The 143799-nt window shown below is 39.5% G+C and overlaps 7 protein-coding genes and 2 long non-coding RNA genes across 19 annotated transcripts; 5 read left to right on the top strand and 4 right to left on the bottom strand.

Moving 5' to 3' along the window:
- The first annotated feature begins 11024 nt into the window (after positions 1–11024).
- LOC120723602 lies at positions 11025–12971 on the top strand. The gene is made up of 2 exons (XR_005693792.1): positions 11025–11387; positions 11502–12971. It is a non-coding gene; the product is annotated as an uncharacterized LOC120723602 (long non-coding RNA).
- A 47566-nt stretch (positions 12972–60537) lies between these two features.
- Positions 60538–80102, bottom strand: LOC120724113. The gene is made up of 3 exons (XR_005693856.1): positions 79827–80102; positions 67188–67191; positions 60538–60548 (listed from the first exon to the last, which is right to left on the bottom strand). It is a non-coding gene; the product is annotated as an uncharacterized LOC120724113 (long non-coding RNA).
- Positions 71628–82488, top strand: sncb (synuclein, beta). 2 transcript variants are annotated; one of them, XM_040016084.1, is made up of 6 exons: positions 71628–71761; positions 72757–72887; positions 77110–77139; positions 77380–77465; positions 80805–80891; positions 82348–82488. In XM_040016084.1, exons 2-6 carry the CDS (start codon positions 72767–72769, stop codon positions 82375–82377), a joined length of 354 nt encoding a protein of 117 aa, XP_039872018.1. In that variant the 5' UTR covers positions 71628–71761; positions 72757–72766; the 3' UTR covers positions 82378–82488. The 2 variants fall into 2 exon arrangements, with proteins under 2 accessions (XP_039872018.1, XP_039872017.1); XM_040016083.1 differs by having other exon boundaries at positions 72754–72887.
- A 961-nt stretch (positions 82489–83449) lies between these two features.
- LOC120724111 lies at positions 83450–88357 on the top strand. Of its 2 annotated transcripts, XM_040016082.1 has the most exons (4): positions 83450–83664; positions 83829–83891; positions 84333–86173; positions 86576–88357. In XM_040016082.1, exons 1-3 carry the CDS (start codon positions 83586–83588, stop codon positions 84434–84436), a joined length of 246 nt encoding a protein of 81 aa, XP_039872016.1. In that variant the 5' UTR covers positions 83450–83585; the 3' UTR covers positions 84437–86173; positions 86576–88357. The 2 variants fall into 2 exon arrangements, with proteins under 2 accessions (XP_039872016.1, XP_039872014.1); XM_040016080.1 differs by lacking the exons at positions 83450–83664; positions 83829–83891 and having other exon boundaries at positions 84667–86173.
- Positions 88358–89975: 1618 nt separating this feature from the next.
- cdhr2 (cadherin related family member 2) lies at positions 89976–103569 on the bottom strand. The gene is made up of 31 exons (XM_040015606.1): positions 103027–103569; positions 102266–102390; positions 101916–101972; positions 101774–101833; positions 101530–101670; positions 101382–101435; positions 101209–101298; positions 100635–100724; positions 100420–100542; positions 99209–99355; positions 98902–98977; positions 98719–98828; positions 97593–97808; positions 97323–97472; positions 97037–97198; positions 96877–96938; positions 96548–96791; positions 95159–95398; positions 94985–95054; positions 94319–94903; positions 94155–94229; positions 93978–94027; positions 93735–93886; positions 93428–93524; positions 93240–93328; positions 93055–93126; positions 92738–92873; positions 91628–91749; positions 91429–91542; positions 91252–91329; positions 89976–90921 (listed from the first exon to the last, which is right to left on the bottom strand). Exons 5-31 carry the CDS (start codon positions 101596–101598, stop codon positions 90738–90740), a joined length of 3657 nt encoding a protein of 1218 aa, XP_039871540.1. The 5' UTR covers positions 101599–101670; positions 101774–101833; positions 101916–101972; positions 102266–102390; positions 103027–103569; the 3' UTR covers positions 89976–90737.
- Positions 103570–107644: 4075 nt separating this feature from the next.
- Positions 107645–120463, top strand: rnf44 (ring finger protein 44). 9 transcript variants are annotated; one of them, XM_040015608.1, is made up of 11 exons: positions 107645–107753; positions 107865–112166; positions 112352–112574; positions 112772–112939; positions 113351–113524; positions 113645–113806; positions 115743–115858; positions 116591–116678; positions 116915–117036; positions 117121–117220; positions 117315–120463. In XM_040015608.1, exons 2-11 carry the CDS (start codon positions 112060–112062, stop codon positions 117375–117377), a joined length of 1323 nt encoding a protein of 440 aa, XP_039871542.1. In that variant the 5' UTR covers positions 107645–107753; positions 107865–112059; the 3' UTR covers positions 117378–120463. The 9 variants fall into 9 exon arrangements, with proteins under 9 accessions (XP_039871542.1, XP_039871549.1, XP_039871548.1 ...); XM_040015615.1 differs by having other exon boundaries at positions 107679–107994; positions 111974–112166; XM_040015614.1 differs by having other exon boundaries at positions 107679–107994; positions 109493–112166.
- A 1023-nt stretch (positions 120464–121486) lies between these two features.
- Positions 121487–128168, bottom strand: faf2 (Fas associated factor family member 2). Its single transcript, XM_040015607.1, has 11 exons — positions 128038–128168; positions 127131–127199; positions 126897–127031; positions 126544–126620; positions 126313–126451; positions 126124–126209; positions 125808–125899; positions 125148–125325; positions 123239–123410; positions 123009–123152; positions 121487–122746 (listed from the first exon to the last, which is right to left on the bottom strand). The coding sequence occupies exons 1-11, from the start codon at positions 128098–128100 to the stop codon at positions 122564–122566; spliced, it is 1338 nt and encodes a 445-aa protein (XP_039871541.1). The 5' UTR covers positions 128101–128168; the 3' UTR covers positions 121487–122563.
- A 131-nt stretch (positions 128169–128299) lies between these two features.
- Positions 128300–132187, bottom strand: pin4 (protein (peptidylprolyl cis/trans isomerase) NIMA-interacting, 4 (parvulin)). The gene is made up of 4 exons (XM_040015619.1): positions 132025–132187; positions 131784–131851; positions 130609–130728; positions 128300–129834 (listed from the first exon to the last, which is right to left on the bottom strand). Exons 1-4 carry the CDS (start codon positions 132059–132061, stop codon positions 129676–129678), a joined length of 384 nt encoding a protein of 127 aa, XP_039871553.1. The 5' UTR covers positions 132062–132187; the 3' UTR covers positions 128300–129675.
- A 275-nt stretch (positions 132188–132462) lies between these two features.
- nek12 (NIMA-related kinase 12) lies at positions 132463–138589 on the top strand. The gene is made up of 2 exons (XM_040015618.1): positions 132463–133829; positions 135860–138589. Exons 1-2 carry the CDS (start codon positions 132731–132733, stop codon positions 136054–136056), a joined length of 1296 nt encoding a protein of 431 aa, XP_039871552.1. The 5' UTR covers positions 132463–132730; the 3' UTR covers positions 136057–138589.
- The last annotated feature ends 5210 nt before the right edge of the window (positions 138590–143799 follow it).

Raw genomic sequence — 143799 nt, 5'->3', positions numbered from 1 at the left:
CAAAGTTTTCCCATCACTGCTTTGAACATATACCAACTAATTAGCAACAGATATTTCTTTGTGTTATATGTTCTACATGTTAATTAATGAGGGCTGTTTTATGATATAGGAGTGAGGACAATTGTAGATGGTTATGTAATAAAAAACCTTAACAGTTCTTACAGTTTTCACGCTTCAAAAAAGTATATCTAAATATTTATGACTGTTATGTTTTCATGTATTAAAAGTTAAACATTCAGACATATTCGACTCATTTGAATTGTGAAGCTGGCATTTATTATCTAAAGGCTTCTGAGCTTCACAATTTAATAGCAACAGAAATATTTAGCTCCTTTAGATCAATTAAATATTCACATGTCAGTGTCTTTATTCCTACATATGCTATGCATGAGCTTCTGACTGTGAATTGCAAATGGACCCCACATTAGAGTATTTTGCTACAATTAGACTGAAAAGGAGGTCTAAATAAAAAAACTTATGAATCTTCCCTTGATGTTCTAAGATTGTTCTAACAGTTCAGGGAGCAAGCATGGATTTATACACATATGTGATAATGTCTGCTTAAACAGAGAGATATAGACCACCACTGCAAAAGTCTATAGTAATTTAGCATCCACCATAGAATTTCTCATATGTATCAGCATTGAGCTGTCTTTTTTAATGCAAATCGTGTAAGCCTTAGTGTATGCCTATTAAGTAGCTATACGCTGGATGAATAATGTGATCACAGAGACCAGTAATATAGTAAACCATGTGACTTATGCTGAAAAGGGCAAGATTATAAAGCTATTACTCACAGAAAAAATGTATGATTTTGATTTTGTGATTTCTGCAGCATGCTAATAATGTGAGCCTGCAGCTAATGAGCAATGCTTTTGGTTGGTTAATGCAGACCCTGAATTATATTGGAAGGACTAATGAAATACATTTGTACACAGACACTGATATATTTATAAGTTGCCAAATGATGGCATGACAGGCATTTTTGAGGATATTTTTTAATGTAATAGGCTTCAGATTATTAGTAAGTGTTAAAAATCTGAAATAAATGTTTTTATTACACCATCAAACTATTATACCATTCTACATTTGATTTGCTGTAAGATGACATAGCTGCCATTTTTACTTTTACACACCAGCAGATTAATGATTGCAGGCATTTTTTGAGCATTTTCATGATAAAGACAAGGCTAAACAGACGTTTAGCTTGATGTGAGAGTTCATCTTATTAACTGAGAATTGCTTCATGCAGTATTTATAAGCTTTGTAACTGATGGAGGAATACAGACGGGGTTGTGTGCAGCTGAAATAAGAATATGTTGCAGAAAAAGAAATATTGACAATGTGAGTTCAAGTCTTAAGTTTACACATGAAAGGAGAAGTTAAATGTAAAACTTTTCTTTTAAACTGGAGTGTTAATATTTAAAGCATTTGGTGTACTGTGTTAAAAGTGTGCAGGAGTGAGAGACATTGCAGCTCTCATTTAGGACAGGCAGGTGCGTTGGCCATTGGAGTGGAGTCAAGTTTGCGGCAAGCTGTGAATGTAACAGTAAATGTTGGTTATGGGCTACCATTTTACAGAGAATAACTGCTACAGCTTCTCAAGAAACAGGCAGAGCTCCCGTCTTGTTTACCAGCAGAGCTTAGTGACAGATAATAACCCTGAAGCTATAACTACACCCGGAAGGTCTAGAGGAGTCTCCTCTGTGCTTTCCAGCACCACTTCTGACACTGAGGCAGGTTTCTCAGACTGAAGTTTAGTGGTTGTTACTGTGGTGCTATTGTAAACCCTGGAATTTCATACTGGTATTATAGATATACGAAACATTACTGGCCATGTAAGTTGGCATGCAGAACCTGTTTATGTGTTAAAGTGCTTAAATTCTGTGTTAAAGAAATATTACCCAGTTGCAAATATCAATTACATAAGTAAAGAGGGCCACTACTCTGTTAGGGCAGGCAATCTTCTGCGCTTTTGAGTTTAATGAACTGCATGTTTCAATCATTACCTAGGTATATGTAACAACTGTGGTATTGATTTTAGGTGATATTACTCAGCTGAAAGGATCCAGTATGGATTGACAGGCGACTGCTGATGCTTACATGTTGTTTTTTTACAGTCAGTGCACACCAAGCGCTGAGGTGTACTCAGACCGAATATAATTTTCAGTTTGTATGTGGTACAACTGCTTATGAAGTTAATGCAAAATTAATATTGGATGGCAGCAGACTGCTTGGTCAGCTTGACCCCAAGTAGAAACGTTGGGTAAACACATTTCAAGTTGGAGGACAGGTTTGCTGGTAAAGTAAATTGTTCTTTATGTTGCCAGCAGTTTAGTTTTTTTTTTTTTTTTTCATTTTTATCAAAGACGCAAATTCAAACCATTTTCACTCTTTGCAGAAGTCGAGCTGCAACACATCATAAAGGACGTATCTGAACAAAATTTCATAACAGATAAATCCAGAATTTGTGAAAATTAAAAAATGCCAAACTCATTAGTTGGCATTACTCGTCAGTTATATTCCATTAGAGGCAAAACAAAATGTTTTGTCATCTGAGGAACATGTAGTTCTGTGCAAGCTTTCACTGCAATAAAAACAAACCCACCCAAAAAAGGTATAATTGCAGTAACCTTTTAAGGGAACTCTTATGGTGGTGGCGTTTTTCATTTTAATAAACAAAGCAATCAGCCAGCTAGATTCAAAATAAAACTTTTAGAAGGTCTGGGACAGATGTGGGGTGGGTGTTAGATTTGGGAGAGCAGCCATGAAGCACAGTCCTGGTCTATAACCCCTGAACCCCAGTGTGATTGATGGCTTCTATCAACAAGCTGCCAGCAAGGTTAAGTCCAAGATGCACAGTGTTCCTGCACAGCACAAGCAACAAGGGAAATGGAAGATTTTTTTTCCACAACAGTTGTTAGAGAGGCCATGACGGGCATTAAGAATAGAGGGTAAATAAATAGAAATTACAGCATTTTTTCCCAGTAATAAATTTATAAGCAATTTTTTTTCTTCTTTCCTTTTTTTTTCACTTGACTGTGGTAGTAAGCAGAGCATTAAAGATTCCTTTGAAATCCTCTGTGGTCTAGTTCAAAGATGTGCATACCCTTAGCTAAATTCCATACTTATTTAGGACTATACAAAAACTTCAGTAGAGTTTACTCAATCATCCATTCATTCACTCTCTGACTCTGTTAGCCTCTTATGGGCATATGTGGAGCGTTCCCACCCAGCGGCTAATCTCTGGTTCCCTGTGCTAGATTTCCTGCTTGAATGCACTGTAATGACATTTATATCATTTTGTGAGTAACCTACTCACATTCCTTATAATTCCACCCACTCACAAATGTGCATTGCATTATGCTGTATATGGAAGAAACATTGTGATGATTACAGAATAAATTGTAAATTAGAGTGAATCTCTCATAAATTGCCCATCATGGCTTTTCTGTACAGTGTTCTGCTGCTTGGCTGGTTATCATTAATTTTCATGTGGCGTATGCTTTAAATATGAATTCTCCCACAAAGCATTTAATCAACAGTGCATGTGCTTCGAGTGCTTCTGGAGGCCCAGAAGTTGTAAATGAATCATGGATTGCAGCTGGTCCTCTGGTACGGGACTTGCAAGGTCATATCTGGCTGAAAGGGCAGAGGGCTAATAAACTACTCTCCCAAATTACTTTCTCTAAATGTAAGAGTAATGCCCACACATTATCTATGGATGTCATTTTTTTATAGCCAAAGGACCCGGTGTTTCATTCCTCTTTTAATTAAGATTCAGAGTGATTCAGCTCAAACTACAGACACAGACAGTTTACCGCTCTTTTGATTTTGAAACCAGGAAAAACAGCATTTAATGGAGTGACAAAGGGTCCTGTTCTCTGTCAGACTATACATATAACTCTATGAATAGGCTCATTTTATGGATAAATGATTAATTAGGCCTGACTAGAACTGTTAACTGTGGGGAGGAATGTCCTCATTCTACTAATATAATAAACGTGCAAGATTAAATTAGCCACATTTCACAGATATATCTCTCTGTGCATATGACTGATAAATGAAACAAAATGTCACTGCAGACATGCCAGTAAATTACATTTGAAAGTCTCCCCAGTTCTTAGTTTGTCCATTAAATTGCTCTGAAATTATTATTCTTCAACTATAAATTTTCCTGCTTAAAACATCGCGTCTGTGTCATATATCCAAATACAGCATGTCTGTATTGGTCTTAATAATCCATTAATAATTGGTCTTCAGTAAATATTATTAAAGTGTAGAATTTGCTTACTTGCCAAATTGCTGGTCATGTAGACCACATGACCGGTCAGTGTCTCCAGGTTGCTAAGGAACTCTAAAAAGTACATATATCCATAACTGGCTGGCAGATAGTTGCTGGCAGTTGCAAAGTGAAATTGATTGCAAAGAAGAATCTGGTGTTGCATTCAAATCCTCTTTGTGATTGCTTTGGCTGTTAGATGTCTGATGGCTCACCATCAAAGTAGCTTGCAGGGGTAAGGCCCAACTTTACTTTGAAGGCAAACATGCTCTATTTTCAGTTTGCACTTAATTTTGTAACAATAGGATAAGAGTAAGAATAAGATACTGTACACAACTGTACACAATAGAATAGAATAAAATAAAATACTATATACAATAGAATAAAATAGAATACAAATGCTATATACAACTGAGTATAATACAACGATTTCAGAAAAGAGTATTTCCTGCACTTAGTGTTATTGCTACTGCACATGTGTGGATATGTGTGTTTGGTCAGTTGCAAAGTCTTTGTTGTGGAGTTTGACAGCAGTGGTGGTGCCTTTCTGTATATTTTCTAATCAATAAAATGTTGTATGGTGTCTGTATCTGTGGCATTTGTTACTTATCACTAATTAATATAAATGCGTGTTGGCTGCAGCCCGCTAACTAAGCACTCTACCCTTAGCTGATAACTTAGCACTGCAGCCTGTCATTCATATATGGTAACTAACATGGTGGTGACCAAAACACTAACATCGATGCTTCCAAAAGTAATGGATGACATCACAGAGGCTATGTCAGTGTTTATTATGGTCTAAAGAAAAAACACAGCTCAGAAAAATGTTAGCATTTTGACTACTCATGCGCAACACTTATCTATATCTCCTTATTCATAAATATACATCCAGAACACATTAACATCCCATTTGAGTTATATTTATGTTTCTGCAATTTACTGACCTACAATCTCTGGGGATAGGTTCATAAATAATGTCACATACAAAAAAACCCACCTATAGCCTATAATCAGACATTTGTTATGAAAGAATGTGTGGTAAATTATTTTTAAAGCACACCAATCATAATAAGATGAAGAGGTCATGAAAACAATGACACAAAACAGAAAGTTTTTTACATAAATGTAGTAATATGGCTTCTTATTAGCGTTTCTGTATTATTGTTAGCACTTGTGTGTGTGGTATAAATAGGTATTGCCATGCCTGATTTCCAGCTTTTTTGCCTCTTGTTTGTAGATTTTTATTTAACCCTGTCAAGGTCTTTTCCTCTGACTTTCACAGTTGATTGCTTTTGTTCTTCCCCCTCCCCAAAACTGAGACCACCAAACCCATATTTCCTTTTCTCCAATTCTCCAGAGAGTATCTTGGTTTGTGGAAATATAGCTTCTGCTGTTGTCTAAACTGTCAAATAATAGCGGAATTTAATATGCAAATGACTTAATAAGGAAGACTCTGTCCATTCATGGATAGGAGTGGAAACACGGCTCTGCATAAAACTTCACTCTGAGTAAGACTTATAAACACATACCCTGCATATGCATGGCTTTATAAATCTGCCAAAAATAATGTGTGAGTATGTATGCATGCAAACAGTTTTATGTGCAAACTTTCATGCATTGCTCAATAACTTGTGAAAAAAAATGTATTATTATTCATGACTTCAGCTGGCCACACGCTTGACGTTTAGTACCGGCCGCTTTTTGTTTTATCTCTTTGCCCTTTTGTGCCGAACACGTAACAGCTTTAGTGAGAAAACAGCTGATTGATTATTTTATATGACGAGGCTAATGTGACTCAATCGTCCTGTTCATGTGGAGGTCAGAGAACCAACACAAGGAGCTTAAAACTGAGAGAACTTCACGGTCACAATAAATGGATTTATGGCAGAATAATTTAGACATGACGTGCTGTAATTCTGAGCTGCTACTATTTGGGTTTAACTAAATATTTGAATAAGAATTTAAAAACTCTCCTAGCGCACCCTGTACAGCTGGCCTGTTTTGAATTCATGGCCATCAATAGGATGCTCCTTAATTTACATATCAGACTGTACCATATTAATTAACATCACCAAGTGTGCACACTTCATGGTGACAGAGACACATCGCCTGCTGGCTCCGTTATTGGGATCCAAGCCCTCTTCTTTTTTTTTCTCGCACCCAGCAATCAATATTAAAGCAACTTAAAGATTTGCTTAGACTCTGCCAATGTGCCATCGTGCCACAGTCACACTGGGGAAAACAGTGGTTGGAGATTGGTGCACAAACTAAATTATTCCTTTAGAAATTGCCGTTTCAAAAGTTGGACCAAGCACACTCAGTTGGCATCTTCAAAGCAACTTCAGCAATAAAAAGACAATACGATGAAGTCAGTCTGCTATCAGTATGTAATTGAATAGGGTCAGGTTGGCAATTACAGGTAATCGGTTTGTGATGACATAGTAATTACAGTAAATGTGATAAATTGGTGAGAGAATCTGTTGCTGTCTGCAAAGACGGAAATTCTCATAAACAGAAATTCAGATTAACTACTTTTACATTTAGACTCCAGCCAGAATTACAGACCTGAAATCAAAATTCCTTCACAAATAGTGACATTGCTGCAGAATGGCAATTTAACCACAATGTAGGCACTTGGTAACCTTGCTTTTATATAGGAATGTAACCAGGTGCCTACCAGCTGAGTTAAGTCCCCTTTTACAAAGACAGATGTCGCAAATGAGTTACACACATCATCACAGACCGACTCAGATTGATTGAACACATTGGTAGTCACTTATGAATTAGACAGCAGTTATTTGCAAATCTTTGCCACTCTGCCTGAGAACGATTACACCGTGATTGTTTGAAGACACGTTGCCTCCGACCAAGCAGCCTGTGCAATCGCCTGTGATCAAAAGTAGTTGGATGCCAGTTGGCTGCAATCAGTTACCAAATGCAAAAATAAATCAAAATAAAAAATCAATACAATAACAGACAACAACTGAAATTTCCCAGTTGCAAGGATGTTGCTCTGGAATGGCTGCAGTGTAACTGAGAGAGCAGGTCATCTACTAAGTAGAAGGTTGGTGGTTTGAGCCTTGGCTGCTCTAGTGAGCATGCCAAAGTATCCTTGGGCAAGATAGTGAAACCCAGGTTGCTCTCTGATGCATACATCAGAGTATGAATGTTAGATAGAGAGCACTTAGGCATAGAAAAAAGTGCTTGTATGAATGGGTGAATGAGGCATATTGTAAAAAGCACATAGAGTGCTAAAGTGCAGTAGAAAAGCGTTATATAAAAACTAGTCCATTTACTAGTCACACAAATATTTTTCAGCAGTTTTCACACAAAGCGGCTGAACGAGGGGCAGGCAAGCATTTATATGGTTACAAAGGGGGAATGCGCCCACTCCTGAATTTCCCCAATAAGTAATAATGCTGTTATACACACAGCCTTATGCATAATGTACACAAAAACTAGTGTTTTTAAGTATGCCATGTACTTAATGTTGTTTTTGAAAGTGACCCCAGTCAAAAGAGACATTTCCGGATTATATATTAATACCTTGAATCCTCTGTGAAAATGGCTAATATCCACCAGCGTGCCAAAAGCCATCTTACAGTTTTACAAGATTCTCACTTTCAAAACCGTGACTTTATTTATAAAGCGTTAAATGAAATGTAACTCACAGAACAAAGGAGATGTTTGTTTATCAAGCATCCTTTGTTGGAGATAAATTTCCCTAACTTGTTACAGTCTGTAGCACTAAAGGGACCGCTGGCTGCTCATCTACTCATCTATACACCATCTGTTGATTCTGGGGACACAGCTACCAGGTTATCGCTCTCTTTTGGGCCGGGGGAATTTGTGGAGCTTTACTGACTGCAGGTTTTGACAGTTTGTATAGCTTTATGGTTTGTGTATTCATTTTTGGTGAGTGAAGAGATACATGTTAGCTCACACTCGTGGCAAGCTGTAGCTTGTTTGCAGAGATCAGTGTCAACACACATCCACATTCATACTGTACATATATACACACAGCCTCAAGTCTAGTAGCAGATTATGTGATCCTACTCAGTGCATAAGCACCCAAGTGGCACCTTGTATTAAAAGCATTCCTGGCACTGGAGGTGAGTGTTGTCAGATGTTCCATAAACTGGAAAAGTTAATGTTCCCCAAAGACACATCAGAACAGCTTCACGAGGTAACAGAAAACCGCTTTCCTGGGATCTTAACAGTGTGAATAGAAGCAGGATATGAAGTATGGAGATGGTACCTTTTATCTCCATCTGCAGGAGCAGAGTTATTAGGTAAAATGATGAGCATGGTGAAACAAAATTGCTGGTCACAGTGCATACGCTGTGCACTCTCTGTTCACTTCAAAAGGGCCATTGAACCTTAACAAACATGGACAGTGGATGTTGGCTCAAAACCTCTCCCCACCACAAAATCCCTTAAGCATATACTGTTTGTAGAGTGTGTGTGTGTCTCTACAGTGGGCTCAGATGTTGAACTATAAGTGCGCACAGATTTGCCAGTGAACCCAAACAAATCCCAGTACTAAACAAAAATCATACCAGGCCTGCTGTCCCTATCTTCTATTCATGGTCTTTAAACATCAGATTGAAATGTTGTCACTAGTCAGACTAAAAGAAGCCCGTGTTCTTGTATAATCACCTCATCAGCAAGAATTTCACAAACATTGCGATAGAAAGTAGCAAAAGCTGGAGGCAGTGTACTGTTTCCAGATCCATGTCTCTACTCCTTTTAGCTCGCCTCCACAGGGAGTGGAAGTGTGACAACATTGTGTTTGTTGTTCCTCCCCACCTTACAGCCTACACAAGCTTCCTATGTTACTTTTGGGAGGTTCGCTAGGCTCTTTTAACTTTACCAGACTTTATTTTACTTTAATTGTCCTGTCCCTGAGCACAGAAAATGTTCCCTTTCTTCTCCCAGATGCAATCTCAGTTGGTTTTATAGTTTTCATTGTGCAGGCTACAGTGGCTTCCACTCCAGAGGATGATTAAAGAAAACACTGTCTTTAATAGCGTTTGAAACTACTTCTGACACAGCATCTTTTTGAGGAGAGCAGCCAAATATCAGTAATTTAAGCTGCCTCGCTTTATTAATGTAATATATAGAAGGTTGGAAATATACACAGAGGAAACAAAACGTCTAAAACGAAAAGTCTTATTAACTTTTTGTGTGTTTTAATTTAACACTTACAAAATGTACTAGTCTTAAACCGGAGTCCCTCTAATGGGATAGAGTTTCTACAGTCCAATCATGAAATCTTTGCATGATTACACACTTTAGTACGCCCAGGAAATAAAACTGATAGTTGTTTAGCCGTTTACGGTCTGCCTCCTATACATCCTGAGAGCTTGAATTGCACAGGTAAAATGCCAATTGTCTCTTTCCGCCTCCTGCCTCAGAACACAGTTAAAGTTTAGCCATCTGTTTCCACACATGACCTTTCTTTTTAATTGGCTAAATTAGAGGAGAATGAGGAAGACTGGCTGGATGCTCGCTCCTGTCCAATTCTAATATTGAAGAAACAAATGTTATTTACAGTGACAAATAGCACTGGGGAGCTATGTCTGTGTCAGCTGCTTTCCACCTGGCCATGTTGAACACCTGCCCAGAACCAGTTTGGTTCACTGCAGATGGCTAAGGTGAGCGTCCCACCTTCAACAACCTTTCCTGCAGGCAGGATTAATTCCTGCTCTCTGATAATAACTTCCTGGAATAATCAGATATGAGTATCTTCAGAGTTTAATGAGAAACAGAGTTGATGACGATAAACAGAGAACATTAGATTCATCAGCAACACTGTTATGTGCTTGCATGGCTAAAAGGCAGGATTTGTTGTTTCAAATAATAGCTTATTTCTTGCAGTAATAATAAAAACAAACACATGGTCTTGATGGAACCTATATAATCCTACTTCATTCAGGCTTCTGTGCTGTTTCCACAGAGGTGCTGTGCTTGCTGTGGCAGCTAATCATGCGGCTTTGTATTCACTGCTAAATCACTCTGGAGTTGTCAATGCGACTTTTGTGATTTAAAAAGAATCAAGGATAATGCTCTCACACTGATAATCATTTGGTGTCTTTCAGTCGTCTAATTAAGGCACTGTTAGGGTAGCATTAATGCACAAACAGATAGGCAGCTATTTATTATAAACTATTCATCTGATAAGCTTGTTACTGTACACAGGAGATTACATCACAGCGATCGTGCTTTTTAACCAGAAATTTGTGTTTAAATGGTTCTCAGCAAAACACAGACACATTTACAAAATGCAGTAATTACATATCATGGGAATTGGTTCTATTATTGACCCCCCCCCCCCCAAAAAAAGGAGAAAAATTAAAGGTTGCTGTCTGTGGTTGACCTACTGATTAATCCATTTGTATGTAATATATGTAATCGTCTATTACAGTAAATGATCTATTTTTATATTAAATTAGTTAATCGCAGGTCAAAAATTCTCAAAGCAAACCTGGTTAGAAAAGTTTGTAAGCATTTATAACCTCAGACTTCACTCCACATGGCTTGCCATTTATAGTTTAAATTCTGATGTATTTTCATCATGTTTGAAGGAAGAGGAATCCGGGGAAATGCCAGGAGCCACTGTTCTTTTGATAACCAGACAGCAACAAAGCTAAGACAAACTCGGTAACAAAGCAGAGCATCTCCTGTGTGCCTTCTTGTTGCTCTCCTGAACAAGCTGAACCTTATGAAAAAACATGGGGCTTGCAAAATAACTGTGACACCTTCGAGTAAGCTTCATGAAATACTCAAAGACAAAAAGCTGGTGCCAAAATTCCGATCTCATTATTTTATTGCCAACAACTGTACTTGGCTCAGAAGAGGTTGTACCGTTGTTATGACTGTGGCTCGGGACTTAGCTACTATGTGTTGCTAGTGGGCAGAGGTTTCAGGGTCATGCATGGACATGCCTCAAGGAAGGTGCGCACTGAAGCATTAGACACAGCTGGTGCTTGCCAGGGCACGCCTCAAGTTACAAGCAGGAATGAGAGGTCATTTTTGGACTAAAACTGTTGGAGATTAAATGTGTTTTCCGGTGCTTTGGAGGAGGTGCGTGCGCTAGCGACTGGTAAGTATACTGTAGATTAACCTTGGTTCGCAGGCTAAAGACTAAGAAAGGATGACAAATGACTTTGAAAGACTGCTCTTGACCACCAAACCCTCTGTCAATGTATCCCCTCAGAGCACCAACAAGAAATACAGTGGAAAGCACGGCAAAGCAGATCTCATCAAGTAATGTATAGCAGCAATACAATGAACGATGAAGGGTAGCCCAGGGGTAATCGATAATTTGAGCCACCAATCTGTTCCAGGTGCTTTATGATGTGACTGAGGTAATTATCACCAGATCAATGGAAGAGTTTGTTGTACACACGAGCTGGAGAGGAAGGCATAATTGCTTTCTGCTACTGAACTGATTTTATTTATGTATTTTTCCAACCTGGGAAAAGGGGTTAAAAATGATTCTCTCTAGAAGCAGGAAGATAGTGTTTGCCCCTTGCTATTTGTTCCCTCAGGGTTCAGGAGCAATATTCTGCGATATCTGTGGTTTTATTTGCATTTGCATGCATCATTAAGCACTCACAAAGTGGCCTTTGGTGATTCTTGGAGCAAAGAAAAATGCCCAGAGTAAAAAAGCGAAGGAAAAAGAGAAAAGGGAGTGAAAGGAGAGGATGTCCGAAGAATAGGCAGTTCATTTGAGAGAGGGAGAGTGAAGCTCGTTCTTTCAACTTGTATGTCTTTAAAAGAAAGAAACATTTCCAGCCAAACTATACAGGGTTTAAGAAAATGAACAATTTGTGAATCGTGAAAAAAAACACAATGTAGAGAGACTGGATCAGCTAAGGGATTGTTTTATTGTGACTGACTGTTTCTCTGTAAGGCAACTGATGACTCTGGGCATTTGAAAAGGTCATGCAGCAGCTTAATGGGTCAGTTGTGAACTTGCTGTTTGTTGTTTAGCAGGCTGGGGATCAGTAAATCCCAATCAAGGGGTCCAAGAACCAACACAGGAGCTCCTTTTGCATATGCCAGAGGGAACGTGAAAAGATTAGCTCAACTGGAAAAAAAAGAAGAAGAACAGAAAAACGGAAATTTTCAGTGAACTTTCAGCAGAAAGGTTAATTAGGGGTAATTAATAACTAGCAGAAACAGACAGCCTGAAGATATGCATAAATGATTAAAATAGATAAGCTGAATGTGGTCCAGAAATGGTTAAATAGCAGTTTAGAAGGTGGCTAGAAGTAATTTAATGGACATTTTTAAACCTACGTTAACAAATAAATAGCTCAGCTCAATGCAGCCTAAACAATTCAAGGAGATAGGTGTTTTAACGATGTCTGCTTTTATAGAGGAAAGTGTTAAATAGGGACTATTTTAGTTTAAAAGAACATTAGAGTTGGTGTTAATGGAGGGCCCATCTGACAGGCCTGTGGGAGCACATAAAAATGAAAAAGGTTTGGTGCCACTGTGTTAGACGGTTGGGTGAGCATTTTCAGATGCTCCTAATAACTTAATAACGAATCATAGTAAACAGTCTTTCAGCCCAGCCAATCTTGTGCTCATCACGCAACAAGCTGTAAACATAATACTGACATAAAATCACCTCAGTGACACTGCTGATTAAGTGAAAGTGTTAGCAAAAAAAAAAAAATACAGAGTTTGTCTATGACGCCCACATCCTGGAGAAATATCTGGCTCATGAGTAGTTAAATGTTCCATTATGTTCATCATCTAGTGACAAACTGTCCGTGCAGATTGTGATTTTTTTCTACTTTTTTCTCTCTCTTTCTCTATTTTTTTTTTAACCTTTTTTAAACAGCTCCCTGTTGCGAAAGGAAATTAGGTTAATGAGAGCAGTGAGAGTGAACCAAATCATCCCATTCAAAACAATGAGGTGAAAAAAGTAAAATGGTTCATATAGCTGAGAGGAACTCTAGTCTTTCATGTGGTCCAAACACCACAAAAGACCTGTTTCATGTCGTATTGACACTGAATCAGTTTTTTATGTAAAATACAGATTACTGCAGCATTGAAGCACTGAAACTCTCGACTTCACTGGAGAAATTAAAGTTGGCTACTGTGTGGACTTAATTTGAGGTTATGTGCAGGCTAGATATTTTTAAAAAAAAACATTTCTGAAAGGAAGGATGAAAGATGACAGGAGCCATGATGAGCTCAGAAGGCGTTGAGTTAGAGGTGAGAGATTGGTAATAGAGGTATTTGGGTGGTGGATGACCCTGAATGGGTGAAAACATCTGAGTTTTTTTTCTGTCAGACTTCCTCTAGATCAGGGTTTTCATCAGGTAAAAACTTTCACTTTGATATGCATTTCTAATGCTGACTGGCCTTTTATACCTTTACCTAATAATGTTCTGTGACACCACAGCTCCCCAGCATCATACTGCTTTGTTGCAGATGATTCCCTCTGCAACTTGCCCTCCTGTCTGTCCTCAACACTAATTCTTCTGTTGTTAATATTGATAAGAGCTTTAATGTCTTGCCCGAGCCAGAGTTCTCTAATATATATCATTCATTATTGGGTCCTGCCAGTGCTCACATTAATATTTAAATGAGCTTATTATACACCAGGTGGCATCTAAAGTATGCTTATGATGTAACCTATGGAACACATCTGCTTACCTGAGCAGAGCCATACGAAGGTGAGTGACCATATATATATACATATATATAGAGCAGGGTGATATGACCAAAAATATTTATCACGATATACATTTGAAAATTTGCGATAACGATATAACTGACGATATAATTGACACTAGACAAAATGCTTTACAACTCCACAACTTTATTAGTGCAAAACACCCCATCAATGTATTTTTACTTAAACAAGCAGCTGTTTTTTATGTGCATTAAAGTTATATAAAAATGTAACAGTGCAAATTCCTTGCTGACAGTTTAACCAAAAGGCATTTCCAGTGGAAATTGGCCGACATATCCTCAGCATAACCATGTATAATATTCACAAAACTTAAAAAGAGGTTCTACACACACAATACGGTAATATTATGTTGAAGCACAGTACATACCACTCCGCGAGGCTCCTGCCTACGACAGCCGTAATGCTCCGACAATCCATCAAGCGGTGCGGTTCAGTAGCTTAGCAAAGTCATTCTAAAACATTTGACAGATTGTCGAGCGCCGTGTACCACATAAAATCGTTTCGAGGTCAGTAAACACAACCAGAATTCATACATAAGGCAAAGACTCTGTAATTATAGGATCGTTAACCCCAAAGGTCAGCAGTTGCCTGGTAGATGTTAACAGGTTAAAGCACTTAACCTAACTCAAATCCATAAAACTTAAAAAGACGTTAAACAATATCCTGGCAGGCCAATATTACTGGGCCCTATTACCTTTTCGCCCATATATCCGTATCTGCATTTATAACAGCCAGTAGGGGGGCACTCTGCAACCTCTCTTTTTCTTTTTGCAGCAAACCTGTATGCCACAAACACAACAATCAGCTCATCCAAGCAGTGGTGCAGAGTGTAACAAAGTAATTAATTACCTATTGCTATCAAAAAAGGTGTCTATTTAAAGTGCATTGTTATATTAGTGAGGACTCAAAAATAACTACACCTAACAAATGTATCTAACAGAAAAAATAGATACTGACCAACATATCTGATTTTCAAATCACCAAACAATTCACACACGTGTCCCAAATGCAAAAAACCTGAGAAATCTTCATATAAAGGCTTGTTAATTTCGAAGGGTGCAGAAGTCCAAGCATTAACTAGTGTGCATATGTCCCCACAAACCATCAACATCCACATCCACCAGTGATGGTGACATTGTGTAATTGTGTTGGTGTACATGGAAAAACAGTTTAATAATTTCACTCCAGAATATTTGAGTTTTATGAAGCAAATATGCCAGAATAGAATAACTAATGTTAGCTTAGAGTTTAAGTCATCAACAACAAGGTGGAACCACAACACAAACTCCAACAAACCCGGTGTAACCACGGGAAATACAGAAAAGTGTATTTAGTTTAACAGCCACAGGTTGCAGAACAAATCCACTGGGACTATGCGAATTAAATGTGTTTTCATTTCTCACAGTATGGTGTAAGACTTGTAATGTTTATGTAACAGTGCTATTTTATTTACTTTTTTTGTAGCACATAAGAACACTAACACTGACTGACACTTTTGCAACATATCTGCCCAATCTGATGATTTTCATTTTATTCCTCACATTTTTTTAAAATCTGAAATTGATGAACAGTCCTTATGTTGTTTACCTTAACAGTCCCAAACACAACAACATAGTTTCAGTTGTTGTGATGAGTCCATCTCTGTCTGCTCTGCGTGGTAGAAATTTGCAGCAGTCCCTGTAATACATTGTAAATGTGATTGATGCTCACAAAAGCCTTCTAAGACAGTAGTGCAATCAATTATGCTTGATTTATTGTCTTTGAAGTTTCAGTATGCATTGTGTAGCATTTGTAACAACAAAAACTTTCTGTGCAGACTTATACACAGAAACATAATCATTCTTCAGCCATACACCCCCCAACACACACACACAGTAGAATCAACGCTCCCAAGCTGCACTCATCATATTTCATTACTATAATTCACAATGAAGTCATTCTTTTGAATTGAGTGAGGAAAGGCCAGTTTTTGTCCTAACTTAATTAAAACTCCGGCATATCTTTCTGGGCAAGGCCTTTTTTTTTCTTCCTCCATGACTCAATAATCAACAGAAGTAAATCATCTACAGTCTATTGCATCAGTCGCCAGCAGGCTGGAACAAATGCAAAAAATAAATAGACCTACTCTGGCATGCCCTGAGTTACTGGCAGGAGCTGCAAGGTTACTCTGTGACACACTCAGAGGCACCTTTAGACTACATGGCTAAAATTATCAGAGAGAAAGTCTGTTTAAAGCGCTATGATCTATGGCGGGCTGGTCAGATGTTAATGCTAGCTGGTATATATTATTGTGATGGCAACAGCTGTGGCCAGAGAAATTATGTTTTTGATTTTTCCTTCTGTCAGCTGGTCCCATTCTCCTGATCGTCGTATCACTTTAATGTCTTGTGGGACTTTCTTCTAATCTGGCACTAAAATTCACTTGGACTCAAGGATGAAGTGATTGCATTTTGCTAGTCAAAGGCCAATATTACCACACATAGCCCCCAAAAATTTGACCATGACTCAAAACCTCGCTCTATAATTATGGCAAATTTTCATATAAATTACTAAAAAATTATTTGAAAACATCTGAGCTGATGAAAGTGTAATGGAAGTGTGCACATTACAGGTGAGGTAATATGAGAATTATATGCCAAAAATGGCAATTTCATAAAATGAATATGTAATATGTAAGATATACATGAGATCTTAAACTTTGTATCCAGCCGTTATAGCCATTACTCAGTGCTATAACTCAGGAAAACAAGGAGAGACTGACGACATTTCACATTTTTGGGGTGAATTGCCGACACTAATCTGAGTTACCCATCAATTAAATTGATTTAAAGTCTTCCCCAAACATATTATAGGAGTCTGGACAGACATGAATGTAAATTGCAACTTAATATGTTGGCAAAGGCAAGCAAACATGAAGCAATATTTGTAGTTTCTTCCTATGTCCTCCTATGATTATATATACAATGTCCTCCGTGCTGCCAGCTACAGTAATTGCTGAAGGTGATTTAATGGAACAATGTGACCATTTCCTCTCCTGTGCAGGTCCCATTCCTACAATGTTGTCCTTGTAAATTAGGTGTGCACCCGAGATTAATGGTTAACAGCAACTATTCCAAGAGAAGCATCATCAGTAAAGCATGTAATTAAATGGTTGTCTCATTTACTTAGCAAACTAATGTAGCTGAAACACAAGCTAACTTCATTAAACCATACGAAATGTCAGCCCCTCTGATTTTACAGAGGTTTTTCACCAATATTCAGATACTAATGTGTGCAGGTGTAAAGTCACATTAATTCCAGATGTGAAAGGTGTTGTTAGGCAATCTAGACTTATTTTACATATAGATATATATTTCCTCTAAAGTAGCACGTACTGTACAGTTTGATGGCAAAACAATCTTGGATATTTTTAGAACCTGTTTTTTCTGAAATAAAAAATAAAAAAAAAACAATCCTCAAATTAATTGCTTCTATCAGCTGGTTCAATTCCTGAGCTGCACTGCAAAAGACAAAGTGCCGAGCCAAACACGGTGCCCTGTTCCATCAATCATCGCTCTGTATTAACTATCCCCACCTCCCATCGCAAAGAAAACAATTAAAGTTAAACTTGTTGATTTGTTATGGAAGGCCATAAATCACGCTGGTCTGTGGAACCCACCATCTCCTGGGGCCCCTTTTCAAGTTCCTCGATCAGCGAGCCGAGGTTAGAAAGCAACGCTTTGAACTAGTCTGATGGCGTTTGGTTATTTATTTATTTCCTTGCTTGTTTTGAATAAAACTGTTGTCGCTTCAGTCACCTTAAAATATGCTGAATTAAAGCTCTTTACGTGAGCTCATAAGTACTGTACGTGCACATATAGATAAAAAGCTTACATTTTGAGGGGTGGGGGGGGCAACAAAAAGACACTTTTCAGAGAGACACTGAAGTCTTGAAGATTATGGCATCTCTGTAGCTTTCTGCTTCTCCTAACTAAAGCACAGTGACAGGGGAGAAATGTCTGTTTGTCTCAGCAGGTTGTCATTTTGAGAAGTATAGTGACACATTGTTTTGAAGAACCAAAACTACTGCGGCTAATGAGCTGTTCTCTTTTCATAATGTTTGATCTTTTCATGGCTGGCTATTGTTGTTTTTGTGCCCCTGTATTTAATCATTTTTTTATGTACAAACACACTGTTCATGTGAGATTTTCCATCAATTTTGGACATTTATCAATGAGCTATTCTGGTCGTATTGGTGTCTTTGTCTGCCAGGATAAAAGTGGTGAGCACTGTGATAACGTCTGTATATCAGATGCATGACTTGAAGTGAGTCACAATTTCCAGCGCTTTGTCTTGAAAACGTTTACTCTTTGGCTACTATGACTCGCTGCATGCATTATTAAGAAAGGAAATGAGAGGGATCCTTTACCTCTTAGAAAAAGTGGCAGGCTTGAATCACAGAGCCTGTGCCATTCAGTGATCCTGCAGGGAGCAGAGAAACTCTCTGTCTGTAATTTTAGAAAAAGAGCAAGAAAAGCCAGTTTGATAATGAGATACAGGACAGAGGTTGTCCGTGGGTACTCAGCTTCGGCTGCACAGGAGACCTTGTTATTGTCCGGGGCAGGCAAGGGGTCAGACGGTCTCTGTTGGAATTTTTTATGGATGGAAATTTGTCTGAATAATATCAAGTGCAGTGAGTCTGCACAAGTAATGAGGCTTTACACGTGTTTTGTCATCTTAAAATACATCAGAATCAAAGTCTGACCTTGTTGAATTGTCAACAAATTAAGTGGATTCAGTAAATTACAAGACCCCAGTAGGTTTATAAATAACCGTATCATTTTAAAATCAATCCATGATGCTGTATGCTTCTTCTGGTGTTAAATCTGCTGTCTTATGGAGTTCCTTTTCAACTCTTAATTGAATAAAAACATTAAGCTCATTACCGTTTTGGTCTCCAAAACTAATCTAACACTGACACGTTTAGGACTCTGTGGTTGAAAAAACAAATTAAGTCGCTGATGCTGTATATTCATTACAGCCAGCCAAAAAAAAAAAAGTCACTGGTGTGGATTATAATTGTTTTGCTTCTAACTATTAATCGTAAGGTTAACTTTTGAAATAAATTAAGTTCTGTGCAACGAATCTCTTTGCGCTGAGAAGAAACAAGATAGGGAAATCATGTCCATTAAAAAGTCATTCATTCTGCTGTTCCACCTAATTAAGGAAGCACTGCTATTTTCTGTTTACATAACTTTACAGTGGGTACAATCACTACAGAATGAGTGCTGGCAAACTGACCAAAGAGACATGTACTGTATCTAAAAAAGTTCCCAGTGTTAAGAAAACCAGAGTGAACGAAAGACAGAGAGGTCGCAGAGGTGGTCAGAAGTCCTTGCTGTCATCAGTCAAACTGCTGGTTGAGGTACTGACGTTTTGAATACATTAGAAAATAATCTGAACCTGGAAATTATGCCCACAGGAAATGAACATGATGTAATAATAATGGTGTAATAATGCTACTAAAAAGGAAATGAGCATAATGTATTTTCGGTTATCCTTTTAAAGTAAATCATTTAGCCTGAAGGAGATTCATCTAGTGGTTGAACACAAACACAGCTTCCACATCTAAGCCAACTACCATGGTGTGAACACACATACTGAATAGCCGGTTGCCAATAAAGTCACTTTAGCTGGTCCTGACTTTGATTTTTGGCATGTTTTCAGAGCTCTTGCTCTGTCTGGCAGAAGCATCTTAACTAATGAGCTAACCATGAGAAGTGTAAAAGCCTACCTGCTGGCTTCAGAGCCCAGACTTTCAACTAAAAGGCAGAAGAGCTAAGAGCCCCGCTGAAATGCATTTCTTTCAATTAGACTTTGAAGACGCCCCAACTCTCTTTCACTCAGCCTCGCTGTTCATATGGCTCAGTGCGACGTGCATTAATATCAAGAATAAGCCCAGGTTTGTTATTTGGGAGATGACAAATCAAACACGACTAGACTTTTGTTTCAGGACTTTGATTTATTTCGCACCTACTCACTGTTCAGAATGATTAGCAGCTAATCGCATTTGTGTGCCAACATTGCTGTGGTTTTATCAGTTGTACATCAACTGAAGTGTTTTGTTTGCTCCGGATTTTACACAAAGTAAAATCCAAGCGACTAACTTCTGAAAGTTTAAGAGCTCCACAAACAGTTGAGATGAGAAAATTTGTTGATGTAAAGCCATAAAAGCTTTGATTTGTGGTGAGACATTGGCACAATCTTTATGTACTTTTACCTCATTGATTCACTGTGCTGCAGGGGTCTACAGAGAATGTTGATTATTTGGAGCTGCGCAGCACTCCACAATAATAGGGACTGACTATGAGATTTTGTGTGAGTACTTCTGTTGGTTCTGAGAGTGTATTTGAGCTGGCCACATTCAAACAGTGTTACCCAGAAGGCTTTTTTGTCTCGGTACAAAAAAACAAATGACAGTATAGTATGGCTGCTCCAATTTTAGTAAAGAGATGAGGCGGAGGATGGGGGGAAGGCTGGTCAGCCTTTTATGGTGGAGCAGTGATTATAGCATCTTATGACAGACATGGGGTGAACTCAAAGAGGGCCATTACACTGCGCGGGGAGAAACATGCCACATAAGTATGATGAGCTTGAAACGTGTATGTGTTTTTTTTTTCTTTTTTCTTGCACGATTTTGGGACTGCAGCACAGAAATGTGAAGCCTTGTGCCTCCGTGCAGCACAAATATCTCTACTCTCTCTCCTCTGTGTGCTGTAGCTTTCCCTGTTCTATTGGTATTCCACCAGATTCATCACCAGCAGGATGGCATTCTGCCATCTCTTCTCAAAAATAGCTGACAGATAATTCTAAATCACCTCCTGCTTTAGGGACTGCTGGGTGCTGGATTGTTTTAATCACAGATAATTGATTTTATTTTAACAAAGCATATGAGAGAAGAAATCCTAACGCTAATAGATGAAACTGGGAGCGCTGAACAAGAAGACAATTAGTTGAATGTTGTGCTACAGTGTTCTGAAGAATCTGCAGTGCTGTGAACATGTGTCGGCTCCCTTCTTGTTTTCTTGTGTTTTCTTTTTTTGCATATTTGTCACACTCATATAATTCAGATGATCAAGCTAACCTGAGTATATACAAATGCAATGCAGTTTTTTAAATAGTGACTTAATTTATTAAGAGAAAAAAAATGAAGAAAAAAAAAAGGCCATCCAAACTTACCTGGCCCCACCTGGGAAAAAGTAACTGCCCCCTAAAATCTAAAAACTGTCTGTGCCACCATTGGCAGCACAAACTGCAATCAACCATTTGCAATAACTGGCAATGTGTCTTTCACATCGCTGTGGAGGAATTTTGGCCTGCTCTTCTTTGCAGGATTATTTTACCCACACTGGAGGCTTTTCACTGGTCTGTTTAAGGTCAGTGCCTAACATCTCAATTAAATTTAAGTCCAGACTTTTACTTGGCCATTCGAGAACCTTCATTTTGGGGATTTTTAACCATTCAGAGAAGGTCCTGCTGGTGTCCTATTGTCAAATCATGAACACTGACTTTAACTGAGACAAGTGAGGCATGCAGTTCTTTAGATGTTGTTCTCGGTTCTTTTGTGATCTCCTGGATGAGTCATAAATGCACTCATGGAATACTTTTGGTTCTCCAGCCCCTCCTGGGAAGGTTCACCACTGTTCCAGACTTCCTCCATATGTGTATAATAGCTCTCAAATAGCTCCCAAAACCTTAGAAATAGCTTTGTAACCCTTTCGAGACTAATAAATGTCAGTGACTTTGTATCTTATCTGTTCTTGAGTTTCTTTAGATCATGACATGATAATAATAATAATGGATTGGATTTATATAGCGCTTTTCAAGGCACCCAAAGCGCTTTACAATACCACTATTCATTCACTCTCACATTCATACACTGGTGGAGGCAAGCTACAGTTGTAGCCACAGCTGCCCTGGGGCAGACTGACAGAAGCGAGGCTGCCATATCGCGCCATCGGCCCCTCTGGCCAACACCAGTAGGCAGTAGGGTAAAGTGTCTTGCCCAGGGACACAACGACCAGGACAGAGAGCCCAGGGATCGAACCGGCGACCTTCCGGTTACAGATGCGATTCCCAACCCCTGAGCTACGATGCTTTGCTAGTTAAGTGATTTCTTGATTTAAGACATTTGGGGTGTGGATAACTCAGCTTTCCAAAACTGCTTAATCAGAGTTATTTCATGGTTTAACAAGGGAGGGGGGCAGTTACTTTTTCAAAGTGGGCCATGTCGATTTTTTTCTCTTTATAAAAGAAATCATCTTTTAAAAATGTTTACTTACTTGGGTTATTGTTGTCTAATTTTAAAACTTGTTTGATTATCAGAAACACCTACATCTGACTAATATGTAAAAAACTATGAGGAGGATATCAGGAAGGGGGCAAATACTTTTTATAGCACTGTGTATTCAAAGGCATGTGACTTCCTTTTTCTGTGTATGTTGCCCTTATGCTCTGTGAAGGAATGAAGGATTTTAATTAGTTAGTGAAGATTAAATCAAAATGAATAGACACATTGAACATGGGCTTAAAAAGACTTGGAAATTCCATTTAAAGTGACAGAAAAACCATTTCATTACCCTCCATGTGGTTCAATTTATAAGAAAAACGCTTTAAATATCCCCAAGAGGGTTATTTGAACAAATGGCCTCGCAGGAGCTAGGGTCCCCTGCTTTTCTCATTCATTTTGTCATTCATTTAATGGGAGGTTCTGCTGACCTTGGTCACCTCAGTAATTTGTACTCCCACTTGAATTGCATATAATTGTTGCAAATGCTACACATGACAAAAAGCTGCGTTTTGCTAAATGTAATGTTTGCTTTGTGGCATGTTGTTTGTACAATATCCTCCTACTCACAAGGCTGGTCTCTGGATAAGCTCCTCGGAGCAGAATGGCTGTGCTACAGATTTACAGAAAAGATTTTCCAGCACCTCTTACCCGTCCACTCAAAATATGTATGCATTTGATGTTTTATATTCTCTTTACAATGCATGCACATTCAATAACACAAATTCTCATGTGAGTGGATGAAATAAATGCATTTAACTAATTGCTGCATTATTGGGAAAATATTGATAAAGAGCCTGAAATAAAGCAGACTGATAACCTGTCTCTGTGCTTTTGTTAAGCTTCGCACCATGTGGGCACAGGCCTGTGTATTGGCAGGCAGTCCATGCTTTGACAAGATAATCCCTCACTGCATAGTGGACATTATCCACCTCTGATGCTTTCACCAGTTGATCCGTATTCTGGGACTGGGCCATGTTAACCACCATGGAGGATTGCCCCTCTCCCCATTTTTCTAGGTCTGCTTTATTCTGCAATTTGAGCATTGCATGTGGTTAATGATCATTTCTATATTAGCCTATAAATGATGAATATTCCTTTTCTTTTCTGTTTTTCTTTAGGGAATAGATTGACGATAGATGACTGTGTATCAAATCAGCAGATACAGATTTGTGAAATCTCATTAATTAAATGACAGGCCCATTGTGAGTTTGTCTAAATTAGCAGAGGAGTAAAGTCTCCAAATTACTTATGCTGTCTTGTTCTTAATTGCATGAACTACTGTATACATTATGAATTATCCTCATAACTAGACCCCAAAGTGCTGATATTACAGAACCGCCTCTGATGAAACTCTAAACTGTAATCCAATATTTGGATTGTTAGTTTATCCTAGCAAATCTTATCTTATAATAATACTGACTAAGGATGCAAATTCAGTGAATTAACTAGTCAGTGATTAAACAGACTGAAGTACTGTTTTTCCAATTGTGCTTGAACTAATGTCTGTTACCCCAAATCACCTCAAATTCCAAATACATTCGGTATTTCATATAATGTATAAAAATTTTGTCACTATTTGCCAGACAGGTTCAATATTTTAATGTGTCTCTGTAGGGCTATTGTTGTTTCATGAAGTCAAAGGGCTTTAGCTATACAGGGAGTGCAGAATTATTAGGCAAATGAGTATTTTGTCCACATCATCCTCTTCATGCATGTTGTCTTACTCCAAGCTGTATAGGCTCGAAAGCCTACTACCAATTAAGCATATTAGGTGATGTGCATCTCTGTAATGAGAAGGGGTGTGGTCTAATGACATCAACACCCTATATCAGGTGTGCATAATTATTAGGCAACGTCCTTTCCTTTGGCAAAATGGGTCAAAAGAAGGACTTGACAGGCTCAGAAAAGTCAAAAATAGTGAGATATCTTGCAGAGGGATGCAGCAGTCTCAAAATTGCAAAGCTTCTGAAGCGTGATCATCGAACAATCAAGCGTTTCATTCAAAATAGTCAACAGGATCGCAAGAAGCGTGTGGAAAAATGTCAGAAATGTATATTTGTGAATGTGGAGATGTTATATTGGTGTCACTGGTAAAAATAAATAATTGAAATGGGTATATATTTGTTTTTTGTTAAGTTGCCTAATAATTATGCACAGTAATAGTCACCTGCACACACAGATATCCCCCTAAAATAGCTAAAACTGAAAACAAACTAAAAACTACTTCCAAAAACATTCAGCTTTGATATTAATGAGTTTTTTGGGTTCATTGAGAACATGGTTGTTGTTCAATAATAGAATTATTCCTCAAAAATACAACTTGCCTAATAATTCTGTACTCCCTGTAAATAGCTGCAACAAATCTAAAAAGAATGTAAAAAAAAAAGAAAAAAAAGAAAAAAAAGATAAATGTATTGTATATGACAGCCACTGGGTAACATTGCTTTTAACCTGACCTGTTGCACTCAGGTACTGCTACTACAGTGTATTGCCCCAGACCACTCCATTGCCTGCTTAGAAAAGCAAGCTGTTAGAGAACTTTTTTGCTTTCCAGTATAAACGCCACTTTGCAGTTTCTTCCACATGTCAGTTATAACTTCCAGAGAGTTTGGAGGCGATTATACATCAACCTTTGAATGCATTGATTCACCCTGACTACACAGCAGTTTGGTGTTCTTAGCTTCTCTTCCACCATATAACCAACAGCAAGCTGGTTAATTTCCCACTGAGTGACAGCTATGCAAGCTAAAAATAAACCCCAAAAAACTAGCTGTTGCTGTATGTAGTATGGTAAGAACTCATGCCATAACAGCTTAACTACCCAGGATTTAGTCCTATCCCAGCTTACACTCGGCAAGTGACAGGGTACACTCTGAACAGGTTTTTGCTCCATCACAAAGCTGGTAAATGTCCACTCAGCCATTTCTATGAAGGCAATTCAAAACATCTCCATGTCTCTGTGTATATACACTGCACTGATGCTGCACACTGTGAAGGGTTTGTTCAATTCCACCTGGGATTGGATCCTGTCATGCTGACCTTATTTAATCAGCATATTTGCCAGATTGTTGATTTTGGTCATCTGGGTGCAGGGTTCTGGGACTGAACCTCAAGAGTCTTAAGAAGTTGCAGAGAGCACATTTTGTCCCACTTAAAAAGCTACGTCCAGACGAACAGAATCAAACTTTCTGGGATTTTCTTACTTGTAAGGCTGAGCATTCACCAAGACAAAGGTATATTTATTTGCTGTCCAAACAGTTTTCACTCTAAAGAAGCTGCTCAGGAATACTAATACTATTAGATCTTGATAGAAAGTGTTTCTTGGCCAAACTATTTCAGCACTATAATGCAAGTGTTCTAGTTTTCTGACTGACATGCAGCTATTAAAAGGTTTTTCCACTGAAGCATGAAGTTTATTATTATATTGCATTATGCCATTTGAAGCTGCTGTTGCTGTATATCATTCATGTAAATACATACATTATAATTACATTTGACAAGCTCATCGATGAAGTAAATGTGAATGTTTTACTTCGGCTGAATACTGTCATTCAGTGTCATTAAAAACCTGCATTCCCATGTGTGAACGCAGCCTTAGCACATTCAACACCTAAATAAACCAGACCAGCTGTAAGACAACAACTTAATGATGTTTTCATCATGCTGCTTTATGTTCAAGGTGCCAGTGGAACATACCAGCTGTTACCTAGTTAGTTTGGTTAGCTAGCTCTCAGAACAGCCACTGAAAACACCAAAGTGATTAAATTTAGCTTTAAAATAGGGCCACTCATTTATTTAATGTGCGCAGCCCCCACAAGTGGTTATAATACAATTACCTACACCTCCGTGTCACTAAACGGATAGATGCCACTTTTCAATTTACCATGAATGCCAATGAAGTCATTAACAGCAAATGAATTATCCCTCAAATCCTTAATATTACCTCATCTACAGAGAGTTGTAAGAAAAGATCCACTAGTCTATGGATTCAGCTAAAAAAAAAAATGAATAAACCTAAAAAAGTGGCTGAAAATGTTCTGTGTGGTCTTGCATCTTGAAGCCACGAACCATGAATGGACTATAACTCAATCATTAAGAAATGGCTGCTTCATGCAACCTATTTCCTTGGTCTGCCCCTTCACTGGCAATTATCCCTGACAAGGTCATGGCCATCAGCCTTCAAGCAGCTATCAGTCATTTCCAGACAGAGTTAAAGATATAATAGCTAATCATTGATTATCGTCTCTTGACACTGCTTCTTTTTATTATAATTTGTGACAAAGGAGAAATCGATACTGTTTTAATAGAATACACTGAATTCTCGATGTATGGCTGACAGTCCGTTTGCACTAAGGAGAGACTTTAAAATGGCTCTTGTTATCCACAGGCAGTGAGATTCACTATGTTTTGCCCAATCCATCCCATCGTTTTGCTGTTCTTTCACTTAATCCGCAGGTGCAGATACTGTCAACACGATTGTAACTCCTGGCACGAGCGAATACTCTTGACACTATGACATTTTTTAGATAAATATCTGTCTACTTGAGAAAACACTTTTAAGCCTGAAGCTCCGGCAAGATTAAATGATTAAATGGCAATTGTTTGTGAATCTGCAAATGATCTGAAATAAAAGAGCAAAAGATCAAATATTTATATATTTGCCTCTTCCTGGTAAAGAGAGAGGTGGATTTACTCGAGGAAAAGATCGAACATGGGCTTCTGCTTTAACAAGTCTCAGAACATCTAACACATTTCATGCCTCTGCCAGTTTGACATACCTGTTCCCTTAATTTGATGGCCAGTTATCTTTCCAATGCAGCCAGATAAATTAACACGTTGAATGAAGGAGAATCTGTGGTGTGACTGATGAGATGACTATTTCGTGCCAGAAAAAATGAACGTCCCGTGTCATCACACTACTGTCATTATCCCCCCCCCGTTTTCCCCATTATCAAGATGCTTTAACAGCATCTTGAAAATACTCTTGTATGGCAGGCCATACTAATTAGGCCCAACCTGTTCTCATTTCCAGAGTGTCAAACACTGCCATTTTGTCAAACTGCCGGTGTCTCAAACATGCATTGAGGTGTCTCTTTGGTGTTGGTGACATCATGTGCTGCCATGGCAATACCAGACGCAGAGGAGTAAATCATGACAACATCCCTCAGCAGACTGCAGCTCATGTCATATTAGAGATTGTTTTCTTCAAGTTCTTTAACTAAAAAGCTTCAATTTAAAATGATCACCCTGCATATTTGAAAAAAAAAACTGACATAAAAGGTAACCTAGTGTGTGATATGCTGTGCACTTATACCCTGCCGCATTTTGTAAGTGCAGAGAAATAGGTGCGACAGAAAGAAGGTCAGCCTGCTTTATGCCTCATTGCCAGTGTGCATACATTTTATTTCATTTGGACGAGACGGAAGAGGAGGGAGTGAAGGATTTGGTATCGATTAAAAAATCCACAACAAAAAGTGGCAGACGGGCGATAGAAATGAGCATGAGGGATTGGAGAAGAAAGAGGGAGTGAACTAGAGAAAATGGGCGCCCACCAAAAGTGAAAGAGTGGAGCGGGAGGAGGGCGAACTCGAGAGAGGGTGTGTGTGCATTAGAGGGAGCGAGCAAAGAGGAGAAGCAGTGATGAGAGAGCACATTAGTACAAGAAAGAGAGAGAGGAAGACTGAGGAGTGATAGAGTCGCAGAACAAAAGGAAGACAGAAAATGGGGATAGAGAGCTGGGAAAAAAGTGGAGATGGAGGGAAAGAGAGCGACAGATGATGGGTGAAAGTGCTGGAGTGCCCCCCACAGGCCTGCTGACACAGCAGCAGTGCAGCACCCACTGATCTATGTATCATTGTAATGCATTGCATGTGTAAATTGAAACATTACACAATGATCACCTGAATGGCTGCAGTCATTTCCTAATAAGATAAGTGCAGTGAGTGAAATGAATGCAATTTATTTTTCTGACAGACTTGTTTTCTCATTACATAAACTATTAGAATTCTTCAGAGTCATATGCAGGCAGAGAAAATGAACTAACAAAAACGGCATTTGATGGTCTGTGTTCCCAAACGGCAAGACTGTTTCCTTGCAGACGCCCAGAACCTCTCACCTTGCAGCCAGATTCACGTAGGAAAAGGAAACTCCACACCCCCAAGGTCAATCAGCACATCACATTCTGCTAGTGTTACCATGAGAACAAGAGGCCTAGCAGACTCATTTATATTCACAGTCACACAGATGTACATTTGCAGTAGCAATTAAATGCCATTTTGCCTTTGTTGGCAGAAAAAAAAAAACAGCGGTGTGATTACAAAAACCACTGCAATGCATCTGCAGCAAATTGTGATTTCATTTTAAGTAACTCTGCTTTTCATAGATTTTTCATGCAACCCTCAGAAAAGCGCATTTGAGTTGCCGTGATAATATGCAAGTTTTATTATTGCCATTCATTTACGAAAGTGTAGTCGAATTCAAATTGAAAGTGGGTGTTAAAATGCCAGGAGCACATTTTAAATAATTTTATGAGTGAGCACGAGTTGAATCAAGCTAAAAGCAAAGGAGGCTCTCTTTTGAGTGTGCAGACAGTAAGTGCCCTCCGTCTCTGTCCCCTGTCTGTGAAGTTTGCTCAGCACCGTGGGGTTGCTGGTAAACCTGAATATACTGGGGAGTGAGGTCTAAACCGAAGGTTCAGACAAAGGCAGTAATACAAACACACGCCTCAGTGGGTGTTGCAGTTTCCAGTGAACGAGCTCTGCCAGGAGTTGGTGGACCTTCAGGGAGAAAAAAGGTATTGTTGAAAGAGTGAGAATGTTATAAAAAAGACTGATAAAGAAAAGGGAAAGGTGAAGGACACTTTTGCCCTTTTAAAATGTACATTTTACTCACCTTATCTGTATGAATTTTACTGGCCTAATGCTGCTGCTGTTTCAGAGATAAAAAAAAAAAAAAAAAGATACCAGCAAATTTTCCATCCTCAACTCAGTAGGCTATGATTTGAAGGGTCAGGTTCTTCATGACTAAACATGCTGGGACTCTTTATAAATAGTGCAGAGCAAATGTTCATAATGGCCTTGGAGAGCTGGGGAAGCATGACTGACATTTAGCATGTCCATATATAACAGAAAATCCCCAGACCTGGCCGTAAGTTGGTTGTGCGGCAGGGTACTTATTGATCCGGAATTGCAAACGCTTTTCTCAGCAAATAACGAGCGCAGCATAAACGCCTGTGCATTTATTCATCCCGCTCGTGACCCGGCTCACCCAGAGCGCAGCGAAAACAGGGCTTTTGACCCAGTGATCAGACAGATCTCTGTAATGCATACTAAGCACACCTTGTGCGTTGATCTTGACTTGTGCTTAAACATTTAGCTATAATATAGCTAGCTTCATCTGCAATTGAGCCACACTCTTGCTATTCAGAGTGAATTTTCAAGGAGACTCAACAAACTGCTACCATCTACAAGGTGAGGGTTACACATCGGCGTAGGTTTGGTTTGAGCACTGGGGGAACACATTATGCGGGGTTGTTCGGGTCTTCTTTCAGGACATTTTGACACTTTATTTCCTGAATTTTATGGTTGGTTTTATGCATCAGTTTGTGGTAGAAATGGCTTTATTTATGTAAAGGAAACACAAATTCAAACACGCCTGATTATGAGGCACTGGAATATAATGCAATGAGACAGTCGGACATTCTGTACTGTTTTCCAAATGATTATTTTCAGTTTTTCTTATTCAATACTGAGTCAACACAAATATTGGAAATATAACTGGAAATTCTGTCTGATATCTATTTTTCTACTGGCTACTTTTGGGTCTTTCAATTGGGGAAGTTGGTACTCTAAAAGCTCAGATTTCTGCTCATATCCTACCACATCGTGTCTAACTGTGTTTTGGGATGATTTTTAGAAATCATATATCTCAGCTGTATTACAGAGGCTAAAAATAATAAAGGCAGGCAACATGTTCTTGAGATTTGTTAGCAAACTAGAGTTCCAAATTTCTTTGAACAAAAGCTATTTCCAGAAACTTCCTTTTCAAGCTTTTAACCAAAAAAAGTTAGATATCAGACTTCAAATCAAAACTACACAAATATTTGGATTAGAGGGTGGAATGCTGTGTTCTTATTTATTGAGGTTTTGCATGTGACATCAGGCTGATGTGGCTTCAAGAGTAGTTTGCCATATTGAACTTGATAGAAACACCAGTCATGAGGAGAAATGATTATTACCGGACTGGTTGGTGAGTATTTCTTGATGGCTGTCACTGGATAAAATGGATTGCAAAGCTTAGTTTGGGGTGGCTGTAACTCAGAAGGTAGAGCTCATCAACTAGTAATCGGAAGGTTGGTGGTTTGATTCCAGTCTGGATGCCAAATATCCTTGAGCAAGATATTAACCCCAAGTCTGAATATGTGTGAATGTTAGATAGAAAACACTTAAAAACATAGGAAAAAGTGCTTGTATGAATGAGGCATGCTTTAAAGTGCTTTGAGTGCTCTGGGAGAGTAGAAAAGTACTATATAGGAATCAGTCCATATACTATTTACCAAGAGGGCGCTGCACCAAAAGTTTCCTTATGATTGCATCAGTATAGAGGATTCTGACATGTCTGCAGACACTCACTAACAATTCTCTAAACTGGAGATGTAGCTGAAGCCAAAATGTTTTAAAAAACATATTTACTTGGACAATAACAGCCCTCAAAATAACTCAGTTAGCAGTTTCTGTTGCTCTTTTCTAGGGCTACCACGAACGATTATTTTGATAGTCGACTAGTCATCTATTATTTTTCCGATTAGTCGACTAATCAGATCATGCATCCATTGGACGTAAAACGTACAGCTTATTGCACCAGCAGCATCTGCTCTTATATAACTATCATTAGCTTACAGCTTTAAGTGTTTAAGGTATGTGCAAACTAGAAATAAAGACAAGATGATAGTTTATTACATTTTAATGAAATTTGCAAATTGTTTTGGTGGAGTTTAATAAACTCAGCCGTCTGCTCCTTGCTATCTAAAATATAACAGGACACCAGAGTATATTCTTGAGCATCTCACACTTCTGATAATCAGTTGTCTGCTTGACGTTTATTCAGCTGTGTAAAAACTATAATTTTAATTTCAGCCAAACCGATTTACTCAGGAACAAATAAAATACTGAAAATTTTCAAGTTATCTAAGTGACTTATATATCATGTTTAACCTGAGTAGCAAAAGACGGCAGTGGGTTTGAAAACGATTTGCCGGGAGTCCGGTGTTCTCACGGGCTCTAGTGAGCGTTGAACCCCGGTTAGCTAAAGAGCTGGTGGGTAACAGACGTCTCCGAAAACGTCGGAGCGCTTTTGTGGTGTCTTGATAAACTGAGCAGATATTTGAGGTTTACACAGCTACATTCTTGCCTGAAAATATGTTAAACGTTTATTTTGTGACCCAGAAAGAATAATAAGAGTAATATTAAAACTAATTAGCGGCCGCCATTGTTTGAAACTGAGCAGGGATGCGCTAGGAATTCTGGGACACAGCTTCTTCTTCTTTGGAGTTAAACGGCAGCTGGCATCCTTGTACATGCAGTGCTGCCATCTTCTGTTTCAGTCCGTTATTACATGCTTAAATCCTACTACATATTCTTACAAAGCTTCAAACGACACGTCGACTATTAAATTAGTCCTCGGCGATTTTGATAGTCGACGTAATCGTGACTAGTCGACTAATCGTGGCAGCCCTACTCATTTCACAGTTCCACTTTCGCACAGACAGTAGTTGTCGAGTGTTTGCAGATATGGAGGTTTTTGCCATCTGGTAAGGGAATACACATCTTCTTTCATTATGTCACATGGTTACAAAACATTATCAAACTGTTTTGTTGCATTGCAGAGACAGATACCTGCTAACAGTGCTAACATATACATTATAATAGAATCTCACTAAAACTAAAGCACAGTTGTCTGAATTCGTAAAGCAGTTTTATTGTATGAAGCCTGACTGGCTGTTTGAGCCAGTCTCAAGTGGCTATTCATGGAACTGCAGTTTTAATTGTAGCACTAGCATTAGCTCTAATAAACTAATAACTACTATTAGCTATGCTATCTAACAACACTACCTGTTGTTTTGAAAGGTTTGCTGTTTTTTAAATTGGAAAAATTTGTAATTGGTGACAGATTCTTAAATATGGCTTTAAAAACATGCGTGAAGCAGCATGGTGGCACTGTTGCCGCCTAACAAGAAGGTCCTGAGTTCAATTCCGCCATCAGGCTGGGGTCTTTCTGTGTGGAGTTTGCATGCTCTCCCCGTGTTTGCGTGGGTTCTCCCCGGGTACTCCGGCTTCCTCCCACAGTCCAAAGACATGCACTTAGTGGGGATAGGTTAATTGATCAATCTAAATTGCCCATAGGTGTGAACTGAATGTGAGAGTGAATGTGAGAGCGAATCGTTGTGTGTGTCTATGTGTGAGACCTGTGACAGACTGGTGACCTGTCCAGGATGTACCCTGCCTCTCGCCCTATGACAGCTGGGATAGGCTCCAGCGCCCCCCACGACCCTGAAAAGGATAAGCGAATTGATGGATGGTTTTAAAAACGTATTAACTTGTGCATTTTAACGTTGTTTATGGTCATATATTCTATTGTGTAAGTATTTTGAAGGAAGGTTAGCTTTCTAGAATATATGTATTTCCCATGAAGAACCTGCCATATACAGTTGTTCTTCTACAAACTACAAACAGACAAGGTTAATGTTTCATTATGAAACATATACACACACCAAAAATTCAATACTGTTTGTCACTTAAATGTTACTGATAAGTGTCTACAAGCATTGTTTAATGTAAAGCATTAATGCATTAAAAGGTGCTGCTAGTCATCAGTAATAATACGTAGAAAAATAAATCGTTTCAAAGTAGCTGCTGCTTCCACCCAGATGATTAAGTCTACAAAAATGGCACATCCATGACTCTACATCAGTTGCCCCAGCAAGGACTTGACAACAATAGCCCACCTGGACTCTGCCATTCCAGCTCAATGTAATCAAACGCTGTATGCTCAGAAAATGCAGACATGTTAAAATCTGAAAGGATGACATTAAGGATGAGAGATGAACAGGATGACAGAGGGCTGTGTGAGACAATAAAATCAAGGCCATCCAAGAACCAAGATGGATTGATGAGTCCATTGAGTGAAGATGGCAGTCAGCCAGCTAGCACAGAGGTCAGTGCAGAAGGATATCTCTTGGAAGAAATGATGCATTTAAGAGGGCCAAGGCTGCCAGGGTGGGCTCACTGGTGGGGAGAGAAGAAGGAGATATGAAGTGAGCGATGGATGGGGAGGCGGGCAGAGGAGGTTGGTATGTAGATGAAGTGGGGACGTGAGAAATATTTAAAATGAGAACGAAAAATGATGGAGGGCAAGATCGATTAGAGAGAATACGGAAGCAGTAACTATAGAAGCAGCAGTGAAAGAGAATAATGAGGGGTTAAGTTGAAGACAAAAGGCGAAAGGTGGAGAAAACATCATGTGGAGAGCCAAGTTAATCTGAATTAAAGCTCTGAGCATTAATGATGAATTTGTCACATTATTTGTAGCGGTGTTAGAGAGCTGGAAAAACAAAAAGAATTCATCCAGCACATGAACACATAGTGTACCACAGAGGCTCCCCCCTTACTACAGAAACACTCATGTGAGCCAAATACATTATGCCTACGGTGACTGGTTTTATTAATCAAACTGATTATTCAATGAGTCAGGCACTCACAAACAAGGAAAAATAATGGGTTTGAGCCTTAGCCACCAAAAATGAAAAATATCACCCTTCTGCCTATTGTGATTTGCTGCAATGGATCCGACTAAGTGTCTGCTAACACCCCGGCTGGCTAATTGAGTTAGGTTTATAACGGTGAGTTCCGCGATGAAATTTATGCAACCCATCTGCCACATAAATAAACAATGTCGATCGAGATGAAGTGAATCAGTCAGAAGTTAACTGTCTGACTTTTCAAAAGGTCTCAGCTCTATTCACTATTTGGCATGCCGTCTCAAGACCCTGCCTTTATTCCTTTCACTCTCTGCTCCTTTCAAAGTCTCCCCCTCCTCGACACCCCCCTCCTTCTTAGCCTGAGGGCTGCGGAAATCCATGGTGTAATGTGAGCAGCTCTACAGGTTGTCGGCCTTCATCATTTCTCTCCTCACTTTCCTGACACGGAGATAAATGCTTCTCAAGTTATTAGTCGACTATGGCATTTTAGAGTCTCCTCTGTGGAGATCCTGAAATGTTGCTCTTTGCTTCCCGTCGCAATTCATGGTTACCAGGCTAATAAACAGCGCTATTTTCATAGTGTTGTCACACATAAAGCTTTCATACGCATGCAATAATAGTGATTAAAAAAGACTTGTGTATATCAAACTTGATATTTAAAGGCGCAAGAAAGGGAGTCTCATTTGATGGGGAACAGGAGATCAACATGTGCTACAGTATGAATGGCTTCACTGAAAAGGGTTCAGCAAAACTTCAAACCATAGAGGTAAACATAAAGAGCTTAACTCTGCTTTTAGCCCTCCATGATAATGTTTGATGTGTCAGCTCATTGCATTTCTCTCTATTTAGAAATGCAGTCATAGAATAAAATGGATTCCCTTAAGATGTCCCCGAGGGAAGTTCTTCATTTTTTTTCCCTCCTCCTCCATCTGTCAAACTCATAATCTCACTCCAATACACAGCCTGCGGAATATATGAAGCAAGAAGGTTGTCGTAATTGTATATCGAGCTTTTTAGAAGAACAGTTGACAACTACCAAGGGCTAAATTGCTCAGCTGAAGCAGAACCTGTTCTCAAGCAGGACGCAACATCCTCATAATCCAGGTCATGGACAGGAACAAATTCTGATCCACGGGGGCCGCAGATACAAATGCATGCATACAATGGAAAAAAGAGAAAAATACGATTTTGCAAAAGTAATTACTTTCCCTTGCAATCAAGGTATCCTACAGTCATATTGCTAGAAAGAAAAAAGAAATTTACATGGTTAAAACACAAACTGATTACATCTGGACTAATTGCTGATTAATGCAAACATATTTACCACATACTAACATAAAAAATAGACAAAATTCTATTTTGGTCTGTTTTTGCTAATGTAAGACTTTTCTGTTGTTCAAGTTTTAGCATCATAAGCTTATAATCTCTGTTAAGTTTTTGCACATTTATAAGAAAATCTGAAGACATCACCTTTACTTGTGGGAAGCTATAGCTTTGATACTAATTTTGGAAAACTTTAATGACCAAATGAAAAATAACTAATCATGAAAGTGATTAAATTAAACAATTAGGCATCCAGTGCAAGCCTTATTTAAAGATTAAGTTTTTTATTGTGAGCTAAACTGTTGGTGTACTTTGGGAGAGTTACTAGGCCTAGACTTACTAGAGAGAGTTGGGTTTCTTTAGCTGACCTTTTGTTTCTCTGCTGTGCTTAGATGTTTGCTGCCAGCCAGCAATGTCATTTTCGATGACTTGCCGGGTAGGCATTGCTAGTAAGTTTTGGCAGGTTGTGTTTTAGTTGTTACTTCAACCTCTCTTCATTGGGCACACGCTCAATCTGCCTCATCTATCAGCTTGGCAAATGTCCAACAAACCGTGGGTAAACACTGCTTTTGCTGCCGCTGCATCCATGTGGGAAAGTCATACCTGCAGCTGTGCTTTGATATTTTCCTTAAAGCACTACATCGACTTTCTTAGGATGTGAAGTATGATAGAGATGATGCACAAAGAGCTAGCTTCCCTTGTAGTAAATGCTGGACAAGGTATACTCACCTCGTTTGACCACACTATCCTCTGTGCAGTCCTCAGCCTCCTTTCACTGTGACAGTCTCATCCCAATTCAGCTGACAGGCCTGTTTGCATCAGGTTGCGATCTATTCGAGGAGAGAGCTTTAACCTATCTCGCTCAAAGAAACGTCAAACTCCAGCTCTGCCCCCATCTTTCTCACTGAGTTGTAGAGGTGTGAATTCCCTTAAGGTAGCTTGGCCTGCTGCCCCATCCAGGGCGCAGTGCTTTCTTCCTTCCATTGTAGCTCAACTCTTTGTTGAACCCTTCTAAGATCCAACTATTACAGACAAGCAGATTTTACTATCACGCTGAATTCTTCCAATATTCCATGTCCTGATTCAGTCAGGTGTATTGGTTAATGATCATATAGTTATCAGCTGAATCTGTCAGCTTTTATAACCCAGGTAAGCTTGTCAACATCAGAGGCCAACATTATTCATACAAACACTGCAACAGCTTAACAGGATTCCTGCTCACAGCACCATGGAGACAACATCCCTTATTATCACCTGCAGTGGAAGTAGTTTAGATGCCTGTACTCTAATAAAAATATCTAAACCTCAATGCAAAATCCTTCACTTTTAATGCTCTTTCCATCAAAACCATAAAAACAGTATAACTAGATTGTTAAAAATATAAATACTGATGTATCAGTGTGTCAGCAGCATCCTCCCTATGTTTTGGATCATGGCTAATTAACTTTTTTTGTTAAATGTTGGATAATTTTACCTCTCTGGCTACACACAGTTTAAATATAAATGTTCTGATGGTGTGAGTTGGATTTATTTACAAGTCTCACAGGACAATATGTACTAAATTAGTCTTTGAACAATGAATTGTGCTTTAGAGAATCTATTTTAAAATGAAATTATGGTCTGTAAAGTGCTGTAACTAGTCACAGATTCAATTTATTAGGTTAAGGTACTACAATATTTCCCTCTGTAATGTGGATCAGAGGCAGAGAATAGTAAACATGAGCATGCTGAATCAGTAGGGGAAGGATGCGATTTGTGATATTAGAACCTTTCTGTGAAGTACCGATCAATCACATTTGCACAGGATTTACTGTAGCTGCATGCAGGGACAGTCAGAGAGTAGGAGGGAAGGAAAGGCATTAGCCAAAAAGCAATCTTGAAGTCTTCAGCTACTGCCTTACCACAATTTAGCTTTTTATGAGCTTTTTTGTTTCTATAAAAATTATTTGCATTTAGAGTCAGATTATGAGCAATGACCAGGACTCTGCGTCTTGGCCCAGATATCTGTCTACTATCTGGACATCAACTGGCTGAAAGCCTGCAAAACATTAGCCACTGCCCTCAGAGGCTAAGTCGTTTGATGATAGCCAATCTTAATTCCCATGCTGACAGTAGCTTAAAATAAAAATTTACAAGTGCAATATAGGAACCCAAGTAATTTTCTGCCACAGTATTACATGTGTACTGCACAGAAACACATAGTATGAACATCCATCCATCCATTTTCTTAACAGTCTGTCCAGTTCAGCACCACAGCCAAACTGGGGCCCATTCCAGCTCTCATAGCCCATGACTCAACCATAGCTGATTGACCCACAGGTTGGGTCAATCATGGAAAACTTGGCAACAATGGTGAAAGTCCCCCTTTAACAAGAAGAAACCACCAGCAGAACCAGGCTCAGGGAGGCAGCCATCTGCTGTGAAAAAATAGCACACTTTGACATTATGCTACAACAAATCTACAACAAATTTATTATATCTATTCTTAAATTATTCTTTGTAATTACTGATTTAAATTAAACTTGAAACTCCACAGTGATTTAACTTGAAATGTCATTAGTAACTTAATATTAGGAAATCAATGATCTAAAAACCATATTATAAAATTAGGTTTCCTAACCATCCTCACAGTTTAGTTGGCAGCTATCTATGTTTACCTCATCATGTTTTATCGGTGATCCCAGCTGAGTGTCTCCAGACTCTCTGGGGTCTGTCCTTATTGAGTCACATAATGAACCCCCTTTTCAACCACTGGATGCGGCAGGTCTACTTGAAGTATCTTAAAAACGCCCTGTTCTTGGTTCTCTGCTTTGCCAAGACAATATTTAACTTTCATGCACTGTCAGTTCATACTTTCTCTACCAGTTCCCAGCTGGGGTATATGTTATGTTATACCCTAAATTGAGTGTATGAGTGTACTCATAAGGCTCTTAACCTGTCTCTTGCTTTTGATGTAGATGCTTTTTTCTCTCTTGTGTCTCTAAAGAGCCGAGGAAACTGACTGCATGGTGCACGGATTACACGTGAGGCACATATCAAGGCCCTCAACCCATGCAATCAGCTGTTTACTTGCTTTGTAAATCCGGCTCAAGGCAGCACACGGCTGAAACAGTCTTTGTCCCTTTGGATCATGCATACTATTACCCCAGCCTTCAGTGCTAGGAGGGCTGATTGCCTGGCAACTCACACTCACATTTGCTCTTTTGGGAGGAAAACGACATCTCGGAATTATTTAAATGACTTTCATTGAGAGATGCCACTGATAAACCAATAACTGTGTTTCTGTCTAACACATTTATTAGATACTGGCATATGAATGTGAGGGGTCCCATTAACCTCTTTTTTCCCTGCTAAGCTGCTGTCAGCATTTGTCAGGGTATTACTTAATATCCTGCACGCACTCTGTGCTACACTGAACTGACCAAAATGGAGCATGAGCTTATCTGCATAACCCCACTTTGCAGAGACAAAGAAGTTAAGATACAACAAGTGTTGGCCTTCCACCATCCCAGAGGACTTGTAGCACTGAATTAAATTAAGAAATAGGCCCGAAGTAAGTATGCAGTGCGAAAAGACATTGCTTATGCCAGATGTATTCATCAATTCAGGAAAAATCCCAAAGGATTTAACTTGCAAGTGAGCAGATATTGTATACCGTGTAAATTACTTCATGGTATTTACGGGGTTACAGCAAGAGGATCTTGCACATGAAATAATCTGAGAAGATTAATGTATAGCCTAATGCTAACCCTGTAAAATGAAATTGGTTTAAGTGCGCTTGTCAGGTTGTCCTAGGTTTCAAGGATTATTAAGTGAATTTGCACTGTCGGGGCCATGCTGTACTGAGGCTGTTATAAATGGTGTGTTTCACTCACACCCCAAGTATCCTATCAATCTAACACTATAGACTATCATCAGTACAACAGACCTTGGTGTGTTCATCAGCGCAAAAGAATTGAGTGTCTTCCCTGCTGTTGGATCATAACGGTGCTTCTTTTCTTAGCCATCCATTCATTATATTTCTTTAGAAGTGCTGTGCTGTTTTGTCATATGTTTTCCCAACCCAGAATAGCTATTGTTGAATTACTCATGTAATTTTCCACCACGGCAATCCATTGACTAATGTCTTAATGTATAATACGTGATTTCTATGCTGCTGTTCAGAAAGGCAAAATACTTGTGTTTACTGCTGTAGAATCGGTTTAGTGTTGGATCTCAAAATAGATATTTCCTTTGAAATCCAACAGCAGTGCCTTCTGCAACTCTCCTCTGGTGAGGAGGAACATGTAGTGTGCACCCTGAGCTTAAACATGGCCTTGTGAAGATTTACAGTGATGTCAAGGTTGTTTTAATTCGCTGACCACTGCTGCATAAAAGGGCCATTTGCATCATTACTGCAAGAATAATGAATTAAATATGCAATAACTTAAACAAATACAAATTACAAATGTAAAACAGGAAAACTGCTCTAAATAGAGGATTCCTGCATGGAATTATCGGACTGAGACATTTGATCTTCCAGCTGAGCTTTGAGCTGGTGTCTCTTTGTACAATGACACTTAAGAGCGTATTCGTCTCTAGTGCCAGCACTTCCTGATACTGTTTTTTTTTTTGTGTGTGTGTATTAGCGATGTCCTCTGAGTGTTAATTAGATGAGCTCCTGATCAATTGTGAGTGAATTGTAATAAAATATGTGAGTGCTGAGCGTGCCCACACACTGGCTACCGCACTTTGTATCTCCCTTTAGATTGATTTCTGTTCTGTGCAGCAGCAGCAGAGGCAGCTAAATCTCACTGTAATGATCATAGTGTATGAATGTATGTCTCTTCCCTAACTCCTACTAGACATGTTAATCAATCTACATGCAACTTACCATATAAACTGCCTAGAGTACCAAGATTATCAGCATCTATATAGCTTTTGGGAATTGTTTTTATGACACTCAAACCCTTACAAATTATATATATTGTGTGTAGTGGCTGATATCAAATCAAAAAGTGATGTTACATGTATGTTACATGAACTTTGTGACATTACATGTTTTCTACATGTACTTCGTTGTTCGTAAATACGTTTTGCTCAACAGTTTTTAGTGAAATCTTGTCATGCATGCCTGTAGTGTAGTTATAAGTGCAAATAGTACTTGAAATTGATCATTTTGTCTTGTCACAATAAACATATAGCTTATAAAGTCAAATCATGAAAATCAAAAGAATAACATGTTAAATTAACAAACAAGTCAGTTGTTCAGCGAAGCGAATAAGTGCCGCAGGCCTGATAAAAACCACCAGAACTGTAGATATCTGCACAAGTACGGGAAATCATGAATGGATATGTGATGAGAAGACTGGATTTCAAGCTGTCACTGCAGGACGCGCACATCTGTGCAATCAAGAAATTTCCTAAAGAAATTTTAGCCAAAAGTGAAAGACAAAAGGTTAGTAATTACTACAAAGGAGAAGTTAGAGTAGTTTTGTACATACTCAGATACAAAGGTGGAACCTTACCGAGAGAACTCTGAGGACAATGGTTGTGTTGCTGACAACACTTTTATCTCATAATGAAACAAAAACACAATCTGTGTTGTACCTGTTAGTGTGTTTCTTTTAATTCCTCTGTGATGTGACATATTAGCACCACAAGGTTTCAGCTCCCATGAGTTCACGATCAGATCGCTGCTGTTCATTAATGATAATTAACAGTTTGAGTTGGTATTCATGACACTTCTATGTGAAGCTGCATTACTGTAGTTGTTGCATGGATGGTAGCACAGCTGTGCGGGGGGGGGGGGGGGGGGGGGGGGGGGATATGGCATCAAACTCTATGTCAGTGAAAGAAAGAAAAAAACTATGGCTTTGCTGCATGTGCACATAGTGTGATGTTCATAACTTCTCAGTGAAGTGAAGCGCAGAACTTGGAAAAACGCGGCCCTGCTTTACGACAGACCTTATTGATACAACGCTATGAATATCGATTTTTTTGACTCCCTAAAGATGCAGTTCTTTGTTACACGCTTGAGAAACATGGACTCTGTTCCTTAACTGGCAAAGGTCCGAAAGAAGGCTGCAATATCAAAGGCAGACCGAGGCGTTTTGTGAATTCCTCCTCCACACTCAAGTGCCTTCCCTTGTTGCTGAATAGAAATGCTTTTGATCTAAAACTTGAGGCTACAGTGTTCTCAGATGACAATGAATATTACATGGAAACAGCCTTGAGATGCAATCCGGCTTCCTGTCCTCTACGGTGATGTAGCATTTGTCAACAGGAGCCTAGACCACAAGCAGGTCTGCAAAAAAAAAAAAAAGAGATTGCAAGACTTTCACAAGATTAGCACTGCTAATGGTTTAACTAGCCTCAGTGACAGCTGCTGTCATCTAATTGAATTCTGTAATTCATCATTCATTCTTGTTTACTGTTGGCACAACAGGTGACAGGCTGGTGAGACATCTCCAAAGAATTAAATGATAAATGAAACCTGAAAATCTCAGTGTGTGTATAGGCCCCCTGCCTACCAAAAGACAGGATGTCTGTGGAGTCGCTTACATCAAAGTCACACTGGAAGTAACAGGTGAAATTACACAAATCTTTTGAAGCTGCTAAACACCTTATACATCCCTTTCTGCACAGTTCTCCATTAGGTCCCATGCCGACACAAAAAAAGAGTAAGGGGGAAGAAAAAAACCATTGTGAAATGCAATTGCAAGGTGCTCAGGGGTCCGAACACAAACAAATTGCGTAGCATTAGGGCAAATTTTATTTTGCCACGGTAAGTGGTTGCTTTTACATATTGCACTAAAGAGATAATATGTCGATACATTTCCTACAGGCTTTGACATCAGTTCACAGCAAGTGATAATGCTCAAAATCATTCATGCACTTGGACTCAGCCAAATCTAACACCAAAGAACTTTCTCATAGTGTCAAAATTTAACTTGGAGTTCAAGTTAAAGATTAAAAAGAAGTATTATATATGAGCAACAGCACCTCACCACCTACACACTAAACCTATGGGAGCTGCTCAGCCATTGGAAACCCATGCCATGAAGCTAACGGTGCTGATGTTAATGCCAGGAGTTATTTGCTCAGCAGACCACAGGCAGTTCTTACACACCAGTGTTAATTTCTTTAACCTATATAGACATCATTTTCGTCAGTGACCTTTTTTTCTGACGAAAAAAAATCACAAAAATGATGCACAAGGACAAATGTTCATGATCTTATTAAAGTCAGATAATAATATTCTGTAGAGACAAGCGCCAATTAGAAATAATTACGTATAGAAACAGTAGGGGGTGTAACAGCAGAAGTAGCTTCCATGCTCCCTGAAAACTCAACAAACTGTCAACGCTTGGTATAAAGAGTAGTAGAGGAGATGGGTGCATTTCACTATTGATGTCAAGGAAAATAATGTAAACTTTGTGGATCAACTCTCACAAGTAAAAAGCAACAAGCTTTAACACTTTACATTTTAGACACTGTCTTGTTGCAATGGTGACATCTTTTAATGAATGTTTGCAAAGGCAAACTGAATAGCTAGGCCAGGCAAAAGGCCTGAAAACACCTGAATTCGAAGAATTCAGTGGGAAGAAGTGGTATTTCCCAATATTTTTGTCTATATAGTATACACAGAGACATGGGTTACAAAGTTCACACAGAGATGTACAGAGCAGTGAGACTGACTGCTCTGTGTCCCAGCTAGCTATAGATGTATACTAATAAATAAAGAGATGTGATATTTGTATAATAATATATGAAGCATGCTGGCACTTATTTAAATAGCTGCTCAGATTAGCTCACTGTGCTGTAATTAGCCTTTAATGTTGAAATGAATATTTGAAGAGCTTGTAAGGAATGCATTCAGTGCCTGAGCTCCACCTTAAATTCTAAATATAGACTCATTAATAGCACGCCTCCTCTTAGGCTTTATTCTTCCCTCTAAAGCTGTGAAGATACAGTTCCAGCATCTTGAAAGCATCTGCAAATGCAGTGGCACCTGATTACTTTCATCAACTCTTCATTAGTTATGCCTTAATCAGAGATCATAGCAGCTGATGCACCTGGGAGTGGAATGGTTCTAATATGGCTGCTGGCAGAGACGAGCTCTCCAGCTGTTTGCTGCCCTCCAAAGCTGTCAGCCCTCATTTGAGCCAATTGCCCTGTGGAACTCAATAATCAAACCTGTAATAACCTCGCACAACCTGAAATGCACTCGTGTGCAGGGCCAGCCAGAGCACATCCCCTTCCCCCCCGCCCTCTTTCTCCCTCTCGCTCGCTCTGTCTCACTTTGTCCAAATGTACATGTGCATACTGAGCGTGATTAATTTCAGCCTCAGTTATTTGACTTCAAAGTGTGCACACCTGCAACTATAATTTTCAAGTTAGTTCACATGGCAGTTCAATGCAGCAAGGTATGTTGCCAAGTCATTAAAAGTAAGCTATTATGTAAAATAGAGTTCATTTGTGTCATCGGAGGCCAAAAGATACCTTTCAGCTTGCCCACTTTGGTGTACAGTAAAGAAACAATTTTACGCAAAAACATCTTTGTGAAAACCGCCACTGTACACAATCTCAGTAAGACACGGGTAACTTTTTATGAACCTGTTTGTGTACCTACCCTGAATAAACATCTGTTGTAAATCATGCACTAAAAGGATTTGTTTATCTCCAGAATGGTTTCCAGTAAAAATGTTATCATCAGCCTCAAAGCAGATGCTATAATGTGTATGAATGTGCTTTTAAGCACTAAATTTGACTGATTTTGGCTGTCTGTAATTTTTCAGTGGTTCGGATAGAGAGAATTTATTGCTGCGAAGAAATAAAATGTCATAGTGTAAAAGTAAAATCATGCGCAAGGACTGCTGTGGGGGAGATAACTTTGAAGATTTCGCATCGTGCTCCTTTTTAAGGAGCGTCTCATTATGGTGATTTTGATGCTTTATGCAGCCATTACAGTATATACGTGTAGGGATGCTGTAATTCACATAGGAATTCTTGTGAAAGTTGAATGAAAAAAAGAATAACGAATAACTTGGTGCTGTTTTCTTTCTCTGTCCATTTCCCGCGTGGCTCCATGACTCGGAGGCTCCCTGCCTTGTCCTGTAGAATTCTTAATGAAAAGAGTTTAAAGCTAAAACTTTTCTGGACAGCTTCCCTTTTCTACTTTGCTTAACAAGCTAGGTATTCCATTTCACCTGGGAGCTTTCAGATACATTTTAGTCTCCGCAGTGTGATGAGGTGCCAAAACTACCAGGGGAAGGTAACTCTGTGGAGAGTCTGTCAGTATGCTGAGGATCAAAGCCATTTGCAAAGAGCACACACACATCAAACACTGCCATGCAACGTGTTACCTAGCAACCCAAACCAGGTGTTGCAGAGAGTAGGAAATATTAAAGCCTACATTCTTCCTGTTTACTGCAAATACAATTTTAAAGGAAATCGATAATGCTGTGAATGTGTACTGCATGCGAGAGGAGTGGGGAGGCTTTCTTTTTTTCTTCTTCTTCTTTTTTTCCCCTGAACTACGGCAGACAACAGGCGCGAGGAGAAGATAAGAGTGTAATATCAAAGCCTGAGAGGGTTGGAAAGAAGATATGAAGTAGTGACGCATATCCTCTGATGGATAACACTAATAATGCCCAGTCTGTCCATTTAAGGACATATTCTTCAAGCACACTGAAGTGAATGCTGTAAAATTATGAGAGACACACACCACGCCAAGAAGAGGAAGGTGATACGTGAAGCTAGAAAGGTCTAATTCCACTGAGTGGCCATGTCAGAATAGAGTAAGGCAATTATGTGTGATGCAGCATAGCTGAAAAAGGAAAGAGTGCTTTAAGCACTAAAGTAAGACCAGTGGGTCTTCACACAGCTAAGCCAGCTCTTTATCATGATTAGAACACATCTGTCATATTAGCAGGGAATTAAGCAGTGCTATAGCCTACTGTACAAGACTGAGCAGAAGGCATCCATGGCTGCTGCTGCTGGCAACGACTTTACGAAACCGCTGGCAGTGTGTGAGGTCACACCCTCCCTCTCCACAGCACAAGTCAACTATAACAACATCATGCTATAATGTTGTTCTGGACCACATCATCGCTGCAGGTGCGGCTGAATTTATGATATAAGGACATTAAAAACAACAGTGTCCTCGTTTACTCGCTCCACTGTCACACCGAGTCAGGTTAGCTTTATTTACCCATAAGTGGCGATGGTCATTGCAGGGTGCTAATGTGAAAAACATCAGGAACAATATGTGTGGGTAGCCCACACAGGAACACTTGAGAGAGAGAGCGCAGAGAGTGATGTGGCACAACAGCCGTCCCAGCTTGCCTGTCTTAGCCAGCAGAAACAGGTGTAAGCTGCGAAAGTGCTTGATGAATGTTCTCTTTAGTGCCGGTGACTGACTGCCCTTATTCAAACAGCAGACAGCTCCTCTGGCTAAGTACTCTGGGAGCAGATACTGTACATGGCTCACACAGGCATATCATGCAACCGGGCAGATGCACTCACAGATACACAAACACGTGTGCGAATAGACACATAAATACATTTTTGGAGCGCTGCTGTGTCAGGCTGTTTAGCCTGCTTCGATAAGAGAGACGCGTGATCATTAATTGATTTTTGTTTGTTGATGATAAGTGACAAGAGCGACCCACCTGTAGCCTCGTGTGTATGCATGTGTCCTGATAATTATTGCTCTTCAAGGTTGAATACGCCATGAGAGACTACAAGCCCCTTCACATGACAACTTAATAAAGCCTCAGAAGGACAAAAATAGGTTTAAAGAAGGCAAAAGACAAGCGCACAACGTCTCTCTTTTCATGATCTATGAATAGAGTCTGAAACAAAAGGACAGCAGTAGATGGAAGGCTTGGATGATGAAGACAGACTGTTCCCCTCCGGGCTGAAGAGATGACTGACAGAAGCACGGGGTCGCGATCTGACTCCCCCTTGACAAAGGAAATCAAGAATTACATTTAAACAAACAGCACATCCAAACACGGCTTTCATCTCGTTCACTCCGACTATGAGATGCATGAAAGGAAAACGTGAACACACACTTGCATGCACTCCAAAAGCACAGGCAAACAAGTCAGTAAACACCCTCCTTTAGAGCTGTGCATCCTTTATTATTTTTGCATTATTGCTGGCTTCTGAATCCATCTGCTCCGAACTTTTATCCTGTTTCCTTTTGATCTTTTTGATGCCACACGCAATTATTTCAGATGTAAGAGCTAAAAGTGAACTGGCTGCAAAGTTGCCGCAGCAAAGGAAAGTTTCCGCATGGAGGGCATCTGAAGGCATTGGCTTCTCTCGAGTCACCTGTGGTGATATTGATGAAGTGATCAACATGATGTGAATGGGAGATGATGAGGGCTTCTTAAAAACTGTCACTCGTGTGCTGGTCTGGGGAGTTGCATGTCTGATGGCCGCTTTTAACCTTTCAGTTGACACCCTGCCACATGTCCCAAAGAAACCAATTAGTCCCTTGTCTGAAGCTTCTCCCCAGCTCGATATGCCAACTCTCATCCAAGCACGCTTTGGTCCGAGCCAGTAGTTATTCACTATTAAACTATTTATTTCTGATTTCTCCACTTTATTTCTGACACTTTTTCTGGATTGTACTGTACATAACAAAATGAAGCTTGCTTTCATTTTCCCTTATGTGCTAACAAATATAAAATCTTTCAAGACAAGACAAAAGACATTAAAAATAATAAGCAAAGCACAGAAAAACCGTCGAGTGCTTTACAATAAAAATAACTAACTATGGGACAACTGAAGCACAGATAATCTGCTAGCACTGATATATAACTGGTTCACTTGGCCCAGCAGGACTGACATCGTGCACAGCAAACCAGAGACTATGTTGTCATCTTACATATGGTGTATACGTTCAGCATTCTTACGCTATGTGCATCCATGCAGCACTTCAAATAACAGGGTGGTGAGTATGCAGCAGCACAACTACACACCATTAATCACACTTATGTCAAACTCATTCCTGACACACAAAGAAGTGTTTTCCCTGTGGGGTAGCATGAAAAGTACTATAACAGTAGTTTTTGCAGCAAATAAAGAGCTGCACATCACAAACAGAACACAATACATGCGCTAAATTTCATTGCAGTCAAACGCTTCTTGAAGCTGCAACACTAAGCCCTTTTGAGGAAAGAAATCTTCTTGATCTGTCTTCATTCAGTTAGCGTTGCACTGGGGAAAGCTCTGTATGCAAATTTAGCTTCGGTTGTCACAGATTTAAGAATTTTCAACCAACTGGCAGCATGCTGTTTGGCAGGATGGTCTCAGTGGGTGTATGTGGGTGACTTTGATTGTAAGCAATCTTTATAACTTAAAGAGGAACCGATACAGGTGGGGCTCAGGAAACTAGGTATAAAATGAACACAAGCTGAGTGAATATTTGCTGATGTTACTGCCGCAGCTTTGAAGGAAGAGTCAACCGGAGTCCTTTTTTGTTGTTTGGTGTGTGGTTTGTGAACCTATTCAGCTTCTAAAGTAGTAGTAGTTTCAGGAATTCCAGAAAGAAAAAAAATGGGAACTACTAATATATATGCATACTTGTATTTTTCATGATGTCATTACATAATTAACACATCATGGAAAAATCAGTAAAACAGTTTTTTGTTTAGTTCTAATGTGTTTTTGTTTTTTATCTAGTAAGTTTGCATATGTGTATGTCTCACTTTAAACCTGTTACAGCAGACCTGGACATCATACTGTCCGCAGGCCACATCCAGCCCATTGGTTTTTACTGATTAGCCTGTGTGTGATCAATACAAAATTAGGATTTGACAATAAATAATTATACATCATTCAGTTTGTCCCATTTCAGTCTTCAGACAAACTCTATCAGAGAATGGCTTAATGGGTTTCTTTGCCGTTTTGTGGGAATTCACAATACAAGATTTTTGCGTTTACTTTGAAGAGGACTGCTATTTTTTGTTAAATGTACAAATGCCACTGTGCAACTGAATGCAGCTTCCCATGCAGTGCAGCCAACATTTTTGAGAAATGTGAGGTTGCTAGACCTGATAGATGTCAGCTCACATTCAAAACAGAAAGACTGATACAGAATGTGGAGTTTCTAGCAGGACATGGTTTTCTATGTATTTATTTGCTGAGGTCAGAGGTAAAGCTGTGTGCTTAGTTTGTGGAGAGCCGTTTGGTGTGTTTGAGGATTACAATTTGAATCCTTCGAATCCTCACCTTTATAAGACTAAACACGCAGAGAAATACAAGAACCTGACTGTTGCAGAGCGGGAGTAGACATCTGAACCTTTGCTAGGAAAGCTTCAAAAGCAGCAGGACTTTTTACCAAGCTTTACACATCCAAGCAGTCAGGACCAGCTTTGTGATTTCCCACAAAATCACAAACAAACAGTAAGCCATTCTCTGATGGGGAGTTTTGGTGGACACTGCTGTGCTAATATTCCCGGAGAAGAAAGAAAAGTTTGAGAATATGCCCCTCTCTAGGCTAACCATGATGGATCAAGGACATTGTGGGAAATCTGCAATTTAAGTTGAAACAAAGTGGAAATTATGTATTTTTTCTTCTTGACTTTCAACAAGAGCTATGATGTCCACAGCAAAGCCCTGTTTTCTTTGTATGTGGGATAGCGAAAGAGTTTGAGATTACAGAGGAGCTGGCAGCAATGAAAGGGACTACAACAGGGAGTATTTTGTTCACAAGGGTAACAAACCACTCCCTGTTGCCCCATTTTACCCCCATTTACCCCTATAGGTTGGGCTGAAATGGGGGAAACTGGCAGGTGGTGCAACCGATGGCCATCCAAATCTGCCAGAGAAATATACTGGATTTTTCAAGCAACTGCAAAATAAAGTGACTGAAATGAACCCAGAACTGTAAGTTGTATTTTTTCAATGTATCATACACCAAGGGAGTGTGGTGTAAGTCACTTCTAAAAATGAACCCTTTTGTTGTTGCTAAAATAGTTAACTTCATCAGGGAAAGAGCACTGAATCACAAACAGTTTGTTGCACTTTTAATTCACTAAGCAGAGCACTTCAAATCAGCTTCACTGCTAGATTTTTATTCTTTTCTCAAAGAGAAGAACTTTCCACTCATATGAGACATACTCAGAAGATGTGGGTTGTACAGCCTAGATTTCTCCCTGAATAAGAAAAATGAATTTAAAAAAAACTGCAGATGAGTTACACTACAAGAAACATAGCAACAGCACTTTGTTAAAAGTTAAAAGTCTTTGAAATTTTGCAAATAGTTATAAAATATTCAAATTTTTACTTCCCGCTTTACATTTGCTTGCCTAACTGTAACATCTACTCATACCAGAAAGAGTTTTTAAACTGTATTTGGTATGAGTTTATAGGACAACATAAGTGAGCCAACATTACACTGTGAAACCAAAATGGTGATATAAAATCAAAAATATATTTCAGGTAAACAGATTTTTGTTTTTTTCTGTTTTTTTTTACTTGTTGACCTTTCAAACAGCACAATTGTTCATTACTTCAGTCTTGCTAAAATCTGTGAGGCTTCAAAATAAGAACATCACTCCTGTCTGTGCCGTCACAGGAATTGACCTGCACTCCTGGTGTCACAGATTCACTGATTTAATATGAAGCAAACTCTGAAACAAGAAGACTTTGGCTGCATCTGAAACTCATGATCATCTGCCAAACATGTCTTAAATAGCTGTTTTTTATGGAGGACCAGAAGTCTATTTTATAGTTTATATTTTATGTATGCTTAATCCGATTACTTTTTTCAAGTATCGAGTAAAGTAAGGGATTACTATTGCAAAAAAGGTCATTAGATTACTGTTATTTTCTCGTAAGCTCACTGGGTTACTGCATTGCTAAACCGTGATATTGTTTGCGAGAGTGTCTCATGACAATGACGCAAGCGTGTGCAACGTTCGGGGTAACAGACGTGTGCAGATCAACAATGGATGATTTATCGAGTGTGGGAGAGAGCATCGCCGTGCAGCATTTAAAGCATGGAAATACTGACCTTACTTTGAGTTTGATTCTGTAAAAAGTTACAAAAACATTAGCCTCTGCTGTACACTGCGTGAGAAGAAAACTTCTTTTTACAGTGAAAAAAAACCCTAAACGTCCGAGCAAGTACCTAGCACGCTGCCACGGGAATGTGAAATTCACAGAGACACCCCTGGGTCCCGGACACTGACAGATGAGATCAGATCAGATGAGAAATCTTATCTTTTCCATACCAAAGGTGAAAACACCTCAGTAGTGCATACAGGTAGTTAAATGTAAAAAAAAAGAAAAAAAAGAAAAAAATATAAAAGCATGGTCACGCTGATTTTCCAATTTTTAGTGCTATAAGTTTTATTGTACATATTCTCATGGGGGCCTGATTTAGAGATAGTAGCTTAGGATCTTATTAGCTGCATATTGTGAAATTGCTTGTCTTCTTCTTTTTTGTGTCTTACCAAAATACTTAATGATAATTTTAGAATGACAATAAATTTAATGAAGAAAAAATGCACTCCTTTAATATGAACAATATTACAAACTGACAGACAAATTCATATCTTCCAACCATAGATTTATATCTTCTACACCAAAGCCGCAGTATAATGTAAAGCATAATCTGAACAAAAAAAGCACACTTGACCTCTTAAAAGAAAAATGACACAAGTATTCATCTTGAATTTGGTACTACTCACACTAAATAGACATTTCTGTTGTATGAATAAAGATTTTTGCCAATGCAAGTATTGCGTTTCTGTATTTCTGTGTCACTTGGGCAGAAGCACCAGTGCAACAACCCCAAAACAACATTTTTGTCTGTGAGCAGATGCATGCTTCATCAAACTTTAATCACTCCCAAGTGCTGCGCTCTTTTAATCGAATACACTCAAGCCAAATGTCCTATTTGTCACAGAGGAAGTGGATAAAGTATAAGTGTGATGTTTGACCCTCGTGGAATGAATTGTTCCTATATACTGCAAGCAATTTACAATTGATTTAATCAGTAATGTCTCTCATGACTCCTTTGTCATACTCTCTGTTTTCCATGATAATCTCTCACCAGCATTTGACTAAAAAACGAACACAGCTTATGCTACAAAAGCACACTGGAAACCAGAGGGATTTTATTTCTTCTGAGTGACCATGTGATTTATTGTCCAACACAGAAGCCAACTGGCAACTTCATTACAAGCTAAGCTTTTCAGCTGGGTGAGACACAAAGCAACAAAATGCAGATGTGCACAATTTTTCATATTTTATTGTATAAAAGCTTTACTTTTTCCACATTTCTGAAATATCCAAGCCTATAATGTATATTTAGCATTAAACCTTCATCTCACACTGCAAGAAGAAATGGGTTTTTTTTTTACCTTTTTTTAAATTTATCATGATTTGTACAGGATGTACTATACCTACAGGCAACAATTTCAGAAACTCTGGGTAGCAGAATGATATAGAAGAAGGAAGGATGTTAGAAATCCATGTGCATTAATTTGATATGTATCAGTCACATCTTAAAAGCAGTCATACCTGATGGAGACTACATCATTCATTGATCAGTTTTAAGTAATGTTACATTATTCAGTTACTCTCCAGAAAAAAGTAATTTGCAGCACTATTTGTTTTGTCACTTTTGCATTACTCGTTAACATGCCCCCGAAAGACACTGTCACGTAATTACCACTTTACAATATAAGCCTTAGGTTACACACTGACAAATCCCTAATGAAGGTTCTAATGAGGACATGCATACAATCTTTCTAATGTTCAAACAACACAAAGCAAAGTTAAAAAACAAGCCTATAAAAGCCCACAAAGCAATCACCACCGCAATTCTTTGTAGAAAGACAGGTAGAAACCAGTTATAGATCAGGCTCTGACTGCTGGGATGGGGTCAGCATAGACTCAGCTTTAACATCACCCTGGGCTCTTGGCTAGCTTTGTGTTAGCATGCTAGTATATGTACATGCTTATAAAGAGCAGTATAATGCAGTTATTTCAATCCTGGAAGCACTCTGCGCTTTACTGTCGCACTGCAATAAAAATAAAGGTGAAAAATAACAAAAATAAAAATAAAAGTCATTTGTTCAATGCAAATAAAAAAGATGTAGGCCACATCACCATTTTCCTCCTTCCTGTACATAAACTGATTGTAGTGCAGGTTTTTCTTTCAATCCACCCAGCCTGCAGATAACTGAATACAAGTAATTGCATATTTGTAACTGTAACCAAATTTTTACTGAATTACCAATTTTGGCACGATAATATGTTACATAACTGTGTTACAAAAAAATCTAGCGTGACTGCTCTGTGTCTTCCTTAGTTTCAACATCATAAGAGGTAAGTCTGTTAACTTTGCTAATACTTCGAAAGAACCGATGCTGTTAGGGCCTGTTTGCGTTTTACCTTCTTGTCCTTTTGTGCGATAAAAAATAAAAAATGTGCAATGTTCCTGTCTTCATATCTGCTCAAAAGTTTTAAAACACTTTATATTTTATTAAGTGATGTGATTATAGTACAGGAAAAGGGAACATTTGATGAGATTTTTTTTGCCCATCAGTGAGATAACTGAAGAGCTCATGTAACACAAGGAATGAATCAAACAGTCGTTTGATTAGTAGATTTATGTGTGATTACTGAACTTAGTAGAGTGATGTGTTAGATTGCTGCATTGGAGAAAAACTCACTTTGGAAAGTGTTACACACAATATCAGTCCAGTGAAAACTTTGTATTAAATGTATTTATTTGTAAACAGTAAATCTAATTTTGATGAAACACAAATATATTGCTATGACAATAGTATCAGACCAAATATTCCCATATACTATCATAAATTCCTTTCTTTTCTATTTAAGCAGTTATAGAACTGAAAAAATGTCCAGAAATTGTGGCCAGAAAGTGTTCTTGTGAGGTCACAGTGACCTTTGGCCTCTGATCACGAAAATGTTATCAGCTTTTCATTAGGTCCAAGTCAACATTTAGCCCCAAAACAAAATGCCTTTCACCGTGGTCCTCAAAAGCGGCAGATACTACTGACCCCCAAAACTAATTGTTGTCAGTCTTCATTGCATCCTTCTCTGAAAATACTGAGGAGGAAATAGGAGCCACTTGCAACTGTATAGCGGTGAGTGGGCTTCATGTGGCTAGTTGATTAAGAATGGTATTGTAATCTCTTTTGATGGTGGTTAATTGTGCATCGGTGCTAACTGTAAATAGATGAGCCACTCAGGACCCAAAGACACACAATGGACATATGTGTGCCTCCCCAAGCCAAAAAAAAAAGCCCAGCTTCTTGACACTCGGGCTACACGAAGAAAAATAACCCAAATGGCCACTTGTGACCGTGCAGCGACACCGTACAATGTCAACAATCACGTCTGCATTATGCAAAAAGTGGGTAAACAACAGACTGAGGGACACAAATTGGCTCAGCACCAGCTGTCTAATTATCTTTGTGCTGCTCTTGAAAAGCAAACAAACAGTGAAAGCGGGACAGTCTGAAAGCCAGCCAGGCATCGGTTCTAAGTGCTCTGTTTCCCCCAAATCAGATGGGGCGCTCCAATTCTGCTTGCATAGAGAAAGAAGGAGGTTTCAGATAAGACACACAGATTAGATCATAAGTTAAGTCCCCAGAAGGCCTTCGCGCAGTTATTTTGGAAGCACTGTAAAGACTCACAAGAGGCCTAGATAGAATTTACATTTTAATGAATCCTTAGCTGATTGCTGTTATGCAGAGTATCTTGTAAGCGCCTTGTTTAGGCTAACATACATGCATGCACATATACACAAAAAAGCCTGCCTGATGCTCTAGCACAGGCCTGCAGATACAGGTTTGTATCCTTGTGCCCACTAATTTCCTGCTGAGAGGCTGATGCAGAAACACACTGTCCTGTACACATAGCAAGGGAGCAGAGGGGACACAGGGGTGCATTACATGACAAAAACACATTCACACTCATGCGAGAATGTGTTTTTGTGGCTGAAAAATAATATAAAAATTGCAATATTCTTACCTGCTTTAGAAAATATACAAAGCAGAGGCCTGAAGCGTCATGTTTTTCAATGTTGCCTGTTCATTCTGATGTATTTTCATGAACAGGATATCTACTGAAAGCCTCGAGGGATTTATTTAAATTCGACACAAAAATGCCCAGTTGGACTTGAGAATGAACTGCTTAGATTTTGGTGAAATGGAACAACGATAAATGATCTGCACTTATACTGCTCTTTCTAATTTCTGCTAGGTCCCACAGAGGGCTTTTAAACATTCGACCATTCGGGATTCAGGACTGCGTAATTAGAGGACACCCCACACGACCACATAAGCCCATCAAGGTCAAAGGTTAAGGTCACAGGAATTTTATGTCTTCACCTCAAATCCACATTCATGTCAACATGAAATCTCTGTAGCACCTTTAGGGAATTTCTTAAAATATGAAGACTTTATTAGATGTTAGTTGTCACAGGTCACTGTTATGTGTGACACCTATAAAATTGTTGGCTATGCATAATAGCCTATATGTATGGCATGTGCTGCCTGACTGGTTGATGCAGGTATGTCAGAATGGTACAACATTTTTGTATATTACACAGAACATTAGGTGATACAGTTAACTATATATTCGTGGAGCAGGGAATGGGGTCGTCTTTTTATGTTGCAACATCACAGTGACAGGCACATCACTGAGTAGCAGGAGCACAGTGACAAGTGGCACTGTGATGGGTGTTACTGACGAATTTGGCTCGGTGAAAGACGACATGTATCATGTCAGAATCGTCAGGACTCGTCACTTCACTGTCATTTAGCACCAGCCTGTGTGGGAGTGAAGACAAATCCACATTCCTGCGTCGTTATCAGGCACACTGCAGTCGGAGGCGTGAGTAACGATTAGTCACGTACAGTGGTGGCTGCTATTCACTAGTCAATACTAAAAAAGATGCCAGCAATGGCAGCTCCTGCCGTTAATGACATTTTTGGTGAGTGACATCAAACGCGCTACAAAAGGCTGATCCCGGCTGTGAAAAACAAATCCAGCTTGTGCCGTGGGACCCGGAGTGAAACAAGAGTCCTGGCAGTCCTTACATTGCTTTAAAAATGATCAGTTCCCTCCCTTGTAAATGGCAGGGGCTCCTGGCATATCCAGAATAGGAAGCATCTTATCTGCAGCACCCCTCTTATCGCTCAGCCCCAGTGGAAACTATTGCCAGGTAGCGGGTTGTCATATGACACACAGCTCTGTGACAAGCCACAGCTCAACATAGTTTGCCACACCACTGGCAGCACCCATGTGATAAAACACAACACAACAGTACTGCAGGGTCTTGATAGCACTGAGGGGAAATATGAACTCAGTGATGATTTATATCTGTCTTATTAAAGAGCTGACCTTGACCATGGGGAAAACTGGATTAGTTGGATTTATTTTTAACAAAGAGATGGGATGTGTTATGCAGAGCCTCTTCTTTTTCACGCTCTCTATTATTTGCCTCACTCTTTCCCTGTCTTGTTTTTACTAGCATCCAAAAGCATGTTCATTGTCCTGTTAAACAAAAGGAAAGGCTGATGCAACAGTCCGTGGCCAGGCGTCTCTCGCTGGCACAACATTAACACAGCAGACACTGACTCGGCACTTGCTGTGGGGTAACACTGCTTGAGCAAACAGCACACATAATGCCAGCACGCTGCTTCATAGACACAGCCTGATGAAAGGATCCTGGAGGTGATTGAAAGGATGAGTGCACGCTCCACCTCCAACTGCAGGTATACATCCTGCTTTTTTCTTTCTTTGACAGAAATGCAAAAGCAGGTCATTTCTTATACTGCTATGCATGGCCGTTATTAGCTGAGACTATAATCATTTAGATGCACCCGAAGAGGCATTTTACAAAAATAAAGTAAACTTTAAATGCCACTTGCGACACATTTTGGTGTTCCTGAGCTCACAGAAACAAACCCTTGCTAACATTAACCTTGGCGGTGGTGACCGACCGGGTACAGTTAAAATCCATTTGGAACACTAGTAAGTCCGAAATGAGAAATGATAGTCTCTGAGGATGAAGACCAGTTCTTGAATAAATGAACCGCAAGGTATTTACATCGCTGAATTGGCTGGGGGACATTGAACTGACCTTACATTATAAGGTCACTTCTCCCCTCTCACTTTTCCCACACTCAACATTAGTGCTCCTTAATCTCCTCCTTCTTTTTTCATTCCCATTTTCTCCTCCGCCGTCTACACAGCTCGCTCCTTTTCCCTTACCGTTAGACGTTATCTCAAAGACCAGATCACCATGGCAACAATTAGTCACATCGTCATCGCCCACACTTGCGTTTGATGGCTGTTTTTATTTTTGAGGGTTCGTCGATGCACCCCTACCTCACTGGCAGATCGCCAAGTAACCTGTTCTGGTGAAGAAGGAACAATGTTGCCATCTGTTGGATCCGTGTGTTTGCACACAGTCAGTGACACTGAAAAACACCCAGCATTTCCCGTGATGACTCATGACAGGCAATCACATGCCAATTAAGACCTTCGGCTCCAACCAGGAGCTGTGTGGCTCAACCGTATTTAACAAGTGTGAAACACATCTAGTTCCTCTTCGAAAAGGTCAGCAGACGTTGTAGTATTTTTTTTTCTGCCTTAAAAATAAGAGAAAAGAAAAACAAAGGCGCTCTCTCTCTCTCTGGAGTTCTGTTATATATTCTGCAGGCAGCCACACGCAATGGTGGTATGATACAAGTCTGACTCAGGTAAAAGTAGAGCATGAGTAGCCTGATGACAGCTTGGTTAATTAAACACAGAAGATATTCAGGCTTACGACCAGGACTCATATTTATTTGTCAGGGCCTGCCATATTGTATATCTCTAAAAGAGCGCTCTCCTGCAGCAGGGTACCAGCTAATGTGAGAGATAATGTATTGGCTGAGATTTTGGCTGAGTGTTACCCTTGAAATCTTGGATCTGTTTCTGCTCTCTGGAGGCGCTAATTAAGTGTTTTTTTTTTCGTCTTCCTCTTTTTTCCCCGAGTCTCACCGTTAAGTGATGTAATACTTCATAGTCACAAATAATTTTCCATGTGGGACAGATCATTGCTCTTGTTATTTATTCTGCTTTCTCAAATCCTTGCCAGGGAAATCTTTACCTCCATATCACGATTTCTTCAGCAGACAGTGCTAAGGAACACGCTTCTGAGAGCTAAAGAAAGAGGAAAGAGCTGATTGTTCGGGTTGTAGATCACCCAATATTGGAGGTGGCTGAACTTGTGTCTGCTGGGGGCATTTCTACACTCACACAATAGGTGGGGACCCCTGCTGAGACACAAGCCCAGAGCTACATTTTAATTATTATCCAGCAGAGCTGTTTGGCAAAAAGATATAATTTGCTGTCTTTGCAGTGGGTTAGAATAGTGCTTGTGCACCAAAGATGAATTTTTGCGTCTCTCTCTGACCAGTCACTGGCACACAAGTCTCTCTGTTTTCAAGTTTGCATCAAGAAAAGACAACAGCTTTCCTGTTCTTGGACCGTAAAGCTCTGCTATGGCATGCCAGACTCTAGACGATAAAAGAGACAATTGGTGTGCAGATGCTCAGTGATATTCTGTAAAATGACTCACTATTGTCTTAAGCAGATCTGCTCAGTGAATTTTTAGCAAAGTTGGCAAACAGCTCTACATCCATCAGCCACAACATTAAAACCACTGACAGGTGAAGTGCAGAGCGTCTGTCATCTCGTTACAGTTTTAGTGTTCTGCTGGGAAAGCCTCAGGTCCCGGCATTTATGTGGATGTTACACTGACATGAGCCACCCACAAGAACATTGCTGTAGGCCGAGAACACTCCAACATACTGTTGAACAGTGGCTCGAGGAACACAACAAAGACCCCAGTGCCTCCAAACGCCCCTAGATTCCAATGCAGTCGTGCAGCCAAAAAAGATGTGCAGGAACAAACTCCATTGACCCTGCGAGCTATAAGATTCACTTGCCAACCCTCTGCTGCTAGGCCCCCCTGACAAGTTCTGGTGACACAGGAGGCACCTACACAAAATTAGGCAAGTTGTTTTGATGTTGCAGCTTTGAAGTTCAAATTTTTTGAGAATGAATACTCAGAAAATGGATATTGGAAGGACAGATGAAAAAATAAAATGTGCACATTTCCAAAAACCTTTTTACTCGCACTTTAGATTCTGCATCCTTCAACTCAAAGCACACTCAGCTATTCATCTTAGTTTACATTTGGATTCAGCACTGCTCCTTTTAAAATAAAAAGGTTGTAGAATGCTTTCCATTTCATTTAATGTCAAAGTACGCTGCATTTTTAAAGTTTCCAAAGTGCTGCTATTTTTGGCTGCATATTGTAACACCCCGCTGCGAGGATAATGATCCCACCCAAAAACCTTGGCTTAAAAACTGTGTGAAATATTTTCGCATTTTATGCTTTGCAAATTAATGCAAGCACCTCATTTCCTTTCATTATTTATTCATTGGGAGCAAATGTTTTCCTCTGTATGCATGCGGATGCTTTTTTCCCCTTCAGAGGACAAAGATACAGTAACCTAGGTAGCATTTCACAAAATTTAAAAAGAAAAATTCTAAAGAAAGACTTTTTCATGTTTCCTGTCCACATAACCTTCCTTTAAATACCAAACTGAAAGAATTATCTTGACAGAGAGGGATAAAAAATTGTTTCTGACTTGTTTTTCAATTATTGCTGAGTTTTCCATGTGAGGCCTCTTTTTTCTCCAAAGAGATTTGCATAAAGTTTTATGGAGATTACAAGTACAAACACGCTTCAGCTGTTGATCTCTTGCCAGCCTTGCCAGATATCTTCAAACATCCTGAATATCACTGTGACATTATATAACTGATAGAAATCCACATCAAGACAGCTTTGAGTTAAACCTTATTTCGGTCCCCGAAGGTTGCAAACATTCATTACTGTGCCTGTTTTTTGGGGGAGGGGGGGTTCAAAGTATTGAACTGAAGCTGATCTGAAGAATGAGTTTCCAAAACAAACATGTAGAAAATGTTTATATGATTTTAATGAGCTTCCGGTCAAATTTGCATTCTCTGGAATTGCTATGCTTGCCAATTATCTACAGTAGCTCGTCACACCAGTCACCAGACCTCACACAACTCCATTTAATTAAGTTGTATTTAGATCCTAACATAGCCAGACTGCGCTCATTGTTAAGCCTTTGCCAAACCTTTGAATGTCTGTTGTACTAGACGTCCTCGAGACTGCATTGATCCTCTCGGGTACATTAACCTATCAATGCAGTAGGCACTGTGCATTATGATTAAGCGCATGGAAAGGATCCTCGTTCCTCACTCAGAGGTCACAGAGAGGCAGGTACCACAATGTCCTGGCAGCAATATCGATGTGATGGAGTTCATGCCATGCCATATAGAATAGAATAGAATAGAATTCAACTTTATTGTCATTGCACATGCACAGGTACAGGGCAACGAAATGCAGTTTGCATCCATCCAGAAGTGCTTTAGTGATATAGATATATTACAATAAATATTAGCAATAATATAGATATGTAAATATATTACAGAAATGGGTCTATTATGGAATGTTATAATGTACACGGTATGAAGTATGTTGTGAATATTCTATAACTATAAGTATGTACAGGCTGTAGTGAGTACAAGCTATGAACAGGCTATGAACAGGATATAAATATGAAAAACTATACAGAATATGAAATAAATAACTTTACAGAATCTGAGATATACAGCTATACAGAAATGGGAACTGTGCAAGTTGTAAACAGTTGTAGGGTTAAAAATTATCGTATGTACAGAATGATTATTTACACAGACCTATACAGTAGTGCAGTTAAGATAAGTGAGATATGTGGATAATTCTACAGAGGCTATATAAAGTGCTGGTGGTTGTGAGTGGTGGTTCAGTCCATGTTATTATTGTGTGTTTGAGGGTACAGTTGTCCATTGTGGGTGTGTGTATGTTCAGTCCATGTGTTAACGTGGGTCAGATGTCAGGAGGCAGAGTTCAGGAGTCTGACAGCTGTGGGGAAGAAGCTGTTCCGGTACCTGGTGGTCTTAGTCCGGAGGCTCCTGTAGCGCCTCCCAGAGGGCAGGAGGGTGAAGAGTCCATGTGATGGGTGACTGGGGTCTTTGATGATTTTCCCAGCCCTTTTCAGACACCGCTTCCTGTAGATGTCTTTTATGGCAGGAAGTGGTGCTCCGGCGATGCGCTGGGCAGTTTTCACGACCCTCTGCAACGCCTTCCGGTCCGAGGCAGAGCAGTTCCCGTACCAGACTGTTATACAGTTGGTCAGGATGCTCTCGATGGTGCAACGATAGAAGTTCACCAGGATGTCTGAGGACAGGTGGTTCTTCCTCAGAGTCCTCAAGAAGAAGAGGCGCTGGTGAGCCTTCTTGACCAGCTTGGAGCAGTTGGTCGTCCAGATGAGATCCTCGGAGATGTGGACTCCCAGGAACTTGAAGCTGCTCACACGCTCCACAGCCGTCCCCTTAATGTGGATGGGTGGATGTGGGTCAGCATTCCTCCTGTACTATATTTGTATATCTATCATGGAGTAAGTATACTGTGATTAACTGTGGCCAGCAGTATCGTGGGGGCTGTTAAACCTATATGGCAAATATGGTAAGTGGGTCTGAGGTATTGATAGGAACACATTGTTATATAAGGGGGGCGAGAGGACAAGGAAATGGCCATCCATTGAGATGCAGCGTAATTAAAGTGCAGGGAGGTGCTTGTGGTTATGACGGGCTCCTTGCCACGTTTCCCACTGACTTTCAACTGGATGAGGAAGGTCAGCACTAAGGTGTTTAGAGCGGTCCCCACAAATTGTTGGACTAAGGCTTGATAATCTCCAAGGCTTTAATGGATCTGAGATCTGTTTACCAAGTGAGTGCACCTTACAAAGTCGTTTGGCAATTGTTTTACCCTCTAACACAATAATAGAACTGGAATTGGCTTCTTGATCAATGACATCAGTGGTTAAGTTGATATATTCAATAAGCGCAACAACCTTGAGCTGCATAGAATCGCCACCCATGTGTGTGTGCGTGCGTGTGCTTGTCTCTGTGTGTGAATGAATCCATCGCGCGCCTGATCTGTGCAGAAGAAATCATAATATTTTACGGGACATATTTGTTATAAGTTCTCCCCAAAATGACTTTAAATGATTTTTGAGGGTGGCTCTCTTCAGTAGATTGACCCGTAGGATATTATATTTGTGAATGAGCATTTATTTGCATTCACAACAAAGTGCATAGTGCTGAGTAACTACTGTGTGTTTATCTAACGCCCCCCCAACAGCTGTTTATTTCATCAAAAAAATCTGTATTTCTGTGGGTGCAGGAGATTCCTGTAGTGAATCTACTGTATAAAGAGGATATGAAAAATGTTCTGCACTGTGTTTTTTCACTACTAAAGCTGGGAAAAGGAAGCAGTTAGCATGAGGAGGAGAAGGAACCCTGGCCTATCTGCCTGAGAGTGGATCTAAGGGCTGTAATGTTTCCTCCGGTCTACTCTTGGGCATTAATGGTTGAATGGATAGGATTGGACATGCCTGAAGACTCAACCAGCCTCTAGTTCCGCTCCCAGCAAATCTCAACAACCCCCATCTTAAGCCCAGATAAGCACTGTGGTCACTGCCCTCCGTAGACTTTGAACAACTCCCAAGCGTAAAAGCCCTTTCTAATTTGTAGCTCATTTAGAAGATACAGCAGTTATGTGGTTTGCTAAGGCACCAAGAGACCAAAACGTGAGAGGAGGGAGGGAGCGAGGGAGAGCTTTTATGACAATAATTTTGTTATTGATATACACAATATTAGAGCAAACTAATAACTAATAGTTATAGGTAATTATTGTGTATAAGACTGTATGTTTTCAGGCTCTCTGGCTAACATAAAGTGAGAACAAAGGTGAAATGTCTATATGGTTTTATTAGTCTTTAACAAGAGGTACTTGTCACTTGTTATGCCGCATTGCAGCTCAGATGCAGTTGCAAAGTGTCCACTCTTTAGAGCCGTGAAGACAGATTCTTTTTTTTGCATGCCATTTCTTTGTCATCTTAATTTCACTGCAGTAATATCCATAATTCACAGAGAATGTCTCCTTGTCTTTCCCATAAGAAATGAAAAAAAAAAGTTCAGAGATGGATTCCCCCTAAGTTTCATGAAAAAAGTGTCAGATTCTCAGGCGAACAATGAGAACACTATTACAAGACTTGGCACAGAAAAGCCTCAAAGGCCTTGGCACAAAAGCCTGTACAAATTGAGAAGATAGAAGTGCAAACTCATTAGCTTACCAGGTTTCCAATCACAGCATTTTTTTATATGCTCTATGGCTCCGTCTGCAGAGCTCTCATCTGATGAGAGCCACTTTGCATGACTTCAAAGGACACAGTTATGCCTCAGAACTTAAAGGCTGATGTTTCTGTATTGTGTCAGAACATACAGGGCAAGGTATGTTTCACCTTAATGATAACTTCCATCAACAGACCTTGACATCTTATTTCCATTTATGTGTGGGGTGGAGGGGAGCACAGAAAATGTCACATTGTCATGTACGAGCACTCCTTGCTCTGAGTCGAGTTTTTTTCCTTTCTTTCTTTTTTGTGCTTCTGCTACAGTGTGATAAACTTCCTTCACCACACTTTCTTCAAGCACCTATGAGAGGGTGAATCTATCCGGTCCTATTTGATATTTCCCAAATGGAATACAATACAGCGCAGAAACAATACTTGACTTTGTGTTTAGGGGCCTAGACAATCGGAATCTCAGATGAATCAGGCAGGTTGATCTCACTTCTGCATGCACTTACAGTGTGGCAATTTTGAAAAGGCCAACTCGGAAATAGTAATGCGCTTCAGTCTTACTTTATATTTGACTACATAATGCTTGTAATACCACAAGCAATACTCCAGCAAAGCAAAGTGTTTGATGACACAGAAGTCGCAGTTGCAACAAAAAAAAACTCTTTGTTATGCAAATGAAGCCATTATGGAGATTTTTTTTGGGGGGGGGGGGGCGGGGGGCTCATCACGTCTGAGCATATTTGATATTTGCTCTGGTCCTTGTTTGGTTTTGGGTTTACTTTCTGCTCCTGCCGAATCAAGTATTTTATCTGCTGTTTGAATATTTTTCTTGCACTCAGTCAGAGATTCATTTGCGTAAGTGAGCGGATACAAAGCTGCAGCAACACACACACACCCTGTGCTCCACTTTTAACCTTTACATACTGTTGACACTAAATTAATTTTTGCCACAAATAAATCTATTATCACCCACTATCATGTCCCATTATGTCTAAGACATGAAAATATATCAGCCACATTGATTTAACTACATGAAAATGAAAATGAAAATCACATTCTGGAACTTCTAGCATCCATTATGTAACCATGTGTAAACATTACAGCTGTTATCAACACTATGCTCTCTGATGTATGATTAAAAAAAAACCCTTCTCATATCTAACATGTAAAACACAAAACATAAGAATCTGTTTATTGCAAACAAGGCTGTGTGTTCACATGCATGCGTGTGTGGGACTTGTGCATGTATTTTTCTCACTCACTGAAAAGGCAGCTTAGGTGGTTTTATAATCTTATGACCCGCACAACCCCTCTTTTGATCTCTGCTTTAATCTCAGTTAGCGCTCAGTGAGTTTAATCTCAATTAGCTTAAAATAAATCTCAGTTACATCAGAATAAATGGATTTGGTTTGTTTGGGGGGTTTTTTTCCATGTCAGATCGACAGGGCTTCAGCTTCCTGATCCACAAAAGCACAGAACCACTACAACTCCTCCTGGGAGTGTTGGTCCATCTTGTAGCTTTTATGGTTGGGCCCAGTCAAGCTCCACTGGCTAAAGCATGGCCACCAGGTGCTGTCCCTTGAGCACCCCGGTTACCCTGACCAGGGTAACCATGCCCAGTAATCTTCTCTTCTTCATATGTTTTGTGAATACAAGTTAATACAAGCAAGATATGGACATTCAGGAGGATCTCAGAGATGGGACTCTACTCCTGCACATTATAAGGAGCTGGTTGAGGTGGTTCGGGCTTTTGACCAGGACACTGGATCCCACCTTGGTTAAGGTTTTCAAATATGTCCTACTGGCAGGAGACACCAGAGCAGACATGGAGCAAGCTGGAGACATTATATATCTTGGCTAGGTTGGGAACAACTCAGTGTCTCCCTTGATGGATGGAAGGATGGAAGGATGGATGGATGGATGGATGGATGGATGGATGGATGAAATTTGTTTATTTTTAGGTTATTTAACGACATTGTCGGTGCTTGTGCTTGCGGGTACAGATGTTGTGTCTGTGTTGAGTCACCTACTGACCTCCGTGTGACCTCTGTTCCTCATGTACACCATAAATGATCACTCCTGAGCTGTGTTACTGTCTCTTTCGGGATACCACATGACCCCACAAAGGCCATTCTCTGCAAAAACCTGGACAAACACAGAGGGAACACAAACACTTCTTATGTCAAGGTTCCCCATGACCTCTGCCACCACTGTCTCACAAAAAATACACACAAACCCATAAAACCACCATTTTCCTTTATTTGACTTCAAACTGGTGGATTTAAAATCCATATCAAAAGATGCAAATGATGAAATTCAGTCTAGAACAGCCTCGGTGTACAAAAATCTGTAGCATCTAGACAAAAGTATACAATCTTTAATTCTTTTCATTTTTGTGAAATTTGAGGGACTTTGGGAAAAAGCCAACAAAAGAAGAGATTTAAGATATTTTTGCTGCCGTCAAATATCAAAACATGTCAAATATGACCTGAACAATATGTAAGGGTTAATCTTCCCCTTGGGTACACCATATGGGAGATACTGAAAGATACGCTGCTGTCACTCGTGAGTCTGTCTATTTTTGTACAAATATGCCATCTTGCAGGGTGTGTGGGTAAGACATGATCCTATTATCCCATTAATGTCCATGCCTCAGAATCTTTAGCATTCATTTGCAGACTGCTCATCTCCCTACGCCACTTTCATGCTGTTCTGAGAGCAGCTCCTCCATGATGCTGCACTACCATCTGCTGGGGGAACCTACAGGCAGAGTCGATCGCCGCTCACTGTCCCTCTTGCACATCTCTCTCTCTCTTTCTATAACAGAGATTGATTTCTCTGTCTGTCACTGATGACATTGTACGACTGCTGTGTTTAAATTAGCGGCAGTCTGATAAGAGAATGTAAATGAATCAAATCTCCCCGGACTCAAAATCTTACAATTCATTGACATAATATATTGAAGTGCTGTAGGAGTTACAAAAGACCTATTGATATGGTTTGAGACTGACAATGACCTGTGACAGCTTCCATTTACGATCAGACTGTTGTCTGGGACTGTATTCAAGGAGAGAGCTTGACTCTATGCACAGCAGAGACAGCCGATAGCCACAGCTGTTCGACTCTTTTTAAAAGGCAGCATAACACATTATGTAATGCAATTATGCATCACAATTAATAGCAGGCAATTGTGCAAGCAACCAGCCAGCTGTGATGGGTTTATATAACTGCCCAAAATTGACAAGTCAAAAAAGGAAAGTGAGCAATGTTTTTCCAGTCAGGAGGAAAATTCACTCCTTACTGGAGGCAGTAAGGCACGCACGAGACACAAGTTCTCCTTTGCCGCTCATGTGGTCAGCCTGGAGACAGTTTAATAAATTGCTATGACATAATATTGCTTCCAGTATGTCACATTGTTAATCTGTATAGCTTGGCTTACGTTCAGATGCTGTATATGGAGTTCAATCATTGGTGAAAGTGCTCTCACACAGATTCATCGAGCCCGGACGCATAAAGAAGATGGAGAATTGCTTTGAGCACTTTGTATGTATAATTTGCATAATGCCTTTAATTTTAGCACGCCTGCTATTACACCCAAAGGATAGTTCAATCAGCCGACTATAGGCAGCGTGTGTGTAATGTACATAGTGAATGGGGGCTCGTCAATACAAATATATCATGTTACATAAATTAACACACATTATCAAAAGCATGGGTGTATTCTTAAGATATATGGACAGCTATAGGTGATTACTGGCACAGTTTTTGTATAACAAACACAAACCTGTGTGATAAAAACAAATAGAACATAAACCCTATCCAAGAGCTTTAAACACGCCGCAGTGTTACACTATGTGTGATATAAACAAAGCCATTCGAGCCGAAGGATGTGCTTTCCTCCTTCCGTCCATCTTGACTGTGAGGCAAGAGTTTATCTTGTGCCATTTTGGATGTTGACGCTAAACTTGCTGCTCTTACACATGCAGATGTGAGACACCGAGAGCCAAGGCTTTTCAAGGTGATGTCAGCAGCATCGCTGCCACATCTAACAGCTGCGCACCCTGGCTGCCGAGGACGAGTGGCAGATACAAGGAAATATTTCATTCCTTGCAACGGCGCATATACATTAGAATGAATCGATTCATGCATGTCCTGAGCTGATATGCTCCCTGGTTAGTGCCGGGAATAGTAATCACAGCCCTTGAGAAGACAAACAGTCTCTGCTGCCACCTAGAGGTGTTGCCACTCTGCTTCGTGGATTTATTCATCATTCTTAAAAACATCAAGCTTTTTTTTCTTGACTCAGAGACCCACAGCAAACACTCCTACTTTTTTTTTACTGACAGTTTGTGGCAGACTACAAAATATCCAATGCGGTAAATGTACACAGTCATTCACAGCTGCTTCAAAGAAGGAGTAAAACTCAGAATTGAAGACTTTCACATGCAGTCTTTTATTTTCACTCAGCTTGAGAAGGCGGATGCAGCATGTAGGCGCATGCCATAGGGAAATGACTTGCAGTCTAAACAGCTGTAAATTTCAACTGCATGGTGGCCTCAGTCTATGTCAACATTTTATTACTTAGATTGATTAGAATTATATAATGCTTGCCGTGACTGACTGACTCTACTCAATGGCTCTGTAAAAGGAAAAGCATCATGCAGGAGCTGGAGTCGTAAAGAAGCCGGGTTCACTGGGGGCTGAAAGGCCCGCTGCCCACTGAGGCTGAGAAATCTGACTGTGCTAGCGATTTTGGAGCTGCACACAGAGAACATTTTATGTCACAATTTATTTCGCAGGATATAACGCATGGTGAGTCACCTTTATTTTTGGCCTGCTGGGTCTGTAGAGCTTGCACAGTCTACTTCAAACACGGCCTGCTACTCATTCACATAAACTTGTGGGCACTAAAGCTGTACAAACACAATGTTTTGCGAGCAGTGAGCATGTCTTCTGCAACATTTACAGGCAAAGGAGCAGATATTATTCAATTTCCACGATTCTGAATTCAGATAAACTGCAGCGAAGGATGAGAGCTGTTTTCTTGAAAGTGTCGTGCGAGGTAATGTGGTGTAGTAAAGGGGCATTTGTTAAATGGATTGGAAAAAAACATGTTCACAAAAGCTGAACACTGGACCCTTATTAGCAGTAAACAGCAAGCTCCTCCTATTTAAATACGGTAAACCTACCGAGAGGAGACTTTACATGCTGCTGTTCATTAAAGTGCTGTTAACTGGAAGGGTTTTCAGAAGTTTTCACTGAGGGGAGCCAATCAGGGGTATATCCAACCGTGATGTGTTTACTGGGATAACTGAGCAAAGCTGGATTAACAAAAAAGCAAAACAGACACCTTCCCAGGGAACCCAGATCTTCAGGTTTCACTCCAGATCACAGATGTACAACCCCTCACACTCAGTCTTTAATTGGTTCAATTTGCAGAAATCTAATATTAATAATACATTCGTCATTTAGGAAGTTGCATCAGTTTTGCTATCAAGTAATCAAAACACGGAAAAACTCAGGTAAGGTCCTACATCGCCTACATCGGGTAATTATTTTCTTTTATGTGTTCTATTGTTTTGTCTTGTTTTGTCTTTTGCTTGGTTGATTGGGGTTTTTCATGTGTGTGTGTGGGGGGGGGGGGGGGGGGGGGTGGCTTTTCGGGATGAAAATCAGTCCAAAACAAGTAAAAATTGTGGAAGAAAAACATGCTAAAAGTTAATATTTTAATTTAAAAAAAGAAATTAACTGAAATTAACAAGTTCTTAATGTCATTGTGCCTACCTTATTGTGAGCTTAAACGACAGGGGCATCTGTGTCTTTTCCTGTATGGTTGAGTGGCAGGTCTTAAATCTCAGCATCCGTTTTAACAGAACGCCTACAGTCATTAGTCACCACGATCACAGATGTGAAATCTGTTCGCAGTCCCAGTCTGACTGTATCTGTTAGCATCACAGCTCAAGCGGCACTGATTAGCTTTTGTATTTAAAAATAATTAATTATTGCAACAACAGACCAAATCTGTCAAGTCAGCATGAAATAACAGTTGCTGGATGCTAATACCCATGAACCAAACATGTTAGATTGATGATGAGTCATTTTAGAAGGTATATGAGTGTATATGAATCACTAAATGATCAGTACTGACATACATAGTTAGTAATGATCACCTCCATTGTTATAAGAAACATGTATCAGCCATATGACCTGACTTAAATCCTCTCTGTGCATTTTATTGACTGTGTCAGTTGATTTGGTAACTTTTATAAAGCCTTCAGGGACTTTAAAAAAGGAGCCTTGCCTCAGATCTGCCAACGCCAACAAGACCGTCTTCTCTTTGAAGAGATGAATCTCAAGTTGTGCTGCTCTCTGTGTTTGGGGCTCAGCTGTGTCCAGTGGCTGTGATGCATGAAGCCAGTAGAAAGCCATAGAAACAGATGTAACTGCATAAACTGTATTATGAAAACAACATGTTCACTTGTTATAAACACTTAGTGTAAAAAAAAAAAAGCCACCTTAATTCTTTGGTTTGATTTACCTGAAAGAACTGGATTTATTTATTTATTTATTTATTTATTTATTTATTTATTTATTGTTGTGTATATTTGGACATGAACTGCAAAATCTAAGCTTTTATTTTTACACACCACAGAGTGACATCTATTTTACCAGAACAATTTTTTAAAAGCTGCCTTCCAGTGATCTGTAACAAACTGTTAATGCTGAATGTAACTTGCTTACATACTTTTATTTTAAATGTACATGCTAATTATTCCTACAGCCTAGATGTTTGCTGCTGAAAATGTCCTTAAGACCACAAGAGGGCAGCTGTGGCTTACATTTACAAACAGCCATGTGCTGAAACCAACATGTGAGTTCCTCTGCTCAGCCTCTGAGGCTGAAAGCAAAATGGAGAAAAAGACATCTGGGCTAACTGTATGTAAAAAGTGTGTTTGTGGATGATTGGAAGGGGATTTATATCCTCTTTTATGTTGCACCACGTCCTCCGGGGCTGTGTCAATACTGACTGAAGCAGCTCAGCACCATGGACAGAGATTCCCTTCAGCACCACGGACAGCACCGTCCCGTGACTCTTGAACATAAGGATAGGATTTTATTTATTTGTTTGTTTTTTAAAACTGAGGAGTAGATCGCACATTAAATGGTGTAGTTCGTAAGTTGTGGGAGGAGATAACCTTACTGTTTGATTATGCGTTGCGGGCTCTTTATGGGTCACCTTCTCACAGAAGCCACAGCCGAGAACAAACGTGAGAGAGCTGGACGATTCAAAGAGATGCGGCTATGTGGGATTTCCTCAGAATGGGGGTGGGGGGGGGGTTCTCGGGATGAAGAAGGGGGGAGGAGGATTTCGCAATCTTTCTCCCATTACAACATGAATCGCGTCAGCGCAAATACGTCAGAAAGGGGGGTAAAAGGGGAGGGGTGGTGTTTAACCCCTTCCCCCCTAAATTGTGCCTGTGAAGTGCCTAAATATAATATACTGCTCGAGGAAAATCACGAGTCCATCTGAGGTCATCGTGACTCTGATTGGCTGAGAATCTTTTGCTGTAGTCATAAAATCCGAACATCCATGATAAAATAAAAAATAATTGAATTAAATGGAAAAAAAAACTGTTATACTAAGACACGCGTGATAGTCGTCCTGTTGAGTTACTTTTCACAGTAATTAGTTCTACATAAAAAATGTTTTACTTCTGAGAATATCATTAACTTTATTCTTTATGTTTCTGGTAAATAGGGCACGATCTCATTAAGCATCACCATGAATCAGTCCACCCCTACCTCTCGCACAAAGTGGTATCACCCTGATATCACACTCGTGTTTCACATAGCATGCCAATATGCCAAAGAAATGGTTAGATTACAGACAAGAGTCTAGTCTTATCTATCTGAGATAATCTGAGATTACTGTAAGTGAGCTGAATGCAGAAAACAGTTACAGCTGAAGTTGCAGAAATCCATAAAGCACAATATGTGGTTACATTTGTCACTTAAGGCATTTTAAATGGTTATATGCCAGACTGTGGTGTGCAGTACAGCAAATAAAACACTTCGGGTACATGTTATAGTTTAAACAGTACAAATAAGAGTACAAAGGCATGCACATTGCATAAAAATATTTCGACATATTATATATAAAGCTCATATATTAAAATGGGTCAAACCTACCATTTTCCGGTAAGATTATGGCAGATTCTTAAATTTGCAGGTTAATTGCTTCCAAAATATACAAGACAATGGTGCCTCTGCTTAACATATAGAAAAAAACAACAGATAAGCAAAAGTTTTGGTGTTTTTTTTTTACATATAACTAATTTTTAATATTCAAATTGTATTTGATTAGCCATGTTATTATTTAATCCACTGAAATTTGCATCATATTGTCTTGTTCTTTATGTTAAAGATGTGTAATTTATAGGGGATTAAAAACATATTCTGGCGATTGTTAACTGGTATTAATACAAGTCAGAATGGCCCTTGGATAAGTGGAAGGTGAGATGTTCCAGCAGTTAAATCAAAAATGGAGACCAGCTATAGAAAAACTGAGTTCTAGCAGTTTTTCATTTAATAAAAGTTCACAAACAGAAAGTGATAGATAGATAGATAGATAGATAGATAGATAGATAGATAGATAGATAGATAGATAGATAGATATGCTCAGCAGAGTATGTAGTATGTCCAGAGAAGAAACGTAGATTTTCATGTATTTATTGTCCTAATGACACATGGTGTAACTATTGCAAAAAAAAAAAGTGGGCGAGGTGACGTGGAGTGGCCCTTTTTTCCTTGCTGTGACACATGAGGGGATCAATAGGCAATGGTGGAGAGAGGAGAGGGGGAGGGGGTGTGGGGGGGCGTGATCGTCTCAGCCGCACTGTGAAGGGGGCCGTCCCTGTTGGTGGAGATCTGCCCGAGGAAGGCCCACCTAGTGATCATTTGAAGATATCTCCCATTTAGACGGTAGTTTGACTCGACTGTATCAGAAGGGGACAAGTCGAAGGCTATTTGTAAATAGGTAAGAACACGTTTTTCTACTGTTTAATCCAGTATTATTATTATTATTCCTGAACATATAGAGGTCACCTCCGTTTGAGAGCCATGTATGTGAGCGTCGTCACTGGAATGTTTGCACCGTGCTTGAAATACTATTAAATGCATTAAAAAAAAATAATACTAGTAATGATCGTGATATTTTTTTTTCTGTGTACTGTTTGTTTGTACGTGGAAGATAATGCACGTACAAAAGACACAAAAGCCAGGGGCGGAATGTGAACGTGGGAATCGGTCGACGTGAACTGGTGCATATTTTAATCATTGTTGCATCCTTGACCTGCAGCATCCAGGATGGGACTCGGAGGGACGTGTGTAATGCCAGAATGAAGAATACCAGCTGTTAGTCTGCTTCATCGCGATGTGCCCCCCGCGTGTAATCGGGCAGCCTCGTATCGCTTCCACACCACACAATTCGTCGCTAAAACCGTTATTCGTGCAGAAATCCTAGCTTACACCGCGTTTCCCTTCCCCCAGCAACGCCATGTAGCTCTTGGAAATATCGTAATACGCCGTGCAGTCCTTTAAAAAAGGGGGCCTGGCGCAGTCATCCTGTCATCTTTCTGCCACTAAGAGTAGCGTTACAGACGAGCAATAATTAATGAGTTGCCTGCTGGGTTAACCATTTCATTGAAATATTTTTACCTCTGAATATTTCATGCATCGAGGAGGGTGTGAGGGGGAGAAAAATGGGGTTGAATGCATGAGTGAACAGAAGGTTTTTACTACAGCCTGATGGCTGGAGTGTGGCTGTCACGATCCACCACAGGAGGCGGTGCTGCCTTCTCTTCTCATAATGTATGCTCTAATATTAGACTGGAATATATAAAGGTTCATAAAAAATGGATGGGAATAAAATAATTACCCTCCCGTATTAATAATGAGGCTTTAAATGTATATAAATAAGACAAAGGCTGCATATTGACTGACATCAGCTAATGGTGCTTCTCTCCACAGTAGCTTGGCCAAGATGGATGTGTTTATGAAGGGTTTGTCTAAAGCGAAAGAGGGGATGGCTGTGGCTGCAGAGAAGACCAAGGAAGGAGTTGCAGTTGCTGCTGAAAAGACAAAGGAAGGAGTCATGTTTGTAGGTAAGATGATCACAAATGTATGCTTGCAGATTATTTGCATGCAAATTGTACACACGCCTGTTATCGTCCCGCTACATGCAGGAGCAGCTGTAGAAAAGCTCAAGGAATATTTTATGACTTAGATCGTGCAGTATACATCCTGAAACAAATGCTTGAATTATACAGTAGCTCTTCTTACTAGCTGTGTAAATCTCTCAAACAGGAAACAAACAAGCAGGAGGCTGAACGCATTGTTCGCCTATATATGTTTGTCTTTGTTTGTTCTCAGTTCACAGTTAGGGGACAATATTACAGCTATTCATAGCTCATTGTGTGCAGAAAGTGCATCCGAGTGCCTTCCTTTGATAAATCCAGTGTCGTTCACTTGAGTGGCGGCAGTATAATGAACCAGCCAGCCTCTGAGCTGATCAATATTTTTGTTCTAATGTTGCAAGCCGATTTGGTGTAAAATACCACAGCGTATCAAAAATGAGTAATCCAGCCCTGACTCTCAATTTCAGCAGAATAATAGTAGTGAACTCTGTTTCAAAGTATTTCGTTGTGACGTAGAAGTGTGTGATACAAGGAATCTGGGTGTCCTTGTGGCCTGTCTAGGTTATGGGAAGGAGATGGAAATAGGAGTGGGGGTGGGGCAGCTGATGGTGGGAGCAGCTCCTGCAACATGCCTGTGGATTGGATAGCAGCAGATTGTAAAACAGTGTCAGCAGTCTCCTCCTAGGGACAAACAGACCCTAGGAGGAGCAGGCCTGCTTTTTGTGCTTTTCAGTGCTGGCTAACTTGTCATTGACAGCCTGCAACTAACGAGCAAATCTGTCTGCTGATTTAAAGTGTAGTTGTCAGATATGCAGCTTGCATCATTAACCCAATCTATATCACTTGGTTTCAATCATTAATTAAATAGATGTAGCAATGGAGGATGATAATACGGTATTTCTCAACATTTAAAACATTTAAATCATTTTCTGTTATGCTGTAAAGGTAGTGCTAATAAATTACTCAAGTAATCAGTGTAATTCATTATGTACTGGTGTCAGTTAAGATTTAATATCCCAGCATTTTTGCTGATTATCTGATGGTTTAATGTCTCAAAAAAATTAATCAAAAGTCACATTTTCAGCAGTTGTTCTTATTTTACTCATTTGAGTTGTACAGTTTCCATGCTCTTTTATTCTAAAATTTACATTGGTGTCTTCAGATTGGCTGCTTTCTTTTAATCAACATACCAAAACCCAGAACGTGTTCTCTGTGTGAATACATAAGATGAGAAGAGCAGCAAATCCTCACGACTGGTAGAGGATGCCACAAGTGACTCGCGCTGTTAATCAAAAGAGTTGCTGATGAGTTTCCATTGATCGACAAATTGATTTATCAGGTGCACTTCAACAGTCTTCATTTGCAACTTTCCCCGTCTTGTTTGTGATGACAAATAGTTACTTACGTATTAGTCGGGAGATCAGTGTGACTCAGGAGACCCGGAGCAGGCCTGCTTGGAATTTATTTTGTCAGCTGCTGAGTTGTTGTGAGAGGAGCCAAATTTCCAGTGACAGGCCTCCTGCTTGTTTTACAGTCACCAGCTTGTATAATTGATTCCGCAACAATATGATGGGTTACAACATCGAGCACACATCCAGCACAGGTTGTCAAATGTGTTCGCATTTCGGTGGAATCTCATTATCTTACACATTTAGCATAGTGTCCCTGTCACTGATCAGCACCACCAAACGTATCAGACTGTAGTCAAAACATGTGCAGAACCAATTTCATCATGTCCTTGTTAACGCAATGGCAGGAAAGGCTCACTTCTGTGGTGTCTCTGTGGTTCTACATGCTGCTGTTGAATATGGTGGTGCCCTAGAAAGCTGTATGTGATATGCTTGACAGTCCCTCATGGAGGAGGGGTAAGAGTGATCTAATAGGACTGTGGCCCACCTTTTGACAGCTGCTACTGCTGCTGCAGCTGCAAACCACCCAACCACCTGAACTGAGCAGTCAGGCTGAGAGAGGCAAGCAGAGGTGGGAAAGAGAAACCCCTATAGTATAGGATGCTATTCATAAAGCATCTGTTTCCTATTTTTTTATGACAAATTAGTATTTTTTTACAGCATCACATTAAAAACTGTTTTTATTTTGCAGACCCTTGCAGTCACACAGCATCAGTCCGACCATATGGAAATTTAGTTTACACAGTTATCGCTTTTGCTAACATTTGCAGTTCAAAAAAATAGCGTTTATCTGTAATCGGTTTCAACTATATCATTTCATTAGTGCTAATTTGTTCCATCCTTCTTTTCTTTTTTTTACTTAAACACTACAAGAAATCATTATCAACCCTTTTTTTCTGATGATGGAAAATGTTGCAGATGTTTTGTTGAATCCGTAGTCTAAAAATATCCAAAGTCAGTTTGTGAAGAATAATAATTCTAATATCATTTGGCAATCACACCTGCAGCTATCTTCCATTTGTGCTCCATTGCGCAATGGCTGCAATTTACCAAAGCCAAACTTAAATGGAGGCATCACTCAGATGTACTGTATGCTTTGCTTTGAGGCTCGCCTTTTGAAGAGTGGCTTCTGTACTTCATTATTTCTGCTCTTTTTTTGTTGGTTTTTAAAGGCCCTCGGGGACCAATAAGTCCACTGACTGTTGCACAATAAAGAGGATGACAGGGCTTGAGTGATCAGGACTGGATGGGGCCTGCAGTAGATTGCCCCAATAGCATGATGGAGTACAGCGTGTAGATGGATGACAACTGCCAAAGAATATGGATCAGAGGACTGAACAGTGGCTTGGTTGTGGCTTAATAAGTCCTTACAATAAACCAAGAAACCCGACTACTGTAGCCACCACTGTTCTCCAGGACCTGAGGCAAACAGTGAAAGATAAACAAAAATGATATTACAGTATTTATGAAAAGTAATTGGTTGGCGGTGATGGTCCAAATGTAATCATGTTAATTCAATTTCAGTTTATCACAAGAGGTTTTCTGGACTCTGGAACTTACTGCAGCTTTTTGTCATGTCGACATATAGCACTGGAGCAACAGTATATTAGGAACTGTGCCATCAGGTGGATAATGCTACAGTCACAGTAGGAAAACAGTGGCTGGAGACTGCAGTGTGACCAAATTAGTGCAAGCATGTGCAGTGAACCTGTGATCTCATTGCCTTTGCAACAGTTGCGTCGACGACCAGCTGCAGTCAGTTGCTGTCTTCAAAGGGATCTTGGTGCATCAAGATGCAATAAAAAGGGAACAGGATGGAGTCAGTGTGCTGCTAGTTTGCAAATGTGGTCAAGTTAGCAACTGTTTGCAATTTATTTGTTATAATATGACAATTAAATCAAATAAACAATCAAAAATCACACCTCTGTTGCCATGTACAAACACAGAGACTCAGAATCTTCCACAAATAGTGATGTAATTGCTGTAGAACCATGATTTAATTGCAAAATGATACAAATGATTGCTTCTGTATAGGAATATATACAGAGTACGGTCAGCTGGGTTGAGTGCCCTACTGAAAAGAGATGTGTTGCAGATGAGTTGCGCTCATCAGTGCAGACTGATTGCAGCATGTTGCTTATCTGCCTGCTTTTATTAAATAGATAAAAATAATTTGCAAACAATTGCCAATCTGTCTGAGAGTGATTGCAGCCAATCTGAGTCACACCACAACTGTTTGGAGGGAGGTTGTTTACCACCAGCTGATCTGTGCAATCGCTATGTTATCAAAAGTTAAGGGTTTTCACACAACCACAGTTTAACAGTTGGTCACCAGTTTTTTTTTTTATTTTGCCAAATGCAAAAAGAAAAAAAAATCAATGCAATCACTGGGCAAACACTGAGCTTACCTAGTTGCAGAGACGTTGCCCTCTTCGTTTTTGTTTTTGTTTTGTTGTTGTTGTTGTTGTTGTTGTTGTTGTTTGTTTTTTTTAAACTTTTCAGTAGTAAAGAAAAGTACATCGCTTAAAAATGACAAATTTTAACAAATAATAAGGGCAGTCAGATTCAGACTTGACAATCATTTTGATGATTTCATTTAAAGCCATTTGTTGCATTGCTTTTGTCATTAGCATCAGAGAAGTGTAATGTTATAGCACCTACACACGCATGCGCACACACACATTCACACGAAGAAAACTAATCTCCAAATTTCAAATAGTTAATTATTTGTAAAAGAATCTGTGCCTTTTCTGACTACAGTTTGCTTTTTCTCAATTCAGGTAGCAAGGCCAAAGACAGCGTGGGCACAGGTGAGTTTCCCATCTGCTCGTTACCTCTGTAAATTTCTGTTAACTGGAGTTCGAAGCCTGGTTTCATTACAGTAGTAAAATACTACTGATAACTGGAAAACAGCTAATTTGTCATGTGTAAGTGGTTGTTATGTCCAGTAGTGACATAAGAAGCAATGGAGGACCACAGTCATGCATCTTTTTAATCTATCTGCATTTGTCTCTCTCTCTCACTGTGTGTGTTTGTGTGTGTGTCTCCAGTGGCTGAAAAGACCACCGGAGCTGTCGGGAACATCGTCGCTGCTACCGGCTTGGTGAAGAAGGACGAGTTCCCAGCTGACATGAACGTATGTGCTGCACGTCCTTACAGTGTAACACGTTGCTTTGTTGCCTGCAGTGAGGCAGAATAGCAGCACTGCATAGTGTTTAAACACACAGGAAACAAATTACCTGTGAACTTGAATTAGGAGTACAGCATTGTTGCCTTATGTGGGATCAGTATTGCATTACAACGAGTGCTGGAAAAAAAATTTTAAACTATTATATGAATGTCATAAGTCTTTAAAAAAAAAAATTGATTTTTTTTTCATTAAAACAAAAAAAAACTTCAGCTTCCATAATTCCTGCAAAATAAAGCATAAAATAAAAAAAAAGAAAATAACATTTGCATTTAGAAGGCATCCATTATAAGATTAATAGGATACACTTAAAACATTTATTTATGATATACCTTACTTTTTATGTTATTTTTTATCAAGCTTTATTGTTGCAATACAGCAGTTCATTTCTACAATATTGGTGGACTTAAGAGACTTGGACTTAAAAAGGAAAATAAAAGCAGAAGACATCATTCTAGTGTCCAAAAGTACGGAAGCCTCAATTTTCCTATGATGCATTCTCTTATCCATGTATGTCTGCCAACTTAACTTTGCTTTGAAAAACTGGCTTTTTATGGAAATTTGACCTTTGAGCACAAGCTGAGATTTGATATCTTTAGAAGGAATTCTGTACAGTTTTTACAGGTTGTTTGGCATTCAATGAGTAAATCAAACTGAACGTGCATTACTAGTGGGGTGCACTCTTAAAGATATTCATATTATGACAAACTACCCAGTGTGCGCTAACAATGCAGCAACTTACTCTTATAAGTGACCGGCTTTATTTAGGTCTGCACATGTGCCGGAAAACAAGTGGAAAACAAAAATCTGTTCCAAACGTATGCCTCAATTAGAGCTGGCAACTTGCGCCAAGTTGCACTCATAAAAGCCTGGATAGGATCATGATGACAGCAGAGCCAGATTTAGACAGCAGGGTCAAATCTGATGAATCTGCATGTCACTTCAAAACAGAATTACTAGTGTGCATTTGGACTGTTTCATTCTGCCGCTGTCAGCAAAAGCATGCACTGTACTAAATTTATGTTTCCTGTCTGCACGAGTTTGCTCGTGTCTTTGGTTTAGAGGAATAGTTTTCCATCTGCTGAGGATGAATACTACACTGGCAATTGCTTTTATACAGTTATTATAAAAGAAAAAAACTGGAGATTACTGAAATAGACTTGGGCTTTGTTGCTATATACTCATTTCATTGAAGAGGATTTCTGCAGTCTGCTCTGCACACAGCGCTGCATTCAATGATCATTAAGGATGCAGATCACTGCTCAGGTGTCTTATGACAGAAACAATCTCTCTGTGGGACTATCACCTCTCTTAAAGCAAACACTGCTTTTCCATTAATGCCCTACCCCCACTAACATCACCGAATGCTCTTGCCCATTGACCTCAGTGTCACCCCTTCTATCCCCTGCTTTTATCATTTTTTTTAGGCACTCTGATATTATTATGCAAGGAAAGGCACAAAATCAAGCTGACTTGACACAGCAGTGGTGAAACTTGCTTATAGCAAAGTTTGGACATCTGAGTGGCACATGCTGTGTTAAGATGCTTCTTTTTTGTATTGTTTTCCTTCCCTTTTAATGACCTGGAGATGTGCTGTCAGTATGTTGACATTTTGTCTATCTCTGTCAGACTGTCAGTGACACAGTGAGGTCCTCATCCGGTCCTAAGCCTTCATCACTCAGAGCTGGACCCTCTCCACTGACTCGCTAATCTAGTAAATCTGACAGCCTGCTCTAATAGGCTTCTCAAAGGCGTTATCTGAGTGATAAAGCTCCTCATTTCAGCACCCTCACAACAGACTGCTAAACTGTTGACACTGTGATCAAATGCACACAGCTACTTTTTGAGTTCAGTTTTAGCTGTGTTGGCCTCTAATCACAAAATTTCCCTTGCACAACCCATTCAGGTGTCACATTTTATAACATTTTATAAAAGCCTTGCCTTGTCTTATCCTTGACTGAATTAAAATTCGTGACCAATCAGAAATACAGATGCAAACAGTCTATTTCATGTTCATTTTTTCTCAGGCAATGATCCATCTGATTAGGGCTGTCCTAGCGATAGTTTTCCCATTGTGCAACCTCGACCATGCTAATCGTGTTGGTGGGCATACAGCAATAACAAGCCTGATACAGCACACAGGATTACAGGCTGTTCTTTCCTGACCTAATTGACTTGATTAGTGCTGGGTTTAAAAATGAATGGGTGGTGCTGACCCACTAGCTTTGTTTCAGTGGACCTTTATCTGTTTAAGAAAGCTCTCAGAAGCACTCATCACATGTCGTATGTCCACACAAACCATAGTGTTACACCTGTGTTATACAGATTTCTTTTCTTATTGCTGGTAAAGCAAAGCAGCAATGATCTGATCTTACAAACAAGTATCGCTCAGGTGTGTGTTCCCCACTGCTGAAAATAGTCCCCATCAAATTTGATATTTTTCTCCTGTTTTGTTCCTGTTTGAGTGATGAGTTTACTACTACCCACCATCGAGAAGGGCTGTTTTAGAAAGTAATTCTTTTTTGAAATTCACTTTTAAGTGGAAGAAAGAGACAGTTTTGTTTGTGCAAGCTGCTGCGGGGTGGTTCCGTAAGAAGGAAGTACTGACAGATTAATGGACTTTTCTATCTGCACACTGTGCCAGCCTTTTCCTCACACTCCAGTCCCACAGCTCAGTGTCTGCAATAGACTTGCAACAAGACCAGGACTTTAAATCCATACTGACAGCTCTGTATGGCCAAAAAGCTACAGTCAGAATCATGCCACAAACTCATATATATGCACAGCATATGACTCAGATTGATGTTTTTTATGGGATTCTGTCAATCTGTAGGGGACAAAATATCTAAAGAGAACTCTATTGCAGTCCATTAAAAAGTTTCAAAGTAGTGAGTCAGGCAGAGCAATTGTGTCACCCATAGAGCTCTTCAGTTAGCTGAAATCCCACAAGGTTGTCTAATTGTTCAGAAGTGATTTCTAGACTCCTCAGAGAGTTGAGAAATTGGACAAACCAAGAAATGTAGTTTTCTCAACCTTGTCTTTTGCAGAACAGACAACCAAAATTGAGAAAAAATGGTACTGTACGGCTATACTTGCAGTACGTTTTATGATTTAATTATTACCAGTTTAACTGTGCCTTGAAAGAGCATTAAGAAATGTCATTGAGAATTCCCAGATGGTAAAACAAATAGGTTGACAGTGTATAAATGACGACATATCTGTATGATTGCTTCTGTTTCTGTAAATCTTTCCTTCTCTGTATCTCTTTATGTTTGTCTCATTTTCTAGCCTGAGGAGTATGGGCAGGAGGCCATGGAGGGCCAAGGAGAGGCAATGCTGGAGCCAGAAGGGGAGACATATGATGAGTCCCAGCAGGTAATCAGCCTACAATACGCAAAGTGCACACATGGCTCTGCTCTGTCATCAAAGTATCACAAGAATCAGCTTTTGAATTGGACTATAATTACATTGCCGATCATTTTTGTGTAAAACCCTTTAAAAAAAACTGTGGAGTAGTGGACATCAGGCAGAGATGAGTCCATTCACTTACTGTAGATTGAGGTTCATCAGTATTCACGAGCTCTGCATGGATACACATTTTAGCTGTATTGGATTTCAATGGCACTCCACTTTTGCCCTCCACTTGTGTCCCACACAAACACTACAGCTCACGCTGAGGCAATTTTTCCTTTCTGTGGAAATGATAACGGAGGACTTAACAAGCCAATTGCCACGCAGCTAGTACAGTGAATATAGCACCACCTACTTTCACTGAGCGTTGGGTGTGCGTCCGTGTGCACGAAGGAGGTATGTGAATCTGACACAGATGGTTATTTTTGGAATTTGGCTGTCAGGGGCGAGACAAACTGTGCAGAACTGATGGCTTTGAGTACAGATTTTAAATAGCGATGGTAGCATATAAAAATATCATACAGTGTACATAATGTCAAAGGGCTGATCGTGCTAGTATGAGAGCACTGATCCTGTGTTATTGCCACTGAATATATACATTTTCTGAAGCGGGTGAAATAAGACTTATTTTGAGATTTTATGTGATTTCCAATAATAATATATTCTGTGCGTTTACTTTAATAGTCCTTTGCATCAGTGGAGTCTTGCACTAGTTGGGAAAAGGAGTAAACCCGAGGCGTTCCCTGAGATCCAAATTCAAAGTGAATTTCTCCACGGATGTGTATCATCCTTGTCCTCCTACTCCTCCGTGTCTCTTTCCCCTCCCCCATCTTTTGCTACACCAGCGGTGTGCAAGCTCGGTCTGAATGGGTGTGGTGATGACGCTCTCTGCCTTCATGCATTGTGGGTAATGTCAGGGTCTCCCTGCATTGCTGTAAATATGGAGTCTGAGTGCTGCAGAGTGAACGAAGCCATCACTGTGAGGATCTGAAAAAAAATCTGTGTCATCCAGTATCACTCAAGGCTTTGTGAATACATTAGATGACATAAGACTGTTGGAGGCTGTGTTATTTATTTATTTTTTTATGATCATGTGTGGTGGAGGCGTGTGCAGGCTTGCAAGGATATGGAGAGTGTGCTCACGATGCACTTCCTCGATGTAAGTGCAGTGTTGTGCTGCCCTCTGCAGGCTTGAGAGAAGCACTGAAGGAACAGATGAGCTCAGCTTCAACAAAGTGACATCATAGTCTGTCATAGTCATAGTCATAGTCTGCTGAGACTAATAAACTCTGTATCATATATTCTGCTAAATCACATTAAAGCTGAATATTATTTTAGATGTAGATTTACCTTTAGAGCTTCTGTGTGCTGCAAATTTTACTGGCCATCCTCATAAAAAACTTGCTCTTCTTTTCCCCAGGAGAGCCAGGACTACGAGCCAGAAGCATAAGAGCATCAGTCGAAGCCACCGTCCAACCAGCAGCACAATAATATTTCTAATAATAAAAAGGACAAATGCTGAAACTATTACAATTATATTCCTGTTGCAAAAAAAAAAGAAAAAAACAATAAAAAAGACAAGCATTCCCACTGAAAAATGTTCTTCCTTCAAGACAAATCTTTTATTATTATATATTGTAAATGTCATGTTCTTAATGTAATGTGTTGGGTGTAGGTATTTATTGAGATGTAGGATTTGTCCTCACGGTCTCATTTCCTTGATTCCCTCCCAATGAAATGAGACCAGAACCAGGGCTTGTGACTTTGTACTTGTGTGTATCTGTATTTAGAAATGTGCAATAGATGTTCATCATCTTCCAATGAGACATTGGGAGTGGTAAAAAATAAATATGACCGGTTGCAAGCAGATATGAATACAATAATATCCTCCTAAGTGTCGACAATGCCTGTTTGTGGAATTCTATTTTTCTTTTTGCATTTCTTTGGAAGTTTAATTTGAACGTTTCTTGAAGTAAGAGTTTTTTACATTGTATCTTTATGATTGCTTGTGAAATCATTCCAGTAAACTATCTGTTAGAAACTGACAGAGTGTACACGTTTGTTTGTGTGGGTGTGTGTGTGTGTGTGTGTGTGTGTGTGTGTTTGTTTGTGTGTACTGAAGATTTTATCAAGTTAAAGTCAATATATTATGTCTTGGAATCATAATGGTTGTCATATCAATATGTGCTTTAAATTGCAGGACTTGTCAATATAAAGGGTTACATGTTAAGCCAGACATACAAATCCTCTGTAAATAAAAGGTTAAAAAAACATACATTTGTTAGCGTTGTTTAATAATGTGCAAACTCATTTACTGCGCTGATCGCTCATCGCATTTTAAATCTTTTCTAAAGTTGACCTCAATAAGAATCTATTATGCGTCGCCCTCGCATGTTTATCTTTTTTGCTCACTCTTGTCTGGGGTTTGATTAAAGGATGTGTAAAATCTGCTGAGTAGGCTCTGGCCATTGGCACAATGGTGCCATATTTGGGATTCCAGTCTGATCGTGCCTCTTTGGGTGGGTTTTGTTTTGGTTAATCCAGCTGGAACGTGCAGGCTCGGTGGTGCCGGGCTCAAGCCGAGGGTATTAAACAGCTGCTCCTGCCGCTCTCAGGTCAGAAGGGTGTGTGGAAGCTGCAGGGACAAAGACAGGAGCCATGGCATCATTCAAGAAGTCCTTTGAGGGCCTGAAAAGCACGAGCCACTCAGCCGCTAAAGGAGTCACAGACACTGCAGGTACAGACCAGTAGCTACAAGGTGATACGATCGACATCAGACCTGGAATCAAGAGAGTTGTACTGCAATTAATATAGCATTTTATTTTTCTTTCTAAGAGATTTTGCAGTAAAATGAAGTTTAAAAACTGTCAGTCATTTTAAAAACCTGTGATGCGTTTCCAGTGCAGGCAGCTGAGGAAGCCGTGCAGCAGGTGGCAGACTCCTCCAAAGAAACAGTCAACACAGGTAAGGCGCACATTCATTCTTTCTAGCATCATATACTGTAATTAGTTGGTGTTTACTGAGGCATGGATGGCAGACACAAGCTGTCAGTCATATTACTGCCAAATTAGATGTTTAATTGCTAATAAAAGCAGAGCAGTTAAAAGGAAACATGAATTGTAAAAATGAATGCAGTCAAAATAGAAATATTGGAATTATTATAACAGTATGAATAAAATGCAAATTTTATATTGTTTAAAATTAGTTTTAGAACTAATTCCTCAGGTTATTAGAAAAATTTGAAATGTGGAGAAATATCATATTTGACAATCATACAAATGAATGCACTGTGAAAATATTAGTTGAATATTTTTTATTCAACTCTATCCAGTTGAATATTAGCTGAATATTAGAGGATTTGTTGCTTAACTTACTTCTCTTCTGTTCTGCTCTGACTTATCAAAGCTGCTGAAGAAACCAGCAGGCAGACTCAAGCAGCCATAGGAAAAGCTGCGGGCAAGGCCACGGACACCATCAAGGAGTTTGGGCAGAAAATGGAATCTAAATGATCCCTAAAGAATGGACACTTGTAGCTGAAAGTTAAGCCAACTTGTCTGATCATCCCCTTCAGGCAGGGGAAACTGTTGGGATGGAAGTATGGAAACCATATAAACTATCTTTAAAAAGATATAAACTATATATATATATATATATATAACTATATATAGATACATATATAGAGAGAAAGAGACATATGGCTTTACGCAGCTAACATTCCAGAAGAAATGTTTATAAACTGTCTTTTCTAATTTTCCATTTGTGCTTTTTTTCTTCTTTTTCTTTTTTGCTTTCTGCCTGTTTTTGCGAAATAAATGAATTCCAACACCTCTTACGGGTTCGTAAAATGTGATATCCTGCCACACTCAGGAGACTTAACACTGTTAGTTGCTCTGCAGGCACGGTATCTATGATGCATCCTGTTTTTTTGCTCTGTGGAGCGCACTCATCAGTGAATCACCACGGTCATCATTATTACCAACACATTGCTGAGAAGATGGCCTTTGGCAGGCTGATGGCCCCTGATGAGAGTGTGATCAGAGCCCGTCTACCTTGGTCCTCAGCAGCACACCTCCCCTGCATCCCACTACGTGGTTGCTAAGCAACAGAACTCTGTGGCAGCCTTCGAATTAACGGCGAGAATACTTATGTCAGTACACGGTGTTCTGGCCAAGCCGCAGCAGCCCACTGCCATGCTACAAGCAAGTCGGTTAGAGATTCTCAAAAAAAAAAAAAAAAAATGAAAGAAATGTAATCGTCCTCAGTCCCACTCAATCACTAGAGGCGAGCAGAATTAGAGAGGCTCTAGAGAAATATGTGTCGCAAAGCAGGGAGGTTGGAGGGGAATGACGAATGAGTATAAAATACTTGGTGATTTACAAGTGTTTGTTTGTGTGGGAGGCGAAGCTGCTGCTTCCAGGCTCCTTCAGCTTAAATTCTCTGTTGTGTCTTTCATGTACAGATGCTGCAGAACAACCACTGTTACTAATATCTCTCTGATGTTCTCAACAAGCTTTGAGTTTGCATAGACTTTTTGGAAGTCCTGTAATGAGCCTGTGATCATCTGTCTTCCTGAAGTAGGACATGTTTTAAGCATTTATCTATTTATTTTTTTTCTTTTTTACTAAGCTTAAGATTCTGTTAAACAAACAAACGGGCAAATGTGGCCTTGACGCACACATGTACATGCAGACATACACACACACACACAGACACTGCTGTTTTAGTTCAAAACCCTGCTTCATTATTGCTAAGAGAAATCCCACTTCTGCATACTTCACCCTCCCTCCCTCATGATCATTTGTAATGACGTGAGAGTTTTATCACCAATTTATGCCTCCTTTAAAATTTCTCCAGATTAGCCAGTTCACAGGTTTATCTCTGTGCACGTAGCTGCCATTGTGTTTCTATGAGAACCTGAAGTTAATTACTATGATTTACTGCTGATTAGAGAGCTGTAGAGAGATTTTGCCATTACATTACCACTCACTGCCAGAAACCCGACCGTGGTTTCCAGGGAAACTGGAAATGTGAAGCTTTTCAATAGACACAGCCACAGCCTAAAGAGCGAGGATTGCCTAAGATAGATTCTTCTAGAGACAAACCTGTAGCCACTGCAATCAGCATCAATCACTGGGGGGAGATGCACGGACAGATGTTTGTCGCAATCGGTGCTGAGATTTGCAATGTTTGACCCAAATCTGAAGAAGAGTTGTGGAGTGGCTTCAGCCTGACTTTAGACTGCTGAGGTATGTCCTAATTTTCTGAGATCTCCTTTTGTAATCATGCTTGTTTTATAGTTACATTTTGAAAACAACTCTGAATTCATGTGCACGCTGTTTGTGTTATGTAATTATGGACTAGAATAGAATTCAGACAGGAGCTGATAATGAGATATTTTTGGGCATGAAGATTTGACTTTGTCTCTTTTTAAAGTATTTAAAAAGATAGTCCTGCGATATTAAAGTAAGTGTGCAAACAATTCTGATCAAGTAGTAGCAGTGATGCTCCTGTGTCTATTTGAATAACTGAATAATATCAATTTCGTTTCATATCGCATGACAGAATATTTTTATCTTCCGCTTGTGCTTGGGCTTGTTCCCGATGATTAACTGCACGGACACTTTCACACTGCTGTGTTATTCCTGCAGGTAATTCTAGCCCTTTAATGCGGAGACAGAATGGGAAGCCTTAAGGATGAGATGAGAGGTGTCACGGAGGACCACCTGCCTTGCGAGAAGACGGATAATGGGGGGCATCCGGGAGGCTCAGATAGCACTGCTGCGCCTGAAGGACCTCAACTGTACAGGAGTCAAGAGTCAACCACTCAAGGGGACTATCAGCCGGCACTACAGGGGAATGTCAGCTCTGTTGAGGAGAAAGAGAAAAACCTAATATCTAAAGATCAAGTGCTTTCAGGGGGGGATTATAGCAATGCTGACCTAACAGACACTGAACGAGTTAAAAACTGCACACAGATCGATGCCATGCCTGCAACGGAAGAGCACAATAAAACAACGACAGCAGCTACAAATAACGATGCAAAGGTGACGATCAAGTTTCTGAGTGATGGAGATGGAAAACCTGAAATTCAAGAGGAAAACTTTGAAGATCAAAATCTCAACAGAGGAAAAGATGCAGGAATTGAGAAAATCTCAGTTGCTGTCCCATCAACTCCAGACCCTTATGACCCACGCTCCCCGGCCCCTTTTGGGCAGCACCACATGCGCACACAGGTGAGCCTCGAGGTGGTGCAGTGCTGCTCGGCAGCAACCAGCCCCATGACTCCTCCAGAGGGCAGCCATTCCTTCTTCTTCCCAAGTTCTTTTGGGAAACCTCAAGCCGTGGGCACTGACACTAAAGATGCAGAGTTGCAGGTGGGTCAGCAAGTGGAGTTCTGCTCTGTCGCCACATCCCCCATGACCCCCAAATCCCCATATAGCATGGCTTTCCCAGAGGTTATCGGGAGAGAGCCAGTGCAAAGGGACAAGAAAGTGAAAAAGAATGAGGAGCAGAGGGAGACTGGTCAGCAGGAGACAAAAGTTTCAGCAGATGCTGTGTCAGAAACAACTGAAAACTTTAAAATTTACTACATCAAAGGAGATGACTGAGAGTTCCACCAATGGAGTGGATGCTGAGTTAATAGGCGCACATGTAAGTGTGGAGGGTAGCAATCAGCAGTGTAAGCAGCAGAGGATGGGAAGTATGGATCAAGACATTACAATCTTGGTGACCCAGTATGGCAACAATGAGGAGGAAGAAACGGACGAGGCTGAGTCGTTTTTTTATTCTGTTGAACCGGAGATGGTCAAAATAGATGAAGATGAGGTTGGAGAAAGCTGCAGTGATATAAAGAGGAAGGAAGGAAAGTCCTTCAGTGAAAGTGTTCACGGGAGCACAAACGATCCACAAACTAAAGTACCTTCTGCTGCTGTCAGCGAACATCCGAAAACATGCACAGGATCCGAGCAGTCAGAGGTCGAAGACAAAGATGCACGTGAAGAAGAGAGAGTTGTTTCTGCAAAAAAATCCCCCATCCCTGAATCACCGGCTCCCTTTGGCTGCCATAACATCCGCACACAGGTGAGCCTGGAGGTAGTACAGTGTCAGTCTGTGGCCACCAGCCCCATGACCCCTCCTGAGGGGGACCAGGCCTTCTATTTCCCCACCTCTTTTGGAAAATGTGGGGCTGTGGGCACAGAGACTAAAGATGCTGAGCTGCAGGTGGGTCAGCAGGTGGAATTTCGCTCTGTCGCTACCGCACCCATGACCCCGAGAACTCCCACGATTATGACTTTCCCTCAGGTCATGAAGGAGCCTAGCATAGAGGAGAAGATAGTGGAGGAGGAAGAGGAGAAAGAGGAAAAGAAAGAAGAGGCAACAGAGGAGAAAGAGGAAAAGAAAGAGGAGGCAACAGAGGAGAAAGAGGAAAAGAAAGAGGAGGCAACAGAGGAGAAAGAGGAAAAGAAAGAGGAAGCGACGGAGGAGAAAGAGGAAAAGAAAGAGGAGGCGACGGAGGAGAAAGAGGAAAAGAAAGAGGAGGCAATGGAGGAGAAAGAGGTAAAGAAAGAGGAGGCGATAGAGGAGAAAGAGGAAAAGAAAAAGGAGGTGATGGAGGAGAGAGAGGCGAAAGTAACCCAAGAGAAAAAGGTGGAGGGAGTTGAAGAGAACACAAAGGAGGAAATAAACTGTAAGGAGAAAGATGAGGAGAAATGCGAGGAGCCAGTGCAGGAGGTGAGCTGGGATGAGAAGGGGATGACGTGGGAGGTGTACGGAGCTGTGGTGGAAGTAGCCGTGCTGGGCTCTGCCATCCAGAAACACCTGGAGAAGCAGGTGAAGAAGCAGAAGAGGCAATCCTCCATGCCACCGCCTCCTCCGCTCAACCCCACAGCTACACCCCTGACCTCAGAGATAGCCCAGGGGGGTTCGGGTAAGGGTCGTGCAGGGAGAAGAGGGGAGCATGATGGGAAAGCGGGCCGACGCAGAAGAAACCCCTTCCGCCTGCTGATGGAGAACATGCAGCAGCCACACTGTTGCTCCAGAGCTCATACCACTGAGTGACAGGAGAGAAAGTTTACATGGGATCTGATACACGTGGTTGTTATCCAGTGCATCCACTGAATGACGTCGTCTCGATGGTGTGAGAAAAAGAAGGACAAAATTCACACCTTCACTCAAGACAAGCAAGCACAAAAGCATTTAATATGAAGTTTGCACCGAGAAGCATTAACCGCTGAGAAAGCAGCCATAAATTATGATTTCTCTTTTTATCCCCCACACACCCCACCCTCGCTGATTGGTATCTTATTCACAAATCTCTCTGCACACACCGACAGAGTGATGATGGACGTTTGGGGAAATGAGAGCGATGCGTCAGCGTCATCATCAGCCTGGCTCTCCTCCTTTAGTGTTTTTCGCTGAAACCATCCACTGACTCATTTTAGCTGTTGGTGCTTTTTTTGTTGTTGTTTTTTCCACTCACCTCACACAATGTGAAGCCATGGCAACCAGCTTTTCTCATGGTTGCTAAAAAGCTTGTTAAGCTTCGAGAGAGAGAGAGAGAGATGATAGTGTAATGACAGGTTTTGAGTGTGATTTGTGACCTGGTGGCCTGGGGGATATTTAAATCGATTAAGTGTTGCCTTGATCTCTTTGTAAGAGGAGTCTCTACTGTCAGTGCAGGCTTTTGTATGTCTTATATATTGCTTTAGATTTGGCAGTGTTTTGACTTGTTTGTATTGTGAAAAGTGTAAAAAAAAAAGACAAAAAAACTGATGACGCGTACAATCACCTTTCGAGGAAAGTAATGACTCCTGATATCAGGGTATTTTTAGTCATGAGTGCTCACAGTATTTTAATGCCATAATCTGTGATCCTGTTGTAAATTATGCGAAGGCAATGATTTTAAACGTGTTTTAAACAAGCGGTTGTTACAGTGTCAGTGAATGTCCGTGTTCACCAGCATTAACTTCAGGTCCACATTCAAAGGATCAGAATTTATTCATGGATTGCACTTGTGTTACATTCATTTAGGTGTCAGTAAACAGTGAATAATCTTTTCAATCTGCTGCTTGTTGGAAGTCACTCTGCATGAGTTTTTTTTTTTCTCTTCATCAAGAATTTCATAGCAAACACTGACAAATTAAAACAGGGAAAGAGAGAGCGAGATTTTGTCAGACACACAGTTATAAATAAGGGTTTCATTCATACACTGACATTTTGAAACCTTTTTTTTTAATTTATCTGTTTTTCTTGATTTCTGTGTTGGTATAACTTTAAGAAACATTTTCTTTCAAAAGCAATTCAAACCCTTTTTAAACCACTGCTTATTATAATAACAAAAATAAAGTGATTCACATGTGCATCAAGCAAGAAGTTTGTGTGTTTAACCACTGCTGCTATTCATTTTTTTATACTGCATGGATTGAAACTGTCTCTACAGAAAGATAGAGGAAGAGTTTGATATTTTTAGGCCATCGATATTGATTTCACTTTCATACCTATGTACAAACTATGAGGCTACAGCAAACATGCAGTTCGCATACTTCAGCTCTCTGACTGGATTAGAATAAGGTCTTTGAAATCATTACACTTTTATACAATTAGATCTTTTTCACAAAATAGGATCCCCCTTTTGGTTCAGTTTTATGCTTGTAATGGGTGTTTAGGCTTCAAAGTTAAATCTGTAATACAGAAAAGGCTATTTGAAGATGAAGTCTTCATCAAGAACTATATAATAAGTTTGATTTGGTATGCCTGATTACAAAGAAGCTACATTTGTCTAGCTGAGGCATCTGGCCTTCACTATTTACATTACAAATCTGTGGTGTCAAATACAGGGTTGCTGTACCCCATGAGGGGGTTGTCAGTGCTTTGGTTTTGGTCAGCCAGGGTCAGTGCTTCATGCAAAGGCTCAGCGTACCCTGGTGAATCCTCTATCGAATGTCGAGCACTTTCCGAGTCAGATTTCGAGTCGTCGGAGTTGAAGCTTAGATGGCTTTGGTGGAAAAACAAAGAGAAAGAGGGAGACAATATGAACAAATGATCATTTCAAGGTTTTTGATTTAAAAACAACAATCACATGGCATTGCTGGAAGCACAGAGCCAGCTCTGTCACAACATGCTGTAGTGGGTACTCTGTGGCAAAATGTTCACCTGGAAATCATCCCGGTTTATTAACCAGCACAGCTACAGAGTGGTGAGCGCAGCTGCGTTTCACCGTGAGCCACCTTATCAAACTGTGTTGATCAAGCCAGTAACTGCTCTCTGTAGGCAGTGGACCGATTTACAGACAGGGTTCTTTGTTTCCTTGTTGTTTTTGTTTTACCTGTGTTTGTCATCATCAGAGCTGCTCTCTTCTAACTCGATGGTTGTGTCGATGTTCAGGTTGAGCACAGGATTAGCACTATCAGAGAGAAGTGACACATGTTAGAAGGCAAACTTATACATTAGGTTTCATACCATTGCCTATTTCATTTATCTGAATAAGGTTTTGTCTCCTCACCCTTCCATAGTGTACTTGTTGGTTCCAGGTAGCATAAGACCATTTTTCTGGTTGTCATAATTCATACTGGATGCAGATTCTGCAGCTTTAGCGGCCTTAAGCTTCCTTCTATAGCTGTAGGGTGGAATGATGAGTGGTCAGTACACAGACTCCCTGCTGGTCATAGTTGTTTGAAATAGTAGGTATCACATTTTCTTACTTTCTGCGAGTGCAGAGGAGTGAAGTGGTGAGGACAAGAAGTACAATGACAAGGCCTGCCACAATCCCCAGCAGAACATATTTTACTGTGTCCACCGTTTTTTCTTCCTCGGGAGCAGTCCCCTAAAAACAGAGGTTTCAGGTTTCGAGTTTCATATGTAGATTATATTTACACTAACTTCACAATTTTTACATGTCCTTTAATACTGATCAGACTTATCAGACCTCTTACTAATCTGGAGTTAATTGTTTTGTAAAATGAACCAAAGGGATTGCTACTGCTGTCTCCTTTAACCAGATTTTAAATGTCTTTATCCCTGTAAAATATATTTTACTTTACTTTTCTAAATCTACACTCAAAAATTGTTTTTACAACCTCAATATACACAAAGCAATAATTTTGAGTAAAATGCAACTGTAATATATAAAATTTATAAAAAGGTTTATTTATTCAAATAATTTAAAAATGTGACTTCACTTGACAAGATTCCATTAAATGTAGCATTTTACATTGTACTTACGTAATAAAATTCCATGAAAAAATGTACATGTAAAAAATCAGTTACATTTTTTTTTGTTTTTATTGATGGTTTTTTTTGGGGGGGGGGGGGTCAACATTGATATTAAAGTAATTTAATATAAGTAATTTTTCCATATAGTCAATATCATTCAAATGCACCATCCCTTACATACACTGTAATGTTACATACACTGAGTCATTAATCTCAACGTAGTTACGGCTGTTTCTGAAGATCACGTGATCCACCTTTATGGGAAATCAAATGCCTTTTAATATTTAATAAATATAAATCCTAAATTATTGAAAATTAGGCATGTTTTTTAAAAGTGATACACATGAAACAATTCTTAATTTAACCTGCTGATGGAGCCAGAGTGCTTGTTGGAGCACACATTGAACTTGGTGAAAAGAATCAGTGAACTATCCCCTGCCCCTGTGCTGACTCTGAAATACTTTTTATTAGACTGCCAACAGCAATTTATCAAAAAAGAAGAATAAAAAAAATGATGACGAAATGACCAAGAAGATATAAAGAAGAGGCAGAAAAATAGTTGTTTTTTTGCCGTGTTTAAAAAATAAAACCGTACTTACAATGTTATCTAGCCCAAGCTCTATCAGCTTAGGAAAGTGTTCCGCATCAGAGAGCATTATTTCCACTTGAACAGAGGTAAGGGCGGTTCCATTGGCATAGACAAAATAAGCTACCACAATAGTTTTCTCTGTAGCCCTGAGAGAACCATTAAAACACACACACACATACACATAAATTAAATCAACACATTTCAGCTGTTTAAAACCTAAAACCTGGAGTTGCTGCCATTGTCATTTTGTCTACATGTGCAATTGCACCACCTAGTGAGGAAAAACAAAGCATAGGAGCAAGCAAGGAGATATGAAAGGGAACTTACCTGGATGTCTCACTGTTGTAAGGCCTAAGAGCAACAATTTCAACGGCAGCCTTAGTGGCAGTCATAAGTGCTCTAAGAGTCCCAGAAGATGACGGGGGGAAGAAAATGGGTAGATTTAAGTGGTGACTGAATGAAAATTAGCAGATTAGATCAGATATAGTCTTTACTAATGATTCAGACATTACCTCTTGATCTCAGTGAGCTTTTTTTCAACCTCAATCTGATTATTTGAAAACCTGAGTTCGACTTTGTAGGATTCATCGACTGTGAAAATCTGCAGTTATAAAAAGAATGCAAACATTGGTGTGTGCTGCAAGTTTTATAGCCTGTTTTCAATATACAACACAGGGTAAGCAAATCCCACGTCACTTACATCCAGCACGGTGCTAGAGGACAGGCCGCCGGGATCAGTCGCAGAGACTGTTACCAAATACTTCCCCTTCAGTGTCAAATCAAGTGTCTGTGTAGATCTGTGGATAGTTTAAGGGAAGCACACCCATAAGAACCATAAAAATGCACCCATGACAATATCATTTTGGAAAAAACAACACGTGCATGGGCTCCTATTATCCCTGCTCGAGTATAAATGTAAATATATAAGTAAAAGTAAAAACCCCGACACTTGTGAGAAAAACCAGAGCAGACTGAGTTGTGACTGCAGGAGACGATTTTGTACTCACTGAATAATCCCAACATAGCGGTCATTTTGCTGTGTGGTGACAGCCTCAAACAGTGCCCCCTTGTCACTTATTTCATTGTTGGTGTTTTGGAATTTCACATCTGTCACTTTAAACTCAATCTGACTGTTTATGCCACTGTCACGATCTGTAGCCTATGAAAGACATGAAGTAGAGCATCATGCTTCATGCATCGTTAACATGCCGAAATGAGGTCAGGTGTATTTGCTTTTCAGTCGTACTCACAGTGACCCCTGCAACTGATGTCCCTTTGCTTGCACTTTCTGACACCACAACTATAAAAGAAGAAGAAAAAATCAGCGTTGGACTCATATAATGTTTTAAAAATTTAGGGCGATATGTGAAAGAACGTGGCCCTGTTGGTAAGTACTGCAGACGAGTGGTTATTCTGAGAGGACTCACCAAACACCTGACTGTCTGAGAAAATGAATTCTGGGGCATTGTCATTGATGTCTTCAATGTTGATCACCATTAGGCCTGAAGAGAAATGACAGTGAACCAACTTTTATGTAAGCTGTTTGTTTTAATGGCTTACTCTTATTATCAGCAAACAACCCATTACTGACCTGTCGTGGCGCTGCTGTTATATCCCTTCTCTGTGTTAATGTCCACCACCTGAGCCTCTACAATCGCCTGGTCGCATTTTTCATAATCCACCGTGACCTTAGGGTTGACCCTGACCTCTCCGTTTGGATCCAAGACAAACAAGTCGCAGAAATCCAGGGTGTTATTGCATCTGCATTGGACGGATTCCAGCTCAAAGACCAGAGTATGATTCCCGTCTTTATCTTCCGCTTTAAAACTCCCAACAGCTTCCACTACTGTGGTGTTCTCCTTCACTGTCATAGATGCTATTGGCGTGAACTCAGGTCGCTCATCATTTACATCAAGCACATCTACGTCCACCATCACTGTAGCTTTATTTGACTCCAGATCTGCTGCCTCTACCCTCATATTAAACTTTATGGGGCCTTTCTCATAGTCCAGCTCAATGTCTGGGTCCACAGTGATGTTTCCCATGAAACCTCTTGTGGCAGCGAAGGTTCGAATGATGAAGTTCCCAAAGCTCCCATCGACAATGCTGAAAGAGATGCGATTAAACTCTGCTGTTTGGTCCAAATCCTCAGCTTCAACAGAGCCAACAAATGCACCTGAATGAATGATAAATATGAATTAAAACCCTGACATGCAGTTGTAAACACTTAAAACATTTTGCGGTGTGAAATACTTGCCTTTTTCTCCTTCTTTAACAGAGAATTTGTAAGATGGGGCAAAAATTGTTGGCGTGTTATCATTGATGTCCTGAAATGGATCATAAAGAAGAAGAAACACTGGCAGTCATCAGCTGTACCAGCATTTACACCATCTCTTGTAACTTGGTACTGTCAACTTGCTAAAATACCTACCTGTACATTGATGGTAACTGTGACATTGGTGGATAGCGGGGGTTCACCCTGGTCTGTAGCAGTCACTACAAGTTTAATCTCCCCTTCCAGCACTGGATCCAAGGCCTCACGATCCAGTTCAACACGGTTTGTCAAAACACCGGTTTCAGGGTCTATAGTGAAGTTCTTACTGTATTTGCTTGACACGATACCATACACAATTTGGCTGTTTGGAGTATTGGGCTCATCTCCATCAGTAGCCTGTCCAAAGCAGAGAAACATCAGAGGAGACACTTTTAGAAAGATGATTTTCTTTGCTGATACTGCAAAAATGCAATAAAAGCCTGAAAACAAATATTTATGGCCAAATGCTGAATTTAATCCAGTAATGCCATGTAACGTATAAACTTTTAAGGCTACAAAAGTACAATATTGACCAAAACCTCATATATGTAACCTGAAATGTAATTTCTTTTTTAATATAATTTGTCAGAAGGTCCAACAAACACTCCAGTTTCAAAAAAATACAATTTTCTGGAAATGATTTCATGGATCAGCCTTGACAGGGTTAAGTCATTTGATTAAATGTACATTTTTGATGTAATGTTGTTACATTGTGTAAAACAGTGTAAAACATTTATTGGAATCTGGTCAAATGAAATGTACCTGAATGGTATACAGCTAGTTTATATCACCCACATATGTCCTTGGGCAAGAAACTTCATTGTTTAATCACATTAAATTGTTCCTAATTTAATGTTTAAAAGCACTTGAAAAAAGCAAAATCCCATGTAAAATTAGGGCAACAAATTGTATTTTCATTACTGGAAATAACCGTATTTTTAGGAGTAAGTTATTTTCTGTTATTTTATGGTATTATTTTTTGGCGCCCAGCTGCCGGAATATTACTGTTTTTTAAAGATGTTTTTTCTAACAGTGTGACTGTTGTTCCATATAAACCCTTCACTTTGAAAATTATGACCATAGCTGCAGCCTCATGAACTTTTTGCTGTCTCTGCCTACCAACATTAACATGCACAATAAAGCGCTTTTCATTTTTCAGCAACATGAAACCTGTTATTTGTGTTCATGTCTTCTAGGCTCTTCAAAGTAGAAGCGATAAGTAAATGTATGTATGAGAAGTCTTGAGGCAACTGTTGTTGTGATTTGGTGCTATATAAATAAAGTTGAATTGAATGGAATGGAATTGAAGTCATTGCCTTTAAGCAGTTAATTCCTGCCAGCCAATGGGGATGCCTTTATTAATGCATATAAAGACTATACTACACTATTATTTGATAGCCCCACCACCACCACCTGCTGCTGTTTTTCCCCCCAAAATGAAAAAAATAAATTAATCAAAATTAATTTGACAGCTATTGTCCTTAGTGCTCACCCTGCCAAACTTACCTCTATTTTGACTTCAAGCTCTTGGCCCTCTCTAACAAAAGCCACGTAAGAATCTCTGTTCATGACTGGAGGCTTGTCATTAATGTCAGTCAGTGTGATCTCCAGTACTGTAGAGCCAGGCTTGCCATCTGTGTCTCTGGCCTGTAGGGTCGCTGTATACAGAGATCTGAGCTCACGATCCAGGAGCTCTTGGCTTTTCACATAAACTTTGCCTGTGTGTGACTCCACGTCAAAGTAAGGTAATCTGAAACATAGCATAGACTGTTGGTGAGGTGTTGCGTGCAAGACAAAGACAGAATTACTGCAGCAGGCCACAAGTGAAGACGTACATGCTGTCGGGAAAAAGTTTGTATGTCAGGTTGCCTTTATCCATTGTGTCTGGATCATCTGCCTAAAAGAGAGAAAACAAAACAACGTGTGAGAGTTTCTGAAATAAAAGAATAAAAGCTCCGGATGTCTGAGAGAGAATTCAGACTGCAAGGAACTTACGGTAATTATGGCCAATTCTGTCCCAATGGGTGAATGCTCTGACACATTTAACCTGTATGTGTCCTGTTCGAAGGTTGGACTGTTGTCATTGGCATCCTTGATGTTTATAGTGACTTGAGCAGTGGAGCTGAAGGCGGGTTTATATTGATCTACAGCAGTCACCTGCACCATGATATGAGCAACTCATTGGAATTGTAAAGAGTTTTAAAAGTCACAAACATGAGTGGTATTGGCACATGCGATGGTTTGTATGTATATATGTGGCTTATTTTAATTACATTTTTACCTGTAAAGTAATTTGCCGTTTTTTTTCAAAATCCAGATTTTCGGGCTGCCTGATCATGATCTGAACGATGCTGTCTACAGTGGTAAATTGAGGTTCCACAGAAAACACGGCTTTGTCCTCTCCATCCAAGATTAGCTGAGTGTTGGAAATCTGTAAAATCCCAGGACCCAAAAGTTTTATGTTTGATCCATAATGTTACACAGAGCTGATATTGGGGGGGTGGGGACTGGAGACCTCATCCTATAGATGATGAATGGTCTGTTTCCTTACCTTGTCGGGATCTTTGACAGTCATGCCGATGTTAATAAATCCCAGTGAGTGCTCCAAGATCTCACCAGTGAATTCAGTTGCTGTTACACAGTCGTCCCCTGAGTCTCCACACTTGTAAAACTCTGGCTTATTGTCATTGTCATCAAGGATGTTGATCTGCACAGTTGTTGTGACGCTGGCACGGACCCCGTGGATGTTTTCTTTAGACTCAGTGGCCTTAAATAGGCCAAAAAGAATTTTATTTTTTCAATATTCAAGGTATTGTTAAAAAGCTTAAATATATTTAATATTTCTCAATATTTTTATGATTAATTATAATAATAATATTAAATTAAATGGTCTAAAGTAGAAGATCATAAATGTTTTTGTGGGGGGTTTTCTTGCATCATTGAGAAGTTGTTCCTGTGTAATGGTGCACCTTCTGAGGGTTCCACCATGACACCATCTGCTCTTTGTTTTCAGCGACCCTGTGCTCAGCCTCCCATTCTGCTCACACCAGTTCCCATCTGTATTTTGAATGTGCTCTCTAAGGTCACTGTAAACACCTTCAAAAACTGCTACTAGTGCAACTTTGGTGTAAAACTTTTATGCAAAGTAAAAAAAAAATCCCCCCAAAACAATGGGAAAACATCATCACCATTAGTTTCATGAGTTTTGTGAAGATTTGTCTTCCTCAACCTTCAAAATGGTCTTATCACAGTTTATGTCATGTTTGCTTGAGTTGTAAAAACAACCTTTGATTTGCGTTCTAAAAGAAGCTCCGTCTTTAAGGAAGTTTCTGGTGCTACACAGAGAGGTTCAACCTGCCTTTCATTGCTACTAGGTCTTATTAAGATAAGAGAATTTTATACTTGCTGGTCAATACGTCATAATGATTCCAGGGAGTGGTCTTGTTCTGTGTTCAGTCTTGACAAAATGTTGAGTTATTCCTTTAAATCTTAATACATAAAACTAAAAATTGAGGGACTGAAAAATGTCAGAGAAAGCTCAGTTTGGTCACAGTGAAACTGTAATGTGCTGTAATCTGTATGAACTTCATGTGATAACTTTAGTTAGTACTAATGGACAATCTTACTGTAGTAACACACACAGAGAGAAGGAAATTGACAATGAAATAAAAATGTACCTTCACAGTCAGAGTTACAGTGTCACCAATAACTTCTCTGTCAATTTCTGACAGTACAAATATGACACCATCACTGGGTGCGATTTTAAACAGGCCAGCTTCTGATGACTCTGTAAAATAATGTGGAAATTACATATTATACTACCACTCACAAGCTAAAAGCAACAACATACTGTAGCTTACCTTCAATGCTATAGCTGATTGCATCACTGACTCCTATGTCTGGGTCCACAGCAGTCACTTTAAGCACAGATGTGTCCTATCAAAGGAAAGAAAATGTTTATGAAATGTGAAGCATTTGAAAGTCTTTTATAAAAAATATGTCAACTCAAAGGAGGCTCAGTGCCTGTGGTAATAGTAACAAACAAACGGTAACAAAAAGTTGTCAAAGTCTTTGTATACACTGGGTCATATATTGTACTATCAGAAAAATCTTTGTTTGCCTTACAATAATTCTTTGAAATCATTGGTCAGGTTTAGCAGCACTCACCGCAGGTGAATGCTCTCTAACACTTCCAAGATAGGGAACGCCGATGAACTGAGGGTCAAGATCTGGGACATCCTCAACAGTAACGAAGGAATAAACAATGCTCGACAAGTATTCTGTATTAGATTTATGACACTTGCCTCCACCATCCTGTTAGAAAACATTTTTAAAAATCTCTTAGTTTTTTTGATGATCAGATAAATCTAGAATACATTAAAACAGATAATATAACAGATAAACATGACACCTAAACTCAAAGATGCTGAAAATGTGTTATTCACTTTTGACAGTCCTATCAAATTATAAAAGCAAACAAAGTAAGTAAATAGTATGACCACTGTTACAACAAGTAAAGGCTTGTGACTGTGACTTTCACAGAATTAAATTAATAGTGAATATTCATCACTTCTCTTTATCAAACTGACAAAGCAACATAATGTTTTATGCCTGAATGCTCTAGCTTCATTTACACTTTCTTATTGGGAGTAAATAACAGGGCAATTCACTGCTTAACAAACAAAAATCTGACTCTGGATGTTACAATATGCCCCCGTGTGTTATGTTACGTTAGCGGTTAGTTGTTTTAGTGTTCTTAGCTGCAGGTTTATTTAGGGGGACACATATAAAGTTATGTTTCAATTGTTTTGGAAACATCTCTAATCGATTTCTTATCAAACAGTTATATAAGAAAAATGGCACCACTCTTATATCTGTTAATTATTATGTTTCAGCAGCACCAGAGTGGGTCAAAGAACCAAAGCAGAAGGAAACAGCTAGCGTGCTTCTCGTTAAACCAGTAGCGGTCTAAAGGTCACAAAACTGCCAACCCATCACACTAAAGGTCACTTAAATTGTGCACTTATTTAATTATTATTATTTAATGACTTACAATGTATTTATTTATATTTATTTATCTACTATCCACAATCTAAAATGTAAAAATAAAAAGCTGCATTTGTACAGGGGCGTAGGGCTATTTCCTTGGCCAAGAGTGATAACTTTGGGAACTTGTAGAAACCAACAAAAGACTGGCTGATACAGATACAAGGAAGGGAAATTCACAACATGCCAAACTTTTCCTTTAAGAAATTAGGAACCACAAGAATATACAAAGCTGCTTTAACGTTAGGGCAACCTTTGCTATTTACACTTTTCTTTAACCAATATTAGTATCATAAGGTAACGCATGTTTAAACTTGAACAATCATACTTACACTGGCATTAATCTTCAGCCGATAGTAAGTACTCAGTGAGGTATAATTCAGGGGCTTGATCAGTTTGACATCACCACTTTCTCTTACAATGCTGAACAGACTAAATCCATCATTTGGGGTTACCTGGAAAAAAACAGGTAAATAGTGCTTTACAGGTTCATGGAACACCTCTATTGAATATCATTACATTTTATGTTTTCCTAAAGGAAGCTTACTTCATCAATGGCGTATGTAACAATGCCAGCAGTTCCTGTATCAGCATCAGTGGCTGATGCTTTAAACAAAGTTGTGCCTACAAGAGTATTCTGTTGATAAAACAGAAAAACAAAACAGAATTATAAAAACAGAAATTATTCACTTAGTAAACAAATGATTGTGTTTATTTTTTCCTTGATGATGAGCCAGTGGTAAATGGACTGCTTCTTTCATAGCACTTTTCTACTCTATCTGAGCACTCAAAACACTTTATAAAACATGCAACCCATTCATACAAATACTTTTTTCCTATGCTGCAGTGCAGTCACACTCAAATGAATGAATCAGAGAGCTACTTGGGGTTAGCATATTTGGCATGCAGCCTGAAGCAGCCAAGGATCAGACAAGTAAGTTTCCAATTAGGAGATGACCTGCTCTCCCTCCTGAGCTAGAATAACCCCAAAGAATGCTTTTCTCTCACAGCAACATGAAATGGTTAAATAGACATTATTTACTAACAAGTAAGATGCTGTGACAGAGAAAAAAATCACAAAACCATTTGTAGAGTAATTCATTTAAATATATTTGCCTTACTTCTGGAACACTTGTGTCATAAGAAGGCCTCTGAAAGATGGGTGCGTTGTCATTGGCATCAAGTAATATTATGGTTAAGTCTCCGGGTCTCTGTAACACATGATGCACTCTGTGAATATAATGGACAAACTGGCATTAAAGAAATAACTTTTACTAAGTTAGATGTCACTTACAAAATTAGAGCCATCGGAAACACCAGCTTCAAGTGTCAAATACCCCTCAGAACTCTAGAAGAGAGAATTGATCAAATGTATAAGTGCACATGCTTAACCGAAATTGTGTTTTTTCCAATAAAGGGTCTCTGCTCTATGTCTGCCACACCTCTCTATCAAGAGGCATTGCAACAGATACAACTCCCTGTAGATTGTTCAACTCTGAAGTTTGGAGCATTGGGCCCACTGAGTGTGTAAGTCAGTGTGTCACCATCTGGATCTGATGCAGTTATAGTAAATCCCGGTTGACCTGAAGAACAACAACATGGAAACATATATTAAAAGAAAATGGGCAAAAGAGACATATTACAAACATGTTAAAAAAAAAAAAGTTAAAATTTTTTTTAACATACCAACAGGGGTGTCTTCACACACTTCATAAACAAGTTCGGTGAATTCAGGACTGTTATTTGCTGCATAAGATTTGAAGATTAAATGTTGACATGAAGATAAGAAAAGCAAAAATGAATCATCAAACATCAAATGAACACACACCATTAGTTAGGCTGATCAGGCATAATAACAGTATGCTTCCTGCAATCCGCTCCATGCCTGCGAATCAAAAGAGACAATTTCATAAAAGTAGCAAATATTTGATTTTTGTTCTTAGTGTCACCATGAAATGGTAAAACCTTAAAGACAATTGCTCAGTTCACTTATCAGTATGCTAACAGGTTCATAATGACAATGTTCAGTTATTGGTTTTTACACTGACCACCTTACTAGTTATTAGTCCTAATCGCAAATTCTAGCTGAGGCAAAAAAAACTTTTTAATCTTTATAAAAACAACAAAATCATTAAATGTCATGATGCAAACAGAAATATAAGAAGGTGAATCACATACTGGACGACGCTGGTAGTACGCAGCTCTTGTCCTGATTTTTGTAGGCTGAAATTCAGCAGCCAATTGTTATTACAGCCACACCCAAACTGTTCACGGCATAGCAGGTGGTGAAAACACCTGGAAATCTTTGTTTACAGAGAGAACACAGCAGAACCTTTTTATAATATGAAACCTCATACATTTACATTTTTGCTGTCCCCTTATATTAACTAAAAAAGTGGACACCGTATTTTGACTATTTTTTAAAAACCTACTTTGGAACTTTGCATTAAGCTTTAAGTAATTTTACATACATTTAAAAAAAGATGTAAAGACAGTTTAGTTCATTTTCAACTGTTAAAAAATTTGGTTGGCAGTTTTACACTTTGATGATATATATATATATATATATATATATATATATATATATATATATATATATATATATATATATATATATATATAACCTTGAATAATTAAGATATAAAAATTAAGAATGACCTCATATAAACAAGTCTTTACTTGAATATGTAAGCCCTTTGTTTTAAGGGCTTTACCACTTTTTTCACTACTGTTCTAGGAAAGAAAAAACACCAAAAAAACTGATCAGCTTATTTCAGGTTTCAGGTGTTCGAAGCAACACACTGGACTGATATTACGTATTGTTCGTTATTATCTTCTTCTTTTCTTAATTATCTAAACATTATATAGTAATTACATAGTAACTAAATCCATATACTAATGCTCTAAAAAATAAATCCAAATGCATAAGACAAACTTACCAGCCAACATTCACAGAGGGCTTCTTCTTTACTGATGTCTGGATGAGACCTTTGACTCTTGTTCCTCTTAGTGATTGTCGTCTCGCAGCAGTAAATATAAATGATTAACATGCACCAGTGACGTCCAGCAAATATGATAGCATTTTACTCCACTTCCTTGTTTGCTTGTTAAAAAAGAAAAAAAATGTTTTAACTGTTTTCTAATAAGTAAAACAGAAAAACTTCACACAGTTGAAGCTGGTCTCAACTATGACTTCACGCTAGCTGTTTAAGCGTAGAAACAAGCTCCTCACCAGTAACAAATGGCACTGAGCCATACTGGGCCACAAGTGTCCAAACGAGAACCCCACAAGGATCTGAAATGCCCTTTTGTCTAAATGAGTGGTGCTGCTGTCATGGCAACAATACTCTTCTGATTGCTTAGGTTTGGAAACCCAGGGCTTACTAATGCCCATGCCTTCAGAACCAATCAGAGATTCAGTCCCTTATCCAGAAACTACAGTTCCAGGCCCTAATGAGCTCTTCCCAGTGAAGCTCCACAACCCATCCAGTCTACTCTACTCATTAAAGGGTATCACACAAAGGATTATGCTCTGTTGTATCCACTGGCTTCATTCATAATGAGGCAATATACTGAAAACAACATCTTCACTGTGACTGAAACAAATGCCATTAAATTAAGTGTTGAGAATGGGGCTATTAATAAAAATACATTTGAAAAACACTAGCATGAACAAATGTGCAGAATGCTCAAAAGAAAATTCCTGATATACATGTTATATATATCAGACAAGTTTCTTATTTGTTTCTGTCAAAAACAAATTAAATTTAAAGAAAAAGAAACACACAGCCTAAAGATATATCTTACTTGTGGTAATATCTAATGTAACACTGACTTTATTGCGTATTCAGTGGTTTACTGAATAAGCAAAAAAAACAAACAAATTTTGCATATTAGTACAAAAGAAGTTTGCTACAGCTTTCCAAGAGTCATTTGAAAAGTAACATTTTAAAATAAACAGCAACTGAAATTTTTAAGATATATAAAGGAGAAAAGCTTTCCACCAAATCCTGATTGCATGTTTTTTCAAGAAGCTTACCACAGGCACCATATTGATTTGGCATGTTTTCATTCTAGTACTGTCTCTAAACTCACTGTCTGTGTCTACTATTAATCCACTGGATCCACTGAATTACTGATGCTTACCAGTAACTATAAAAACATTGATGAAAAATTATTCCAAATACTTGGTTTGCTTTGAGCTAAATGATAATGCCAGTGACAATAGTGATGCTAAAAATGCTAATGCTAAGCAGGTATTGTCTTCGTCATATTATTACATGGTGTTAGTTTCGTGGTAGCTTAAAGGTTCACAAAGTTTATCCTGTATGCCACAAGAGTGGCTAAGCCAAATCTGGTAGAAAAGAAACACTTTGCATTTTTATTTTTTTTACAGAAAATATAAATGTCAGCCTCTTGATAGTGTCACAGGAAGTCAGCGGACAGTCACCAGAGGCTGAAAAAGAATCAATCCTCCAGGAGCTGTTCTCAATAGATATAAATGTGAAGATTTATTTTATGATGAAGAAAAATGTGTGGAACTCTTCATTTAAGCAAATGTGTAGTCAAACGATGATATGCAGAAAAAAATAGAGCAATATTATAATTCACAGGCTGACATAAAGTGATTAAGACAAGATACTGGCGACAAAGAATTTGTTCCAAGACTCTTATCCAGTTCGACTTTGGTTTATGACTTACAGCATTTAACACAGCACTGCCACTCCCTGAGCAGCAATAGAAATATATGAATGGGCGGTAACAGAATAAAACTCTTCCTTAGCAATTCCAGTAAACAGAAACATAATTTTTTTTAAAGAAAAAAGAGTGAAATCAGGGTTACGCAAACTGTTGAACCCACACAGTCCAATACTGAGAAGATAAATGTTGATAAACTAGATCATGATTTAAGGCATATGATTGTGTAACAAAATGGACAAGAGAATGACTGAATTCCAAAACAAAAAAAAAAATCGATTTGCAGTGACAGGTTTCTAGGAAATTATATGAGTATTGATAGAAATCGGACAAATCAGCCCTTTCTTCTCACCTACTTTGATACCTTTCTTGTTGGATGAATGGTGTCCTATTTTTTCCCCCACATTTTTCTGACTTCTCGTTTCCTCGTTTCCTCAAGAAACAAGATCAATGTACCACAGTTTGTTTTATTTGATTTTATTGTGTATGTTTTTAATAACTTTACTTTTTAAAAATGGAATAAGACAAATTGTGATTTCAGGGTATTGGACAAAAAACACTTGGGGACAAACAAAAAAACAAGATAGGTACAGATGTGAGTGTGTGTGTGTTTTTAAGGATTTTTATTGTAATTGCAACATATTTTCACATCTGGTGCAACCAAATTTTACATTCAGGTCCCGGGAAAATATCGTCTGGGGGGACTCTGAGAATACTGTGAGAATTGCTGGAATTAATGCAATAGGGAGGGAAAGAAAAAATGTGAATGAAAAATTCAAATTCAAAAAGACACTGGGAAAAGACATATGAGTTATCTGGAAGTCCGGCCCAGGTTGGCAGGTTGTTGTGATAAAGAAATAGCCAGAGCACTGGACGTCAACGTCAGCCAGCAGTGTTGTTCTGTGGTTAATAGGTGGGATTTCTCCCCTGTTTTGTCTTTTTAAACCATTGATTAAGAGCTCTGAGTCACAAAAACATGATCAGAGGCAGCCAAACCAAACGGGAACAACAGGCTACACAAGCCTCATGCTCAGTGTAAAATAGTTCCTCTAGTGGCTCATAGTTTCAAAGTGAAAGGGTTCCTCTTTCCACAGATGGAGTCATAAATTGAGTAAATATTAATACAACTTTTGATCCCTGTGCAATACTTGGCAGTTCTGAATCGTGTATGTATGTCTGCTTTCATAACAACCCTGCACATGCTTTAAAACATAGTACCATATATATATATATATATATATATATATATATATATATATATATATATGATTTCATGCTATTTAGTTCCTACATCAAGCCACCCTTCATTTATTTATATTTTCCTTCCCAGAAGCCAGACGTTTTTGATAGTTGTTTAATATGGTCTTGAGCAATAAGTTCCCAAAGGTTTATGAAGGTCTTTCAAACATTTCCATGGGCATTGGCTGATTTTCACTTAGTCCAGTCCTTCTTTTTGACAATTTTCAATAATTTTGTTTTTGTTTGTTTGTTAAGCCAATTTATACTTCAAAATAGTCAAAGAACTCAAAGAATGAACTAGTGTTGTGCCTACATGTGTAGACATATTTCTTCCCTAGTTCAGTAACAGCACTAGGGAAGAAATAGGTGTCTGTTATGCATTGCAGACAATGTGTACAGAGGAGGTCAGGAGATAGGTGTTTTCACCTTGTTGGTACAAGCATTTGGAAGATTCCCAAAGACCTATTAGCTTCGGGTCATCTCCTAACTTCAGCAGGTCATGAAAGTCATGTCCTTAAAACATTGGGGGAAAATCCAGCAGAGAACTGATACAGAACCTCAGAGATGGATTTGAACCCTCTGTTGATCGATCTACTGTTCACTGAAGCCTCATCAGAAATACTGTCAGTAGAAGGGTGGCTGTCAAGAAGCCATTCTTAAAGGAGGGAAGCAAGGGGAAAAAAAGCTCATGTATGCCTTCTTACACAAGAACTGGACTGAAATAGGTGCTAACAGGTCTTATGGACTGATGAATCCTAATTTGTATTTTATTTATTCAAATCATCATTAATATGTACAAAGGAGATCAGGAGAGTGTCTACAGCCACTTTTAAAACACAGATCATGGTTCAATATTGTCAGATTGAGAGCAGCCTTATTTGTCAGCATGGCAATGATCCCAAACACACTCTCACTGCACTAAAAGCATAGCTGGATAGAAAAACACACAGTGAACCACTGTCAGTCATGGATTGGCCTCCTCAGAGCCGAGATCTCAACATTATTCAAGTAGTGCAGGATCATCTTGAAAGAAATTGCGCAAAAGGTAGTCAATATCCAAACACCGGGTATAAATGTCTTTCAAGATGCCTGTAGAACTATTCGACTACTAAAGGATATTACTATTAAGACAGTTCAGGCTGCATTGAAGCGTAAAGATGGTCAAACTAAATACTGACTCTCAAAAGTGTTAGAATTGTACAAACTCTGTTTTTGCCTTATAACCTGTATTTTCATGTGTTTGGACGTTTCGATAAATCACTTCACCTATTTTCATTTTGCTAGGAAAATATAAGATGGGTGAGTCAAGACTTTTGCAAAATGCTGTACATAATGAACAACTTTTTGTACATTATATACAAAAAGTTATTCCATACTACTTCTCTAGGCAATTTTGCTTGCCCCAGGCTAAGATGTCTTAGGTTATGTAAAAACTGAAGGATAGAGTTAATTAGTTATCTTAAGTAACTAATTAACCTTTTTCAGTAAGATGATGAAGATGTCTTTCCCCCCTATTCGCACAAATCCCAGAAGGCAAATAAAACACTTTATGTAGGGAAACTATGAACTTCCTAGTCAGACTGGCACACTTTTTTCTGTCCATTACGGTAAAAATGGCAGCGCGCCGTGTGCTCTCTGCTCTTGAAATACGCAAAAATGGGGGTGTAACAGGGAACTGCAGAAAGTCAAAACAGACACGGGGCTGGACTGCCACTTCCAAAACGAAAAGGTGGCTCCAACGGAATCAGTCTCGACGGCTGAGAAGCCACAAATGCGCACAATATATACACAGAACTTGCCGATAATGTGAGAGAGTAATGTTTAGCACCTTTTTTTACAGCAGTGGTGAAATCCACGGAATGTTCCACACGGGAACAGCTGACCACAGGATGCCGCACTTAGCCTAACGAGATGTGAACATTACAAGGGAAATATCAGTCATAACTAGATGGTTGCATATTAACAATCAGGTAACGACACATCTCCTCTTCTTATTGCTTTCAAATTTGAAGATTTGCGCTGCTTTTCTTTAACGGGAGATGGTTAGACGGCTTGTTAGGGCTGTCATCCTGCTCAACCTCCAGCCCCTCCTTGTTTTGCTGCTACCGAGTGCGATGTTGTAATGTTTACATTTAGTCTATGTTGCATACGGCCACTGCACTCTCCAGTCAGCTTTGCATAGGTGCATCCTTCGAATGCATGCAAAATGTCAGAAATGCTCCGGTACTGTGCCTTGAAGCACCCAAAACGCCCTGTATTATTTATTAAGTCTTACAGGACAAATTGGGCCTTATAGGTAGCCAGTGAGCCCATTTAAGCTTGGTAATCTTAAAGTGCAGCATCACGTAAAATGTTTTGCAGCTGTATTCAGTCGCCAACAGAAACATAAAATCCCTTATTATGTCTAACTTGATCATGCAAGTGCAATATTACATAACCGGCTGGGTAGTCTACAGTAGGACATGGTGGCCTCCAATGAGAATCAAAACAGACTGTGTGCAACAGTGCTGTTGTTGAGTTCAAAAAGTGTGCTCTACAAACAAAAACAAAAACAAAACAAACAAAAAAACTATTAGTAGACTAAGTTTGATTGTAATTTGATTCTAAATATTCAATCATTTTTAAGTGAGGAAAAGTGAGAAAAGTGGAAAACTGACGTATGGAAATTAGTGTTTCTTACTACTTGAGTAAGATAAGTAAATAAATAAAAATAAGAATAAAAGTCAGCAATACGCACTGACAAATAATAGCAGGTCGATGCATGTACCGAATATTGCTGAATTATTGCGAATGCATTATTGAATGAGCAACTTGTGGAGGTCGAGATGGGGTTTCTGTATTTACTGGTGGGTAGCTTAGCAAATAGAAATGAATACATCATAGTTTTTAGTCAATCTATATGTAAAAATCTTTGAAAGTATAGTGTAAAACCTCAAAATTGCACTTAATTGTAACACTTAATTTAATGTTTCCGGTCATCTGCACTACTTTCCCTGCGACCCCTCCGGCGGCGTTTTGTTTATAAGCTACAAGTAAGAAGCGCAGCTGCTTGTTTTGATACATTGTAGCTAAGACAGTCAGGATGTCTGCCGTCTGTGTTTGTTGTATGCTGATTGGCCGCTCGGCGAAGGAGGCGTGGTTTCACCATAACAATGCATTTCAAGGAACATACACGCGCCAAGGAATGTTTTCTGTCTTATGGTAGCTAACGTTGTCTTTGTTACACAATTAACGGTATTTCCTGCTCAGGTAAACGCTCCCGTTAACCGACGGGCCATTTTAGCGGCTTCTGGGGAGAGACGGACTCCTTATGCAGTTGTTAAAAGCGTGTGCTAGCTGGCTAACTTTAGCAAGCTAATAGCAGCTTCGTCGGGCTCAGTGTCAAAAAAAGCTGTCGGACAGAGAAGATTGAAAGTCCGTTAACGTTGGGTTTTTGTTTTTTTTTTGCCGATGGTGGTGGTCGTTTAGAGGCAGTTACGTGCAAGGATAACTTGATGGGACACGACATTTCGAAGGCTGAAACACCTGACATCTCCCTTTCTCGTCGAACAAGCAGACTAGCTAAAAAAAAAAAAAGTAAGATATGGGCAGTGTGTTGTGACCAAACTCATTGCTGAATAATACTTGTGTCTGTCTGTGGTGTAGAATTGTTATGTGGGTTTAGATGTGCAGTTGTAATAATATCTATCCAAATCTTGTAATAGCATGCTAGCTAACAAACGTTATTTGCAGCAGCTGCAGTATTGGACAAAGCGTTAGCCTAGCTCGTCTAAAGTTAGCTGTTCTCCTTCAGCAGGGGACATCTGATTTGCCCTGGTTATAAGGAACTGGTGGATGCCCCGATATCATTGTTTCTCATCTTGCAGCAATGCGTGTAGGGCTTTTACCTAATGTCGTTGTGAAATTATGTTGTGGTGCAGTGGCCTCACAAGCTGCACAGTAGCGAGCTTACCCGCTTACCTACCACATCTTTTGTTGTTGCTTTGTCTTATGAGCACATGGCTTTCCATGTTTTTGTTCATGCACGCTGCAGCGACCCCTGTTTATCAGCACCCACAATGTAATCGCATCAATTACACCGCCGCTTGCACATTCCTTAGCTGTTGATATTGCATTATTGTAGTTTAACTCAAGTCATGCCCACGTATAATACAGACAATGCAGTAAAGTCGGAATAAAGTAGTGTATATTATCGACCTGGCTTTTTAAACAATTCATTATTAGTGGCAATACCGTTGGATGTAATTATCCAGTTCCTGTTAGTCCAGTTAGGCACCTGTAACTAGCAACATGATGTGTTTGTTACATTTTCATATCTCGGAGTAGGCAACAGTAAGTGAAACAGACAGCAGGCCCCTCAGAGAAGAGGTGTAGTTTAGAATTTACTATTTTATACAGATTTTATTTATTTATTTATTTATTTATTTATTTTTAGCTCAAGTGATATTTATTCGAAAATGTATAAATGAGTTATAGAAATTGTCAGTTGTACAGCCTGGTAGCAAATTAAAGGGGAAGGGGGAAAAGGAAAGGAACCTTGAGCCTTACTTTAAATTAAGGGGATCTGAGCATTCTGATGGTATGATTTTTTTTCCCCTTTGGCTCTGCTTGTTCACTTGGAAGGTAGGGCTGCTGAAAATCAATATAAAGTTGTTCAGAATAATATCTTTTATTCTGGGATGAAACCTTGTTGATCAGATGGCAGTGCCTGCGAAAGCATAGGACAGTTCTAGGTATTTTTTTAAAAGTGGCTAACAATCCAAATTTAAAGTCATACATTGATGTCATTAAGTTGGAAATTAATGAGGAAAAATAATTTGGTGTGTGTGAGGACAACATACTGATTTATTTAGCATCAAGAATGACTGTGTAGGAAAGTGTCAGTGAAATTGATGATTACTTTTGCACCTCCTCACATAACACTGTGTTTGTGTGTGTTACATTTGCTATTAACTGGTGGAATCTGTTGTGTAGGTTTATCTGGCCTTGCAAATTAAAGATGAATTTTCTTGACAAAAAGAGGGTAAAATACTTTTTTGTGGGTTGTGGGCTTTCTTATCTACCAAATAGAACAATAGAACAGTGCTTTTCCAGACTCAAAATGGGCCATTTTGAGTCTGGAAAAGCACTGTTCTATTGTGCTGCCAACCTGACAATGGCCACATCCAATAGGCACAAGGATCACTGAATGGTTTGAGTATGAAAATGATATGACTCATAAGCTTTGGCCTTTGCAAACACTAGATCTCGACACAGTGAATGCGTGTTACACAGCTCTCTCACTAAAATCATCAAAACACCAGATGAGGGAAAATCTTTTGGAGGAATGGTTTTCCATTAATCTATTTGTTTCAGGGACTTGTAGAATGGTCACCAAATGTGCACGTGGTGGCCCAACACCCTGCTATGTTAGCTTTCCCTTTAAATTTAGCACTTAAATAAAGGGAGCTGCGGTGAATGTACTTTAGCTCCTTTTTCATAAATTCTGAGTCCTGAATGAGGTCATTAAAACAAAGCAGTGAGATATGGGCCTAGGAGCAAATAAATCCTCTTGTGCCTTAGTAAAACATGAAGTTACAGACACTTTCTTAAGTCGCATATCTTGTTATGTTACTTGTATTATGAAATTTACAGGGTAGTTCATAAAAATGCTCTTGTTTCATATTTAATCTAACCAAAACAGTGTGCAGATAGTGTCAGTGATCCTGTTATCAGCCTTCTTTTTTGATCCAATTTGGGTTAAGATCCTGGAAATCTTTGTGAATCTTACATAGAGGGTCCTTTTAAAAAGGTTAATATTCGTTTTATTTTCTACCCATAAACTTCACTTATCATTGGTGCATGCTCAGTTAATAGACACAGCAATAAGCACTGCAGCATAATCATGATTATTAACGTGTCAGTTGGCATTTTTGTTGTTGTTGTTGGTGTTTTTTTTTTTCTTTGCAGGGTTAAGACAATCAGAGGCAACATACAAGTGCCTCCACTGTACGATTTCCTTTCCCAGAGCGTGACTCGTCTGCACGACGTCACCAATGCGACCATGGGAAATAGCAGTAAATAGGCTGCCACCAACAGCCCCCTTAAACCCGAGGAGGTTCCTTGGAGAGCCCTGCAACGCCCCAGTGCACCTCAGGAGAAGGTAAACTCTCAGCCCTGTCTTTCCTTCCAGGATTGTTGTTTTGAGTTATTTTGAAGTATAGTTTTGCATCAAGCATGTCAAATGGTTTCTAGAACAATTTCAGACCATATACCTTCATACAATGTACTCGGTGTTTGTAGCAATCACTTGTTGTTGTTTTGTTTTTTCCCTATATGGACATATAGCCCACCAATAAGACGCCAGTGGGGGAGACGAGACAGACCTGTACTGCACACTTCGCCGGTCCAGGATGAGAACTTCCATCATCTGCTTTTCTCCCAACACCACCAACAGGTTCCTTTAGATGAGTCCAGACAGTACAGCCACACCAGCACAGCACCACGCATGCTTCACCCTGCTGCTCACCTGCCCCAGCAGAGTCCCATCATGGTGGATCTACATGACCAGGTAACAGTGAGAGTAACTTGTTTCTACCATTTGTTAAATGTGTTAAGCTGTGCTATCTAACTGGATGTTTTTACAGTAATATATTATTTTAAGTCTCTTGTGGGTTAATATGTAATAAATGTTTTTTAACAGACAGACATCTGTTTTTTTTTTTTTGTTTTGCCTCATCTTGCCCCCTTACTTTGTTCCCTTAAAAGATGCACCAGGGATCGGTTCCTATATCATACACTGTTACGACGGTGACGACCCACGGATTTCCCATGCACACCGGGCAGCCCCTTCCAGGGTGCAACACTCAGCAGCTCCCAGCATGCTCGGTAATGTTCAGCGGACAGCTCTCTCTGCTCTGCTGCCTTCCTCCTCCTGTGAGTTTGAAAAGGAAGAGCCCAAATGTCAGTGGCATCCATGTAGCACGCCATAACAGCCATGCAATCTGTCACTGTTCATGATTAGCAAACAAGCTTCTTGGATTTGTAATTTAGTGTTCATGTTCGCATAAAATGAGTCAGGCAGCGTGAAATAAGATTTTTGGCATATTTAAGTTTTTTTTGTTGTTTTTTTAACTGTTATTAAGCAGACTGGTGTTGTGTTAGTAATGTCAGTGGTGTGGCTTTATGCAGCACATTGCTTCTATTCACTACACGCTTTCATTATAGCTGCATTATTGTGAATATAAGGAGCAAATTTGCTTTGGTTAAGTGGAGGCTTATTCAAAATACAGGGTTTGATTCTAAATTGACTTAAATGTTTGTTCTTGTGGTGTTTTCTCTCCTCAGCTCATACAGGCATGTACCATGCAGCATATACCGGTGTCTTATCAAGCCTTCCCACCCCTGATCTCCAGCGAACATTTTGTATTGCACCCAACCCCATCTGTACCACCCCACCAGCCACCGCACCTTACTCCTTTGAGCCAGTTTGTCCCTTTACAGCCTCAGCACCCACGCATGGTGAGTACTGCACTGTATATTTTTGTTCTATAATAAAAATGTAGAAAAAGAGAGAATATTGTCGCTTGTTGGTCAGTCTGCATGCTTGACCCGATGCTGACCTTTTCTGTCTCCTGGCAGCCTCTACAGAGGGTAGACAATGAAGTTGACCTAAGAGGGGACCAGCACCCATTAGGCACCTTCTCCTACCCTCCCTCTCATCACCCACCAGCGCTGCCTCCTTCTTTGCCCCTTCAATATCTTCCTCAAGAGCCTCTGCATCAGGAGCTTCCCTTTGGAGTGGTAAGACAGCCTGTGACTCACACAGTTAAACAGATTAACAACTGGAGCTCTATTTTTTAGGGAACTAACATTAATGTTAGCTTTACTGCTGCAAAAAGTTGGATGAGTCCTTCCAATGTTACAGTTACATTGTCTTGATTGAATGTTATGTACTTTTTGCCTTTACCAGCTATATTTATATTTATAAGTCAAGATAAAGTCAGTAGTTGGTAAATGCGTGTATTCCAATTGAGTTAGAACTAACTTGTCTGTTTAGAAAAACTTTTTTCCCACTTTGAAAATATGAATCCACTGAATGATCTCCTAGTTTTTGACATGCCCTGATGGTTTTGGGTTGAGCAGAGAGCATGGAAAGCGTCTCAAATTCACACGCCAGTGTGCTCTAATCTGAGTAGGCGCATACACACTGATGCATTTAAGTATGCCAGAAGCTTTACAGAAGATTAAGATTTTTGAGGTGTGAAATTGAAGTTAGAAATCTAAAGTAGTAATACTTATATTGGTTACAATGTGTTCATGTATATATGAAAAAACAGACACATTGTGTTCATATTTACAAAGTAAGAGTCTGAACTGAAACAATCCTTTTTGAGTTTTTGAAATACTGAACAAATTTTTGCACAAATTTGTAAATTGTATTTTCTGTAGGTCTTTCAAAGCTGCTCCTTTTTCACTCGTTTTCAGTCCATTCCTTGTACCTGACCATTTTCAGATGAGTTTGGTTTTTTTGACCTATGAAACATTAAAGTATAAGGAAAATACCTAACTCAATACACATAATAGAAAACTTGGCAAAGAACCAATTTTAAATTTTATCTTTAGCTATTTTGTTACTAGCAGCTTTTCGCAGAATGAAAACACAGTTTGACAGGCATAAAATAGCACTTGTGCCAACAAGATGCAAAGAGCTATTAGTTGAACATTTGGCATTTCTTGACATGTTGTCCAGTGTGTCCTTAAAAATTAAGGGCAATTGGAGGACAAAAAAAGTGTCATGCCTAAAAAACTATCTGCAGCAGATGAACAGGACAAGTTGTGTTCTTAAGAAATAGGGAAAAGCAAAGAACAGACACTTGAGAGACGCATCTGGCCCTTCAGTTGATCCGTCTACATAAGCGTCATCAGAAATGGTGTCAGTGGAAGGATGGCTGTCAAGAAGCCATTCTTAAGGAAGCGAAATGGGGAGAAAAAACAGAGGTATGCCAAATTACACAAGAACTGGACTGAAAATCAGTGGCAACAGGTCTTATGGAGTGAACCCAAATTTGAAAGATTTGGTATAATACGTACACGGAGGTCAGAAGAGTAGCAGTACAGTGTCTACATCAATCTGTAGAACACAGTGGAAGCCCTGTTGTCATTTGGGGCAGCATTTGAGCCTGTGATGTTGGTAATCTTGTTAACTGATGGAATTATGAACAGAGAAAAGTACTGTCAGATATTAACTCACCATATGCACTGTAACTACAAACAAATATTGACTTTCAAGCCTGTTAGAATTGTACAAACTTTTTTTTTTTTCCAGCATATGTTTGCGCATTTTAATAAATCACTGCATCTATTTCCCATTTTCCTAGTGAAATATAAAGAAATGGGGTGTAGCTCAAGCATTTTGCACTGTATAGTAATTCATGTGATTCACGTTTGTGACTGGTATGAGAATAATTTCTCTGAATAATCAGCAGTTTTAGGCACATTACTTGCAAATTTTAATAATTGGCTCCCTATTTATTTAACATAGAAAATGTAATATTATTACTGTGCTTTAAAGTAGCTGGTCACATTCTGTTCCAGCTGTTTCAAATGTTGCTTTACATCAACTTCAAAGCATGAAAATTAATTTCTGTAAAATATTAATACTGAATTTGAAGGTAAAATGGAAGAAAAGGTACAACTTTAAACACTGAATTGTTTGACACTGTGTGTCTTTCTGCAGCCATATCCACACATGCTGCCCCGGCGAATGAGTGGACAGAGATACCGGTTGCAGCAGCCTCTCCCCCCACCTCCCCCTCCCCCATCTTACTACCCAGGCTTCCTCCCTTACTTCCTGTGAGTATCTGCAGGAAAAGCACACCTCTTGATGAAATATAGCAGTTTTAATCATATACTTTTTTCAATAAAAACTGCCTGATTACACTGATTTTAGTGCATGGGCTTGATGATTGACTGCAGCTACATCAGGGTTAAAGGGGACATGAAATGCTACACATATAAAGGAGCCCTGCTCTCAAAAACTAACATAGATGCAACTCTGTGAAGCTGGATTTCAGAAACAAGTACTTAAAGTTATAAAAACATGTTTAACGCCATCTTCTGTCAGTTTGGAGTGTGAAGTCATGTGGTTGGTTGTGGATTAATAGACTTACATTCGTTTATATTAGCTAACTAGTGACAGATTTGATAACTCAGAGGAAACTAGCGACACTAAAAGTAAAAGTCAGCTGGCTGTGGCTGCAACAATGTGTTTTATGTTGAGAAACTGAGGATATACTGTCCATGTTCACCCACTTACTCTTTAGCTGTAAGTGGCTCTACATTGTTTGGCTAGCTGCACTCAAACAGGAATATGTTTAGTGTTTCATATCCTTTTTAAATTTATGCGGATATTGATGATGATAATGACTTTGAATCTCTGCTGTCTAAAAATAAATGGAGGTTCAATGTAGCTGCCACTCAGTGCTAGTATTTGCACGGCATGTGCTGCCTTTTGTCAAGGAGAAATTATGTGTTTGGGTTCAGTTCTTTCTTACACCTGTTGTCTCTGTGTGTTTGAATGCTCAGGTCAATGCTTCCTGTGCCTCCAACAGCAGTGGGCCCAGCCATCAGTTTAGACCTGGATGTGGATGATGTGGAGATGGAGAACTATGAAGTTAGTGAATTTGTTAATCGCTGTCACATGTAAACGTGTTTCCACGCTGAATTGACGGTACATACCAAAGGGTTGCAGTAATACAAATGCATCATAGCGCTCATTGTTCTTGATTTCTGACTTCATGTACAAGTGCTGAAAAACACCTATAAAATACAATTCTCATTTCTATATGTGGATCAAAAACCTAGAAGGAACACCAAAAACATCAACATCATTTCCCTCTCTCTTCTTAGGCATTACTGAATCTGGCAGAGAGGTTGGGTGAAGCAAAACCACGAGGACTCACAAAAGCAGATATAGAGCAACTTCCGTCCTATAGATTCAACTCAGAGAATCATCTATCTGAACAAACGCTGTAAGATCATCTCTCACTTTTCAGTAGGATTCAGTAAGTGTAGATTGGCTTAATGATACTAACCAGTCCCCTCCATCCCTTCAGGTGTGTTGTGTGCTTTAGTGACTTTGAGTGTAGGCAGCTACTTCGTGTATTACCGTGTAACCACGAATTCCACGCCAAGTGTGTGGACAAGTGGTTAAAGGTAAGCGGATGTCTGCTTAAACCTTTAAAAAGCATATTTTTAGCACTTTGTTTAGAAGACTTTGTCTTTACACTGAGTGTTGTTTGGCTTTCAGACCAATCGCACTTGTCCTATTTGCCGAGCCGATGCCTCGGACGTACACCGGGAGGTGGAGTGAGAACTGTCTCTGAGTGCTGAACTGGAAAGCTGCACACACCAGAGTCTGCCCCAAAGCTGGGGACACCTGCCCCTGCGTCCTCCAGTAATTATTGCTTACCAACCCACTACTCCTGCCCCTTCCTAAATAAAAAGCAATCCAGGATTGTTTCTGGAGCCTGTTGTACCTCTGCTGTGCTTCATCACCCGAGTCACATGAAACCCACTGCCTATCGCAGCCTATAGCCAGAGATCTGGGATCGCCAGCCAGTTCTTTCTCTGCCCCCTCGTTGCAGATTCCAAAGATTTTTCCCTACAATGCATTATTTGCTGCTTTTGTTTACAGGGTTTCTTTTAAATTTGGTGGATTTGGTTGGGGCGTTTGTGAAAAGTGGGGGTCCTGCTTTGGAAGAGGTGAGTTGGAAGCCTGGATAATGATGGCTGGACACCGTGTGCAATTAGCAGAAAAATAATAGGAGTACTTCAACATGGGTATCTGTGTTTGGAGGCGACACCTAACCATCATAGATGCATGTTTGTGTAGGTGTTGGGCAAAGTGACTTGTTAATAATGTATGTTCTGCAATAATGTATTGATCCTTTTAACGGTTTTATCCATTATTTGTTTTTAGGGTTGTTTTTTTGTTTGTTTGTTTTTATTTTAGTTTTTTTGCCGATGCTATTGTGAAAGTGTGACTTGCTGTGGTTCAGTGCAGATTCTGTTAAGCCTGAGGTTTATGGACTGCAACCATGGGGTATCCTCTACCCCAGATAATCCACTCTGGAACACGGATCTGTACAAAAAGCAGTCGTAGATTAATGGACTGCGTCTTTTCGAGGTCATCCGGCATAACTGCACAAGTGCTTCATCCACCCTCCACGTCAGCATTGTTCCTCTGGCAAAGTGTGTACGCGTGTGTGCATATTGTGCGTGTATGTTTGTCCTGTTCACAGAGCCAATGCATTGTGTAACCACTGGATACAGGGCAGCATGCTAGGATTTGCATGAACTGTTGATTCAGACTAGCAATATTTTAATCAAGCATTGCCACCAAAATTATCAAATTTTAAAGAAATAGAAAAGACAAAGAAGCATACTAAATGAATTGCTTGCTTGTTCAGAAAGCGCCATGAGAGAAGACTTAGCATGTGAATACACCATGGCTGTGTATTTAAAGTATGGGAGTACTCTTCTGAGGGGTATGCTGATGCCATAGTGCTCTGGAGACCTGTGCAGAAAGCAATATGTGCAGTGAGTGGCGAGTTTTAAATGAACATTTTTCTTCCCCTTTTAGGAAGACTGGGCTTTTTATTTCATTGTTTGTGAGCCAAATCCTATATACATATATAGCCTACTGTTGAAGATTTCAGATCTGCCTTTTTATGACCTTGACAAGCACAAACCTGTTACTAATCCTGAAAATACTATGTCATTTCCACTTGTTTTGAAAGTATGCTGTTTTATTTCCTTTTTTTAAGGTTTATTTATTGGTTTTACGTTCTAGAGAAAATGCATTGAAGAAAACAGTTAGAGCACTAACAATGTTTGTGTAAGTGTTATAATCTGGTAACTCGGTCAGGTCATTGTCTTAGGCCATGGTAATGGTGTTGTAAAAGAGCCAACTGTATGTATAGCTTCAGTGTGAATGCTTTTAGATAAACGTTTGAAGACAGAAGAATGTTGACAAAACCTTGTAGAAGTCACTGATGACACTCCACCAGCTCTACAGTGATCAGAGCGGGCTTCAAATGACACAGAGCTGGAGTGTTCAGTAGTGTAGAAACACTGTTTGACTTCTAGTTCCCTGCTTGCGTTGATGCTAAAAAAAAGAAAACAGGATCTATTAGGGGTGGGAGGGAAAAGAGCAACATATGAACTTTTGCTTTTAATTCTCTCTTGCCTCCTAACTGCCCCACTAAGCACTAACAGGCGGTTGTAACCTTTGCTTTTATGTGTAAAGGGATCTTGCCTTTTTTTTCCTTTTAATTTTGTTTCTTACGTGAATGTGAGTCGTTGATGTGTGCCACCTTCAAGAGAAAAAAAGCCATTTAATGAGTTAAACCCACAGCTTTGAGAATTAACCTATGTGTACATATCTATTCGCTGGCATATATTGTAAGTTTAAAAAAAAAAATCACTCAGGGCCTCTCGGTATATAAAAATAAAGGAGAACAGTCCATTTCAGATGGAAAGGATGCCATGAAAAGGGTATATCTGAATTTAGTTTGGTCATTTTCCTCAGACCATAAATAATTTAATGTAATCAATTATAATATTCAGTTTTGTCTGAAATAGTAGATATTACATCATTTAAAGACAGGCATGCAAGAAAAAAAGATCAGTAAATATGTTAATAATATTCACTGAAAAGAGGCAATGTACACTGCAACTCATTTACAAGTGTATTATTCAAACCTGTTTGACTTTTGTTCTTGTACTCAAACCATATGTTCAGACATAGCGGTTGTGATCCCATTTCTAAACGTGCCACAGTGCACACTATCCTACCTAATTCACTCCCAGATCTATTTCAGAGGTGTTTTGCATGACTTTAAAAAAAAAAACAAGAAGAAGAAGGAAAAAAAAGTAAAAACAAGTGTTATAGTGGAGGATCTCTCAAAATCTGGTCGGGACCTATTTAATGGTGCACAATATGCATGCTTGTCAACCAGATCCCAACTGATTTTTAGCTCTAGTTGGCTTCGGGTTCTGGGGGTTTGGATCTTAACGCTCAGCTGATAACTGCCATGCATTGTACTGCACACATTTGTAATAGAACTGAATGACTACAAGATTTTATTGCGCTAACTTCATTTTATAGAAAAGAAGAAGAGAAAAAAAAAAAGACTGGTCTTGAATCCAGAAATTCTTACATACATTGTGTTACTGTTCTTGCCCTGACGACTGAAAATTACATGCTCTGAAACTACTGTAGTTTATCAAAAGCCATAGTGAAAAGGTGCTAGATGTTCTGCTTTTAGGTATGAAAACTCACTTGCGTGAATGCAATAGTTTGTCATGGATCCCATGTATTCTTAAAGCATGTTATACCAATACCCCTAAACAATGTAAGTGAAAACCAATATAGTTTAAGGGATTTAAAAAAAAGAAAAAAGGAAAAAAAGAAAGTGTTGTCATACTTATTTCAGTGTAGTACTGTACCTGCCTATCAGGCTCTTGCTCTCAGTGTATCAATATCTTAAAAATATATTGTTCACATATAGATTACCTTAATTCATGTTAATGTTAGCACTGTTCTTTTTGGAGTAAATATTTAATTGACAATATCCAGTTACCCTATTAATTAAAAAGAACCTCCCATTAAGGCCTAGGTAATGAAGTAATTTTTAACGACAATTGAGAATAGAGTCTTGTAGTCTTTCTGTTAAGAGTTATTGAATAATCTCACAGCTTGTGTGGTGGAAAACTGTGTTCCAATAAGCAGCTAAAATTTATTTAGGATTTGTGATCGATTGCTCCGTAGACGCCATTTATTGTTTACCAATGATTTTTCTTCTTTTTTTGCTGTGGTGGGATAGTGGTTTACTGTTCTTACTCTCCTTGGCCTCTAGGGGCCCTCGCCTGAACACCAGACTACCCACCCACCAACAGAGCCAGGGGCATGTGTTCTGTGTTAGGCAGATATTTTGCTTTGGTACTTGCACATTTACAGTTACCTCATTTTTTCCATGTTTGTATTGGGGCGGGTGGGAGGGGGAGAAAACAACTAATATATATTATATATAGGAAATGGTTCTTATTAATGTTATAATTTTTCATTCCATTGGAATCATATTGTTTGTAGCATTTAACATAACTAGTTAGTGTATTATATATATACATCTGTATACTGTTTGAAATTTTTAAGATTTGTACTTTTTTTAAATGAAAGTTGCTAGTTATGCTTTACCAAGTAGTGCAATCATATTTTTTTTTAATTGTTGTGGCTGATTTGAGAGGGTTGTTCACTAATAAATGTATGATGTATACCAATATCACAACTGTCATCTGACTCGCTATTCAAGGTTGGGGGGATATATGGCTCATTGTACTTTAAATGACATCAGGTCATTCTAAAAAAAAAAAAAAAAGAAGAGAGAAATAAGATCTCATCACTGCATGCAAGTGTTGTTCATTCTCAATAAACCCACATTTTTAAAATGTTTTTAATTTATAGTTGGAAAATTACATCTTTACATGAGCCCATTTAGATGTTACAGGCGAACAGGCATCTATGAGTAACCACAGGCACACTATGAGCAGACTCGCACTATACTAGATAAAGCCACATGTAAAAGCTGTGGCTTCTTGTTAAATAATGTATCTTTGAACTTCATGAGCTTGCGGCAGTCTGCTTTACATAGTAACCAATCTGCATTTGGTCATTTCATGACACAAAGGAGTCAAACAAAACATATGGTAAATTTAGGGATTTTAAATAGCTAACTTATGTACAGGTCATGGCTCATTTATAACAGGGTTCCCATTTATCCTCAAAGTCCAAAACCACTAACCTGCTCCCTGAAGTAGGTACATTTGTTCTTCAAACCACATGGATTAACAATCACAGCGGTAACAAACCCAACTCAGACTGATTTTGTTGTGCTCATTAGTCAGTGTGAGGGAAACATAAACTCAAGGCGAAAGGATGTTGGATGGGGACAAGGATCAAACATCAAAACTTTGACCAAAAAAAAAAAGTTAGCTAAGGAAACACACCATCATAGAAATCTCCATTCTGCATCCTCAATGTAACTATTAACACATTCTGGTGGGTCAAATGCCCACAAAAGAACGACTGGGTTATGATTCTGGTGTTGCACAAAGCTATTGTGCTGTTTCAGAACATTTCATTAGATGATTAATCTGGTGCTGCAGCAAATACTGGTGTGAAAGAACACGAATTAACCGGGGCAAGTACAAGTGATGGAAATCAAACTCTGTCCACACATAGATGAGTTCAAGGAAGGACTTCAAGAAATATTTATTTGATAAAATTCAAGACTTTCCAGGCTATTGGGAACCCTGTAAACACAACCAAACAAGGACTAGAGATGTAGGGTGGTTTAATTTTTTTTCCAGGTTAGGGTTTTATCTCAATGATCCCTTATGCATAATGGCCATTGAACAAAATATGAAAAAAGAAAAAAAGGATGGGTTGGTGTCAGAGGAAAATGTTTCCTCGCTGTAGAAGAGGTATGTTATCTATTAATCGTCCGTAAGGTCCTGAACAAAAAGCACCTCGGAGCGGCTGAGTCCTGCCTCTTTCAGCGTGGGTGGGTTGGGCTGCTCTTCAGTGGGAAGGCAGGGCAAGACTCGGCGAGGGAAGTTTGTAACTATCTGAAACTTCTCTGGAGTTTCTTTCAAAGAGAATAGGAAATCGTGTATTACCTGTGAAAGAAAAATAACAAAATTACGCTTTCATAATGAAACAAGAGAAGAAACTTTTTTCTAATAACATGAAATTATGTAAAAATTAATTTGTTGACTACTGAATCAAGACTGCAATTAGATGAGAAAACCAAATAAGGAAGCTAAACCATGTGACTACACAACATCATTTACTAGAAACCTGACACTTTGCCAAAACAATTATTAAAAGTAGATAAATTAAGCAAGGGCAAATGGGAGTGTAGAACCGAGTGATGCTCACCGTCAGAGACTGGCCAAACAGGAATCGCCTCTCTACTCGTGTATCGTTGGGCAGCTTGAACACTATTTTGACACTTTCAGGATCATCTGCAGGAGGCTCTGGAGGAAGACATTCCGACTTCCTCTCCTTCTCCTCTTCAAGTGTCTGGAAAAGTGACAACATTAATCAGAAACTCAGAATGCAAACATGAAAAAAATCTCTTATTTCCATCAATGCAAAACAGGACTCACTCGTCGTCTCCGCTCTTCAGCAAGAGCACTCTGTCGGACCTTCTCCTCCTCTTGCCTCTTCTGCTCCTGCTCCTCCCTTTTCTTTCGTTCCTTCTCCTGGTCGGCACGGAGCGAAGCCAGATAGGCCTCATCCTGCTGCTGCCTTAGCACTTGGGTCTGGTTCCTCTCCTCGCTGAAACAAAAAGGTGACGTCTTTATCCGACACAAAGTGTGGCATTAAGCAGTGAATGATATACTATTGTTTTGTGTATATCCGCAAATGCCGGCCATGTCGATATCTCTGACTACCACATCTACACATCATTGTCCATGCCATAATAAGCTGTGGTCATTAAATTAGCCTTGTGTCCTTGTCCTTGCACTTCAATTAAATTAAACAATATGGGCCTCCTACCAAAACAAACATGGGTGTTTTTCAGAAATTGAACTTTTCCATTTTCATTCATCTACTAACAAAACTGACCTTTGGAAATCCTTCTAAGGCAAAAATGTGTGTACACTTCTCTGTATTAATATTAGATTTTGGGGTTATATCACCTCCTACTGGTTGGGCATGCTCTGAACAACATCTAAGTTGTGTTTTTGGATTCTCATGTGCACACTTATTTGAGAAAGGGGAAACCGTTTTAAAAAAAATATTAGTGTATGTGTGGACTAGGTCTAAGGCAGAAGTACTTCACACACCAGTGGTCAAAGGAGCTTGCAAAGAAAAGCGTCTGGACTTCTTTAAGTTGCTTGAAGACGTTTCACCTCTCATCCGAGAAGCTTCTTCAGTTCTAAGGTCAAATGGTGGGGAGTCCCAGATTTAAACCTAGTGGGAGCATCCCTCCGCAGAGGGACAAAAGGACCCCCTGATGATCCTCTAATCGCCTGAGCCAAGGTGTGAAATTGGGTGTGGGTCCCAATCAGCCATCAACATCGAGGATGCCAATGTTCACATTTTGGACAGAGAGGACAGATGGTTTGAAAGAGGAGTGAAAGAAGTCATCTATGTCCACTGTGAGCGACCATCTTTGAACAGAGGCGGTGGTTTACGACTCCAACTGTCTGCCATCTATAATCCAGTTTTGAGTTCCCTCCCCAGACGCCTGAACGCCCACTCACATCCTGGGCCATCTGACCTCAGGAATTCGCATGATAAGGTGGGACCAGGTTTCACAATGAGCTCACCCGAAACTCTGGCTGATTGGGACCCACACCCAGTTTCACACCTTGGCTCAGGCGATTAGAGGATCATCAGGGGGTCCTTTTGTCCCTCTGCGGAGGGATACTCCCACTAGGTTTAAATCTGGGACTCCCCACCATTTGACCTTAGAACTGAAGAAGCTTCTCGGATGAGAGGTGAAACGTCTTCAAGCAACTTAAAGAAGTCCAGACGCTTTTCTTTGCAAGTTCCTTTGACTACGATGACCTGGATGACTGAGAACCTTCACAGACATTTCACACACAAGTGACTGACAGTTGGCAAACAACCAATCAGCACTCAAAAGGCGAGCCCACAGGGCTTCGATTAGCTTTTACGATGAGCTTAACTAGTTGCCTATTATCTTTTTTCACAAACATCACAATGGTCAGTTTTGCTTTCAGTAATCAGGGGAAAGAAAGTGATGAAATAATTTGTGATGGTCACACTTCAATCAAAACTATCACACAATTAAAGTTAAACAGAGAACAGAGAGCAGTTTTGCTCACGGGGTTAATGGACGACCATATGTCACAAGGCTGAATACAGCGGCTTAGGTTTGAGTCCAACCCAGAGCCCTTTACTCTCTCTCTCATTTCCTGTCTACTCTCCACTACTACACTGTCGAATGAAGGCAAAGACCCCAAAACATAATGGGTTTTTTTAAGTGTCGAGAAGATCTTTTAAAGTCATGCAAGTCAGTGTTAGTTAATCAATTTTCTGTACCGTTCAAGGCGCTCTGACATTAGATATGTTTGGTTAGCATCCATGATGAACGTCAGCTGGTTGATAAGGTCCTCTGGCTGAATGAGACCCTCGAGCCTGCCGACCACTGTCATCTTGCGATCCTTCAGCATTATCATGGCCAGGAATGGGTAGGTGTTCTCTCGCAACGCTTGGGACACTTAAAAAAAAAATTACACTGTCAAATCTCCTGTAATAACAGTGACACTACATTTTAATTAAAAGTCAGTTCACACCAAGCACAAATGGACAAACAAATCCTACCTCATCGAACATGTGGCAGCTCACAGGCAAATCATTTCTATTCAAATTAGGCTTTAAACCCTCCACTGCCAGCTCAAAGCAATAAAAGGGATTTTGTTGCTTCTCCAAGCATCAAAAATGACATTACAGACTCAGCATGTGACCGTTTCTAGAAACAACATCTCCATTAATGATGATTAATAAAACTGCACATGGATGTTCAAACTGAGCGTTTTTTTTTATTACAACTAGACCGCCTCCACACAACAAAGATGGTGCTCTCTTTTCTTATCATTCTTTAAGTCAAAAACAAGGAGGGCACTTCCTCACTTCAACCTGTTTTATACTTTATTTCCCATTTATCACAGCAACTCAGTAATAAGCAACAAACATGCATACCTCTGTAGCCCTCAGGCTTGCTTGTTGAACATGCCCAAAAGAGCATTCGTGTGTTGAGGAAGGTAATGACCTCTTCAGTACATAATGTGGAGCTGGAATGTGACAAATCAGGACCATAAAAACATGTTTTTTATGTGTATATGCTTAGAACAAATAAATTGTTAATTAATTGTTAATAAAGAAAGGATGTGTCTTCATGCAGCAAAAAGCAAGCAGATGTACCTGGACACCAGCAACTGTACAACACATGCATCAGACAGTATGGGACCTATAGTGGCTACAGGTGATGTGGGCATAAAAAAAAAAAAAACTATACCGGCAAAACTCGTCAGTGTCTTGATGATCGTCTCCGTGAAGGTACACTAATAGGTAGCGGAGCTCCCTTTTGGCATCGTTCAGTGCCTACAAGTATCACAATAAGCAAAGGCGGTTTTATCTTTTAAGCTGTCTTAACATCACTTCAGAAACAAAAATATACTTTTATCATCCATATCCATGTTCTCACCTGGCTGTATGTTCCCTGGTAAAAGACAGGGTGTGCCTGCCCATACTTCTCCTCAAAACTATGAATGAAAGACACAACGTCTCCAACGGGGTCTGTCACACGACCACGAGGATCAGGCCTGATGAACCGCAGGGCGAGCCTTGGAACAAAAAACATTTTATATAATAGTTGCAATCAGGAATTTTGCTTTATGCAGCAACTGTGAGTTAAAAACCTAAAGGCTCTAATTACCTGAATATGTCCAGAAGTGTGTAATATGTAAATCTGAATGGTAGCATTATCAAATAGTAACTCCATCCTAGTAACCCCTGAAAAGAAACACCAGTGCAATCCATCACACCTTAAACATTGCCAAAATGAGAGATTCTCTATCTTTTTAACTATAAAACACAACTAAAAACTACAAAATCACTTAGACTGAACATTTGTTCAAAGACACTTAAAGGTTACACACATAATATTACACACAGCATATAAGTAGCACTATTTCCAAGAGAAACAGGTGAGGTATGTGCAAGAGTTCAAAAGAATCTAGTATGCCATTTTTGAATAGTGAAACAATAGATACCAGTCTCCAGACCTACCCTGGGTTGTGGCCTTGACACGATGTAACTATATACTCTATGATCTGCTGTATTGACCTGAAGTGGTCTGGATGGTGGAGGGTTAAACACACTGGGCACTCCTTCCTGCTCGTTAAGCCTGTCTTGTACTGCAGCCTGAAATAAACAAATGTTTAAGCCAGTTGTTCTTATTTCAGCAGTCATATGTATATTAAGTCAATAGAAAAATCATAAAAAAAAGCATGTCTCCTGTACCTCTATGTTCCAATTGTGTTGCTCTAATGTTCGACGACATTGGTCCATTGATTCCAAACCGGTTAAATCCTATTAAAAAACAACAACAAACAAACAGAAAAAAACCCCGAAAGATTAAAAAGACCATAGGTGGACTATAAAAGAAGAAAATTGTCGTCTCTAAGCTTGGATTGTCTCTCACAAATTCTTCATTAAGAATGAGCAACAATGACACAATAATAGTCTGAATCGCCTATCTTATTTAGTGTCCTTTAACGGGGTTTGGGGAGGAATTTGACCTCGAAAACAAGATAAATCATCTAGAGAACAAAGCACGATGGTATGTAATGTTAATTCAAGTGGTTCCAACAGTTAGCTTACTAACGACCAAAGAAAGCTAGAGCAGGCTACAAATGGAGATGGAGCAATATCGCATGTATTTGGTTTATTATCATATAATGACAGAGTGACTTCGCGTAGCTACAACTATTGTGTGGCTCAGAAACTTCAGTGGCAGCTGTGCTAATGTTAACTCAGCAAGTGTTATGTAGGGAGCGTCAATGAAAAGCTAGCCTCAGCCCAAGTTGACGTTGAGTCAAAAATGACATTAAACACCAGGTAATGGTGGAACGGACTGACCTAGCTGGAGTGTTTATACCCGCGTGAGAGCCGCGCGACAAATATATAAACGTTTAAAGTCTGCTAACTTGTTAGCCAGCCTAGCTAGTGTTCGCTAGCTTCGCTAACGTTAGCTCTGACTCAAGTTGACGGGTGAGGGCTGGGGGTAACGTTATCGAAGTTGACTGTGCAAAAAAGCGTTGAAACATGCGGGCCACACTACGTTCACACCCTGTTACTATCGACGACAGAGCATCGCCACACGAGGTCTCAAACGGACAGGAGTTGAGGCGGAATATCAGCTGTCTACCTGAAATTGGAGGAGTTTTTCAGTCTGCGCCTGGGATAATTCTGGCTCCTCTGGCGCCGCCATCTTACCTCGCCAATCATCTAGCAAGGCCTAACAACGTCAACTGTCTTTTCCTGATTCCAGCCGTGCAGGCGCGAGCTGCGCGGGCTGCTGCCGCCTAGCGGATTGGATGTATTTGAGCCCCTCATTATGGCACCCATGAAAGAAGTTTTTGTTTTCCATTGAAAGGAAAAGCAAAAAACCAATCAAAAGTACAAAAATGTTCATTTACTCAAGCTTTATTCCATTTATTTGTTTATAAAATACTAAAATTCACTGACTTCTTCATCAACATACACCACTGATGTGCAGTACAGTAATAACTTAGCCAATTCCATATGCACCAATGCACAATAACAAGTCAGATGGTCGCTCTTCTCCTTAGTCTGGAGGACGCCGGATCCATGTTTTCCAAAAGAAACTTGAAATTTCAATTAATCACAGAACAGCTTTCTGCTTTTCCATTTAAAATGTAATTTGGCACAATGAAGAATGTGCTGTCTCTGGATCATGTTCACATATGGTTCTTCTTTGAATGACTGAGCTTTAACCTTCATTTGTGCATGGCACAGGGAACTGTGTTCAGAGACAGTGATTTCTGAAAGTGTTCTTGAGGTCATGCAGTGATTTCCATCTAATGATCATGCTTGTTTATAATGTAGTGTCGATGCAGAGCTTAAAGATAATGGCTATCCCATACTGATTTTCAACCTTGTTCTTTGCACAAAGATTTTCCAGATTCTTTGATTTTTAAGACCTTATTATGCACGGCAGATGATAAAATATTCAAAGTCTTTACAATTTTACTTTTCAAGTCTTTTGAAGATTGGTGAACCTCTGCCCCCTATCCTTCTGAAAAACCCAAGAAAATTTACAGCCTGTTTTGAGCCAAGAAACGCCCTGGACTGTATATCATATATTTACAGTCTGTTCACTTGAGATTTAGCATGCAGTCCAATTCTTGATGATAAGGTGGGAGTCTACCAGACTGTCCATCCATATACACTACTGATGTGCAGTACAGTAATAACTCTGCTTCAAGGGTTCGTGTTTTAGCATGCATCTTTTATACATTTTTACACAATTCTGATGATTTATAATTCATGTGACGTTCTCTATAATTAAAATGTTCTCTATAATGAAACTCTTCTTCGGGATACACAATAATAGAAACTCCTACATTAACACTCAATCATCCAATATTCACACCCCTGAAGAATTTCCTTTTTTACTATGGTAATTTTATTTATGGAAGCGAAGAATTAAAAGACATCACATTAAAGAAAAAAAAATCCCCTTTTCTAAAAGATAATAAGGCATTAGATCTTTTTCAATAATGAGTCTAACTTCTAGCAGTCTTGTTATACCCTCTCAGTCATACCAGTAAACTTCTTTATTACATAAATGCATATCTTCTCCCTCAAGTTAAATTTTCAGTATGGCAAGCACATTTATCACAGACAAATCTGACAGAATTCTACATCAATGTTTTTTTATTCTCATGTGTTTTGAAAAATATAAGTAAATCATCAGAAGTTTAGGAATATAGCACATTGGGGAATTTACATGTCTTGATTTCAAGTGTTGAACTGGCCCGAGTTACTTTTTCCCCTCTATCATAATGATGTGGTACCCAAATTTTGTCTTGACAGGAGGGTCTGTGTAGACTGGTTTATCCATGGAGCTGACAGGGAGGGCGAATGCTGCATCCTGGAAAGGTCCGACCATCGATCCTCGCGTCATCCACCCCAGATCACCCTGTGACAAACAAACATAAAAGTCATGAAGAGATCACATGATATGCATCTGGGGAAATGTGTAAATAAAGACCATGCTGATGCTGTACTGAAGAGGCAAACTGATATTTTGACAAACAAAAATAAACATTTTTTTTTAAAGGGGTGTGAAGCAAATGACTGTTTACAGCAACTCTTCACATATTTCTGTGGTGACCTGAGTAATAGCCTAATCTGGACTGGAGCTGGGATAGGCTCCAGCGCCCCCCGCGACCCTGAAAAGGATAAGCGGAAGCGAATGGATGGATGGATGGATGGACTGGAGTTTCCCAGCAGCTCAAAATACATCAGTGTAGATGTTGTAGTGGGATGGTCAGCCATTGAAACTCATTATCTGTGATGCTAAACATTACACATCCTATGAAACAGTCAGGTTTTCCCTCACAGGACTTTGTGACACACAGAAAGATAAACAGCAGTGTAATAAAGCAATCTGTAAACATTTCTATTAGTTTGGATTTCGTTTGCTCTAATATAATCCAAATGTCAATTATCAAATGGTTAAGAGAAAGGACTGAAATGGATAGATTTCTGCCAGAGCCAAGAAAAACTCTCAACAATGACCTCATCTAAGCCACGTACTGTGTAATATGATAACTAAGGAATCATATGACAAATTTTCCATGGTTACGTTACTTCTGACTGGGATGATTTCAGTTAAACATTATAAACAAACTGAGACTGTCAATAAAGGGAAACTAACACCGCACATCTGATTACGAGTGCAAGCGCTTACTCCTTGTCTGGCTTTGTCTTCACTATACTGTGTAGCTACTTCACTGAAACGAACTCCAGCCTTCAGTTTCTCCATTGCTTCCATGCATTTTCCATGTTTTTCACACAGGATATGCCGGACCTGCAGAAAAAAAACAAAAACAGATGATTCTGCTTGACTTGTGGGAGAGAAATGATGTCCCACTCTTGTCTGATATATGATTCTAGCTGCCCGATAGCCCTGAGTCTTTTTTATTTTTCATTTCACAATGTGTTAAATGTTTTGCAGTTTGCAGTAGTATGCAGTTTAGCATTCTCTTACAAGCCTTTCCCTTGAAAACACATTGTCTAGATGGAAGCACACTTTGGTCTAAAAACCTGTATATACCTTTCAGCATTGATGGTGCCTTTCCAGATGTGCGAGCTCCCAAGGAGTGCACTGTTGTACCCCCAAGCCATCAGAGAAGCTAGTGTTAGAGACGAGTGATGATATAACAAGCTGGATGGTCGCTCTTTGTCTTTAGTTCAGCATCCATGTTTTCCAAAAATAAAAAAAATATTCATGTTTCTATTCGTCTCAACCCAGAACGGTTTTCCACTTTCCCTCGGTCCATTTTAAATGAGCGAGGGAAGTTCTGGATCATGTTCACATGACTTCTTCTTTGCATGACAGAGCCAGTGATTTCTGGTGGAGTCATTTCCATGACAGAATCAAGCCTTTTTTTCAACGTTATGCCCCCTGAGGGCTCGAAGATCGCAGCCCTTGTGCACAGAGATTTCTCCACATCAAAAGATTCAGATTTTGATATTATTGATACTAAATTTTGATGTTTAGTTAAGTTTATGAAGTGCTTTTTCACAGAATATTTTTTTAACAGAAAACCTTTTTTTTTTAACAAAAACGTTTAACAACAGTCTCTCTGAATGTACCTAAATAAGGCGGGAATTATATACTGTGCAAAGGATAATTATTAAAAAGACAAGAAAAGGCAACAATTGTTCAGACATTTCTGTTAAAGCAGGAAGGTTTGGATTATTCTATTATTAAAATAGCATCGTACGGGACACTGCACGCGACATGGACTCGTTCATCTGTGCTCTCCTTTCAACTCCCCCTAAAGTCACATTTTTGTTGGGAAGGGAATGAAATCTGTCATTAATGTTGCAGTTAAAGCTTTGTCTTCAATGTAACGTTACCTTGACAGCGGTCCCTCCTTTTGGGCCTTTTTCTTTCTTGTCGGTGTCTGCACTCCCTGAAGCAGCTCCTACATAGTGACAAGGTGGCAGATGAACACACCACAGCACCCGTTAAACCCATTAAAACGGCACTGTAGTAGTAACCGTTGTGATAAAGGCGCTTCTGGGATCACATGGAAAAGTTATTAGCTGACTTTAATTATAGAATACATATACAGTTAGTAAGTTATAGGACACTAACCTTTACCACCCTTTCCCCCTTTTCCCTTTGGTGGCATTTCAGGCTAACGTGCACTTATAACTCAACAATAATCAATGAGAAATAACAGTTATAGATCAAACACTTGCTATGTTGTGATTAGCATGCGCATAAACCTGCGCAGAGAACCCAAACTCTTCTTCTTCTTTCGCCACTCGTTGGTAGCTCAAAGATTCTTGACACAATATACCGCCATCTACTGTATAGAACCATAAACGCGGTTCATTCATGTACAAGCTAATGAGATGTTTCTTCCTTTTCTTATGAGACAGTACCAATGACTGTTTTTTTTTACAGTCATTCGACGGCACTCAATGTTATCCCCTTTGCTGGCAACATAAAGGCTCACGCATGCACAGCGAGCTTTAATATTTTGATTTATTAATAAATTCATATTGTCGAACCACAGTTTAAATAGTTTTAACATTAAAGGGGGTTTTAAAAAGTTTGTGCAGGGCAGAGGTAATGAAACAGGTGCTAAATAAAGAAAACAGTGTGTCCATTTAGAAACCACACTAATGCTTGGACTCGCATGTGTAACTCTCACACCCCGACGCCGCTGACTGGCCCCATACCCATTCTCACAGCGTCATGGGTCACTATGGAAACGTAATGAACACAAACGGCTCGTGACGTGCGGGCTGCAGTCTGGGTGTTGCCTCTGTGTTTTTGTTTCTATGACACAAATATGGAGAAGTACGAGAGGGTCTTGCGGTTGGGCAGCGGAGGAGCGGCAGACGTGTTTCTCATGAGGCACGTAGAGCGGAAGTGCCTGTACGCGGTGAAGAGGATAAAGGCGGAGACCACGAGGAGGGCAAAAACGCAGAGGGCCATTCTCCACGAAGCTGAAATTATCAAAAGGCTGGTGCATCCTCACGTTGTGAAATGCAGCGAGGCCTTTGTGAACTCCGACGATGGGTTCGTTTACATTGTGATGAGCTACTGCGATGGAGGGACTTTGGATGATAGAGTAAAGGAGAGGAAGCCAGGGGAGTTCTTCACAGAGCACACTGTGATGGGCTGGTTTGTCCAGGTCGCTATGGCTGTAAATTACATACACACAGCCAAAATACTTCACAGGGACATCAAACCCTCTAATGTGCTGCTGACAAAGCAAGGTGTGGTAAAGTTAGGGGATTTTGGCATATCCAGAATAATGACTAACACAGCCGATATGGCTTCCACATGTGTTGGGACACCCAGCTACCTAAGTCCCGAGCTTTGCCAGGACATCCCGTACAGCTGCAAGTCTGACATCTGGGCTCTTGGTTGTCTCCTGTATGAGCTCTGTGCTCTCAGGCCTGCTTTTGCAGCCACAAATCTCTTGAGTCTGTTCAATAAGATCACCAAAGGAGAATACCACCCTGTGCCTGACTTGTTCTCAGATAGTATTTCCTCATTAATCCAGAGCATGCTCAACCTCAATCCGGACAACAGGCCCAGTGCTGCTTGTATACTTAGCAGTGCCTATGTGCGAGATCACCTGCAATCTATCAAAGACACACAGACAGACTGCTCCACGCCTGTGGCTCACATTAATGTGGAATTTAAAAAAGAAGACATCAACACAACACTTCAACCCTGTTTCGCCAGTCAGTCCTACTCTTGGGAAGAGAAAGAACAAAGTATGGATGTCAGTTTCTCCTCTGCAGATGTAGAGGAGGAAGATGAACAGAACCAATCCCACTATCCTGAGGATTTTGATGATGATGGAAGCTTGTCTTCTCTGGAGGGACAAAGTAAACAGTCTGGGTTGGCAATGAGGAGCAATTCTGCTGAGTCCATTGGTAATGCGTCCCTCCAATGTCCATAAGTATTCAGACATTGGGCATATGACATTTAAAAAAAACATTAAAACACCACAGTGGATTTTATATCCGGCAATCATGATGTGACTGACAGGCCAACTTTAGGTTTAAATCAGAGTTTAACAAAAAACATTAACTCTTTAGGAATTAGAAACATTTTTATAAACAGTCTTCCATTTTCAGAGGCTTGAAAGTAACTGGAAAATTCACCGATGAGTAATTTAATAGCCCAGTGAGGCTTTGTGTTATTCTATGACAAATAAATGACGTAAAAGATTCATAGGCTGTCATTAGGTTTAAAAAAAACAAAATATGTCTATAAACAAAAATTTGGGAATTGCCAGATCAGTTGTGTAGTACTGTCCTAACAAGAATTAATGTACTGGCCAGCTCAGCATGAGAAAAAGCCTGAGAGACCACAAAGAAAACTAAAGTGGATGATCACACAGGTCTTTCTGAGGTTGAGAAAAACTACTTCACAACATTGAATGACGTTAAGAATACTCTTGAGAGGGCAGGTGTGTCACTGCCAAAATCTACAATTAAGAAATGGCTTTGTAAATGGAAACACTGCAGGTGTAAAACAAGCTGAAAACCTTTTACACTAAAGGACAGGAATGCCAGATTAGAGTCTGTCAAAAAAAACCAACATCTAAACGAGTCTGCACAATTCTGTAAAAGGAATCTGTGGATCAATTACGGAGAAGGAGAGAAAAAGCTCATGATCCAAAGCATACCGCATCATCTGTCAAGCACGGCGGAGGCAGCGTTATGGCATCGACACATGTGGCCGCCGGTGGAATCGGGTCTCAGGGGTTTATTGATGCTGTGACTGCTAATGGAAGTAGCAGGATGAACTGCAGGTGTTCAAATCAAACCAAAGCAAAGTGCAAAAGCAACCCAAGAGTTCAGTCACCTGATTTCAACTCAGTAGAGCAGCTTTTCAGTTAATGAAGACAAAACTGAATGCAGATAAACCCACTTATCATCTCAATGATGATATTCACAGGTTATGGACTTCATGTACTCATTGGCTGTATTAAAAGTAAACCTTATATTTAAAGTTAGTTTGGGCCTTTGGAAATGGTAATATTGTGGCTAAATTCCTTGATTTAAAGCTGAATCACTTCAGTCACATATTGTTAATTGTTCATTGAGCAACTTCTATCAAATCCTAAACTTTTTTTTGTTAGATCTTATAGTGAACTGATTAGCCTAACGTAAGAACTATCTGGGGCTATGGTTATTGTCTGAACACTGTCAAAACACATTTGTAACATTTATGTAGAAGTGTGTGTGTTATCAAGCAAAAATATTATTTCTTCAACTGTTTCAGCTTCTTAAATCTGAGAATTTCTGGTGGCACTTTAGGGATCAATAGTCAGTGTGTAGTTTCATGACAGCAGCATAGTAAAATTGGAATAACCCAGAAATTACCAAACAATACAGTGATTATTGTTTAAGGCTAGAAAAATGTGAAATTCCATTTTTAGTTATTTAGTTATTATTACAGATCTTTTACAGCAGCAGCATCAAAGTGCAACATGTCTACCCTTATCTGTTCCAACTTAATAATGTCAGAGGTGGTACAGTGGTTAGCAGTGTGGCCATGCACCAAAAAGGTCTTTAGAAAAATATGGATGGATGGATGGATTAATAATGTAGACAGTTTGGGGGGAAATGAAAACACTACAATGTGTTCTGAGAAATATGCTAGACTTTTTTCAGCTACTTACCAACATTGTGTTAAATAGCTGATTCCTCTGCTAAAGGGATAGATGAACAGAACGATCAACTGATAAACTGAGGGAAAACCTGCTTTTCCAGTGGGACCTTCTGTTGATCTGTGATGTGTGAAAACGAAACAATCCGCTACTGGTGATCAAAACAATGTGTGAAAGATGTTAACAGCTCTCCTATATCAGGTCTGTTGAGAATAAACCGACTTACAATGCCATTATTAAAACCAAACGTGTGTCATCCCTTGAATCTTGTTTTTTTTTCCCCAGCGATCCCTGACACTTCAGAACAAGTTGACTATCCAGATGACTTTGAGGAAATTGAGGACAAGGACGATGATGAAGGAGACTGTGTGCACGCTGATGCTGCTCAGCAGCCACACGATGAAGCTCTGGTGGAAGAGTTTCAGCTCTGCGATGCTGGAGGTTTGACCATTACACTGAAAGTGCTGAAGGAGAAGGGGTAAAGAGACAATGCATTGTTAAAATAAAACAGTGTTAAATAACGGGACCTTTGATGCTGAACCTATTTTAAAAGTGCCTGGCTTGATAAAAGCTTTATACGCCTCAGTTTGAAAAGGACGCGAGGCCTCCTGTCAGCGGTCTTATAGCACATTTCCCCCCCATAAGAGACCCTTTGGGGATAAATAAGTTCCTTTTACTGCTGGATGATGTTCAAAACACTTGGTGGGGCTAAAGAGAACAAATAGTTGCGTTGTGGCTGCTCAGCTGTGTGATAAATGCTGAATGAATGTGATGCATTATGGCCAGAGAAGTGAAGGTGAAGTTTTACAATTTTATACATTTTGTAGATGCAGTTTGATATTGTTTTCTTATGGAGGATGAAACACCAGCAATGACTTTTGAATGCTTTCCAAAAGCAGCAGTGGACGTTTGGAAGTGGATGTTAAACGTTAATACACAACTTCCAATATCAGGCTTCTATCTGTGTGTGTATTTGTGTCTTTATCCTATTACTTTCAATGCTTTGTCTTTTGTGTTATTACATAATATATGTGAAATGACACGGCCTTTCTACCAGCTATTTCTTAACCTCTGCTTCATTATATGGCATGCATTTGTTCAGAGGAAGTATGTGGTGCACGATGCTGGTCATAAAGTTAACCATGATAACATATGAGCGCAGAAAATATTGCAGAAATTGCAAAGAGACATAATGGGTAAACTGCTTAGAAGTCAAAGGTCTGCAAATAACGAAAGACCTGCCAGGAAACATTATTATCATCACTCGGTGCGCGACTTTAAACTTGATTGCATTCAGGATTCAAAAGGCCCCACAGTGAATGTTAGAGCTCCTTATCTTTCTGTGTTCAACTCAATGAGCTCATTGTTTTTGCTAAAACTGACTATGCAGCAAACCAGTAACTGACATTAAAAATATTATGGTATTTTTTTTTCCATCTCCGAATCCACGCAAACTCCTGTGACGCACGCCATTTACGTTATTTGAAGATTTTAAGGCGTCTTTTTCCTGTCAGTCACAATGCTTAAGCAATGATGTTTACATGCAAATGCTCTTCACTCATCTTACATGTCATTCGTAGCTTAGTCATACTGGCAGCGAAAAGAAAACCAAAGTGTGAGCCAAATATGGCAGCATGAAAAATTGGTGGAAAAAAGGGCAACGCAAGTGTGGTGTTTATATTTGCTGAAAAGCTAGGATCTACCTAAAGCATTTGCTCGCTGTGGGTAAAAGCTGTAATCTGGGACGGCACTGATTCAACTTTCTGTTACTTTTTAATTTGAACGTTTGGTTAAAACGTTCAAATTAAAAAGTAACAGAAAGCCCAGTGCTGACTGGCAGAGCGCACACATAGCAACACCCTCCTTCATTGTCTCAGCATTATACCGAGCAGGCACTACTGAACGCTGTGTTTCCTGTGATCGTGTCTGTTAAGAAAGAAAAAAAATAAAGTGAAACCGCATATCTAAGATTCGATATATAAAAAAAATCATAATAAGGAGCTTCATAATGCTCGCACTTTATTTGACGCTTTCAAAGTCATGTTATTTTGTGTTATTAAGGTGTGCGCAACATTATTACATCAACTTAGAATTGAACCTGGTGTCATGTGCTCACTAGCCACTTCATTAGGTACACATCACTAGTAGTGGGTGATTCTTCGTGCAGCATTCTTCAGCTGTTGCAAATTTGATGACTGGACATGCATCGCGTGAAATTCCTGTTCCATCACATCCCAAAGGTACTCAACTGGATTGACATCTGTTGCCCGTTAAGGCCACTTGAGTACACTGGACTCATTGTCACATTTAACAAACCAGTTTGTGACGATTTAAGCTTTGTGACATGGCAAATTATCTGCTGGACGCAGCTTTCAGGCGATGGGTACACTGTGGTCATACAGTAGCAGTAACAATACTCAAGTATGCTTCTTCTTCTTTCATCTGCTCCCTTTAGAGGTTGCCGCAGTCGATTATCTGCCTCCATCTCATCCTAGCCTTAGCATTCTCTTCTGTCACACCAACCCTCTGCATGCCCTCCTTCACTAGATACATGGATTTTCTCAGTGTTTTTTTGCTCCTGCCTGGCAGCTCCATATTCAACAACCTTTGTCAAAAATATCCACTATCCCTCCTTTGCACATGCCCAAATCATCTCAGTCTCAAATCTCTAACTTTGTCTCTAGTCTGCTCAACCGGACATGTACCACTGGTGTACTCATCATTAAAATCTAAATACCTTCTACTCCGCAACCAAATTCCATTTTTTTGTTTGTGCAACAGTCTCCAGACCATACATAATAGCAGGTGTCACTACCATCTTGTAAACCTTCCCTTTCATACTTGCTGTCCCCTATATGACAAATCACCCCAAAGACTCGTCTCCACCCATTCAATCCCACCTGCATTCTCTTCTTTACCTCTCTTGTTCCTTTGAATAGTTGAACCCGGGTATTTGAACTCAAATATTCAAGCTGTGAAGTTTGTTTAAATGATGCTCAGTTAGCCACCAGTGTGTGAATGCGAGAGTGAATGAATAGTGGCATTGTAAAGCGCTTTGGGTGCCTTGAAAAGCGCTGTATAAATCCAATCCATTATTATTATTATTAGCCGTAAGGGGCTCAAAGTGGGCCAAGAAAACATCTCCCACACCATTACACTACCACCACCAGCCTCAACCATTGATACAAGACAGGATGGATCCATGCTTTCATGTTGTTTACGCGTAATTTGGATCCTACCATCTGAAAGTTGGATTTTTCCAATGGTCTACTTTTCACCACTGGTGATTGTGGGTGAACTGTAACCTCGGTTTTCTTTTCTTAGCTAGAAGCAGTGGCACCCAGTCTTCTGTTTATGTAGTGCCCATCAAGGTGGGAAGCAGATGGGCTACAACAGAAGGCATGCAACTAAGTTGTCACTACAGAGTTGTGCAGAGGAAAATCTCGGCATAACTGTGCTGTAACGACTGGGTGTTTCATATCAGCTCAAAGCAGTCTGTAACTCCTTAATTGTTAAGGAGTTACCACCATGTTTATACATAGTCCCCTCTTCTGTAGGCTGAAAGAGTGGAATAATTCTAATTTTTAGACAATTGATTTCTCCACAGTCGGATTATTATAGTGTGTTTTTTTAAAACGATTTCTTCAACAATTAAGCTGGTTTGGTATTTGCATATGGAAGCAGTTGCGGTATCGATGCAAGTGAAACAGACTGTACGTGAGCTCCAAAATAATAGGAGTGGCCAAGTCAATCATTCGGTACTTTCTAAGGAAGTCTGAAGAAGACAGCAGGGACTGATGATCACATTTCCATGGTAAAGAAAGAAAAAAACACTTCTCACCATCCAGTGAAGTGAATCACAATCTCCAAAAGAATCATCATTTAAGAAATTAATATGGAAAGATTCAACAACAAAAAAAGCACAATCAGCTTCAAAAACAGGACAGGCAGATTTGTCACAGCCAGAAAAATCTTTAGACAGATAATGAGGTCAACCTCCTTTTGTTGTTGAAGGAAAAGAAATGTACTATTCTGCAGTAGCCAAGTCAATTATCTGATTCAAGCTGAGCAAATTACCTTTTTATTTGTTGAGGACAAAACCGAAGACAGAAAGACAGCTGACGACAACTGCAGTATAGGTCTGGTAAAACACTACAAAGCACGATGTCCAAATGGGTTTCGTACTTTAGAGTCGGTCATTGTCTAAGAAATAAACTATTAACTTCTGATTAAGTTAATTTGAGCCCTAAGCTAAGTGACGAATTCTTGACATTTCCTACAAGGAGGAGGAGGCATCAGGACAAACCCAGCACAAGCTGGAAATATTACAGTTGGGGTCAGAAGTTTAGATTGTCTTGTCATAGGCGTGGATGTAATGGGAATTTAGGGATTTTATTTTAGTAATTTCTTTGAACTGTTCTTTTTTGGGGTTGGAATGATTACACAGTGTATATATTTAGTGACTTTTAAAAAAGCACTGTGTGAACAACTTTGAATTTATTTTGGATTTTCTCTAATGCCAGGGTTAAAAGTACAGATACACGCCTAAATACACAGTCAGCTGCCTTCATGAGTCAGACCCAGATAAGCAGCAGAAAATAGATATGGATAGAGCTCATGAAACCTTGAATGACTATTGCAATCTTTCGTGGATCAAACCATATATTGAACAGAAGAATTAGCTGAATTGTCATAGCAGCCTGCAATTTGTGATTATTTCAGACAGGTTCAGTTTTGTTGCAAGTACAAATGAGGGACAAAAAACTGCCTTATTATGATGTTATTTTATCATAAGGGGACAAATCAACTATCATGCCACAATAATTCATAAATTATAGCATTAGCATTCAACGTGTACGTTTTTACATTGCATTTGTCACCTCTGTGTTTTTCCTCAAAGCAACAGTCATCAAAGCAAGTTTTAAAATTCAGGAATATCAAACACAATCTTAAAATGACCCTTTGGTGACCTATTATATAAACACGTCAACAGCTAATCCTTTTTTGATGTCACGAAGACGCCCAGGCGCTCAGATCATACGGATCACACTGTCATCGATGGTGCTGGGCCTGCTGTAACAGAGCAGACAGGTAATGTAAAGCTAACTGCCACTAACTCATTTCACTAACCACTATGTCGTTACATTTTCAAGAAGATGGTAGAGAGTGAGTTTTCCCCGCCATCTTTCTGAAAGTGTAATGAGCTTTGAATGTGCCAAATTCAAGGTGGAATGTTGTCTCAACGGAAAGATTCACCTTTTATCAGCACACGATCTTTTCATGAGCTAACCAAGGTTTTCCGAGCTCACAGTCAGCAGTCTCAAGTTCACCCACAGTAACTTCGCCATCGCAACATAAAGGTCCCGCTCTGAGATGACAGACACAAGTGAATTGTTCCATTAGTAAATACTGTACACACAAATGCAGCGTTGGCCATATTTTCCTTTCAGAAACTCCACACCACAACAAAGGGGAGAACCAGGTAGACAGATCATGAATGAAGTCATGGGTCAGTGTTAAAAAACCTGCTACAAACCTTTTATTTTCCTCAGACTACTGACACACAATTTGTTTATGAATTGGAACAATGAGTCTCGAAAGCCAACAATTTATGTATTTCATTTCATGGTTTTGAAAGACATCTCGAAACGCATCCTCACTCTAAATATACTGCTTTAACCTCCTAAGACCTGGACTCTTTCATGGTTTGCGTTTTTAATTTCTCTTTGATATTTGGGCTGATTGGGACCTGATGAATGTAAAAGCAAAAAATTACCTGATTTTTTTTTTTTTTTTTTTACCTGATTTTTGTTTCTAAGAAAAATGAGAGCCACATATAAGGATATTCGTTTAAAACTTCGATAGGACAGTAGCAGTATAATGTCCTCATAAGTGGATATCAGGCCCTGTAGAGCAAAATTTACTATTTTGGTCTAAATAACCCAAAATGTGATGTGCACATATGTGGACGCCAGGTCCTAGGAGGTTAAAGAAGAAACTGCCTGGTGAATGATACAGTGAATATCATCTCAGGATCGACTGTTAGGATTAACGACATCAGAACACCTCTGAGAGGCCAGCCATGAGTTTCATCAGATCTATGAGTGCCTAACTGTCAATGCTTAAATCCGCTTCCGTTAACAACATTCTGCGGACTTGGGAATTTTGATTGTAAACCAAGAGTGCCGATTTTAATTTGCCCTGCATAAAGATTCCCCTCCTGTGCAAAGAAAGAGCTCTTATGTTCCCCTCAGTGCTCCTCACACTGACACCTGCACAGTCATCTCAATGTTAATTCACTGATGGTGTTAAGACAAAGGCGCCTCATTAACTTCCATGATGAAAGGTGCAAAACGCTGCAGCGGCATCATCACACATCTTAGATGCAATGAGTCATATCAGGCTGTGGCAGTACAAAGATCTAAAAAGATATGACATGTAACTTTTGAAAGATGCTTATTATGTAGATAAATGTTTTTTGGAAATTAGACGATGTGAATTCTTCAAACCGTGATTTCTTCTTTGATTATATCTTTTGTTATCTTTCTTTTCAACCACAACCGCTCTCAGATGAATTTGCCAGGACTTGTGCTGTCCAGTATCATATCATGCAATCATTCATGCATGTTTCATAAGCTATTAATATGTTTCACAACATGCATGTGAGTACACCATTTGCATGAGATTTTAACTGGTCTTTGTGGCCTCTGTCACAGTATATAGACTAAACTACCCAAGGAAGTGAAACTTGAAAAATGTCAGTCAATTTTCAGTTGACCTGAAAACATACAATGTAATGATGTAAATGATTAAATAGCTTTGAGTTACAACTTTAATAGTATATCACAGTCTGACCACATCTGTCTTAGTATCCATGTGATATGTGGAAGCAATAAAAACAGGAGCAAATTCTTAACAAAAGTGTCATTTTAAAGCACGGTTTGCTGAACAAAACCTAAAATTATCAAGGGAAACACTCACTTTATTTAAAAAGTATCCAAAGAGAGGACAGTTCATTTGACATTTCCACGCGCGACTATTAATATTACCATTGTTAAGCAAAAGATCCTGTCCCTATTTAGCGCTAGTCTATGAGTTAAACACAATATTTAATGTTAAAGCTGAAAAAGCTGAAAAGCTGAAAAAGGGAATGAAAGGCCAGAACTCAGTTCCTACAATGTAGACTTGAGGTGTCTCCAAAACTAAGTAACTCCCCCATTAAAATGTCAAGTTTCAGCAGTGAAATGAACAATGTTACAACCTGGTTTCTTGCTATTTTAACCCCTCATAATGCCAGGATTTGATGAGTTGATTTCCTTTTTTTGTTTTTTGTTTTTTAAATAACTCGCCTATTGGGCTTTTTTTTTAGGGCTTAAAATTGGCGGTGTAGCTGCTTTGAATTTACTGATACAAGCAGCTGTATCTAATAGCTGTCTGAATGCAGAGTGTGTACAAATTCTTTATAATAATGTTACACTATAACGCAATATTAAGGTCAGTTCAGTTCAGTTTTATTTGTCATATGCAAGTTAGCACAGTGTCAACATCTGGGCATCTGTGGATTCTGGAGAATCACAGAACGGCCGGGGGGGTAATCTGGGAATCCACCCTACCTGAAAAAACATCCTACCCATTGTTTCTGCGCAGACTCGGCGCATGCGCACAACACCAACGCCAGCCCACCACTCTCCATGCATGCTTACCGGGCTGCGAGAGTGACACTCGGGTGTGAAATGTATGGTTTTCAGGGTTTTTATCGGTTTTTAGCGTTATTTTGTTATCGTTTTTTTTGTTAACTCGGTTTTCCTGAGTCTTTTCACGTGTGTTATGAATATATCGTATTTTTTTCGGTACCGGTACTAGTTTTATTTTTGTTGTATTTATCCGCGACACCTTAAAGGCCGGTCCGTGAAAATATCGTCGGGCACAAACCGGTCCGTGGCGCAAAAAAGGTTGGGGACCGCTGCTCTAGGGGGCAGCACTACACCTCTAAGTTGGATGCCAGCTGCATTGGCTGTGGCCCCCAGGCAAGGAGAAGAAGAAGTGGAGTAGGAAGCGAAGATGGTGGAAAGAAACGATGCAAAACGCGGCTGTGAAGAGTACAAGGTCAGGATGGTAGAGGTTGGCTGTGATGGTGACGAAGAAGAGAACACAGATGTACTAAACAAACAGTGCAAATCCTGCAAGGAATGCCCAGTCTGTTGTTATCAGATTCTGAAATGATA

The sequence above is a fragment of the Simochromis diagramma genome, unplaced genomic scaffold (genome assembly GCF_900408965.1).
Source record: "Simochromis diagramma unplaced genomic scaffold, fSimDia1.1 OVJJ01000685.1, whole genome shotgun sequence".
NCBI classification, from domain to species: Eukaryota; Metazoa; Chordata; class Actinopteri; order Cichliformes; family Cichlidae; genus Simochromis; species Simochromis diagramma.
The sequence above is the reverse complement of the archived record's forward strand: the minus strand, read 5'-3'. Positions and strand labels throughout refer to the sequence as shown.

Excerpts from the sequence above, each read along its gene's own strand:
- sncb (XM_040016084.1), top strand. The coding sequence starts at position 72,767 with ATGGATGTGTTTATGAAGGGTTTGTCTAAAGCGAAAGAGGGGATGGCT. Across the intron at positions 77,140-77,379 it reads CAAAGACAGCGTGGGCACAG|TGGCTGAAAAGACCACCGGA; the intron begins GTGAGTTTCCCA and ends GTGTGTCTCCAG. Across the intron at positions 77,466-80,804 it reads AGTTCCCAGCTGACATGAAC|CCTGAGGAGTATGGGCAGGA; the intron begins GTATGTGCTGCA and ends CTCATTTTCTAG.
- LOC120724111 (XM_040016080.1), top strand. The coding sequence starts at position 86,606 with ATGGGAAGCCTTAAGGATGAGATGAGAGGTGTCACGGAGGACCACCTG.
- cdhr2 (XM_040015606.1), bottom strand. The coding sequence starts at position 101,598 with ATGCTCCAAACTTCAGAGTTGAACAATCTACAGGGAGTTGTATCTGTT. Across the intron at positions 100,725-101,208 it reads ATGACACAAGTGTTCCAGAA|AATACTCTTGTAGGCACAAC; the intron begins GTAAGGCAAATA and ends TTTTATCAACAG. Across the intron at positions 93,887-93,977 it reads CATCAGTTGCAGGGGTCACT|GCTACAGATCGTGACAGTGG; the intron begins GTGAGTACGACT and ends TGTCTTTCATAG.
- rnf44 (XM_040015608.1), top strand. The coding sequence starts at position 112,060 with ATGCGACCATGGGAAATAGCAGTAAATAGGCTGCCACCAACAGCCCCC. Across the intron at positions 112,940-113,350 it reads TCTGCTGCCTTCCTCCTCCT|CTCATACAGGCATGTACCAT; the intron begins GTGAGTTTGAAA and ends TTCTCTCCTCAG. Across the intron at positions 117,221-117,314 it reads GTGTGGACAAGTGGTTAAAG|ACCAATCGCACTTGTCCTAT; the intron begins GTAAGCGGATGT and ends TTTGGCTTTCAG.
- faf2 (XM_040015607.1), bottom strand. The coding sequence starts at position 128,100 with ATGGCGGCGCCAGAGGAGCCAGAATTATCCCAGGCGCAGACTGAAAAA. Across the intron at positions 126,621-126,896 it reads TGTCAAGGCCACAACCCAGG|GGGTTACTAGGATGGAGTTA; the intron begins GTAGGTCTGGAG and ends GTTTCTTTTCAG. Across the intron at positions 122,747-123,008 it reads TGTTTGGCCAGTCTCTGACG|GTAATACACGATTTCCTATT; the intron begins GTGAGCATCACT and ends TTTCTTTCACAG.
- pin4 (XM_040015619.1), bottom strand. The coding sequence starts at position 132,061 with ATGCCACCAAAGGGAAAAGGGGGAAAGGGTGGTAAAG. Across the intron at positions 131,852-132,024 it reads AGGGGGAAAGGGTGGTAAAG|GAGCTGCTTCAGGGAGTGCA; the intron begins GTTAGTGTCCTA and ends GTCACTATGTAG. Across the intron at positions 130,729-131,783 it reads AAGGAGGGACCGCTGTCAAG|GTCCGGCATATCCTGTGTGA; the intron begins GTAACGTTACAT and ends TTTTTTCTGCAG.
- nek12 (XM_040015618.1), top strand. The coding sequence starts at position 132,731 with ATGGAGAAGTACGAGAGGGTCTTGCGGTTGGGCAGCGGAGGAGCGGCA. Across the intron at positions 133,830-135,859 it reads CAATTCTGCTGAGTCCATTG|CGATCCCTGACACTTCAGAA; the intron begins GTAATGCGTCCC and ends TTTTTTCCCCAG.